The sequence below is a fragment of the Struthio camelus genome, chromosome 21, assembly GCF_040807025.1.
Source record: "Struthio camelus isolate bStrCam1 chromosome 21, bStrCam1.hap1, whole genome shotgun sequence".
Taxonomy (NCBI): domain Eukaryota; kingdom Metazoa; phylum Chordata; class Aves; order Struthioniformes; family Struthionidae; genus Struthio; species Struthio camelus.
The window spans coordinates 12,272,998-12,416,178 of NC_090962.1; the positions used below are offsets into that span (position 1 = coordinate 12,272,998).

The following is a 143,181-nucleotide window of genomic DNA, read 5'->3' on the forward strand; positions in this document are numbered from 1 at the left end:
TCGGCTGCACCAGTGCTTGGCATCCCCACGTGACACTGAGCTGCTCCAGGGACACAGCTCATCCCCAAGGCTTGTGACTACCTGATGGGAAACCCCAGGCAGTTGCTTGTAGGAAAGCCCTTGCCAGGCTCGGGCTTCTGGGGGGGGCCACACATAGCTGACAGGAGTCCAAGTAGGCCTGAAATCCCACTGCTTCTCCAGCTCTGGGACTCCCGTGGGTAAGATCCTCAAAGAGGCCAGGGAACAAAGGAGTAGGAAGATCTCATGTTACTGCCAGAGGTCCCACTGGAGTAAAAGGATCAAGGGCCTGATGTAGAGTTAACAGATCCGGCAGTATCTGTGTGCTCAAATAATCACTCATGAAGCTGAGATGAGCTAGGGAAGGCAGCCAAGTGGCTAGCCCATCCCAGAAGAGGCAGTGGTTTGTTCAAAAGCAGAAGCACATTGAAGCCTTTTTTGTTGTCTGCTGACAGAGAAGAGGCCCTACAGAGGTGCTACTGCCAGGCCAGACCCTAACACAGCCTGCAAAGGGATAAGATGCAGAGCTCATGTTGCTGCGGCTGGCAGGAAGATCACGGCAAGGCTCAAAGATGCGGAGCATTGGGCCACTGAGCACTGCCAGAGTCGTGACAGTGCGGGGAGCATGCAGGCCTGATGTGCTCGCTGGTGCAGAGCTCTGAGGGTAAACGCAATGGCAAGTGAAAGCTTGTTCTGTGATGTGAGAGATGGGGACTAGAAGATTTAGAGGTCAAAGCAAAGCAATGGGACCAGCCCTTGGAAATAATCACAGATGCTAAATGTTAACACACATCTCTCACTTCAAGCCAAATCTCAAACCAGCACCAACTTGCAACAGAAAATACACTCCTGTCTTATTCACCTTTTTGGTACCTTCGGGCAGAGAGCAGCAGTATTAGCATGAGACAGGTGCCCAGAGTAGGCTCCATCTAGTGAACAGTCCTCAAACTGATAAAAGACCACAAGTAACTCCTGAGGCTGTTACTGATGACAACATGGTCATTTTTTTGCAAAGAACCCCTATCTGGGAACAAAGCAGCTTTTCCAAGTGCCACAGGATGGCACGGGACACTCCGGTGATCATTTAAAGGGCCTGTTGTTGCAGACCGGCTTCACTGGAGAATGCTTAAGTGAAAACAGTTAATGGAGGAGCTAAAATACATCTACATGGAAAAGTCTGAAATAGGCTCCCCTGATATCCTCAAGCAGTTGAAAGGGAGCTATATTGATTTTGATGAAATGTGGAAAGCAGTCTAAATGCAACAGGGGTCCTTTGCATAACCTGAACCAGGAGAGACCATCCTGGACACCGGGTTTTCAGGCCACCTTCTGCTAGAGAAATGCTCAGGCATCGTCCAGATCTAGAACAGCCCTCAGCTTTAGGGAAAGAGCCCTGGATGTTTACACGGCTGACGCTGGTCAAAGGTTGGGCTTTCTGCAAGAGCAGGAAACAAGGAGAGCAATGTAATCCTCCCAGGGTGTAACAAGTATATTAGTCTTGTGCTAGAGTAGAAAGGGCAAAATCACTGGAGCACTGGTCATTCTGCTACATCTGGAGCAGGGATCCTGCCCTGGGCAAGACAGACCTGGCTACCAGGCATCAGGTATCTTTTGACCCTTACCAGCTGGGTACCATGTCTCCCCACTCCATCTTTTCAGCGAGACAAAGAGAGGAGACTCTTTCTTCCTCCTGCAAGATAAATGCCTCCAGATTGTAGCCTCTCGACAGGTCCACTGAAATTCATCAGTTCTGACTTGAAATGAAAGCTGTAATAAATCTCCCTGTTGAATAGAAGATCAAAGGCAGATCATTAGAGCTCTTGGATTACCCTGTGAGATTGCACTTCCATCAGCTGCCTTGCTGCTGGTTCCCCAGTGTCCAGAATGACACGGTGGAGCTCTGACTCTAAAGCTCAGTGGTGGAGCTTTGACTCTAAAGAAAAGGACAATTTCCCTCTGAAGAGGTCTGGGCTCTGCCCCTCTCCTCTGCCCAGCTCTACCCACCAGGAAGCCTCCAGGCTCGCTCTGCACAGCTCACGTCCTTGTCCTGCCCAAGTCTGCTGCTGCAGCACTAATAAAAGATGCCACACAACACAGAGGCGGACACTGCTCCATCACAGAAGTGAGGACAGAAGAGCTCACCACCTGCCTAGCCCTGAGGGGAAGATCTTCTCCACATTGCAAAACTCTTGCATCTTCTTCATAGGGAAGGAAATTCTTCCCTCAACTCCAAGGCTAATCACTGCTCCCAACTCAATTGCCCTCCTATAATTACAGACAGACCTCATGCTGCAAGGTGTACAGCCCTGCTGCACTTCAGTGGAACCAAGGAAAAAAGGTCTCTATTATTACTGTTTTTAAGGATGTTAAGGCTGATTTTCCACTTCTCCCTGTGGCTAGTCTCAGTGAAGAGTTTGCTGACCTGTAGGGATCAGGAGCAATCCCTATCTCATCCCTCTCCAAATGTATTTGCTGGTAGCAGTCTATGATATGGCCATGGTCTCCATGGCCAGGGAAGGGAAAGTTGTCTCTCTTTTCTAAATCTGTGTGGGCTAACATCTTTTCTCTGTTTGGACCGCAAGATCCCAAACTCAGTCAATCCCTTAGGCTTCCTCCTTCCCTCATTTCAGTTTCAGTAGCTGCCTTCTAGGTGTTACGTCCCAGTCAGAAGGGTGCAGCAACCCCGCCTATTAGCATGTCGGTGCAGAGGGAGGTCGTGTGGCACCTCTTGTCCTGCTGGGCATGATCCTCTTCCAGACTGAGCTGCACCTTAAAACAGGTATCCTGGGACTTTCCTTGGAAAGGGGTTGTTGGAAAAGTATCTCCACAGATGGCTGGAGTCTATCTACCAGGCCCATTTGAGGAACGTCTCAGTGATGGCTTGCTAGGAAAGGAAAAAAATTATAGCCTGGCCAGTTGCACGAGGGGATCATAATCTCCATGGAGCCTCCAGTAAGTCCTACTGTGATGCTCAGATTTGAGGAGATCCAGGCTCTGGGAGCAGAGACTGCCTCAGAGCCATCCTGGAGGAGATGTGCCATGACGCCAAGCTGGGTTACATCGGGCTGACCTCACCTCTGCAGTCAATGCATAGAGGCTTCCCAGACATGAGGCTGTGTGTTACCTGCCTTCTGCTTTGGCATTGGTGAGCAGTAGGAGCCAACCCTTGAACTGAGAGGGGCATCTGAGGGACAAACTCACTAGGAGCAATAGCTGTTTGCTGCCCCAAGCAGAGACTCACCCTACTACATCTGCAACACTTCCACAGGGTGTCAGGCCCTGGGAGAAAAGAAATGGGAGAGGAATTAGTAAATAGTGCACAGAGAGAGAGGACTGTGCAGAGAACAGTCTGTGCACACATGGATTTCTGTGCAACACTGACCACTCGTGTGTAAAAAGTCTACCTGTATGCATACAAGTCTGTGCACACATGTGCTCCTGTGTGTATAAACATGCAATACAAAGGTGATGCAAACAATTTCCAGAGTTGCAGCTCAACAGCTGGAGTTGCAGTTCGAACTGCAGTCCTAAATGGTTTTATTTCTTTGTCAATGTAAAGAGAATTGATCCTTCCTGATGCCCAGGCCTTTGCATTGATGGATTTTTACTGTTATTCTGTAACCGAGACAGGGCTGGGCTCATCTGCTACCTGCCCAGTAGTGCCCAGAGAGACATTCAGCCAAGGAGAGCAATTCCTCAGGCATCCTCATGTGGAGGTAAGAGAAGTAAGGTTTATCTCCATGCAAAATGCATCGCGCTCAACAGAGTGAATTTCATTCCTGGAGAGAGATTTTTCCACTGCAAGGGGAACTGAGATTGGGTTTGCTGAGCTTAGCTCTGAAATGAGGGACTATAATAAGTCCATTAGCTTCAGAGGAGTTATCCTGAGCACACAGTTCGACCCGTGATCCCTAATTTTACAAAGGGCTAAATGCAGAGACGATGTAGCAGTGGAAGTAAGCGAGAGAACCTCTGCCGCCGTTGCACACAAGAGGATCTGGTTGTGATGTGAAAATAAGTACAAGAGGGTGGCAACAGGGTTATGTAGGACTTGCTTCACCATCTGGAATGCATGGTTCTGCCAACCACTCTTCTCACTATAAAGCTGCCCTTCTGCCCTGCAATATGGTGCATCCTGCAGTATGGGGTGTCTTGCAATAAAGGATGTCCTGAGATACAGGGTTCATGTGACAGGGGATGTCACATGCGATGGGGAGTGCTGCAGTTTGGGTGCTCGGTGATACAGGATGCCCTGAGGTCCGCAAGAGCCATGACACAAGGTGTCCTCAGATATAGGGTACCCTGCAACATGGGATGTCCTGCAATATTGGGGTCCTGAGACACAGGATATCCAACTCCCTGAAAAGTGGCACTTTGGCTTGCATTTTAGTAAGCACCAGCCTGGGTGGCTGCAGAGTAAAGTCTGCAGCTGGGATGTTTGGAGGGGACAGGATAAAAAGCAACAACAATTGTCAAAGTGTTGGGGGTGTGATAATGAAGAAACAAGGTTGTAATTTGTAGCTGATCTCACAATTTTGGAGGCTTTTGAAGTGCAAAGTTACTCAGGCAGCGGCATGACACATCCCCACAGCTCGCTGGACAGAAAAGCACATATGCCTTGTGTCACCCCAGCTTCAGCCCTGACAGTTTCCTGCATCTTTAACCAAAACTCCTTGCCTGATGCTCAGCAGCCTAAATTGCTGAGTAAGATCAAATCAAGCTCCTCTCTGCCATCCCCAGCTGCCTGGATAATCCTCCCTCGTGAAAAGGACTCTGAATCCTCAGCGGTTTTGTGCAACAGGAAACAGAGCTGATCCCATGAACCCTCTTTTACGCTGCATATCCCTGCTCCAGCCTGCGTCCTGCCTGCACTGAAGATGAGCTCCGGAGCTAACACTGCTCATCAGAGTTTCCACCCAGCATAAACCAAACTTTTTGTTTAAGGTAGTGGTTTAAAAAAGCGGGGGAGAAAAAGTATATGTCTTTGATCTTGAATAAAGCTTTTATCATAGAGCCTTCAGTCTCAGCGAGCAAAGGGGATTATCTTTCTCTCGCACAAAAGTTCACCTCTCGGCGCAGGTCACAGGAGGAAGATTTCACTGGAGTGGGAGTCATTTTCTCTGGGGCCTTCACCCCAAGCCCGTCAGGCAGACGATCCCAGGGAAAGCCTTTTGTGAGCTAACCTACTGCCTCAAATCCTCTGGGCTGTTTCCTTTCAGATGCAAAGGGAAATAAAAAACAACAACCTCTGAAAGATGGAAACCCATGCAAACGGCCTCACCATTTAAGAGGAGAGGGAGCTCTGCCTGCTTTCCCACCCAGAAATTGAACCGAGCTGGGGCTCAGAGGAGTCACCTGTGTTTTGATCCCGGCCCTGCTACTTGCAAACAGTCAGAGCAGAGGCCGTGTTAAGTCTTGCAGGGATATGACCTGGATCCAGCCGGTGGCTCTCCCTGGGATGCAGTTCGGCTGCTCTCCATCCAGGTCAGGCTGAAGCCGTGAAGATATCTCTTTCCCCATCAACAAGTTAATGCAGGAGGTGTTCAATGCCCGCAGCATGGGTAATTGCTCGTGTTACTGAGGCACTGGGTATCATCTCGGCCATCACCTCTCCTGCTCCTTGTGTCAGAAAGGAAGGCAATGCCGTGTAAAGGGATTTATCATAGTACCTGGAAGCTGCTACCTGCTCCCAGGGCCAGGTGGAGGGAGGGGGAAGGAGGAAGCGTTGCCAGCACATTGCAGCCTGCTCCTGCTGTCTGCCAATATGTCTTGTCCTCAGAAAGGTCCCAGTGGCAACCAAGCCCCGTCCCTAAACCCCACATTTCCCATGAGGAACGGTCTGGTTTGTACGTATTTCTGGGGCTAGTCCAAAGATAGACCGTTATTATGCCTGCCTGAGTGTTCAGGTCCTCCACCACCTCTCCCCAAAGAGACAAGACGCTGCCAGGTGTCTCCTGGGATTGAGAGCACATGGAAAGACCCAAGACAGTGCCAGTAAAGGGCTTCGCGTGTGCCAAGAGCCATCTGTGGCTTTCAGAGGGACGTGGGCTTCCCACTGGTGCATCTCCCACAACCTCCCAGTTGCTCATTCCTCCCGCACTGCGGCTCAAACAGCCCAGAGAAGCCTCCGCTCATTATCCCAGTGCTTCAAGAGGGAAAACGCACTTAGCAGAGCTAAGTCGTGGGGCTCAGCACTTTCCTGTGCTCTCCCGCAATATGCAGCAGCCGTGGGAAGCAGAACCAATCCCTGCCCTGGCACCTGGGGCTGGAGGCAGGCAGGAAGGGTGTGGGGAGAGCGCAAGTTCCCCGCTCCCAGGACGTTAATCGAAGTGACAAATATGCCTTGACATCAATTATGTTGCTTTCTTGTTCAGCCAAGAAGTAATTAACTTAAGTGAAGCAATTAGGGAAACTTATCAAGTGAGGTTTGCAGTACGTTAAGCAAACAGCTAATTGGGCTGTGGAGGGAGCGGAGCGGGGAGGCACTGGAAGTGGAGTGGGGATAAGTCGGATGGGGGTAATAGTGTTCGACAGGGGTCCGGGCACCTCCGAGGAATGAAGGGCTGAGATTGCCGTAACTGTCAGCTCAAGGGCAGATCCTGTGACAGGCATAGGCAGCACTGGAATGAAACTTCCCTCCTTCGTACCTCTTAAAAACCCTGCGTAGGACACATCAAGAGCAGATTGCACTCTCCCCCTTCGCTGTCCTTTCCACTTTTCTCAAGACACAGGCAAGAGTAAAAGACACAGCCTCAGGGGTCTCCTAAGAGCAGAGGTAAAAAAGAAAGCAATCGATGGGGAACCCCACTGTGTGCAAGAGATTCACACAAACAGGCCTCAAAGTGTTTGCTGATAATAGCAGGTGAGGCAAAGGATGGAGACGGCCGCTCGATGCCGCTGAATTACCTGCAGCGACAGCAAAGCCTCCCAGCAAACGAGAACTGACTTGCTCAGCTAGCAAAAGCTGCCCAGCCTGTCTTGTTTTCTCCTTCTTACAATAGAGGAGCAAGAGGAAGGTTTAGGACGTGTTGCTGGGGGTGTGCTGGCCACGAGGGAGCTGGCATGTCCCACAGAAGGGGTGGGACAGGGAAGGGGTGGGACGTGTTGGGTTAGGAGCCCCACGGCACAGGAGTGCTCCTATAACTTAAGGAGCCCTCAGCTGTGAGCAAGGATAAAGGCCCCATCACATTACAAGAGATTTAAGACTGCAAAAGCTGCCTCGAGAGTAATGACAGAGGGTCAGAGCAGACAAGCCAAGCTCCAGCCTCCTGTCATGTTTGGAGACAGATACCATCCCCTCCAAACCCCAGCCCTGCCTCCTAGGGCAGCAAGTGTATTCGTGTGCCAGTCTGGCTTACAATCACTTTTAAAAGACTTCAAGCATTTTTCTATGGTGAATCCAGCCCATTTTCCATTTTCAAGTCAATGAACTACTCATTTTTGTGTCTTAATTTCTGCAAAATCTATAGCACAAGCTGCTTTGAAAGTTTGCTAAGGTGTTGAATCAAAACGTAATATTATAAATCATTAATGCACTCCCGTGTCGCAATAAAGCTGGAATATTTTAATCACTGAATAATGAAGTCAATACTCACAAATCTCAGCTGTCATTAAAGTATCTGCATGCCTCTGTGCCTCTGGCTGGAAAGGAAATCCTGCAAATGGAGTGGATTTGCTCACCAACGCAGGAGGCACAGTGGTAGTGGGACGTGAGGGGCTGTTGTTTTTTGCAGCCCCTTTTTGTGATGGGCAATGAACTAGCTTCCTTTGTGATTTCTTTTCTTTAAGCACTGTGATTGCTAAAGGAAATACAGTCAAGCTGACTCCCTGCATGGCTTCCAGGTGTATTTCTGGGGAAGAAATAATGGTGGGGTGACCCGAACGCATTACAGTTCGGACCAGCAAGGGATTTTCAAAGTGAAAATCAGTGTTTCCAGGCTGCTTGCCTTGGTACCAAGAAGAGAACAGAAGAGTTTTCCCCATCCTCACTGACAACAGGCTGGAGCTAACCCGGAGCAGGAGCGGTCTGTGTACAACGAGGCCAGATACCATATTGGAGTTGGAGAGGCCCTGGAGACAACGGCAAGGAGCAAATCTGAAAGGGCAGATCTGGAAGATGGTGAACAGAAGGCAGAAGGGCAAAGTTAAAACAACTTTGCAGACGCTGGGATGCGCCTGCAGGCAGCAAGAGACGCCATGTCCCCGGCACAGATGGAGCATGTGGCTTGGAGCTGCACAACAACGTGGAGGGGAGGAGGGTCAGCCCTGCCAGGGGGCAGGGGAACAGACAGCAAGCATTACACAATAAAAACAACTTCCTCGAGGAAAGGAAACCCCCGGAAGGACAGGATCAGGCCAGCAAACACAGCCACAGCCAGCATGGAGAACAGACGCAAAGAAAGAGGTACCGATATGTATGCTGCAGACCCCCTCCAGTTAGGCCAGTCACCAGTGGCATACCGCTCAGGTACACGGCCCCAGTGCTTGCAGGAGCTACCTTGTGGTGCCTCGCACCACGGCAGTAAGCCCAACACCCCAAAACCGCAATACTGGCAGGACAGCCAGATGTCCAGGTATTCATAGGAACTGCAAAATCAGAAATCAGCATCATCGAGACAAGAGAGCAATGTGGTCCAGGACAGAGGGAGCAGTCATTTTGGTACCTCCAGAGCTGGGTGTGAATCACATCTACACTAAGATTTAGGTGGTGGGACCTGTGTGACATAGAAGAGGTCCCTTCAGAAGAGCCTTCATTTTGCCACAAAGGTAGGAGCACTGCTGCCCCAGGGCTATTGCGGTGGGCACAGAGCTGCCAAATGCACACCTGAACCACAGGAAACTTCCCAGGCTCTGGAAAGAGCAAGTGAAAATGCTACACATCAGTCTTTCTGGATCCCCTGGTAAATCCGGGAGCCAGATATTCTTCCTCTAGGAGTCAGGTGAGACAAGTTTTCCATCCCTGAGTTGCTCTGCTCCATCCTATCATGGCATTAGGATCACACTAAGCCCACACTGAAGGTCTCCTGGGTTTGGTCCACTTTCTCTCCAAGCACAGTGCAGTGCAGTGCTTTTAGTTGGAGGTTTACTTGACACAGCTCTATGCTGCAGCAAGGAAGTCCTGTCAACACCAGACACGCCAAATTTGGGGGGAAAATTAGAGCGATCTGCAATGAATTGCAATCACAGAATCACAGAATAGCTGAGGTTAGAAGGGACCTCTGGAGATGATCTCGTCTAACCCTCCAGCTCAAATCCTTGCCTATTTTCTCCCAACTTCATAAGGCACTTGGAAAAGCCACTCTAGCATTTCAAGCTGTGGGGTTTGACGGCATACAGACGCATGGCAGGACATTCAACAAACATCCCTTTATAAGTGAACATCAGTAATGCCCATAAGATATGACTCCTACTTAGAAGCCTGCTTCATGCTGTGTTTCAGGCTATGACTTCCCAGGTGGAGCATCCCATGGAATATATGTCCCGGAGCTGGTCCCCTGGTCTTCCCTGTACGTGAGGGGTCAGGCTGTGAGGTTGTAGCTCCATGTTTCCAGGAGTCAGCTCACATGAAGTCTATGCAATCAAGTTGGGCTGTTTGTGCCCATCCCATCTCATTTTCTTACAATTGCTGCTCAGTAGCTCAGGTTTAACTGATCATTGGGCAGGGCTGGAGGACTATGTCAGCTCCCTGTGTGGCCCCTGAGGATGGACAGCTCTTTGCATTGATGGGGCCTGCCCTCAACACAGGGCAACCTTGCAGTCTGTTAGGACCTCAGACGAACCAGAAGTGGTTCTGTCAACCAGAAGCTAAATTCATTTCAACTTGGAAAACATTCATAGGATTTGCAGCAGTGTAACAGGGTCAGGCTTTGGCCCTCCAACGGGGATAACCAAAGCATTTAATTAAAAGTGGAAGGACCTGCAGTGCCCAGGAGGGATTTTTTTTCCCACTTGGGCTACTGCAGAAGTGTTTGCGTAGGTGGCAGAGGATATTCACCTTTGGAGCACAAGACTTCAGTCACTGCAGAAGAGAGAACCCTGAGCGAACTGGACCAGTGGTTTGATCTGGCGTAGCAAATCCTGTTTCTTCATTGATTTTCTCAAAGGGATGCTCTGGATGAAGCTCACTGTATGTATTCATGTGAGCAAGGGATATTAGAGACTCGTGCAGTGAGATTATAACCGACATCGGAGGTCATTCTCTCCTAAACTCCTCTTTTCAGGTGTTAACAACTTAAAAAAAAAAAAAAAAAGAACTCTTTGAAAGAACTCTTTGTGCTGCAGCTGTCTCTCAGGCTTCATCACAGACCAAAGGTTTTGGGGGGAAAATTGAGACAAAATCTCCGCAGATGTGTTCTCCATTATCTGAGCTTTAAAGGAGGGGAAAAAAAAAAAAAAGCAAGCAGAAAGCACTCCCTGGCAATTGTTTGTCGTAATCCTCTTCTCCCATCATCCTGCCCAGCAACAGCCACTCCACACTGCTACTGCTCCGCCTGCAAGACCAGGGAGGCCAGGAGCCGAAGGCAGCCTTGTGTGAGCACCACTGTGCCCTCTCCCTTCCCGCTCGTGCCATCCGAAGAGCACCAGATGGCTGGGTCAAGGCACCCATACGTGCCTATGAGATGCCCTTCCAGACCATTCCCCAAGCAGGCATGTGGCAGACCCTGCTTTTCCCCACACCTTGCTTTCCAGCCTCCCCATAGGCTCCAGGGAAGAGTGTCCAGGCTGCCTCCTGTGTGTGCTCAGCACCACCAGGGCCAACTGGCAATGCCAGGCCAAGGCAAGAGGCTTCTGGTCTCAGAAATGGGTGCTTTCTTTGTTGGAGACTAGAGGCTGCCATGGCTCATCCTAATCAGGGCCTGTCCCTCAGCTGAAGCGAGATGGTCATCCACCCTGCAAGTCATGGAGAGGTGAGATGGGTTGCATACCCCAATACCATCTTTAAAGGGCTGCAGGCACCTCAATCCCAGCAGCAGAAAGGGAACAGCAGAAAAACGATGACCGAGGGTGAGATCCAAACAAATTAAGATGTTTGGACACAGAAGGAGACAGCATCCCTTGGAGAACCTCCCAAGGCACAAAGGGCTCTTCCTCTCTTGGCACCCACAAGCCTCCACAAACACTGCCGGGATGGCTGCGCTTGCTGAATACAAGCAGTCGCACCTGCCCAGGGTGGTAAGGCAAACCCGGGCCAGGTTTACACAGGCCATCAAGTCATGCAGCCATGGGTATAGAGTATAGAGGTAGACCCACAACGAGAGCTCACTCATGGCAGGAAGAGACACAGCAGGCCAGACCAAAAGAAAGTGGAACAACACACTAATGAGTAGAGACCTGCCCCAAACAAATGAGACCAGAGCATCAGAAGGGCTACCTGCAGCACCTGTCTCCAGCACAGGGAGGGAAACCCAATGAGCCATGAGCATGGTGTTCCCAAGCAAAACAGCTTCTCTGGGTTAAGCTGCTGGGCTCCAGCCCCCAAAAAGGCTTTTGTGAGGTCATCAGAGCACCGGTAGTGTGGTTTTTCCTGAGACCCCCGGGCTGTTGTAAAGAAAACTCATGCTCAGCAAGTGCCAAGGGCCAGGTCAACAGACGGGCTCTGGATGAAGCATGGGGGCTCCCGGAAATTGGAGTGTGCTGGAGAGGCTGATGTCCAAGCCCTAAGGGCCCAGGCAGATCCCTGCTGAAGCCCATCACCAAATAGGCTGGGAGGGGGCGAGGGGCTGCATTCATCCCCATGACCAGCAGCCTTTGCTCCCTGCTGCTTTCAGATTCTTTCTGCTTCCCGTTGAGGCAAGAGCTAGGCTGCTTTTGCATCTAAACCGATGCCGATTAGCCCTTCTGAATTACAGGTCTGAGCAATCCCCCTCCGCCTCGGGGAAGTGATTGTTCCCTGGTACTAGATTGACCTGATAGGTCTAATCAGGCTCTACCAGCCCCTACCTGCAAGCACCTGGTGTGAACAGACCCACAGGAACAGGCTCGTTACAGAGAAAAGGAAATTGCATTCGATCGCTTTGGCAAGGGGAGCTCCCAGCTCCCCAGAGGTGAAAGGGGAGGCTCTCATCTCTGCTTGGAGTGGCTAAGCCTCTCACGCTCACCGCAGAGCGGTGGCCGGGGGAAAAAAGCCAAACAGGCTGCAAATGCAGAAAAGCAGCATTCGGCCGTGTGGTGGGGAGCTGAGCTGTCCCAGGGCCACATCCCGGCATCCACCCGGGCATGCAGCTGCTTGGGGACGTAACCAACGCATGCAGGAGCACAGGGACCCCGATCACCCTGTTCTTTCCCAGTACAGCTCCAAGAAGCTCAAAATAACCTCTCAGGCGTTTGCATTTCTCTGCCAAGTGCTGAATCATCCTTCTGCAATGTTTGCATTAGGCATGCAGGAGCGGTGGAGCGTTTTGCAGCAAGAAAGAGGCAGCAGGGGGATGGGGGGACAGGTACAGGCACACAAGAAACGAGAAATACTAGCAGCAGGGCTCTCGCAGTGCTGTCTGCACTGCTGTTCCTCCTAAGATACAGCCCGTAAGCCAGGGGGGAATGAAATCTGTGCACCCATTCAGGTCAGATTCCACTTGGGACCCCTCCTCGCAAGTCATCTTGGCTCTTAGGGCTGGACAACACACTCCGCAGCCTAACGTGTCCCCTTCTCCTCCCCTGCAGCACCCGCTGCTCTGACCACTGATCCTCAGCACCTTTGCACAATGAGTAACCAGCTGAAAGCAACAGTCACACCGGATCTGAACACCAGCCTGGCAGTCAGCAAAAAGGGAGTTTCGCCATTTTGGTAGGTCTCTAAGGAGGCAGCACTTAGGTGATGCCATAGAGAGAGGAAGAGAAGCCTTGAAGGCCATCTTCCCAAGGGTTGTGCGCTCAGAGAAGGCACCTTGCTATCAGTAGGAGGCAGAAACACGAGCCCTGTTATCCTCCATATCCTGCGTCTGCCTGCATTTTCAGCTACCACATTCCTCTCCCTTTCCTTCCGAGGCTGCTGGGCTTGGTGGAGGCAAGCAATCACTCGTGTATCCCGAGGGACTATAGAGATAGAGGAGTTTGAACACATGGGAGGGCAGAGGATTTGGTTTCTTCAGCGTGAAAGGGAAGTCACTGCAAATACACCAAGCAAATCCTACCTTTCCTCACCCTCTTCTAGAGCTGAAGCCAACTCAACCCCAATCCCACAAAGCTCTTAGCATCCTGGATCCCATCACCTCCCTGAGGGTCCCATCAGCTCCTGGCCAGCTATATCTAGTATTCATCAGCCCTACCAGGCAACAGCCAGGCATCTTTTCTTCCATGTCAGCTGGCTGATACAATAATCCAAACTAGCATATCACAAGAACAGCACTGCCTCACTTCTAAAAAAAAAAAAAAAAAAAAAAAAAAAAAAAAAAAAGGCCTCTCCTACAAGTGAGAATCGGATGAGTAAAACTGCTTTATTTCATTTATTTGGACTTTCAAGAAGTCTTTGACAGTGTCTTGCAGTGGAGGGATTTAAGAAAAGCTTGCAGCCTACCCTGGTTATGAGCAAGCACACCAGAACTTGTGTATGTTTAATAGATCTACTAATATGTGGCCGATTATCTGGGTTAGTCGAAGAGAGAGGCTGGGAGGAGTCGCAGAGGGATTTCACTGCTAACACAGAGACCAGTGTCGCTGCAAGGGAAACACAGTGTTGATAAATGCAAGTTCATGCACACCATAGGGATCATTTGACCTACTCCTGCATATTGCCAAATAGTCACTGTGATCTGTAACCAAGCCAGAAACAGTCCTGTGTGTCACTGTGGACAGCTCAATAACAACAGCTAGTAAATGCCCGGAAACAATCAGCGCAAGGAAATAGCATTAGTTTTGCTGTGCAGTAGGCTAAACAAATGTAATATTATTACAGTACTAAGCAGCAACTGATGCTGCATCCGTGCTCTAAATACTGTCTTGAGTGTGGCCATTGGGCTAGAAAAAGAGAAAACAACATGAGTTGGATGCATGGAAGTCCCAAAAGATTTGTAACTGCCAATGGGTTGTTCCACCTGTCCTGTCCCGACTATCACTCAGCATAGACCAGAGCTTTCCCCACGACTCCTGCAGAAGGCCAGAATGGAAGTTATCTATCAGCTACCGGAGATCTTCCAGATGAGATGCACCATCTCTGAAAGATGATCTTTCCAAAGTTCACCTTCAAGTGACAACAGCGGCTCAAGTGAAAGTGGGTGGAGGGTTGGAGTGAACCTGTCGGGAGACTCTGTCCAGAGAAAACACAAGAGCAGAGCAGAGGAGCGAGGATGGCTGGCTGGAAGGGTCTGGAGCTCAACCCTCCCCTACCAAAACGCTGGCCAAGGCCAACACCATGGAATAGCTGGCAAACAGCCTTTGCCTCTTTGGACAGAGAAAGCCAGGTTCATATGTCATGGAAAGCCATCATCAGACCCACTGGCAAGTTCAACACTGCTGGAGAGGACATGGATTGATCCCATAGACAGTTTGGAAACTGAGACAGGGCTCTGCTCACCTTATGACAGCCAAGAGGAGGACATCCAGCTTCACCTGTGGCAGCAAGCCTCCAGTGGCTGCAAAACCTGTGGGCTGAGAGGGATTTTTGACCAGCACCAAGCCCAATCTAATCTATTTGGACATGTCAATCTGTTGGCAGCTACTTTGTGCTCTGAGTGAGGATGTGTCCAACAGACACATCCTAGGCAGCCCTCCCCATCTGCAAGAGGGACTGGGATCAGTGGGAGAGCAGGGAAGTAAAGAGGAGAAAGCAAAGAGGAGAACGAGATCAGCAGACAGCCTGCCCAGATGGTGAGCAGCCACGTCTGGCCACGTGTTGCAGGGCTCTACGTATCCTTGATTCAAGGCACGAAGAAAACCTAAGCCAGTAAACTTGACCACAGCCGCCCAAAAACAAGACAGGGGCCAACCGTTGGCATTAGAAATGAAAAGGTCTGCCCTTAATCCTTATCTGGACTGCCCTTAATGCTGGGCATCTCAAGGATGTCCAAGAGAAGAAGGAAAGTTATACATATCCAGGCACTTGTGCTTTGAACAGATGGATCCTCACTACTGCTGGTGCCCTTCAGAGCTTTTGCTTCCACTAGGTTACAGTGACATTTCCCCCAGTGTAACGAGGTGAAGGCTGCTACCGTGTTACCCCTTAGCCAGACTGAGCAATTAGAGCTCCTTCGGGCAGCAAGACAGACTTTCCAGACCTTGATTTGTGCTGATCGTTATTATCTGCATTGTCTCCAGTTTGTCATTTACTTGTCATATGTTGCAGTGGCTGAGCAGCTGGATTTAGGAACGACATCTAGTTGCAGCCATGATCAGAGCAGGGGGCAGTAGCAAAAACCTCCCCATTTCTGCCAAAAGCAGCTGCTAAATCCCTAAGTGTGTCACAGCTCCAGTCCTCCAGTTACTACTACAGTCCTCAGGACACTTTCAGCCATCGCTTTCCTGACTGCAATCTCCTGACATCTCCGCACGGCCAGCATCTTCTCTTCCAAGATGCACAGCCTGACATTTAGCTATGTTAAGACACACATAGTTCGACTGTGCCTGCATGCTAAGCAATTTGGATCCCCACTGCTTTTTAGTGCTCATCCAACCTCTGTGTCATCTGTGCACTTTTTCAGCAAGGACCTTATATTTTCTTGCAGGTCACAGACAGAAACGTGTGCTAAGATCTGACTCATGGGTGTTTCCCAGCTCCACTCCCATTCACAGATGGGAGAGATATATATAGCAACCTAGAGCAGGCACTATAGAACATCTACGCAGCTCATACTAAAGGGATTAAGAGCTAGCTCACTTTTAATCAGGTTTGTTTAAATACAATTAGAAAGCTGGACAGACTTCCTGCTTTGTGTAATCATAAATGGTGTAGAGAAGGCAAAGTGAATGCTTTTATTTGCACTTCCTTGCCAATGTTAAAGATTGGCTATGAGAACTGATAAAAGGAATTACTGTTTTAACATAGGAAATTAGCAATCGCTATAACTTACTGCAAGGCGGCACCATGCAGCTTGACTGCGTTGGGGATTAGAGGCATTAACTGGATGCTGGAGACATCCGTGCTGATGAGAGAGGCAGCAGAGCCCTCTGTATTAGCCAGTCTAACCCCTTCCATTATAAAAGGTTACTGAACCCATCTCCTGGGGAAGCTCTTCAGCCCTTATTGTTTGCAGCCAACCGCTGATATTCGGGAGAGGGAATTCCCTCTGGCTATCAAAGCGTCTTGTCTTTGCCCTGTGAAATGCTGCTCAGCATTTGCTGAGCTGGAAGCCGTTAAAAATGTTGTTTCCCTTTTCAGATCTGAATTCGTTGGGGATGTGCTGGCGGCCTGCCAGACCGATAATGAAATCTGCCAAAACATCAGCAGCAGCTGCTGCGCAGGGGCTACCAGAGCCTGCCAGCCAAGCGGGGTCAGCCACAAGAGAGGCAAGTCGCAGCGAGATTCTTCAAAACTCTGGTGCCCGTTTCCTTTTCCTCTCCCCCAGGGACAGCACCTGGGGTTGGAGACGTGGCAGCAATGTCAGAGCAGGCTCCCTGCAAGCACAGGACCTGCGTTGCAGTCCAGCCACCTCCATCCCGCACTCCCAAGCGGGGCAGTGGTATCTTTGCACTTAATCACAGATGGGTTGGATTTACAAAAAATAAATTTCAGAAGACACAATTTGCATATACAGTATTAAAACAACACTCTAGGGCTGCAAAATTGACCTTTACATTGGGAAATTCCAGGAGAGGTTTGCTCACACAGGGGCACACTGTATTTTCCAGAGGATCCTTCAGTGAACAGGACAGGCCCCAGGTGAGAATGGAAATTGTACAGATAACAGACATTTCCTAGCGGTCACACGCTTAACACTGCGCCCTAAATGGCACCAATTAATGCATGAAAGTCTATAAACCCGCCTGTTTTAAGCATACACCAATCATTAACTGATCAAGTTCAAGAGCAAGCTTCCTCTATGGGCAAGTTACCCTGCAGGTTTCTGTTACAGACATTTTGTCCTTTTTTTCAAAAGCATCTGGCACCTGCAACAGGAAGACACAGCAAAGGGCAAGATGTTCTCATGCTCCAGTCTGACCTGGAAAAAGCTTCTCCCTTTACTTACAGGGAATGCCACCATGGGCAAGATGCACTGGACCCCAGAGTCCATAAGCCGGTAAGTCACCCAAAACCTACAGAAAGACCTTCAAAAAAAAAAAAAATCACATTTTCAGAAATATAGATTTTCCTTTCAGTCAGCTGCTTCACATGGCACTGTGTAGCAACATCTCCCATTCTCCATGTTTTATTTTAGAGAAAAAAAAATATATGCATATAATAAGAAATTGGTAGTAATCAGTATCTCCCATGTTGTGCACACCACACTAGGATGTGCCCTGGAAAACATGTCTTCCTTCTGGGTAAGACATAGGTGCTGTTAATGCTGCAGTTTGCTCTGACATGCATATTTCATCATTCAAAAAGGAACTTGAACGGGGATTTGAGTTATTATCTCCTCATAATGGTACAGGAGATGCTTGATGATCTCTACTGTTGCAGATCACTCACTCAGCATGCACAGCTGGTACGACTCTGCTGAGGATACATCCAACCTGGCTCTTGCAGGGAGATACACACACATTATGCCAGTGTTCAGAGATAACATGAAACCCTGTGGGTGCATCAGAGCTGCGCTGCACCTCAGCTTGTGTTTGTATTTAACACCAGGTCATCTGCAGGTACCTGGTTCCCAGGGATCAGGTCACAGAAGTCCTCAAGCCTGGGGCATAAGGCAGGAGAGACAGCCATAAATGGGAGATATGAGGCCTGAACTGTGCCTTATGCATGATTTACGCTGTCCTATTTCACTGTGACAATGCTTGGTCAACAGGGACCAAACAGACCAAAACCAAAATGCAGCACTCAGGTGTTCTTCCCAAGCAAAGCTCCTTCTGCTTTACAAGAGGGCTATAAATAAGGTAACTCTTCTTACCAAACCCTGTTAAACCTTTACTCTTCCTGCAGAGCTTTTCAGCCACAAAGGGAGATCAGCTTCCCCTAATGCTCCATAAAAATGTTGGCTCCCAAACGATGGCCAGGACATCTACAAAGCTTATACCCTCCAGCAGCACCAGGGACAGGTTTTCACCCATGAGGCTTTTCCAGCATCTGGGAAGGAATGAAGTACATTACAGTTCTGGGGATTCAGCATCAAAATTGCCACACCAAAAATTTGCTGAGCATGAGCAAAGCCTCAAGGGAAAGCAGGGCACTGCAGTGAGCAGGACAGCACAGAGAGCAAACATTAAAATGCAAGGGATCTCTGCTCGATGGGGTGGCCTGGCAAGAGACCCTCAGCTGTATGAGAAGAGCCCAGGAAAAGGGAGGCAGATGAGGAAAGCATGAAGGACTGGACACTGGAGCTCAGTGCCGTAAGGTATAGCCGGGAGAATTCATCCCCTGCCCCACAAAGCCTTTATGGGATTTCTGCATCCATGGAAGCTAGGAGTTGCTGTAAAAAAGGAGTAGCCTTCAACCTCTCCCAGTCCGTACCACGGCATGAGTTCCAAGGCTTACCTCCCAACACACCTACACCTTAAGACCATTAAAACTTGTTCATTTGTTCAGGCAATATCCCTACATTCAATCTGAGCACTGTGCACAGTTTTTCCCAATTCCCTGCATCCGGGAAGGCATAATACATTGTCTCCAGCATTTCCCTCTCTGCTCCTCTCCTGTCTGAGGAGGGTCCTAGGCTTTTGCACTGCTTCACAACAGTAACAGCTGTATTTTAAACTCTCCAGAGGTAGGCATGGCCCAGTTTCAGGCTCTTCTTTAAGCAGCTGTGTCCAAGGCTTGGATTTCTCTTTCAGCTTTGCAACAGCTGAAGAGTTTTCCACACCTGCCAGCCCAAGAGCTGGGAAGAACGCTAAGAGCTTCAGCAAAGTTGCAGAAGCACCTGGCCATTAACACTAATCCTCAAGACCTTGAGCACCATCTCCTGGTCATTCCTAGATTCAGTGGCAATTTAACCTCAGACTTCCTCCATTTCACTGGGGCCATAAAGCCTTGGGGACAAACTGTGAGTACAACTGAAGGAGAGAAAGGTGGGTGCACTCGGCTACACGTGCAACACCTCGATAGCGCCATACGCTCATCACCACCCAAAAATTCATACCATGCAGAACATTAACTCCACCAAGCCTCTGTCCCCACTGCAGAGCACTCTCGGCTGTTCATTTCTATTCTGCAAGTTGTAATAGGAGTGACAAACTATCTCATCGGCACAAAAACCTTAGCCCATTTATACGCAACCATCTCTGTCTCGTGGCTGTGAGCAGTCAGCAGAAGATGCTGCTGCAAAACTACAATCTGTTCATCTTCTGCACTCCTGTGGCTCTAGGCAGCATGATAAAACAGGCACCGCTCACCGCAGGGTCTCGGTCTGCGAGATACAGCAAGGATCACTGCTCAGTATGTAAATATTGCAGTGGCAGAGTTCAACCTTTTGGCATGAGGGAAAGGAAGATAAATGCTACCAGTCCCCTCTGAGCCACAGGAACCCTGCATCTACCTAATTGCACTTCATAATGGATTCAGCAAACCATTAATTATCAGATTATATTTTAGGAAACTGCAGATAAAAATGCTTTATGAAATTTAGTCTTAAAGGGCCATTGTGCTGCAATGAAGCTGTTGCATTGTGCTGGTGCTGGGGAAGTGAGCTTTACACTAGGTATCTGAATGCGCTTTACAAAGCAGCGTATTGTTTGCCACAGGGAATGGCTACGTGCAATCATGGCAGTCATTATGTGCTCAGACAGAAATACCTTCATTAGTGGCAATCCATCGATAACAGTATTAAACACACAAGCAACGAGGGACCCTGGCATGCAGAAATAGCTGTTTCTCTCTCCTCAGGTGCAGGAGCTTCAGCATTTAGGTGAATCAGATGAAGGCCAGGAGGTCTCAGGGCTGTTGTCTGCTCACAGAGAGGGCATGGTTGTCCAGCCTTGGCTCTGACCCTTCTTCTCAATGGACAGTCACAGCACAAACGTGGATGATATTAAACCTGCACTACACAGTGTATTGCCAGGCTTCCCTGGAGGCAGGTAACAGAGACAGCCGTGCATACAAGGGGCTGGTCGACACTGGCAACTTGATTTAACTCCCAATCAGTGATCTGGGTACAGCACAGATGGGAGGCAAAAGAGACTAAAGTGGAGCCTGTATTAACCCTGACAGAAGGATGGCATAGCAGGCATTTTCCTGAACACCCAAGACAGCCAGCACACATCTGCCAAAAGAGATGACTCAATATCCTGTCACCACGAACAACGACTGGTTCTACCTGACTGGTTTATAGATGCCAGCATCCCACCACCTCGTTTCCATGCCTCTCCTAAACCTCCTTTCCTTTGGTCAGGCTGGCAGAACCATTTAACACTGTTCCCAAGAAGTCTCTGCTGGAGTAGAGGTCCAAATGATGGCTCTGCTCAGGGAGACTTTTCCAGTTGGATCAACAAGTAACACTACAGTACAAGGGAGAGCGACAGGAGAAACAAAGCAGTCCAGCTGCAGAGTAGCAGATATTTGTGAGAACATCACTGATACAGCCATAAGAATCTCCACCTCTCCCTCATCCACTCCAAACTCTCAGGGCATCTTTCTCTTTGGTTTCACAGGTTATTTTGTCTGCCCACCCCATATCACCCAAACTTTACCCCAGGTTGCATTAGAGTCCTCCCCTGCCACTCTGCTCATGGTAGTGCAGGGCCACAACACCACACTCAATCTTCCATCTTTCCTCCTGCTTTTTTTATTTTTCTTGAGCTGGTAGGGCTGAGTGGCCCAGCTGACCAGAGCCAGCAGTTGCTGACTGCAGGGGAAGGAAGATTTTCCAGGCCCATGTGAACGCTTACAAATCTCTCCTATCCTTGGCCATCCTGTTTGCTGCATGTCATTTCTTTTGCCTTTGTCGCACATCTGGGACTGCTTTTCCCAGAAAACCCTGACTCTCGCTGCCGAAGCAGCATGGCCAGGTAGGGATCCTGTACCAGTCCAGTGGATTCCCGAATGCCACGCATGGGCACACACTCCTCACTCATTTGGTTTCTTCACAAATCAGAGTGACTTTGTCATCAAACAAGTCTTCCATAGTCACTGCCACCAGCTCCGAGCTAGCTTGGCTCACTTGTGAATCAGGCAACGTCACAAAGACTTGGGAGCCAGCAAGTTGGGCCTCGTCGAAGGAGATGATATGCTCTGCTGCTCCTTGCTCTGACGTCTGGATCACCTGCGTGGAAGACAACCTGAGAATCAAGCAGAGGTTTACAGCATTGCTTTCCCTGCAACCGCTTTGCTATCCACATCCTTCCTTGCTCAAGCTCCAGTAACATTTAACTTCACACTAGAAGCCTGCAATTACAATAGGTGTGAGCCTAATAGGAAACTCCAAGCTACACACACACCGATGATGCCAAAAAAAAAAAAACAAAAAAAAAACAAAAAAAGACAGGAGAGCAATTTAAATATTTCTCTCCACAGAACTGCTATTATTTAACTCCATAAGCAGTCGCAGGCAATAAAGACTCTATGATTACACACTAGTAGAATGCCAGCCCAGGGAGTCTTGGCTCATCCAAAGAGCTATTCTCCACTGATGGCTGAGAAATTAAAGAGAAATTCTGAGGCTTCAGGCCTAGCTTTTGGCCTCTGACAAAATAGTTATCGTCTTGTGGGGGGTGTCACTGGGCTTTTAATAGCTTCGGAATAACCAGGCACCTCTGCACACTGTCTGTCCCTCTCCCTCAACTTCTGACAACCAGTTTGTGAACGGGAACCACTCTCTGTGAAGAAGAACGTACAGAGGTAAAGGAAGGGCTGGTAGTGACAGACGCAGTTGGGTTGCAGTCTCTGCCTTACCCCACTCAGACCTGGAGCGCTACAGCATTTGCATCAAGCTGCTTCCCCTCCTGCAAGCCAATCTCACACTAGCACAGAGAGCACACAAATCCCAGAGCACTCCAGGTTCAGGGGGCCAAAAGAGGAAACGTCAGGGAGCAGAAGTGGTAGTAGGAGCCACAGAGTGCATTTGGGAAAGTAAAAAAAGGTTGGAAGGGGAATATCCAAATCCTGGGGCCCTCCTCTAGCAGCCCAGGGGCTGCAGCCCAGCTTTGTGAGCAGTGCCAGCTGGAGCAGTCTTTACCTGCACAATCTGGGCTGTGGTGGCTTGGGCTTCTGTGAAAACCACCTTGGGATGCTCAGCGCTGTAGTGACCCTCCAGCTCGCCCTGAGAGGTGAAGAGCTCTCCGCACAGCCCACAGGTGAAGGTGCTCTCTGTCTGCTTGAAGTGCTCCGTAGTGACGTGTTGTTGCAGGGCCCCTGGGAAGCGGAAGGAGGCTGAGCAGTACAAGCAGCGAAATGGCTGGGAGCCTGGAGGAGACAGCGCTGCTCTGAGCCTGGGGCACAACTGGCCAGGGCTGGGAAAGAGCCAGAGCAGCCCAAGAGCAACCCAAGAAGGCTGAGAGCGCATAAGGAAGGACAAAGAGGTGAAAATGGCCAGGATGTGCAGTTTGTGCAGGGCTGAAGCCTGACAAGGACTCAGTGCATGGTGTGCGATGACCTCCCTTCTCCCTGCTACACCAATCTCTGTCAGTTTGTGGTTGTTCAGACCCATTTCAGCTCTAGGCCCTTCCAGCCGAGGTGATCAGAGACCAAGTTTGTGTACCTGACCTTAGCTAAAGCTGATCCTTCTTGCAGAGATTTTTTTCCCCTGTTCCCTCACACCCTCTATCACCACTCCCTGCTGGTCTGGCTTGTGCCACTCCCGTTTCAGACATCGCCAACTCGTTACCCATCCCCGCGACTCTATCCTCCAAGACAGAGCTGTGTCTATGTCTTCTCCCTCCTCACTCTCCAGGCTGCTGCTGGCTGCCCTCTCTCATCTTCCCTGATCCATCTTCTCACCCATTCTCTCCCCACTCTTATCACTTTCCCACGCACAGCCCTGGGACCCAGCTTGCATGGTACTCCAGCCTGCCTGTTCACCCTCCCTCTTCCTCAAACATGCAGCCCTGGTTCAGCTCTCCCACTTGCCCAAAGGGCCCTTGATGTGGTCTGCTCAAGCCCAAGTCCTCTGATCTTTCTGGTGCTGAACTCCCTTTTCTTTCAGTCTCCCTCCATCCTCCATAAATCCCAATGCCCAGGGTTCAGTTCCTAGTTCCTCTGTGCTGATGTCTCCTCCTTGCTGCGTCCATCTTCGTTCTACTGCTTAGATGCCAGCTCACTGATAGGAGCAATCTTTGCTCCTGTACGGTGCAGAGCACAGCTGGGTACTCCTGGGCGATGGGGCAAAGTGAGTAACAGCAAATTAAACGGACCTGAGTGCCTGCACTTCACATGGACCTGCAGGAGAGCCAGCGTGGGGAAGAGCTCCTTGCACGTCTCACACTCGTGGAACTTCACATCTGCAAACAAGACCACAGAGAGGGAGGTGTGCACCCAAGGCCCTCCACAAGAGACAGCACTTCTGGATCAGCTCTGTCAGTAACTCAGCAACACCACATCTGCCTACAGACACCAGGAGCACCTTTGGAGGTGAGGCAGCAAGAGGAGAGGCCACTAATGTGTCAGCTGCAAGGCACAGAAAAGACTTGCCAAAAGAGACTGTGTGATGGGATACAAGGAATTTACTCTGCTCACAAGTAAATAGGACGCACAGCCTAGTCCTGTCAGTCTCATTACTACATTTCTCCCAGCACTCGCCACGTTTTCATCGGTTAATGAATGCACTGTTACCTCTGTGCTCTTCCTTGACGTGCTTTCGGTGCGCAGTAGTGCTAGAGAAGGTTTTGTCACAGGAGCTGCATTGCAGGGAGGAGAACTTGGAGGAGCGGTGATTTTGAGCTGCAAAGACATCAGGATGGTGGGTCCGGTTGTGATACCATAACCCTGACAGCTGCTGCAATGACAAGGATCAAATCACGGTTACAGTCCAAAGCTGTTCCAAGGGCATTATGACAGCAAAAAGCTGTGCACGGAAAGCAACTGGAACAGTGGGGCTGCGCTCAGGAGGTATGAGGCACCAGCCAACCCCAGCCAGACTGGCTCATCCTCCCACAGGACAACAGCCAGCACCTCACTTATGTTTCTATAATTCATTTACACCAGAAACCCAGCACTTTAGATGAGGTCTGCAGAGATGCAAATAAATTTTATTCTGTCATCTCTAAAGAGTTCAACACTGCTACGTCCCTCATCCTCATCTCACTCACCACTGGTCCCCTTTAGGACTTAATTGCTGTTCCCTTGGGTGAATTTCTTCCCAAACACACTCCAACTGAGGAGTGCCATTTGCAATGTGAATATTTTTGTTTCTATAGTTCTTGGCAGCTAGGAATTTGTGAAAGAGACCCCTGGGGGGTCCAGAACAAGAGTTATGTGACCCTAAGCAATCAGGGTCCATTTCTCTCAGCGGGCCTGCCTTTTCCTTAAGGGTCCCAGAACTCTGCCTCCTCCGTGCAATTCTTCCCTCTGCCGATCACAAACGACCGTGCTGCTGCGCTCAGTGAGCGCAGCCAGGAGTGGATGTCCTGACATAACAACAGGTAACAGCAATCTCTGGCACATGGGAGTGATTGCTTGCTGTACCCACTCACCTGGTAAGCTTTGTCACAGATCTCACAGCTGAAGGGCTTTCCTCCAACATGGGTCACCATGTGACGCTCCAGGAGAGATGGGGCGCTGAAGACTTTAGCGCAGGTTGGGCAGGGGTGGTACTCCCGGGAATGGGCTTCGTGGACGTGCTTGCGGTGCTCCTGCAGGGTGGCAAAGCTCATCCGACACTTCTTGCAGTCATAGGGATCTTCGATATCTGACCCCCACAGACATAATAAAAACAAGAGACAAAGAAATCAAGAAGGAAAAAGAGAATTGAGAGGAGACTTCACAGAGGGAGGAAATAAAGGGGGAAAGACGTGTTCCTTTTCAGGCAAAAACTAGCACTTAAGTTTCAGCTTTGCATACAGCTGTTGCTGCTCCTGCCTGCCTATAGCTTCTAGTGGTGGATTCCCAGCAGCCCACGTTCTCTGGAAGCAGCTCTGGCTGTTTCTTTAGGATAATCCCACCCACAAGACCAACCCATGAAACAGTCTCATTTTTAGGGGGAGGGAAAAAAATTCCACCATGAAACAGCCAGCCAGTCTATGTGCACCAGCGACGCCTGCGCAGATCCCCTCCGGCATAGGCAGGGCCGTCATGACCCGGCAGAAGCCGTGGTTCATGGGCTGGGCTGTCAGAGCTGGGGTAGGTGGCGGGTCACACTCACTATGAAAGGTTCGGAGGTGGATGGAGAGCCCGTTGGCCTGGCGAAAACCTTTTCCACACTCCCTGCAGACATACGGCTTGTCCCCTGTGTGAGTCCGGACGTGGCGTGACAGCTCGATGGACTGGGCAAACACCGCATCGCAGTACTGACAGGCGTACATCTTCCCTGCAGCGACACCCAAGGTGAGAGCCTGCACCAAACACAGGGGATAGGAGCTCTGGCTGGACTAAGCCTAGTTTTGGGGAGGGAGGGTAGAGACCGCAAACTGCACAGGCTTTCCTGGGGTAGCTAAATCATGTCAACACAGAGTCAAAAAGGTCTTAAAGGTGATGGAGAAAACCTTGCCATGACAGGGACTATACAACAGAGCTCAAACATATGGAGGTACTACAATGCTGGTATCTCTTATGATCAGAATGAATTTTCCTACTGCATGACACCTGTGCAATGCCGTAATGCCTGAGCGTATTTATTACAAACATAGTGACACATCCTCTGCTCCCATGAGCCAGAAGAAACATTCCTAAGCCCTGGCTGCAGACAAAGTGGACTGCAAAGACATGAAAAGAAGCACTGACACGAAAAGCTACACGCAATTCAGATGCCCTTAAGTGGATCGATCACATATTCCACATTTTGCAAAACACACTGAATTCTGACAACCAGTTTCAAATGAAAGAAAAAGGCAGAAAAAAAATTTGCTTCGTTGTTCCCAACATTTAAATCAAGACTCATTTCAGCAGGTTAAGGGAGAATAAGCATCAGATGGGCAAGGATCGTTCCAGGTATGAAAGGCAGCACATTTGAAGGGACAGGGCTGACGGCAGAGAAGAGGCAACGCAGAGATGGGGATGGGCAGAGAGCAAGAGGGGAAACGCAGGGACAGGCTGCAGAGCGCTGCCACACAGACTAGCGCTTGGCATTTCTCCTAAGGGAGCAGGAGGCAGGCTCTCCAATGCACTGGAGCAGGGGAGTAGCAGGCTGCTGTGAAAACTGCTTAGCAGCACTGAGGTAGGGCAAGCAGGAGAAGTCGCGCAGCCAGATGAAACCATGGCAAAGGACCGGTCAGGCAGGGAGAAGAGTTTCAACAAGAGGGAGTGACCAGAGAAAGCAGACTGACCAGAGAGAGGAGCAGCAATTTGGCCACAGAGTTGGAGCTCGGAGGTGAGGGGACAGGGTGGAGCTAGTCAGGAGGCAAGCAAGGACAGCAGAGAAAGGGGCCGATCCACTTAAATGAGAGCAAACACTAACCAGGTGGCTAATAGGAGAACTTAGAGATGTAGGATGGGGGAGAGGCGGGGTGGGGGAGAGGCAGAGCGGGGAACGAGCTGGGGCAGCAGCCGAAAACACACGGGTTAAGACAATCTGCGAGCAGACTGCTGCCAGGCGCTCCCACACAGGATGCGGAGAGGCTGACAAAGCAGTCAGCTGTCAAGCAGGCAGATGAAAAAGCAGGGTAGAAAGGGGTGGATGGAGCAAGCCTTGCCCTGTAATCTAGCAACAGCATCAGGCTCCTCTGGCCCCCAGGGAAGGCTCACCCTCAGAGTGCTTCTTCTTGGTGTGGTAGGCGAGGGCCGAGGCTTGCATGAAGGTCATGAGACAGTGCTTGCACATGAAGGGACGGTCCCCAGTGTGGAGCCGCAGGTGGTTCTTCAGTGTGGAGTTGGCTGCAAACTTGGCCCCGCACTCTTCGCAGGAGAAGGGCTTCTCATCAAAGTGCTCCGTCAGCTTGTGGTACTGCATTCCTGGAGGACGAGCAGGCAAGACACCAATGAGGCATTAATGCCCTGCACGGGGACACAGGCCCAGCCCTGCCTGACCCTGCTAGAGAAGCACCTCCTGTTGAGAGGGGACAGATTCACCCAGCAGGGAAAGCCCCCAGCCCCCTCGGGCAGCGCTGAGCTATGGCACTGCAAGCCAGCCATAGGGTGGGCGAGAGGCCTGGACTCTTGTTACTGGTACTGCTAAATCAGCCAAAGAACCGGAACAGCATGACTATTTCTGGAGGTTTTTAAATTTGCCAGTAGCCCCATTTTTCCTTGATGAGCCATGTGGAAAACCAATTATGGAAGAACTAATCAGAAAGCGGTTGTGCTCAGTGGGGCAGGAGAAATGAGCTGAGCTGCATTTCTCCCACACACGGTGCTCACAGAGCTGCAGGAAGGAGGAGGGGGACAAGATTTCAGACTCATGTTAGTAAACTGTCCAGGCTGCTCCCCTACAAGTCCATAGGGTCCTAGAGAAAACGCTCCCACTCCCAGCCTGTTATCACTAACCTTACCTGAGGCATGAGCAAACTCTCGGCCACAGATGTCACACGTCACAGGGAGCCGCTTCTTCTTCTTTTTGGCTGTCCCCACCGCTCCATGGACCTCCAGCTGATGCTTCTCCAGCTCCTTCTTTGTTGTTTTGACCTCATTGCACTCCTTACACTGGATTTGCTTTCCTCTGGCCACCCGACAACGTTTCATGTGCACCTTCAGGCGGCAGTAGAAGTGGAAGCTCTTATCGCAGGCTTTGCAGACAAAACTCTTCTTGGAAGAAGCTTTCTCTTGGGGTTCCTTTGCTTCCTTGGCCCCAGCAGCTCCCGCTTTGTCCTCCTCTTTGTCCAGAGCTTCCACCTGGGATTCGCTGTTCACCTTCCACTTCCTTATCCCAGTTTTCTCCCCAGTTCCCTCAGTCAGGAGCCCTGTGTAAAAAGGACCTCCGTTTTCAGTGCTGATCAGGAACAGCAGGCACCAGCCTCCCTGGTCGCCTACCTTCTGACTGCTCCTACACCGGCAACCCTCCCCTTGCACTACCAGCACCGCGAGGATGGACACACACGGGGCACGCCGTCCCATCAGAATGGCAGCACGCTGCTCTCACTGCGCAGAAGTGGCCACAGCCACACATGGTACAAGGCGTGGAAAAGTGAGCCTTGAATTTTTCACCTGCACGCATCAGGGGCTGGATTACGAGACAAGAGCCAGGGCCAGATTTTCCGAAGAACTCACGTAGGCAATGAGAACTCACTCCTCACCTAGGCAATGAAAGGAACAACTGTTGCCTTCAAGTGTCTGCCTCCTGCTCAGACACACAAAGTTATGGCGGTGCTTACACGTTTGAAGATCTGGGCCTCGGGTACGATAGTCTCACTAAGTCTGCCACTGAGAGTGGATATCCATCCATTAATTACAAGGAATCTCAGGAACACTTTTCAAACGTAAACTCTTTCAAAGAGAACGCACAATCTTGTTATGACCCTTTTGAATCTTCTGGTTAGGGCCCTGAGGTATTTTAAAACGCTCATTACATTCACTTCTTACAAAGTCTAATGCTTTTCTGAGTCCCTGTAACACCATCATCTCAAAACGCACAAGCTGAAAAATTCACCTAGGAGCTCAGTCTACAGAAGAGACCCACAGGGAATGCACGTACGAAAGAAATCAAAACACAAACAGATATATTTGGCTTCTTTGCTGTAACGAGAACCATGCGATTGTGTGGCCATGGAAACCAGTGCAGGCTTCTCATTTTGCCAAGGCACAGGAAATTCAGCCTCTGCTTGCAAAACTTCATTTCTCCCTTCTTAGCTCCGGGAAGAACTCAGCAAAGCGCCCTCCCTCCTGCAGAGTGATATTGCCCTGAACTTCCAAACAACTAGAAACTAGGTGACATATTTTAACAGACTGCTGACTCTGAAACCTTATGATATCAAGTGGTGGCACAGCAACCACAGAACATGTCAAGGGATAAAAACAGACAGTAACAAAGACTAGTTTCCTGTTTATCCTCGTCAATATAGCAATTCACATCTTTCACCTCCACATCTCTATAACCAACACTGCAAGTTTTTTCTGATCTGAACAAAGGCCTCCTAGAAACACTGAACTTTGAAAAGACTCATCTTGCTTGGCAGGATGAACGCGGATGAAGATATGAACACCAAGGAAATTGGGAAAGGAAATGCTCAGAAGAACTGCCATGGCAACGTGGCTGGAATCCGAGTCACACTGAAGTGAAAAGGAGTTTTGCCACGGACTCCAACGGGCCAAGAGTTCGCACACAGTCCTCATGCTCTTACACTTGTCATAACGCTATTCAGGAACACAAGCGACGTACAGCTGGGTAAAGCTGTTTAAAGCACCACAATAAAAGTGACTTTAGAGTCAAACGAATCTTCAAGATATCCTCTATCTTCCATCTTTGACGGATGTGTGCCCAGAACAGTCACGTGGGAATGCTTTTGCAATGCTATTTGTCAGGGGCCAGGATACATAGGTCCCAAGTGTGCATGTGCATCCAAGACATGGCTTAAAGGAATAGGAGCCATAGCACCCAGAGTCTCTTTCCCAGTCCAGAAAGCCCAGCTCCTGAGAAAGAAAATCTCAGTGTTGAAAAGGCCACAACCTCCTCTCAATTACCATCTGTTTAAGCACGCTGTAAACGCATCAAGAGTGCTTTAAGAATTAATGGGGCTACAGCTTTGTTGGAATATATGGCTCTGGGAAAAGTACAGAGAGGCATCGGGCAAAGCAACAGCACAAGACTGTGATGTTATCAAGGTAGGGAGAGCTCCCAAGTTCAGCTTACCTTCATGGGAAACTGTACAAAAGGGCCCTAGCAAAAGTTCTCCACATCTTCGGAGGATGCTACTACTCCCAGAGAAAAATTCTGAAAGAAAACTGAGGCAGATCATATGAAATGAACAGCTAAATAAGTGCACCCTCTACTCCTGTGCCAGTGCAATATATGCTTCTTGGGTGGAAGAAGAAGTTTCCATGATGGTGGGGTACATCCTCAAAAACCTGTTTTAAATCTTGCTGCCATGAGATAGGAGAATAGGAGACACACTGAGCTGTGTGGCAGAAAGCTCCTGTGACAGTAAGGTCAGCTTGCAGGAGGGACAGCTGGCACTGCTATGCCGGAGCAGCAATTCCTTTCCGCTTGGCAGCCAGGACGTCTCCCAGAATCCCTCCTATGGGGGAAGACAATATTCCCTACCTCGTTAGAGCAGCACCTAGCAGTAGACCTCATCCAGTCAGCTCCTGCACTGGAAATGCAGGAAGCTCGGAGGTGGATCCAAGTGCTCACATGAGAAATAATTCCTGATTGAAGAAGTGATTGCATATGAAGTTTGAGACAAGAGCTTAGCCAGACAGAAACAGAACTGCCTTGGCTGTGCCCCGGCTGAGCCTCCTGAGAGCACGTGGAGCCCGAGGGTAAACATACACCAGAAAGGCATCAGACAGGAATTCCCGATTACGGGATCCTCTGACACTTTGGCATTTTGTTTCACTGTCTGTGCTATCTAGTGGCAAAGACATCTAGGGCTGGGAAAAAAAATCTGCTGTTAGTTATGGGGCACATTACTGAGTTGTTTTTCTTCTCTGTCCGCTGAGTCTGTAATCCTGGTGGCTGCCCTACTCTCACTGCAAAGCATGGTAGATACTAGACTCCATCAGCATAAAATCTCCTGAGGTACAGCCATCCTGTCTCCCACTTTTTCAGCTTCTAAGCTGGAAGAAAATCCCAGCTACCCCTTTGCGTCTACCCCGTGTTCAAGGTCATTCGAATGGTTGCCAACCTGCATGGAGGCATCTGTGACTAAACTCCTTTACAGGGAAGGACGGCATTCTGCTTACAGACCTTTCAATTTAACAATTTCAGGGACTTATGAAACTAACTAGCTATGACATGCGTGCTTAGACCTTACACAGACTTTCAAAGCAGCTGGTTAGCGAGGAGGCTGTGGAAATCACCAAACCTCATCATTGCACACGCTTGCTGCCAGCAACGAAAGCACTCCAACTACAGGAGGGACATGAGGAAGAGCCAATCAACTTGGTTTTGTACCCTCCGACAAAGAAACCAACCCATCACCTTGATGGTGCTGACCACAGATGGGGGTAGATGCAGATAGTTTTCTCCATGAAGAGTTCTGGTGCTTTCTGAGTGGTTCAGGTCACCTACATTAGGTATTGGAGAATTTCTCCTTTTTTTTTCTTTTTTTTTTTTTTTTTTTGCTGTTGTAGAGATGCAAAACACTGGAAATGCAAACTGTTTGGATCTCCGTGTTACATATATGTCCTTCAGAAATACAAGGGCTCAACTGTTTAAAGAGGAACGTCACATTCCTCAAACGAAAAACCCTCAGTTATCATTCATATCTTACGCCAAGAGCCACACAACTGTTGATCCGTAAAGCAACCGGCAACGTGCAAGGCTAGGAAGCAGTGATTTCAGAGCTGACGCTAGCCTAGAAATTAAGATATGGAAGCTCAATTTAAAGATCCGTAGGATGCCAAAAAAGGGCTGGTCACTGGCAAACCTCCCCTGGACAGCTCATACAAAATAAATGTTTTGGCCAGGCAAATACAGTTTTCTAGGGCTCTTGGTTTTGATGTTGTTTCTTGCTTGATTTTGTCTCAACACCTCTTTGGCTTAAAGCCCTGCAAAGACACTTCGTAACAGCAGTCTGCTCTCTTTGATCTCGGTGCCAGAGAAGCAGGCATCTGCCAGAGCAATTGAGCTGACTCCCCAAGTCCCTCACTGGTGAACCCTGCGTGGTGTCCAGGAACTAAGGTGTGCAACACATTCATAAGCACGTACAATTTTTGTTGCCTTACTTCCACCGGAGTCCCCAGGGCATCAGCCATTCTGTGTTACAAGCTCTGGCACATCTCACGGTCAGACAGGGTCAAGGGAAGAGACGTAGGTAACTGCAGCTTCATCAGAGGACAGAGAAGAAACGGCACAAAGGAAGAAATCACCTTTTGTCTGAATACTCTCATTAGAGCCATGGCCAGCCCAAAGCGCCATATGGATGGGTGGCACCTCTTCTCGGGTTGGAAGAGGGGATCTAGATCTGAACTGGGTGCAAATACTGGCTCTACAGCATAGTAGATCTCTCAGGGAGACTATTAAGGCCATATAATACGTATAAGGAAGTCAAGGGAAGGTGAGCAGAGTATGTGTTGTTCCCTCAAAGCTCTACAGCTAGAATAACAAGCCCGACCCGCAGTTTCTTCTGTACACGTACTGTTCTGAGTAACCTGATCCCTTTTACCATCCTAACAAAGTTTCCCAGTTGCTCAAGGACAAAGGCAAACTAATGAATGGCAATTTCTCTCTCTGCTCCTTCCCAGGACACAGGGAGTACTTCCTTAGCCTGTTAATTGAAGGACGTGAAATGACAACAAGTTTCGAAGCCAGAAGGCTTGTGTTCATTCATGAAAGCTGATCGTGGTCCAGGCTCAAATTTTCTGACAAAACACGTAAACTTCCTACCCTCTCAAAAAAAGACATGAATAACAAGCTACTTACTCGAGCTACCTATAAAATCTGCTAGTATTTCCATATTCTGTCATGAGCTAAGCAGCTCTGGCACCATGAGTAAATAGGGATGGATTGAGCTGAACCAGCACCAGGTCTTTGATTAAAAAAAAAAAAAAAAAATACAAGACCACAGACATCCCAGTGGACTCTGCGGTCCAAAGAATCTGTACCTGGATGCACTGGGAAACGGGATGCCATGAAAATGTATGTGGGAGAATAAGGAAGTTGCATTTGCATCCTTTTCAAAAGGATTTTGCATCCTTTTCAAAAGGATGCCAAGCCTCTGTTAGTTTCCTGGCTCTCTGTTATCTTTTTCATTAAAGTACCAAATTCCATTCAGCATCCTTCCTTCAAATGACGGATGCAGAGCTACAATTTAGCTCAGCTGGAAAGCATCCCACAGCTCAGGGCAGTGTCTCGCACATGGTTATTGCTATGCATTTGTTTCTAGAGTTCACCAAATTGCTATCTGCATATGTTTCACTCATACCTTTGCCAAACTGGTACAGTTTGTGACATTCCCCCACAGCTGTGGGGCTCTCCCAGGGTACCATTTGCCCTGCAAAGTGTATATATAGCAAGGCCAAATTAAGGCACAGTGAGAAAACTAATTCAGAAAATAGCCTGCAACTTCAAACAGCACTGTCACTGTGCTACAGGACTGTCATCTTTCCACAAGAGAAGCGTACTCAGATCTAAGCTTTCTAAGTATCCCCGCACACACAGATATGGTCAGCAGATTATAATACGCGTACAAATTGATGCAGATCCAATAGTATGCAAACAGGAGGAGACAAAAGAACCCTACATGTTAAGGATCTAAATTCTGAAAAAATAAGGCAACATACATACAAATTATGTGACTAAGCTGTTTAAACATCTCCAGAGCAAAGTCTGGGCTGGAGAATCATGAAAACAGTTAAAGAACATCAGAACGTGGCCATTTTTAGTCTCCATGACCCTTGTAACAAACTACAGTCTTTTATCTGGTGCATTGTAGCAGGAAAAAAAAAAAAAAAAAAAGAAAAAAAGCATCCAACGCTTGGACCCAGAGATCACCCTTGTGAATCCTCTTGTAAGTACAACCCAGACACTTGGCCAGGGAGCAGTTCTATGCGATTATCTCAGACCTCCAGGACACTGAGTTCCTCTGCAACTCTAATTGCCAAAGACCTCCATAAATGACTTTAAAAGCTTATGCAAGGATCAAAGCCTGTGCGTTTCTTACCCACATGCCCTAGCTCCTGCATCACTGGCTGTAGGTCTGGGAAAGACTCATGAACACTGCACAGCAGCTGACAGATCTTGATGGCTGGGACAGATTTCTCTTGCGCTGTACTCAGAGCTGCTTTCAAGGAGGCCTCTGAGCTTTCTTTTTGAGCAGAAATACGCAGCAGCTAGAGAGTAAAAAGAAGAAAGTGTCACACGACAGAGAACTTGGGCTCTGAAGGGTAGGAAGGTCTGGGGGTGAGGGTGTTTCTTCTTCTTCTGTTTCATCTCTACTGCAGGGAACCTGCTTTGAGAAACCCAAGAAGAAATCCCGTTCCATACAGGTCCATGCCCTCCCGTTCACATATGTGGTAGTTTATAACTGCATCAACTGAGACTATTTCAGTTACAACAAATGAAGTTCTTGGACTTTCTGTACTGGTATTGACTCACCTACAGCAACCCCTCCATGGAAAGAGGGTTTTCTCAACGCCTTACAGCAAAGGTCTTCTAGCTAACTTGTAAAGCCGTTTCATATGAAACTCCCTTTGGGCTCTTCTCTCCCTTCCAAATCCAACCCTCCCTGAGCTAGGCACTGCAAGGAAATCCAGGGTGAGAATCTGTGCATGCTCATCTACAACCGCAGCTAACCAGAGCAGGAATGAGCAACTGCCTGGTGGAAGAGGCTCACCAAATAGTTATTAGTCAATATGGCCCATTGTCAAAGGGCAAATACTACTGCAGACTCCAACATCACAGGACAAGCTCTCACAGTGGTGGCATCCCACTGCATTTTCCAGGAATGCTTCATTCCTTTATCAGACAGAGTCCTAAGGCAACTGACTCCAAGGAAAAATCCACTCCCTGAAAAGATTCCAGTGCCCCTGCAGGGCCAAACGGAATTTTCTACATCAGAAAACCCTTCTTTTTTTTCCTTTTTTTTTTTTTTTTCTTTCTTCAAATCAACAGAGAGTCTCACTCGCAACTTCTTACACTTAACAACTCCTGCACAGTTTATATGAAACACCTGATATGCTCTCACTTCACTAAAGGGGCACCTCCAACCTCGGATGCATTCCCTGGCCTACGTAACGTTACCTAATTTCAGGCAGAGCACTTTATGCTAGGTCTGTCTGCAAGCTAAGCCACACCAGACCCGAGGGAAGCTGAGGATATGCACTGTGTCATCCCCTCATACCTCTTTCACTGCTTCTGTGAGTCCCGCTTCCCCCGGAGCCAAGCCTTCCAGGTCTGCTCGCTGCCTGATGGCCTCCGAGATCAGCTTGCTGTGACGCAGTATGATCTCAATGGCTGTGCTTTCACTGGTGGCCACTAAAAAGGGGGGAAAAGAGAAGGCACTCAAAAACACCAAACCCAAGGAAAGCCTCAAGCCCTTAGTTTTGTTAAGCTCTGCCTATCCACTCCTGTTCACGTTCAGGAGAAGTGCCTTCTTTGGGGAGCAGGAAAGGGTGGACAAGCAAGGGCAAGTTTTGGTTATACTAATTGAAGCACTGACATCATCCAGCATAAAATCAAGTAAAAATCTAGCAGACCTCTTTGCAATATTTGTCCAGCTTTGGGCGGGAAGATCAGGTTTGCCAGAGGACGTTACTGAAACGGACACTAACAACTTCAGAAAGCAGGCATGATTCTCCCAGGACGCATCCCACTCCTCTGAGGCAGGATTTCTTCTCTCCCCTATCTTCAGACATCCCATTTTGACTTAGACATGTGCAGAGAAACAGGCATTTCTAGGCACAATTCGCCTTATCCTACAACAGCCACGTAAAAAAAACATCAGTCAAGTGAACTGTGCGCCGAAAGTGCTGATCTCCCTGCATTGACCAGAGAGGGGCTGGAGAAGAAGTCAGATGTGCGTCCTAGCACACAGCAAAGACAGCAGGGTTAGCACACGTACAACAGGATTCTGCACAGTCTCCCTTCCCTTTTACCGCAGAGTCCATCAATGCAAGCGTTCCTCTTGCTCATGCAAGATTTCTACAACTATGGGAGGGAAAAGCACAGTTCAGGTTTTAAAATAGGAAAACGCGATTACAGATTCTCAAAGCTGGCAGGAAAACTCGCAGCCACAGGTCAAGGCCCTGAGGAGGACAGGGTAAAAGCTGCACACACAGACCTCCCATTTAAGTCAGGTTTTCAGTCTAACAGGCCGTCAGCCTCAAGAACTCTCTCAAGCTGGTTTTTAGTCCAGGAAAACCAGGATGGCAGCTAAAGAGAAAAAAGTTCATGAGCAGCCAGGTGTCCTCCCAGCTCTCAAAAGATTTGCTCATTATAAAACCTTAAGGATCCCTGTAACACACAGAGCCCCAAGAAAAGCTCTCAAGAAAAGCAGTCACGTTTGTGGATGAAGATGCTTAATCCAGTGTCTGATCAACTGTTCATTTCACAGGGGATAGCAGTTTTGAGATACACTGGAAAAAAAAAGAGGCATGAAACCAGAGTGCCAGGTGGGGTCTGTGGGAAAGTATTTCCAGCAGCCAAAGAAGAGAGTGTGAAAGCATCTGTGGGATCTATAGCTGGGGAAAGGAAGAGATATGAGAGAGCACCCTTCTGACAGCAGCGGGAGACGGGAGATGGCTCAGGAAGGGGGATCGCCAAGGACAGACATAGTCTGGCCCAGAGGCCGAGATCATTACCTGCTTGGAAGAAAAAGTCCGCGCCCGGTTCTTTCTGGATCTCCTCCATGAGCACGTTCAGTGGAAATTCGGCCTCTCGCACAGCCAAGAGCAGCTGCCAAACGGCAGACACTGACAGAGACTGTTCGTCAAGCGCTGCAGACACTAGCGAGACGAAACCACCTGAGCCAGTCTCGCGCTTCACAATCTGTTCCATTACCTTCAAAAGACCAGCAGCAAGGCACTAATGAGGGACCTCCGTCCATCTGCCCAGCCACACACTAGCCAAGACCCCTTGGCTCGCCTCAGACCCAACCTCTCCTTTCTCCCAGCCCTGCGGAAGGCCTGGCTCATGATATGACTCAAGCGATGACCACTTTAAAGCCTAGCCCTTCAAAGAGATCCACTGGCCACCTCCTTGGCTCACTCCAGAACGTGAAGATCTCTCCCTGCTTGACATTCTGACTTGCTGATTTTCAGCTTCATGCACATTGTTTTATTTTGCTTTGCTCCTGCTGCAGCATGCTAAGGAATCAGTAACCAGAGCCCTGCAGGAGAACTGCCCCAAAACCTTGCCATGACAGCTAGTAAATCAAGTCCCTAGGACACTGTGCTCACAGATCAGGGATAAAAGTTCAGTATCTATTTGCACGCACACATACACACAGAGAAAACGGCTTACCTCTCTCTCGCCAGGAGCTAGGTTCTGTGCAGCAGAGATCCCTTGCAGCAGCGTCTGGGTATCTGTGAGAAGCTCTGCAAAGTTTTCTTGATATCGTCTCAACAGTTTAGCCCCATAATCCTCTGGGCTCCATTTGGCTTAATGTAAGCAAATGAAAATAAGAACAACTCAACATGCAGTATCTTCCCAAAAGGCTCCTGCTGCTCAGAGCTAAGGGGGAACTGAAAACGCCACGACAGCTAGTTCTCACGGGGTCACTACAACAGCCTTACACTCAGGACACCTAGTTTCACATTCAAGCACAGGATAAGCACAACAAATACTTTCCAGTTCTTGTCAGCACTGGTCTGCCTCATTAAACTACTGCAGACTGAGGCAAACAAGAGACTCCTCAGAGGAAGAGGATGCAAGAAGGCTGCAGGCCAAGTCTGAGACGACCACACTAACGTCATGTTGGGAACGGGGAGTCGGGCAAAGCATTTTGCTGGCAGAGGAACACTGGGTATTGCACTGGGTCAGCTGGGCAACAACGTCAGAACAGTGCCACAGGCACTCCAGACTCCTTGAGCCAAAGGCTATCACTCATTCAAGACTTATTCTGATCAAAGACAATACAGAATATCCTCTGTGTCCATGTGTCTACCAAAAGACATCTCTTGCTTCCTTCAAAGAATCCAAATATCTTCAAAGTCTCAGTCCTAGTCTGAGCCCAGAAGGAGAAAGGCTTAGGTTTTAGCCAAGGACAGCAGGCAAACGCATGGTCTTGTTTGTGAAGACACCTTGAAGACACCTTGACTATGAACTGTAGTTTCAGCGAAAGAGACTATAGTCTGTAAGACAGAGTCCTTGATATACTTTCGTTATGAAGGAGCTCTACAACATGCTCTTCCACAGCAGTGTACAATTATCAAATGCACTAACATTTTACAAACGCCCACATGGGCCAAGCTAATCAAGAATTGAGGGCGTCAAGCTGCCTTTGGTGAAAACGTTAAGGGAACACAAACTAGAGTTTTGATTGCCAAGTGGCACTAACAACTTCTTCTTTCCCTCACAGCAAAAAAAACTCAACTTTAACCTCATTCCTTCCTCCCAAATTTAATTCTAAGCTGGGTTTGCGGAGGTTTCCCCTAATGGAACAAAAAAAGAATGAATCCAAGCAACGCCACAATCCTTTTTAGACACCATAGTATCAGAACACAATGAAAAGTGTGACCAATTCAAGAAGGAGCAATAGTGTTACTCAGGGTGCTGAAGAGACTTGGGAAAATACACCGTCTAGCATAAATATACATGATTTCATTTATCCCCAAATTAGTCAATAAATACAACTGGAAATAGTCAAACAGATGAATCCGAAAATGATTTTTTTTCCCAGGGTTGAACTTACAAAATTGGAAGACAAGATGTGAGGTTATACTTTTTGCTTTTGTAGAAGAAATCAAAATACAAAACTGTGTTCGTCTAAGACATCTGTGTGTATTTTTTTTGTCTGTGTGCTTAGGTCTTTGAATCATTTTGGTTCAGTACCAAACAGAAAGATCAATTATTCGCACAGCACTACTTAGGAGGAAAACAGCTAAATACACAGCTTGGTTAAAGGAAAATAAAGCCTCTGGGACCTGGAATACATACAATGCCATATAAGAAGAAAAAGCTCTCCGAGGTGGTGAAGGAAGTAATGGCAGTCCATGAAATAATCAAAGGACAATTTCGAGCAAATATGAAAGAAACTCCCCGGACAAAGACTTCTTGGGGACACATGCGTCTAGTCCCCAGGAGAAGCTAAGGGATCCCCATTAACAAGTTTAGCTCGGTAGGGTTTAGGCTATGACTTGGATGTGCTCCACACCGATCAGGGGGACAGTTTACAAATTAATATATTTTTTCCCCTTTTCCCATTTGAACATTTCTGATTTCATTACGCAAATTTCAGTTGTTACGAATGCACTCTTATTCTTGGCTGTCCTACCAAAGTGAGCTCAACAACCCCAGCATAGCCCTCCACCATTGCACAAGATCCATTCCTCTCTATTAGCACTATGGCACAGACAGAGCCCTTCAGCCAACGCAGGCTGCTGTCAGGGGCTCAAATCTTACCCTCCCTCTTCATTTCCACGATAAGATATATTTGTGCTTCTGTTTATTCAAGTTTCAATTCAAGGAGATTCAATTCTATGCAATTAAGGAATGCTCCTCCTTGGAACGGGTATTACCACTAGATAATTAACCATGTTGGGAGCCTGGTGATTCAAGAAAGCAATCGTGCTTAACAAATGACAAAGCAAACTGCCTGTCGGGAATGTTTGCTACAGAGAAAATTATCAGCATTATGAGCACAGTTTTGCTTTCTATTAAACACTCATTTACATTTCACTGCATGTTAATCCAGTTTTTAATTTGTAAGTGACTCCAGAGCCAGTGAAAGTTGCCCCTCTATCTGAATTGCTCAGAGGTGCGCCTGAACCCACCCAAACTTGCAATGGGTGTCCCATAATTGAGAGATGGGGTGACTCAGCACTGGAACAGGTTGTCCAGAGAGGCTGTGGAGTCACCTTCCTTGGAGATGAAATTCAAAAGCCATCTGGACACGATCCTGAGCAACGCGCTCCAGGTGACCCTGCTCAAGCAGGGAGGTTGGACTATGTGATCTCCAGAGGTCCCTTTCAACCTCAGCCATTTTGTGACTCTGTGAGATGGGGACTCATAGCAGTAAAACCCCACCAGAAATAAGATGGAAACTACCTGTGCAAGATTAGGATGTCTAAAGGGGTCACTAAGAGCACGCTCTGGTCCACAAGCGAGACCAAGAGTTTCAACAGATCACGATGCAGAGAAATGCTGCCTGGATCCAGGAGAGGAGCACAACCCAAACAACATCTCCTTGGTACTGAAAAGATTAAAGCCACAGAGCCACCTGAGCAACATCCCATCGCTGTCAACATTAACGGAAACTACACGGCAAGGGGCTAACAGAACAAAAGCAGTTCCTCACCTCTCTATAATTCCCAGAGGAGGCCAAAATGGTGACAAAGTGCTCTCAGAAATCACCTTCATAAGATATAGCTAAGCTCTGGAGAGACTCCACCATCTGTGACTCCTTTAGTCAAAAAACGGAACTCTCAAGGACCGCAGCAAGGCACGGCATTGCCTATATTCAATGTCAAGACATTTGGGAATTCGGGGAAGTTTCAGGTATTTGTTTTCTAAGCCAGGATAACGCATCTCTACCGTGCGTTAATGTCACCAATGCATCAAATAAGCTGGGAAAAATGCTTTCCACTGTAGAGTTTATTACGCAAAACCTGTTCTAGTCAAACACAGCCGTAAGTGCCTCTGTAAGGGACTCAAAACTAAACAGCTACTTACAATTTGACATGGGAGGGAACAGTTTTCCCGCCTTCCACGTGACATCCTAATTTCTGTACTATCAGTTTCACCTCAATTAAGGAGTCCAGCAGGCTTCTACCCAATGCCACACGTTGCACTGCAAAGCAGGGACTTTCTTGCTGGCATATCCCCTTAACCCATTGCTCCCATATCATTTCTGTTTGCATAAAATGGCTGTCCCGTTACCCCATATGAAAGCAAGATTGCAAGAGCACACTGAAACCCAGACAAGCATCCAAACTTCCTGTCAGTTCTCTGAGCTGAGTCCTTATGTCCTCCAAAGTTTAGCGTACCAATACCTTTGCCATCAGAGATACTTGCTGTTGCCATCAAGTTGTCCAGCAGAAGGTGGAGACCAGGGAATGACCCTTTCACAGCCCCAAGGAGTTTGATCAGACTTTCAGCTTTCAGGGTTTTCTCTTCATCCACCTTCTTGAGCAGATTCTCCACGGCTTCCCTGTGAGAGCTGCCTTCACAGCAATCCAAAACTACCTACAACACAGAGAAACAGCCAAGAAACCGTCTGTGAGAGCTTCCTACGAACTCCTAGACCCGAGTAACCCCAGAGAAACAGGAACAGTATCATATTGCACAATACCACAGTAAACCCATATCCACAGCTTCCATTCATTTAACTGGGAGGTGTTATGGGGTGCTAGTTACTGGAACATCTGAGCAGGTACCAGATACGTCTGACATCTGTCACCCTGAAAACTACCCTGGCAAGTTCTTCCTCCAAGTCAAGCTCTTAGCTGACAAACAGAAAACATTTTTTTTTTCAAAGGGAGGAAAAAAAAAGACTTAAAGACAAGGTTCAAAACAATTTTTCATTTAATACTTTTAGTAAATTTTTTTCAATTGGCAGTCGTTTTTCCCTTTCTCTCCCCCATTTTTCTGCTTGCCGTTGAAAGAGAGGAATGGAAAGAAAAATAAAAATCTTGCCATTTAAACAAGCACCCTATTAAGAGAGTGATTATTTCTATGGCTTGGTCATATGAGACATTTCATACATGAGATGTCATCTCTGTAGGTTGGAAAAGCTCTACTATGCCAGTATAAAACCTCCCCTGCACAGTCAATAAAGAGATCCAGCCTTCAGGGGGACTAAAGAGGGTGGGGGGTATCACAGAAGTAGACGCTGAAGTGTGTTTTTGAAAAAAAAAAAAAAACCTACATAAATAGAGGGCTCCTGCAAGGGAAAAAAAGGTTCAAATAAGGGTTGACCTGCTCTCTGCAAAAACTGCGCTCCCAAGCATTTAAAATGTAGAACTGGCAGAAAACCTGTAGGTCGCTGGTGCGGTTCCCTGCTGTCATAAGCACTACGCTATACAATCCCATTAATAAAATTATTAAGATCTGTCCTAAAACTAGTTACATTTTTGCTCCCTTTCCTCTGATTGGCAAGCTCTTCCACAGTCTCGTTCCCCTGATGATTCTTCTAATTTCCAGTTTAAATTTATTCATGGCCAGCGAATACCCATTTGTTCTTATGCCAACTTTATCTTTCAGCTTAAAAAGCTCTTCTAAACTCTCCGAGGTGTTTATCTCACCCTTCCTCTCCAATTTCTTTGTAAGAGAGTGATCATATTCCCTCTCAGTCTTCATTCGATTTGTCTAAATAAGGCAGCTTCTCTTGTAAAATAGCTTCTCCATTCCCCTGATCTTACTATCGCAAATCTGTCTCTACCTCAATATGAATTTGTCTTTTTTGAACAAGGCTAGAACTGCACACAGTATTCCAGATGAGGTCTTATTCTTAGTTCCTGACACTATATCTAAACGCATGCCCTTCACTTTATACCATCGTATCATTCAGGTCTCACTACTTCAGCTGTCCAGTTATATAATTCTTCTCCCATTAGCAGATCCTCCTCCACGCTGACAAAAGCTCCCGGTTTTGCTCCTCAGCAAATTTGGCTAGTATGTTTTGAGATCTCTGTGCCAATAACGTTAATGACAGTATTAAACAAGTGCAAGGAACGGTGAATCCCCCTAGCAACCTTGCTCCAACTTGATAGTCCTGCCTTCAACACAACCTGTCATTATCTCCCCATTAGCTACATCCTTTTTTTAATCCTACCACTTCCTCTACTTTAACAATTTCCCCACATGAAATTCAAATGCTTCGCTCAAGTCTAGATGGAGGCAGTAAATCCCATTTTTATCTCATCAAATAGAGATACCAGGTCAGGCAGAAACAATTTACTTGAACATCCTTGTTACAGTTCATCCTGTTTCTTGCTTACATGCAGTGCTTCAATTATACGCACCTTCCACCTTGTTCCAGTGCATATTCTAGTGCACCCATATCCCTAGCTGCCTGGATCACTGCTTCCCTTTCCTGTATGTGTGTCTTGCTCACCAACTGCAGGGGCCACCCCCAATTTGAAAAAACCACAGTAATAAACCTTGCTGTTTTTCTCATAAATACACGTGTCAGCTCTTCCAGTTTGCTGGGTGGAGATTAGGCAGTGCCTCCTTTGCACTTTGGAGTTGTGCTTTCACTTCAACTGCAGCAAATCTCCATTTCCTTATCTCACCGCCAGAGCTCTCCTGGATTTGTCCCTGGGCTCTGTACAATCGCTCTTCTCAGAAGGCCCTGGTTGAGTTTGAGAGTCCTCCTCTTTCATTACCCTTTTTCTTTACCTGATCAAACAAGCGTTTGTTATGTGACTTAATACATTGTGTGTTGCCTAACAGCTTGACCTGCGGCAAGTCTCACTTCATGCCTACGTTCTGAACCTCTGAAATATGTTTCTTTGTCCATCAGCTGCTTCATCCTTTCCTTGCAGGTTCTCTGATAGGTTCCTAATACTCCTTTTTGAGCTATTTATTCACTCCGGTCAGTAACCCTTTCCTACAAACTCTCCCCTCTTGTTGAGGATGCAAACTTCAGATAGTTCTCCTACCTTTTACATAAAAGAGAAAAATCCAACAGCTCCTCCTGAACTCTTCAGAGCAGCTGATCTCATTAATTAGTTTCTCTCGTTTCTAAAACTCTGTCCTTTTATAGGCAAAACTGTGTTAGTGAACTTGTTTGCATACCCTTCCATTTAATTCACACTGAACTGACTCGTGATCACTCCATCTGAAGTCACCTTTCAAGATAACACAAAAGGGCAACAAGAACTGCATCCTCTTGGAGAATTCATAGTATAACCTCTCAATGTTCCCAGGCAAGCTTCTGCACTGCCCTTTGAGAAGCACAGAAATTATAGCCCTGGCAGGGAGGCAGTGGGGGAACACAGCACTGCCGTTTTGAGACTCATTTTGACCACATCCAGGAGAGACGATCAGGAAAAATCTCCCCCTTCTGCATGCAGCAGGACTTCTCCATCCCCCCCAGCACGTACGGGTCAAGCTCCTCCCGCAACCAACGGCAGATAGCCTTGCTCATGCCGTCATTAACCCGTTTCCTGCCTCTGAGGCAGTTTGATGTGAGCATCAAATCACACAGGCACTGCAGCCAAAACATGGGGAGGGCAGCCCAGGAAAAGGAGACAGGGGAACAAAGGTGAAGAAGTAAAGATAACAGGAGCTGGGGCATGGCAGTTGCACAGGAGCATGGAGATGGAGGGACCAGCTCGAGAGGGAAGCGGGAGCTGCTCTTGCAAACTAGGAATAGAAAGGTGGGGTGAGACGGGCTGCAGTCATTTAAGAGCGCTGCCTGACTTCAAACAGCAATGAACGCAGAGTCCCAATGCTCTAAAGCCCTGAGGTGTCAGGATATAGCTCAGCTAGCCACTGGTCAGGCAAAAAGCCCCCTCTGGAAGAAGGTCTGGGCAGAAGAAAAGGTCGGCTGTTGTTATCAGCTACTCCGTCAGCTCTGGGTCTAGGGATGTACTGCAGATTGGCAGCTCCAGACTCTGCCAGCGAGCTAAGCCACGAGTCACCATGCCCGAGGGGTTACCTGCTCTTCTAGTTTATGCAAGACTGGGTTTTTTCCCTTAAGTCAGAACTTGCATCCAAGCCATCCCCCAAATTCTCCACCCTATCTCCCTACGTTACAAAAACACTAGCAAAGCCTCAAAGTCAAGCACTCAAAATGCAGGGATTCCAGGTGTCAGAGAACCCCACAAAGCCACGGATTTACAAAGGGGCTTCGCAACACATCACATTGTCTTTCACCCACAGAAAAACAGATTTGCTCTGTGCAGAGCTTGGGCCAGGCACAGGAAGGAACCTAGTTGCCTAGAAAAGAGGCTCTTACATGCAAGACTCATTTCTCTTGCTGAATAAATGTGTAGCTAACGCAGCTGTGAATACGAAAAGAAAAAGGAATTTGTGAAACCTTGGAGAACTAGATCCTATCTTCGCCGGCCCAGCATTCTTGTGCGATGCTGGATGAATGAGGTAAGATGAAACCTTCAGAGGTGGCTGCTCATTCCATGTACTTTTTTCCTGGCACTCCACCCGAGACACCGGAGATTTCAACTGCACGTATGCCACAGGCCCACTGTTTCAATTAACTTAACTCCTTTGAAAGAATTAAGCAGTTTTCCATTTATCTTTGCAGGGGGAAAGAAGCCAAACCTTTAAAATATACATACATACATATACATATATATGTATATGTATGCATACACATAAACACACACACACATATCTCTCTCTCTCTCAAGGTCAATCTATTCTCGGCAATTTCAGCCTTACTTTCCTGTGTCTCATCTCCACGTGCACAGCAGGGGAAGAGCTATGCATCCAGCCTCATCCCAGTGCTCCCAAGATACCTTCATTCATTTGTTCGGTACCTGTGTGCTAAGACAAGAGCACGAAGGGAATCCATAGAGAGCAGAAGGATTTTGTATTCAGAGCAGGGTTCGGAGGCTCTGCAGCGAACGCAGTTTGGGAGCATACGCTGACTGACGAGGATAAAAAGAAATACTGAATAACTACCCCTTTACCAAACAAGGCAGGAGTTCCATGAACACAGTAGTGTATGATCACATAATTAAAGGCTGGATCCTATGCCCAAGAGGCAGAATTAGGATGGCAGAAGGGTTTTGTTTGTTTTTTTTTTTCCCCCCCCGTTTTCAAAAGAAAGGGAGATAGAAAAGGCCTGGATTTTAAATATCTAATTTAATGAAGACAAAAAAGACAGTTCAGGGAAAATGTTCAGCTTTTGAAAGCAAAGGCCATACGGTGACATGAACAGGCATATACGAAAAATTTTAATCTTTCCACTGCTGATGCAATTTTCATGGCTAGGAGCTCGGCTCCAGGCACCCCCACTAATGGATCTCTGCTGACAGCCACAATATCCCCAGTAGATGCTGAATCCTTTGCTGCATTCACACTTCTCTTTCCTCTCACACTCCCGTTCCAGGCTCAGCCATTCTTCTTTCAGAGGGGAAAAATTCATCAAACACTAGTCACACCTTCAGCCCACAAGGACAAGGTGGATTCTTCTGCTGGTGACACCTTCTCTGGTCCTCCTACAACGAGCTGCGCTCAGACTCAGAGCTGCTCCACGCTGGAAACTTTGTCGTTGCAGGAGGGCCATATAAGAAGGGCAGAGGTTTTCAGCCCTCCTGTTGTGGCCTCCGGTCAGACTCACTCAGACAAAAAGCAGACATCACTCGTGCCACTGAGCGCAACAGCACTTTCCCCTCGCTACAATCTTGTGCCAAGGGGAAAAAAAAAAAAAAAAGTGATGTGACAAACTAGCACAGAAGGTCTGCAAGCTGTGTACTGAAAGCAGCATGCCAGGGCACCTTGCAAATATCAGCAGCATAGGCAGCCCCCCCAAAACACAAAAGAAAGCAGTTGATGCACAACGTTTTGTCCTCTATGGCTTCCGCAAATCAGCATACATAATACAATTGCTTATAGGAAAGCATTACTTCCCCCCACCTCCAAGTCCTGCATTCAACACATCAAAAAAAACAGTCAGTGGATGTGGTACGCTTACAGGCGAGCGTGTGCCCAGAGTTAAAGAAAAGAAATCCAGGGAGAGTTAGCTGAAAGGTAGGACAACGACCGAGCACGTACTATCTAAGCGGCAGGCAGGTAGTACAGAGATTTTGATGGTACTGTGGAAACCAAGCTCCACTACAGAGCACAATGCCTTCTCCACGCTCACAAAAATACCACTTTCAGATCCTACAAGGAACGTTAGGTGCCTCTTCTGCCCCAGGCTCAGCTAACAGGGGCATTTGGCACAACGCTAGGCAGTGCTCACCCTGATCTCGATGTTACCTTTGCAGTTTGGCTTTCAACATTCCCACAGTCCAACAGAGAAAGATCTGAGACAACTAACATGTCCAGTCTGGGCTGGGCAAAGGGTAGAAGGCAATCGCCAGGTGAGGCTAACACATCACTTGGCATACTACGTGGTGAGAAGGTGCCTTGCAGACTCACACACCCCTCACACACACACACAGCGCTTTCCTTATTTCCGATTCGTTACCCGCTTCTCCGAGGCAGTTAGGAATCCCTCTTCTGCCGTTTCCAGGAACTCCGCGATGGGGCTCAGCTGCGTTATGCTCTGGATCAGCTCTTCCCTGCAATCCAGCAGAAGAGCGGTCAGGGTCTTTCCCTCTTCTGTGCTCTCTAGGGGAAAAAAGATTCAGAAACACAAGAAGAAACAAGTCAGTTTGAAGGAACTGACAGGCTCCTGAAGTGAGTGAGACTTTGTGAAAGATCTAAGTGAATAGCAAAGCCCATTCTAAGCACAAGCAGCAGAGGAAAACCACTTTACTATTCTCTTTAAACTCTATGAAAGGAAAACATCTCATTTATCTAACAGAGCACAAAGCCATAAAGCAAGCTGGAGGTTAACACCAGGTTTGCAAGGCCACTGCTTTGTGTTAGACTCGAGCAAGAAAGGAGCTTTCAATCCTGAGGCAGAGCTGTACTATGACCCACGCCGGCTGCGCAGCCATCGATCCGGTAGCGATGGGCAGAGAACGCTCCTGGGAGCCCTGCACTTCCCACAACCCCATTGCTGCAGGATGGAAATGCTCCAGGATCTTGGCAAGCACGCAATAAACCTACTGCGTATCACCAGGATACAGGGCCTGAACAAAACGCTAAAGCACTGCAGCTTGCCTAGGGGACAAGAATAGGTTTCGGAAGATCTGCTTTGCCCACGCACTTACACAGCCACTTTGCCAGAGGCTGTATCCACTTCTCTACCTGTTTGCTGCAGGGCTTGTCCACTGTCCAGTTCCCTCTCCAGGAGGGCTGCTTTCAGCCTGGGATTTGTGTCTTGGAACAGCTTCAGTAAAGACACAAGGGTTCGAGCATCCAGGATCTGCTCGTCCTTCACTTTGCCCAGCAGCTTCTTGAACACCGACTCTTCTTCCATCTCTTCCAAACAAGCCACCAGTGCCTACAGGAGAACAGGGAAAAGCAGGGAAGGTTTAATAACAAAAATCAACTGTACAAATTTACACAAAAAGCAGAATCTCGGGCTTTTCGTTCGGGGGCAATGGGTGTGGAAACTGAGCTCGCTGGCAGACAAGGCACCTTGCACTGAACTCAGCCACAGGAAATGCTCCAGTTTGCGGCTATCCGCCCGAGGAAAGAGGGTAGCAAGTCCTGTCTGCCAGCTTTTATCTTTACAGTGAGTCGGAGAAATCGCAGCTGGTGAATGGCCCTATTCCAGCACCAAACAGATCTCTTCAGACAGGGCCTCCTCTAAGAGCCAAATGCCAATAATTCTAAGGGATCTAAGAAAACATGTTTAAAACATTGCTATTTTGGAAGTCCAAGGCTAGGGCAGGGAATATTAGATTTTACTGCCCAAAAAAAAAAAAAAAGGAGATCACTTGCATAAGAAGTGGAGCGTTTTAAGTAGGTGCCATCTAGGAAACTCTGTCCTCCAGTCGCGACAGAGTCACAACTCCCAGCGAAAGCTTTCGGCTCAAGCTTGGGAGATGACGTACACGAATGCTGGGCGTCGTGCACTCTCAGCCCGCCTGGCAATCAAGCCCAGAGCTCCAAAATCCACTCCTGTGACCCAAAATGGCAACCAGAGGCAAACATGTCTGCACGGTTCGGGAAATGAAAAGAAATAAGCTGAAACTCTTACTCCCATTTCCCTGGAGCCCTTTAACGCTGTAAATATTGCCCCTTAAGGCACACGCTCCCTAGCTCTCAAGGAGAGAAGCCAGTCTTTCAAAGCAGGCGTCCTTTATTAGAGACTCCAGGGATGCTATAAAAGTACCTTTGAAGCAGAGAGCTTCGGCCGGCTCCAGAGAGAACGGCCATTTTCTGCTGTCATTGTCATTTTTATTTCTATGATAAAAAGACTGAATGTAACTGCTTGAGGCCGCACCAGGGGGACGGTGGACTTGCTTCTCCTAGCTGGTGTAAACGCTCATATATTAGGGCTGTGTGACAGTGCAATGACCTATTGCAAAGAGTATCCACTGAGGGAGAGCTGCAGGAGTCCCAGCTTTTACCTGCTAACGGCACTTTTCCTGCCGAACAGAGAGACATGGACATGAAGGGCTCTGTTATAAAGGACTAAAAGAGACGTGCCAAAGAACTAAATTTAACTTTTTTTCTTTTTTAATGCAAACATCAGTTTATAATGAGACTTGATAACCAGACCACGTTTGTTCTCAAGGTTTGCATGCCTGGCCCCTTCCAGATGGGACTGATCCTATAAAATGCTTTGACTCTCACGTTCCCAAAGGTATTCAGCACCTTGCCAAATACAGGGTTTTTTTTTTTTTTCCCCCTCCATATGGATGAAACATACCTTGCACTTTTTCCTTTAAATTAAAAGCAGCACAGCACCGCTACCCAGAACTCCAGATAACAGCCCTTCCTCACTGTATGCTTTTGGTTAATGGAAATGAGCTTTCAGAAACTGAAAGGCTCCACTATTTATAGTCTCTTTCTGGAAGACCTTTCCTCAGACACATCGCTCAGTGGGAACGACAGCCTTTTAGCATTGTTTTGAAAGAGTGCATAGTGCATTTTTAGAGTTGCTTCGAAGCACGGACAGTTCCCCGAGATCCTGGAAGAACGAGACAAAAGACCAGCATTAGCTGGAATCCCAGCTTCCTTTTAGCTGGAATTAAGGTTGGGAATCCTTCTCAACGCAAAAGGCTTGAAGAGCTAAAACCCACAGCACCCAAGCATTACAGCCTAATCCATCAGGCTTTCGCTAGCTGGGACACTTGTGAAACCCTTTATGGACAAATCCTCCCGTTGTCTCTGTTCACACCATCACATCAGCCAGCAATCCCAATCAAGCCTAGAGTTTGCCCATTCTGCCTACCCATCGGCACGCATTTGCCTTCCAGACTGGGGCAAGCGACGGGCTTTTTGGGCACAGAAATGAAGGCCCTGAGAGCTGGATTACACTTGAGCTGTGTTCAATGCCCATTGGGAAATCTGGTCCTGGCTGAGGGTGTCAATTCTGGTGTCCACGATGCTCCTCACAGCTCACAAACGCGCTCAGTATCCCAACCATCACACCCCACAAGAAAGCCCTCTCTACACCAGTTCATCTCAAACTTCCCTATTTCCACTGTAGCCCCGAGGCAAGCTCCCAACAGGAATTTCTGCAAGAAACACCGCAGAGTTTGTAAAAACTCTCCTGAAAGCACTACCAGAACAGTACGTATCATTGTTAATGCAGTTCTTTAAATTTAGACCAAGTCCTGTGATCAAACATCACATGCATTTTTCATGAAAGGTCAACCTGCAACCACAGTACGATCCTGCAACTTGCGCTCTTCAAAGATGACTTGCATTATCCCACCGCGTTGCGCTGAGCCACCAAATTCCCACGGATCTGAACCTCACATTTATCTACAAGCTTCTCCAGGGATGAGGGGAGAGAGGGGAGGGCAGCAGCTGGGGCTGTGTGGTGGCTAGCCCAAAGGGCCATTGCCTCTTCCCTGTACGTGGATGAGCGCAGAGCTATCCCGAGGCTTTCCAGGTCTCGCAGATAAACCTGCTCCCACTGTGAGAGCACATCTCAAGTCTGAGAGCTGCTGGCTCAGCAGCAGACCTGAGCAAAAAGCCACTTTTATAACTATTATTGAGTGATCGCCCTTAAACAGCCGCTTTAGAGCTAATGCAAACACCTAAAGGATGGTGGGCGAGATCTTCAAAGTACAGGCTGTAAAGCCACGAGATTCAGGGTCAAAGCAGAAGCTAGTTTCCCCTCAAGCCCTTCCTTCACTCTCACAAGCCAAGGCACATTTGGTTAATGAAAAAAAAAACACCACTGAACAAGGTAAATTCTGTTTCAATGGTTCAACCCTATTTACATGCTTTCAGAGGAAAGCTGCACATGCCATTGTGCAAGCGGCAGCCTCCTATCACATGAGGCCTGCGGTTTGTAAAGGGGAGGACTCCATCGGGAAAATTTCAGAGACGTAACGATGAGGTCCCTATGAATGGAAGTTCTGGGTTTTGGTTTCCCCCCCCTCCCCGCCACCTTGAGTAACTTTTGAAGGGCACAAGATGAAGCAAATGTAGAAGAGCCATCACAGCCTCGCATCCCAGCACAGGCAGAGCCATTATCTCCACGGCACAGACAGCACAGGATGTGTGCTTCAACACATCTGGACCACCGAAACATTGCTAGGCTATAACCAAACCATGCAGCTAATCAAGCAGCACTGTGCATACAGTAATCGCAGAGAAAAAACTATGAGCCAGAAACGGGAGCAGACACCTGAAGCCCTTTTGCTTTTTCAAATCTGCATTTGTACGTGACTGATAAGAGCCTCCAGTAGCCGGAAGGCACCGTGGCGAACACCTGACAATCAGTTTGCTCAGCACAGCAAGAACAAAAACTCAGCCAAAACTTCCACATAAGTATACTAGAACAGACGGGGGGGGGGGAAATCTCAAGCTTTGCCACGACGAAAAAGAGCAAGCTCGCAAACTATCACTCCTAATCAGGATGCAGGAGATACAGGAGGCTCATTTCTTAACGCTGCATCCCGAAATTCCTGCAGCTGCAAACAAAGGATGACAATAATTGGACAGGCCTGTATACAATGGAAATGATCCACAAGCACAGTGACATCTATTTTACAGGGGAGAATCAACACTCCTCCACTTCATCTGCACCCAGTAGCAGAGGGAACAAATGAGCTGTGCAATAATTTGAATTGAGCTTCTCTAAGAGAGCACAGGAAGATAAGACTTGACACCGGCAAAGCTCTTCTATGCTTCCCCAAATTACTGCAATTTCAGGCTCGTTCTCATTTCCAAGCAGGTTTCATCCAGGCCAGAACCAAATTAGATAGGAATAGTTTGTGAGATACACAGAAAGAGTCTAAACGAAAAACATCCCCCCTCCAAAAAAAAAATAAAAATAAATTTAAAAAAAAAAGTCACATCTCCCTAAACAGAAAACCAACTCATCAAGGGTATGTCTGCATTTTCCAGCCCAGGAAACAGAAAGTAGAGAAAAGTAAGGCTTCTCAGAAAAGCAAGCCCTGCACCGTAAACTTCCTCAGGGGAAAAAACCTGCGACCTAACAAAACTCAGCAGGACGGACCAGGGAATAAGGAAGCGCTGCCCACGGGGAGAAAACAGGAGCGCAGCACAACCCCTTCCTCGGCAGGGCCGCGGTGCCCGCAGGAAGGAACAAGGCGCCCATTCACGGACGAGAAAAAGTCACAACAAGCTAAGGAGCAAAGGAACAGGAATACAGGAGGGTTACGTCCAAGGCAAACTCCCCGCTGAAATCCAAGAGGGCTAAAAGCCAGAACAGCCTCTGCTGTAACAGGCAGCCTTGCAAAACCCCCACAAGCCGCGGTCCTGTGCCTGCCCAGGCTCTGCTGTCCGAAATACAATACCTCTTGCCTGTCGAGGAAAAAAAAAAAAAAAGAAATGACCCACAAAAGACTCGCGAGGAGGAGGTGAGCGAGGATGGGAACTCTCCTCGGGCCGCAAGGCAGGAGCTACCAGCCAAACTACTTACCCCGATACGAAGGCAGCTCCGCTCATCGCGTGGTTTCGTTACGGCCACCTCACCGGCTTCAAAACTGACTTTTACTTGCCCCGAGGCAGCCGAGAGACTTCAAGCAAACGGCAAAATTTGGACTGGTAAAATAATACAATAGGACGAAAAAGGCGGAGGAAGGGAAGGGAGGAAATTCATTGACTCCTTCCACTGGCACAATTTCAGCTTTAATTACAGACCTCGAGCTGGGGTCTTTTGAACTGAACTTGCACTTTAAGCGCGACTTTAAAACGCGCCACTGTTGGGAAAAAGCTACTCCCTCTGCCGGGAACAGAGCCTGGATTTGGTGTTGGTGCCTACAGATCCTGCTTATCCCAGCGGGGAGCTCGAAAAGTGATAGATCTGGCCGAGCTGAGAGTTTCCATCTAAGCGCTTACTTACACTAGGCTGCCGTCCCCCCTCCTCTCCCCATTACCTTGGGGGCTGACACTTTTCACGCTCGTCGCAGCCGAGAAGTGATTTTTCTGGAAAGCTTAAAGAAAATCCATTTCTCATTTATTCAGCATTTATTTATAGCTACAGAAAAACTGTCCAGGTGCTGTTTTGCGGTCAGATATCCAAACCGTCTTTGAGCTCTAAAACTTCCCGTTTGGATCCTGTCGCCGCAACTCGTTTGGGAGCGGGAAGGGCAAGGCACGGCCCACGGACCTCACCTGCAGGACCAGGGCTTTGGTGGCGTTGAAGAAACGTAACTGTTACGGCAAAATTAAAGAAAACGGAGCTATCGAGCCACAGCAGAAGGAAGCTAGCGTATCTCCCTGGTACATAGGGCCTGACGTCTTGCACGTGTCGTTCTGTCCTGCAACGGTGGGAAGCAACACAAGCAAGCGAGGAGAGCATGCCCACACGGGCTATGTAGACAGCACGGCGTGGTAGAGCTGCCAGATCTCTCCTGGCACAGCGTCCATACGCATCACACAAACACAACACCCTCCGTCAGGCTCGCTTCCAGTCACAGGACCAATTGCCAAGGTGCAGAATAGGTAAAACCGTAAAATCGACTTACGTTTTTTAATTAGAGAGATGACAGCGCAAATGAAAACATAATCCAACAAAATAACACAAAACCAAAATAACCCAGCCAGGCTTGGGCTTTCTACTGCAAACACGAATTAGGACCTACTTCTCCCTCCTAGAGCCCCAGGGGTTTAAGCACCATCAAACAAGTCTTGCGAAGGCCGCAACGGTTAAGGGAGCAAGGACTTCTCTCGCACAAACATTCAAAGGTTCATCGGAAAAGAAATCTGCATTTCCCGACTTAAGGGAATTCTCCTCCCTGCTGTCACTCTAATATATTTTTTTCTAATAACAAAGTTGGCCTGGGTTTTCAAAAGCAGAAAGCTGTCATGACCAACACATCTCATGCTGCACAGTCAAATTGGTACTGTTAGTAGTGCCCAGTCGACAAATCTACATGGCTTTCCATCCAAAGAGCTTTTGAGATACAGAGATCATTTCAGCCCAGCATCCCAAGAAACAGGATTTCTAGGGTTTGAAAGGCTGGCTAACCATGGAGCCACTGAAGGGTTAGTAACAAAACAGTCACACTTTTTTTTTTTTTGTACATACAGAAAAGGCAAATGGGGCAATTCGCGCAGCCAGCAGCCTGGCCTAAGAGCAGCTCCATCAAAAACAAAGCTTGGGCGAGTTTTATACATATGTAAAAAGGCTGCTGGCTGCACAAATTGCCCCTATATGTGTATATATACATACACACATACATATAAATATGCTCTTATATGTATACTTATGTATATCATGGTACCATATTCACTCACATAATGGCCACAGGTCTTTCCCCAGATACTGTGTTCAAGAAGCAGAGGGTAGCCGGTGTGAGTGTCTGCTTGCAAACTGCTGTAATTATTTCCAGGCTCCTTGTCCCACTGCATAGTCATTATGCAAACCCACTTCCACATCAGCCCTACTGTCATTAGTAACTCACTGTTTCTTTGGTGGCTTTGAGCCGGCACAACGGCTGGCATCCGGCTACCGTCGTTCAAAGCCCAGAATATCCTGCAGTCATAACCAAGCGCCAGTCCCGAATATCCTTCAACATTAACTTGAGCAGCGTTCATCAGCGACGACTGCTTTTTAAATGGCACATCGCCACGAGAAGCGCCATGGGATGACAGGCCAGCACGCCGCGCATCTGTAAACCCTTCCAAGGCTCCTTAGGAGAGGCCTGCGATATGCAGAACAGAGCAGATGCGCCACGGCAAGCCTTCGCTGAGGGCTCAGGAAGCCTATTTTGGGATCTCGTGTGTCAGTCATTTATAAATCGATACAGTTCCTGAAGCGTTTGCCATAAACAGGAGGAGAGAAAGCAATGTCGGAGCTCCCCTAGAATGCAATGAAAATGTCTTCAGGGCAGTGCATGCGCATGTATTTCTTTACCTACACGCACAAGTGGCTTGCTCTTACAGATGTTTCTCTCGGGGTGTTGTTCAGGGGAGCACACGCTGCCCTTCAAACAACACGGCACCAGAGCCAGTTTTCCCTGAAAAGTTTTTCTAAACAGGGACCAGACTATTCTAGCCCTCAGCAGGGTGGTCCAAAAATAAAATAAAAGAAACGTGTATCATTTATCCTGTAAACACACCTACCTCCCTTTGAGGGGCATCAATTTCTCTGCACTCTTCTAGCCTTTTCAGCACAGCCTGGACATCAGAAAGGACCTCAGAGAAAACACTTTCGTACTGAAGAAAGAAATCCAGTTTACAGCTTTTGCTCTCTGCTGCTGCGTGAGAGAAACAAGGTGAGTTATTTGCTAACTGAAGGGACTTGCAGAAAGCATCATGTGATTGAAAGGCATCAGTTTGTAACCGGCATATTGGCTATAATAGGGAAACTGTGACTCATAAATCCCTTCTAAAGATATCAGGCAGCCTGGAGGGAAAACCAACAGCTTATTTAACACTAGTTATATATGGAGCATTTATTTTAAACCCAGTACAGCCTCTGTTTTCCTCCCATGCCGAACAGGAGTTTAAAGGATAAGGTAGCATCAGTAGGTATCTTTGTTCATTTATTGTTATGCAGATAGCCTTATGCGGCTCGTGTTCCGCGCTGAACGCAGACTCCACGGTATGTCAGATGCAAACACATCCACGGGTGAGAAAAGTATGGTACAATGGTATGAGTGAAACGACCACAAAGGCCAAAGGAGGATTTTGCACAATACCAAGGGAAGGAAGCCCTTACAGAAAAGGAGTATATTTCAGGGCTGCTCACAAGCCAGGACAACCTAAAAAGACAAAACATGCATAAAAAGATCCCCAGATCCCAGCTGCAAATTGCTATGAGGCGATGCCGGGTCCAGACCTGTAACTCCTCACCTAAATCACCAATTCTTCCTTTCTTCTCCAGAGGCTCAGCAACCTCCTCTTCCACACAGCCATCCCGCTCTGCATGCGAATGGTGATCTGAATGAGAGCTTGAACCTTCCCTGAAGGATTTGGAGTCACTTGGCATTATGTCCTGATGAACCAAGGTGTGATTCAGGTTAAGTTCCTGGCCAGAAACATCTGCCTCCATTTCTACTTCTGCAGGGCCAGGAGAAGAGGAAACTTTCTGAGGGAGTACGATATCTGTTTTTTCTTCAGCAGGAGGTTTCTCAGATTGGGGTAGATTATTAGCTTCAACATCGTTTGCAGATGAGTCTACTGCCCGGCTGGAGACATCTCTCACTACCTGGTTGTGAGCTGAACAGCTGATGAGGTCTCTGAGAAGGTTTTTGCAACTAACAGCCACATCAAACATCTGCAGGCTATCTGCCACAGAGATGACTTTGGTGAAGTTGTGTTTCCCCAATGGGAGTTTACCAGTATACATCATCTCCAGCAAGAGTGCAAACTCCTCTGGGGTCACCACAGAAGCATCTATGGAGATGGTGTCTGTGCTATCCAATAAGGATTTAAAAAGAAGACTGGCAGCAGCCAGAACAACCTTATGTGCTCTAAAATGCACGGTCCCAATGAAGATGGTGCAATCACAAAACTGCTGCTCTTTGCAGAGAGCATACAGCTGCTGCAGCAACTGCTTGCTGTAACTCGGAAGCTCCATGGCTCCTACGGTCTGCTGGCCTCGTCTTGCTCTGGTGTCCACACAAGAACCAGCTAGAGAAAAAACCAAGGATGTCGTTAGCACTTTGCTCAGTGAGTAGCAAGACAGAAATAACCAGTAAGCTAACATTACTTTCCAGTTTACACCTCCCACTAATTTACTATGCTACAATTAAGTGGTTACAGCAAGAACGAGCCCCACTCTGAAGTCACGCTCTCAAAATTCAGCAACTTACCCCACTGGAGCTGAAGAGTCTAGATATCGTTCAAACACAAATACTTGAGAAAGAGCTTGGGAAAGAATACTAAGTCCCAGGAACTGTGAAAAGGAAAGAAGAGGCTCCCTGACATGACTCCTAACACTGGGCTCAAAGAGGTGCACATACTCTTCAGATCAGGTCCCGTAACACCAGGGTTTCATTTATATCCAGAAAGCGGAGCTAATGTTGAATTCAGCAGCTAAGTTTCTAAAAGGGCAGATGGAGTGCCAGTGCAGGAGGATCTGTTCAGACACCAACGTCTGAGGTGTTGGTTTTAACCTATAAAGCACTAAGTGCTTTGGGACCAGTTAAGTTTCTCCCCACATCATCGTTAAGATCAGCGGGGACACCACAGCTGTGAAAGACAGAGGACTGCTTGCAGTGCAGGGCCTTCAGCACTTCCTCTCTTAGCACCCCACAACCCTAATTCATCGACTTACAAGGAACATGGTAAGATCCACGTATTTTCCCCAAGATGCAAGTTACAGGAGGACCAGCAGGCAGGGAAGACTGTAACAACAGATATCCAACCTCAGCTGCTGCATGATGATTAATTATTGGACAGAGACAGCACTGGCTGAGTCACCCAGAAGACACATTTTCGACGCACCCACAATAGATGTTATCCTCATCATCCTTGCTGTTCCCTGTAAGGACCCCAATTCATCCTGGGAGCAACTCCCCAGCCAGCTGAGCTCTCATGGGGCGCAAGCTGCTACTCTCTGTTGCAACTGCTACAATGAGCGAGCGCTATATCAGTTTGCAAGCTCTGTCCTTCCTTAAGGACCTTTAGGCCTTATTTTAGAGCAGTCGGGGAACAAGGGAGAGCAGACAACATACCAGAGCAAGAGGCAGAAGTCCAGAATCCTAATCCCATCTCTTAGATCCTCTCTAGCTTTTTTCTTCCTGTTGCAGGAGGGAGAACACTAATAGGGCATCTGCCAACAGAATTTTTATCAGCAGGATATCTAGACTTTTTATCTAAGCTAGACAAGATAAAGATGTTACTGCCTTGTCTACACACTAGGACTCCTAACACTGGTGCTGGCAGTGGTGCTGCAACAAATCAGCGCGAGCGCTAAAGAGCTGCAGGATGGACATGACGTACATGACCTTCAACTGCTTATAATCTCTGCACCTAGCTTCCTCCTCCCCCATAGGAAACAGCAGTAATATTGCATATCATAAGGGCATGAGGTTCAATGAGCTCATACAACACTTCAAAGTCCTGCTTTGCAGACAGGCAGGATTATAACAAGGAGCAAATCCTGACTCGCAGCAGATTCCTGCAGGCAGGGAAGCAGAGAGCGGACACAGGGCAAGCTGGCACTTTGCTCCCACAAGACACTGGCCCCTGTAGAGTTCAGGCCTCGCAAGAGGCAGGACCTCTTGGCCTTTGGACAAGCAGGAATCCAGCTGCCCTTCGGCACGGCAGCAGCTACTGCATCTGCAGGAAGGCAGGAGCCAGGAGCCGTCGTTTAATACCAAAGCTGCAGACAGCTGAAAAACTGGTCGGTGGGTTATCACGCACCTTGGTTTTCAATTGTCAGGAAACCAGAATAAAGTCATTAGCAGTCTTTATGCCACCTCAAAGCAGAGGTGGTCATGCTCTCCATCTGAAAACCTCTGAAGAAGAGCACAGGGCTGGAGGGTCCTTTTCCTGAACGCAGGGAAACCTAAGCAATTACTGATACCTCATCCTCCTGTTTCCCAGGAGCCAGAGCACACTCCCTTTCTCCAGGCGCATCGGTAAGGTAAAGGGGTTGGTTGTGGCTCACCTCTGCTGCTTTCCAAGTATGAGGTCCACCTCCTCTCACCCTGCTCAAGGCCAGCCACCTGTGCTTCAAGCCTGTTAAACACATCCACTCTCCACTATCCTCCCACGCTATTGTAAATCAGGAATAATTAAGCTGACATCAGCAGAATTGGCTGCCGCACGTGGGAGAAGAAAGAGACCCATTTCTTTCGTCAGGCTTAATGTAATAGCAGCGTTAGTCCACCCACTTGTTCCCTGGAGCTGGAATGAAACTGGGTCTGTTGGTTAAGTAATAATAGCTGTGGCTCTTCCTATGAAAGGACAAGCAGGAAACATCTACGCCCGGGAAGAGGCAATGTCTGCTCACTTCGCCATGGATCGCCTTATCCAAAAAACCAGGCTTTACCACAGTTGCAGGCAGAAAGCAGCAGTGCCTTCTGCTCACTCTATTCCTGGCAAGAGCACAGAAGATATATTTGCCCATCACCGCCCCGAGCAGTCAAGCTCTAAGCAGCCTTGCAGTGCCTCTCTTTCTTTATTATACCAATTCAGAGCGCTGGCATATGTGTTCTGAGCAATTAGACCAGATATATCTGTGGAAATACATTTCATTTCTTTAATTACAGGGTCTCAAACATCCAGGGCTGCCAAAGAGAATAGACATTTTTAACTCTGCACCCTCTTTGGAGCCAGGCTCAAGGATGGGACTACTGGTTTTTTGTTTGTTCAACAATTTCAAACTTGGGGTAAAATATGGTTTAGGTGGGCTGTTTCTGGGGCTTCTGACACCTGGTCCTGCCAGCTTCCTGGCTTAGAGGGGAAAATACCTGTGTGGCTTAGGAGTTTAGGTTCCACCAACTTTCAGTTGGTGACCACAAAGTCGATCAATTTGAGCCAACTTTTCCAAAACATCTAAAAGGTTCCACTGAATCATAAATTGATAAGCGTCCTCCTGTCGTCCTAAAGCAGCAGCTACCGTCTGGGCCTGCCCTGAGGACTCCCACACAGGCAAAGATAAACCCAAGTACTGGAGGACCAGGACAGGCCTGCAGCAAACATCACCCTCCGTAGTCCAATTCCAGTTCGTTCTTCCTTCTCCTAGACGCTTCCATCCTCATATATCTCCATCGCTTGAGGAATCACTTCCCTCCCCCCCTTTCCTTTTCTTTAAAGTGGATTAGAGAAGGAAAAGAACAAGCTTGGGGAAAAACACTTCTTCCCACAGAAAAGAAGAAATAGGAACTCCCCAATACTACCTACATAACTGAAAAGGAGTTTCCAAATTAAATTATTTCTATTCATTATTCATATAATTACTTCGATCCACATTCAACAAATTCAGAGCCTTCCACGTCATTAGGTTCATCAAAAGATAATTGAAATTTAGGACTGAGCACTTTAGCAATTAGCTACTGCAGAGATAGGTGCTCCAAAGATGCAGCAGATTAGACCATCCCTCCCTTGCAGTTATGAGGTTGCCATAGTACTCTCATGCCATTAGAAAGCTGTTATCATCAAGCACAGGAAGAATGTTAATGCCACTACAGCATTAGCAAAAGGATCTCAGGTGCCATTCACAGCCATAATTAAGGGCTATTACAAGGTGCTGACCAACACACCTGCTGACATTAATAAAATAATCCCCAGACCTACTTTCTGCATTGATTAGTAGGATCCTAGTGAACAACTTGGAAGTGCATTGCATGCCAGAAATTCTTCCTGAGCATGTACAGGGAGCAGGCTTTTCTTAGCTTTCCAAAAGAAGGGGGAGAAAAAAAATTATTGCTGCATTGCCAAGAAATTAAGCAAAACCATAACACGGCTTTTTAAGCACCCAAGCCTACAGTCTTGTGCTCCCTCTGCTGACAGCACCTTGCTACCAAACACAGCTCCCAGCGTGGCGCAGCACCAGCGATAAATGCAATGCACAGACAGATATTAAAGCCTACTAAGAGCAATCTACGGCTCCCAGTGCAAAAGCGCGAGGAGAAACCACTGTATGCAAGCTCTAAAAAGCTAAATCAAAGCAGGCGGCAAAACTAGAGTGAACAGAAAGAGATAAGCCAAGAGGAAGAATCCAACTCCTCTGCCCTAAGTAAATCTTATTTTTGTCATAGCTGATTGGGAGGGTCTCATGGGGGCACTCACATCAAGCCTCTTGTTCTCTGCACTCCCTTTTTTGCCTTCTGCTCAAGGCAACTAAGGGCTGAACTAGTCGTTGGAACAAGCTCAGGCCTCGGCCTGGGAAAACGTCCCGCGGCCGCGAGACAAGCTCACCCCATCGCTGCCCGTTTTGCATTTACTCAAAGGCTCTTCTCAAAAGGCTCTCATCTAAATCAATAAATACAGAGGAGCAGCAAGCACAGATTCATTCTCTTGCCTTTCTTGGCCCTGGAGTCCCTTGGGTATTACAGCAATCTCCAAGCAATGGGCGACCTTCCGTTTTTAGCTCTGAGCCAACGTGGGAGTTAAGGACAGCGACAGCCTTAACTCAGAATCTAAATACTTTTTGCAGGCGTTTACCAGTTTCCTGTTTTCTCGTTACTGAGATGATGACCTTACAGAGCGGGTTATTGGAAAGCCAGAAAATTATGTACTGCAATTCAATTTTCTTTCTTCTCCCACCAAAAGTAATTCAGTCTTTGAAGAGTTGAAAGAGGTTGAGGGGTCATTACCTTTCTCCAGGGTGCTCCAAAGGGCCAGAGCAGGCAACACTCCCATGGAATAACGTAAAATTCAGTATGAGGAGCCAGGGCACACCAATTTGTTTTTCAATCTATTTTATTTCACTTCAAAGCATCAGTGCAGATAGATAACAGAGGAAAACAAGCAACACTTTGACTATATTCAGTGTTCCTCAGTCTTTAAAGGCAGCAGAATATACCTCAGAGAAAACAAGCAACCCTTTGGCTATCAGTCTGCCCTGATGCTCTGAAAGGAAATATAATAGATTGAAAAAGGAATTGGTAGGCTCCGATTCTTAACAGCAAGTTTTCCATTACCATTCAAAACAAGGATTGTTGCCTACCCCTCTTGGAACAGGGCAGTCCCGATCAGAGAACGAAATGACACACTGGAAGAGCAGCACAAACCCAAAGTTTGCTCCACTCTCTGTTCGTCCATGCCTCCCGGTGCCCAAGAACAATGAAAGTGCCAACTATGTTTTGCAGGTTTCCGTAAAATACTCAAGAAAAATACTCAAGAATTAAGAGTCGGACCTTTGAACTCCTGCTTTTCAAGGAGGTTTACATCAAACAAGATTCCACACTGTAATTTATTAGTGGCTATTTAAAAAAAAAAAAAAAAACACAACAACAACACAACCCACCACCAACACCACTGCTTTGATGAGCTTCCGTGATGCAGTTTGCAGTCAGTAGAGTGCAGGAACCAAGAGCAGGCAAGGCATGATGCACACGTAAAAAGCCCCGATCTTCGCATCAAAAGGTTTCTTGAACGTCAAAAGGAAAAGCTTTAAAATGACACTGCTCAAGCACAGTCAGCCCAAAAGAGAGACCTATTCCCTGAGATTTGTTAGTAAGGTTCATACAATTAAACTCTTCCAAAACAAATCCCTCTCCGCCGATCTACCAAAATGAGGCTGGCTATCCCGCTCTCACAAACCGCTTGCACAGCAAAAGAAGGGACAGTGGGAAGAACAGGAGTAAGGGAGTTTCAAACTCTGAACCAAAAGAAGCATCTCTCGGCCCTACTGGAGAGGCAGCATTAAAAAGCTGGCTTCCTCCTAAGGACTGGCCGTGGAGGCATGCCGAACTGACGGAGAAACCAAACCAAACAGGGCAGGAACATGAAGAGAGAGAGTAGTCAGAAGGACCAACCCTCAGAAACGTTTGGAACAGCCGATAAGAAACTGGGAAGGAAACTATTCCAGAAATTGAAGCATCTCAGTCCTTCATTCTGTCTAGACCTAACTGAATTTTGTTCTCAGCCAGGCACGTGACAAAGTTAAGTGCAGGGGCTCGCTAGGCAGCATTTAGAAGGATTTAATCTTTGAGCTGAATCTATCCAGAGAGCATGCCAGGAGGCATCTGAAATTCCACCCTTTCCACCTCCTGTTTCAAGGCTTCAGGCAGCTGTCTCCATAACCCTGAATCCTTCAGGGTAAAAGGATCTACAACTACTCTTTAAAAGAAGGGAACGCAGCTGCTCTGCTACATCCTCCTCTGGCTACGTTTTAATGTAAAAGCCTAACAACATTTACCCAGGAAGCAAACTCACTTCCTGCGGCTCCTGGAATATGTTATAACCGCGAAGTTATGATCTAGGCTAAAACAGATGCATTTTCTACCCCTCGTTTAAGCAGTGTGTGTTGGCAGTTAACTCAAAATACACTGAAAAGAAAGATGAAACAAGAGGGAATGAGCAGAGCACAGAGGCTAAAGGAGTCAGTCACCTGGGAACAGACCTGGTCGATATTCCAAAGGCTGTTTCTGCAGCATCCTTAGATTGGGTTTGAAACTCAAATTCCTCCTCAAACACAAGATACTTGGCGCATCTTAAGCAAACGGCTGCAGAATCATGCTGCGTTATACCATCTATGGTCCAGTAAATTAGGCCTGGCAGCCTTCCTTTCCACTGGAGGAAAAGAAATCACCCCTGAGACTTACCTGCAGCCTGGCTCAGGTACTTTCAGAATGGATTTGATTGCCCAGGACTCACCACAGCACGTTTTCCCAATATAGCTACCCTGATGTGGGAATAGGTTGCTACTGAAAGGGGCAGCCCTGCTGCTCCCGTCTTCCCCCCAGTCTCCACACCCATGCTCACTCCTTTGCAGCACCTCTGACAAACTGGTGATCACACAAGGAACTGGATCAGATTGCTGATTCATTGGCACAACGGAAAAACTTATTTTTATCTTCTGACGGGTTAGTCTTCCATTAGATCATTTCAATGAATAGGCTTAAGCAGTGGCCACATAGCTCCAACACAAAGGAGAAGAAATCTCAGTGGCAAAAGGTTTAGACAAGCAACACAACTCCTTCTCATCTCTACCCTTAAGAACTATTCTGGGAGCTCCACAGCTTCTGCTCAAGAAGGTAATACCGTGCTCAGGCAGGTCTAAGAGCCACTACAAGCATATAATGAGAAATAGCTCCCGAGAAGTCAGTGATATCCAGTTGGCAGTTTTAGGTCCACATGTGGGGCTGAAATTCTGGTGGAACCATCCTTGCTTTTTACTGTATGTTTCGAAACAAACACCCTGCCCATACTTATCGCAGTAGCCATGTAGCCAGCCTGCTCCCTTCCACAGGAAGGGCACATGTAATGGTTCAAATGAGGGGGAAGGAGGTTCTCCAGGTTTCTGGTGACCCACGAAAGACCGAGCAAACAGCTTGACTTAACAACCAAGCACCGAGCTTGATTCAACACCGCGTTCCTGCGCGGGATCCACCTCCCGGTCTGGAGGACCGCAGCGCTGCAAGAAAGGGCGGCCCGCAGGCTCCCTTGGGTCTCCTGGCGCTGCCTGCCGAGACTTCACAGGCTTCGGAGCGAGCCGGTCCCGTTCTCTGCGGGCCAGGGCAGACCTTGCCATCCGCCTGCCGCTCAGGCCTCCTCCGCAGCCTGGCAGGGAGGGCAGGAGGCAAAGATGGGCCTGCAAGCGGGCCAAAAGCGAGGCCCAGACGCGGCTGGGGGTGAAGGGTATGGGGTGGGACACGCTAGCGGGACAACCGGACCCGGGGAGGGGGGAGGCCTCCGGGAAAACGGGGAAGGGAGCTCGGGGCAACCATGGTGCCGGCGGTGGCTCCCAGGCCCCCCCCCGAGTGAGGCAGTGCCCGGGACCCCCCGCCTCGCCGCGGCAGAGCCGAGTGAGGCCGGTAGCCCCCTTTTTGGCCGCCGCTGCCTGACACGGCCCGGCCCTCTCCCCGCCACGACCCCCCCCCAAGCCGGGCCCAGCGCCGAGAAGCGGCCTCGGCGGCACCGGGCCGCCAAGGCCCCGCGGAGCCCCGTTGGGGGGGGGGGGGGAGCGGGCGGCGCCGTTGCCATGGTTACCTTTATTGGGCGCGGCGCGGCGGACACGGCGCGGGGCGGCAGCGGGAACAATAAAGCTTCAACAACAGCCACCCCCCTGGCGGCGCTGGGCCTCGCTCCGCGCGCCGCCATCTTGAAGCAGCAGCGGGTCCCCGGTCCCGCGGCACGTGACGGAGGGGAAGTGGCGGAAGGTGGGGGAGGGGGAACTGCGGTGGCTGCGGCGGCTGGGCATGCGCAGTTCGGCGCCTCCTTCCCGCCATTCAGGCACACGTGACCCGCGCGCGGGCCTGCCCTCTCTCTTCACCGGGGGCGCCTGAGGGGTGCCGTCCGCCATGTTGCTTCCCCCGGCCACGGCGGCGGCGCCATTGCCGAGGGGGGTGCAGCGGCCACCACCGCTTCTCTTGCTGCACCTTGTCACTACCAGACTTACCTCGGTGCTGGCGTCCCTGTCCCTCACTTCCTGTCAGGCCTTCCTCAGGCCTCTCCACACCCTTCCCCATCTCCCAGCCATTGGCTGCCTCTGTGCCAGACTCCCTCGGAGCTCCCTCATGCTGGACTGCCCGGGCAGGGCCTGCGGTGTCCTGGCTCTCCTGCTCTCACGAAATAAAACATTTCCCCCCTGGTTCAGGGAGCTGTGTTTCTTGGTGAGGCTCACAGGCTGTGGTTTCCCCCCAGCCAGGCCATTCCACCTGAACGGGTGGGCAGCCAGGTGGTGGGCATGGTGGGCCTGCCAGCCTGAGGGGGCCCCCAAAACTGCCCTTGTGGCTTAGCAAACAGTAAATTTGTTGGGCTTTCACCTTTTAGGAAAGAAAAGTGCTGCCTTGCCGCAAAGGTTGCACCACCGGGTCAGATCTGGCTCCTCCGAAGCAGCTCCCAGGACATGGTCATCTGAGGGGTGGTAGCAAAGTCGCCTTGTGGGTCACCCAAATTTGAGCTGAGAAGGCTTGGACCGTGCTGGGCAACCCATAAGCAATGTTATGGGCACGCTCTGGAGAACGGCCCGTGCAAGGGGAACGGGACAGAGGGATGCAGTCCTGGCCATGGGTCCAGATCCTCATTCTGCTAGGCATGAATTTGGGGAGGGCGACTGCCTGCTCCCTCCCGGTGGCCGTCCCACCATTGCTGTGCTCCTCTATGCCTCAGCTAGCCCCTTGGAGGGCGACCTCGCAAGTCAGCCCGCAGCCAAGCTTGTGAAGTGCACGTATCCACAGGACTGGGGAACCCATCCGAGTGATCAGGCCCACAGAAGATGTGCGCAAGGGGGTCACAAGACAACATCAGCCGTGATGCCAAGGGTGCCTGGCTGGCCTCAGGAAGCGTGAGGGGCAAAGGAGCTGCATGGGAAGGCCTGGCAGGGGGCCTCCTGATACCCAAGGCCACAGTGCTCCTTGGAGTCATGCATAGCAGTCTACAGAGGGTGGGATGTGGGGTGCCTGTGCTTTCACAAGCTGTGGGAACAGATTGTCCTTACTGGAGCCCTTGGGCTCGCAACCTGCTCTCTGGGCAGAGGGGACGAGACCCCAGTTTTATTTCTACATTGGCATACCCGGGGCACTCTGTTTCTCTTCAAGAGCCAGGCTAGAACGTGGTGTGTGTTTATGTTCCCTGTCTTTCTGTCAGTAATCTGACCCGGTGTGTAGCCCGAAGAGGGCCTCTGGGTACATTTAGTTTCAACGGGCTCTGAGAGTTTCCAGATGGCCTTGGTAAACGGGAAGGGAAAGGGGAGGGCTGGGTTACCTGTCAGCATTGTGCTGTGGGGTGGGCCATTACTGAGCAGCCACTAAGTGAGGGAGCGAAGCTGGCTAGCATTCAAATATGCAGTTGCTGAGCTTGCAGACTGGCATGACGCGCTGGGAGGCAGGTGTCTGCTGTCCTCAGAGTGCCTCTCAGTGGGACAGGCAGTCTCGATGCTGTAAAACGGGAGCTACTTTTGTGCGGCAACTGCTCGCCAAAGCTTCTCCGTGTGAGGGCAATACTGTTCGCTTACCCTTGAGCCCCTGACAACCACAGCAAAGTTTTTCTATATGTCTCTTATGCGTGCCCTCTGCCATTAAGTAGCTAGTGTCCGTACACTTGGAGAGAATAGTTTGATGGAGACAGCAGCAAAGGTCAGGATAACCGAGGTATCAGGGTGAGGCGGAAGTCCCAGCCTGGAGACTGAGCACACAGAGCCTTCTAGACTTGCAAGCCAGAAGTGAAGGCTGCAGTACTTCAGTTCACCTGCTCTGGGACTGCGCTGAAGTAATTTTCACTTGAATTAGAACAAATCCTTCAGGAAAGAATTGGGAACCCACCAAAGCCCTGGGTAAGCAGTGCCCTCAGATCTCTTTGTCAACAAGAAAGGGAGCAATGAGTTATATTAAACAGTGAAAGACCAGAGCGTGACCCTCCTGGCCTCACTAAATTGCAGCCATTCACTGATCATACCCCATTTGCATAGTCAGCAAAGAAGTGATCCATTTCCCATGCACTATGTTGGGTGGGAAATTTCTGCTTTCTTAATCAAATTATCTCATCATGCCAACCTGCAGACCTAAACAGTACTGATTTTATCCACGTATGAGGAAGAATTCCCCTGCACACAGCTCTGACAATGCTCTGGGAAAGTTTTGTCTGATCTGTCATTGTGGAAGCAGAATGATTTTTTGCCATGTTTCCTATGACAAAAACAACCCCCCCCCACACACACACACACATCTTGATGAAAGTATGGAAGTGCTGGTCTGTATAACTTGGCCAAACCAGCATAGAGATGGAGCAAAAATCTACGAGAGGGTGTAAAGCAGGAGAGCAAAGGACCAGCCTGCAGTCGTGGCAGACAGGTGGCTTATACTAGAACTGAACTAAGTAACATGGAAGAGCTTGTGGAGGGATCCTTGCCTGCGCCCAAGGTCAGGATACTGAGATACCACTTGCTGGAGGCTTGCAAATCTCCAGACAGTGCAGGGAGCAGCAGGTTGAGGCGTTGCCACTTGTATTTCCAGGGCTATTTGCTGCCATCTATTGATGAATTTAGGAGGAGCCTTAATGAGCCAACTCATTTGTATCAGTAAGCGCTAATTTCTGGTTAAATGGCTATAGGAGTACAGGGTGGCAGGATAATGTCTTCAGCTATGTAACTTTGAGGCCAAGCTGTGTGCAACCTTGTAAAGAGCAGCGCAAGGCTGGCATGGCCTGGGATTGTGGGTCCTGTCTGCTATCAAACCATCCCTGCAGGGATGCAGATGAAATTCTGGAGCTGGCATGTGTTTGGACAGATCAGCTTGCAAACAAATGGGTATTAATTAGACATCCGCAATGTCGTGATCATACCTGCTCTGCTGTGGGACTACTGCGCTCTGCAAGGGCACTGCTCTTGGCCAGGATCCTCATCTGCTAGTGGCAGAGCCAGCTATTTTGGCCATTATAATACAAATGGCATCGCAGCAGCAGGTTTCAAGGTCAGTTTTAGTACATACAAGAAAGGCAGGCTTGGCCAGTTTCTTGTGGAAGTGTGGAGAGATTCCTGAGGGAACTGCTCAGACTTTATATGTGTTTACCTAGTCCTTTGCCAGCCTCTCGTGCAACAAGTTGTCTTTGTTACAGCTGTCAATTCCAGCTCCACAAGTTTGCTCACAACAGCTCCTATTTATGTACTGTGAACATACCGCTGGGCCTAAATCTCGTTATTTTTATCCACAGACCAGCGTTGATCAAAGAGGGTTAGTGCTGAGGCTCTGAAAAGTCACTGGTAGCTTTTGCTCTGTGGCTGCTGGCAGCAGCTGACCTAAAGGTGATGAGAAGGCTGTGTCAGATGAAAAGCCTGCTGTCTATCTGCTACTGTGAAAGGCTGGCACTTTCCAAGGATCATCAGTGAGACAAAGGGCAGCAATTTTTGCCCAGGACACTAGAATGACCATCCTCATCACTGCCAGACCCATGCAGGCTGGTAGGGTAATCTCATACTGTTCGAGGTAGCGATGACCTAGAGCAGAGTAGATGTGCATTGTGGTACATGCATTTTCTGGAGCAGCAAAACCTTTCCTGAAAAGGCTATGGCTCCACAGAAGGCCCCTGATATCTTTAATACCTTGAGATTGGTTCTTGGGGAAGGAACTTGCGGCACTGGCACGGAAAGGGTCCAGTGAGGCATGAATTTTTGGCTTCATGTTTGTGAGCCTGTCTGTATAGTGTCCAGTTTGGTTTTGTGTTACAGTAATTCCGGAGAACATCTGGAGCAGGCAGCGAGTGGCAGTAACAGAGGTGTGGTATGATGGCAGCTTTTCACCAAGATTACAGAGAGAAGAAAGCTGAATGCCCATCATTGCCCAGATCAAGGCGGTGCAGCCAAAGATGTCAAAGTCGTAGTTCTCTGCTGAAACCAGCTCTGGAGTCCTTGGAGATGAAACCACTTGTTTGCCTGGTAGTATCTATGATTCAAAGTAGACTGAGAGGATGATGGCAGCCTTCTTAGAGATGGAGCAGCTGTGGTCTCCTGCCTTGGAGGTGATGGATCGTGGTGGATGAAGATGACATAGAAGTAGCATGATGAGAAGTGACAGGAGAGAACAATGAATACCCCTTCAGAGAAGCCAGACAGGTTTTCCTCCAAGGGCTGAAGGTGAGATTGTTTGAGCGGACAGTCCCATGATACTCCAGCTACAGGGACAAAAACAAGTAAGTTCCCTTCCCAGTCTGCCTGCTTCTATCCGCTTTGTTACTTAACCCAGTTGGTTTTGAGGCCACACACTGTCATTAAACCAGTGATGTGATCCAGGCTGAGAATAACCCCTCCATGTATACAAAAGGGTGAGGAAAAGGAGGACAAGAACCATGGCCCAATATACCTTTGCAGTGAGGGGTGACATTCACATATTGTTGATTCCCTCAGAGTGACACTCCAGTGTCTCTTGGAAGCATCTTAATTTTTGTCAAGGAAGTACTAATGAGTAGGGATGTACTTTGTGTGTGTATTTTCTTTCCCCAAAATGCAGGACCGTAGCATAAAGCTCCACCAGCTGCCCTGCCAAAGGATCCACAAGGGAAGACCTGAGCAGGATGAGCTGTTTTCAGGTTCCCCTTCCTGCCCACAGGCTGCCTGCTGGGGATCACTCACCTGTTACACAGACAAGTCCAGATGGGCATGGGCAGTAACTCCAGCTCAGACTGTTTCACTGGCAGCAGGCCGAGGTCCCACAGGTCAGAGCAGGCCTTATCTCTTATTCCTTGAAAGAACCCTGCTTTTCCATACCCGTTCCTGCTAGTTCTTGCAGGCTGACAGTTAACCTCACCGTTGAGAGGTCTTCCCTTAAACCACTCAGATCTTGAAGCTGCATGGCTTTATGGAAATAGTGGTTTTCATTAAAACACAAAATCCCTTTCCCTAGAAGTTGCTTAAAAGGAATTGGAAACTTTTCTTTCAGAATCCACTGCCAAAAGGCAAAGAAGCCCCACTTTCTGTACTGTCAATATGCATACTGGTACTATCACAAATGCATACTGCATTTGTGAGCCTGTGCAATGTTTTCTGCAGAGCTGGGTCCAGGGTCTCCAGCTGGCTATGGTTACTCCATCAGTCACATCCAAACCATGCTGTTTTCATGCCCCTTGACATGTGCATCTGCTTTGGCCTCTGTCAGGTCTGTTGGAGCATCTCTTGGTGACAGCTGGGCTGTTAACACATGGCGCAGATAGGGTATCCGCCCACACAGGAGAACGAAAGTATGACACAGCCATTTTGGCTTAGTACAGTGAGGGACAGCACTGAGAACATAAACTTTTGTGCCGACGGATGATGTGAGTGCAAGCTCAAGTCCGTGCAACTACGTCTTTCCCCTGTTAGTTATTTAACCTTTGCATAAACTCCCCTCCTCTGCTGCACAACCTGGATGGCAGCATGCTCCATCTCTGACTTGTGGCTTCTCCTTTTGAGCACTTGAGGGCAGTGTTGCAGCTTGGAAAGAGGCACATCACTGGGGTGAAAGGTTTGTTTCATGTCATACCATGCAGAGGCACATCATCTTGCAAGGACTCTGGCTTCCACTAGAAACCTCACTGTTCACAGGGACTTAAAACTTTGACATGAACGCTCAATCTCGTGCAAAACTCCTCACAGAAAATGTTAACTGATTGACATCTCTTCCATCTTCCTTTTGCTGTAAACATTTCTCCCTTCCATCTTTTTAGCCCCAAAACTCATCTCTTGAGGGTCTGATTTCAAGGAAGGGGTGGAATGCACAGTCAGTTCTCCAGAGGGAGCAGACCTTGAAAGACATTAAGTTTGATCACATGGAAGTATGCTTCTCCTGGACACATAATACTATAAGTTTCCTAAATGTTATTCATGCAAGGACTTGCAGCCTGTCCATGTGAAAACACAAATCTCGTCAGTCCTGCTATCAGCCTCCAAGGGAGCCAGCAGAGCAGTCTGTGCTCTGGGGTCAATGCTACAACAGCTCAGTAGGAGTGCACACAGCACTCTGCTGGGAAGCCGTGCCAGAATAATTATTTACATGTGCTGGCATAAAGTAATTACTAATGGAGCAGAACACCATGCACAACCCCTCCAAGCTATCCCAGAGGAGGCACTGGGAGTTACCAAGCAAAGTGCACTCTCCTTGTACCAAAATCCAGATTTCCTCCCACCCCTGTCCTACCCCCTCCTCCCAGGGGAGCAGTTGTTTCATGGCAGAGGAGCCTGTCACCCCTCTTTCCCCTGTCGTCTTGCCTTTGCCAGCATACTCCGAGGTTGTACTCAGAGGCTATAATTTGCCCTGTTATTCCGGCTAAATCACAAACTGAACTGAGTGTGATGATGTCTTTGGGGGAAGTGGACATTCATACTTAGGAGCTGGGACTGTAAATGCTTTGGATTATTTCACTGCTGCGTTTCTACAGCCAAACTGACTTTTCATTTAAGAAGTGGGCAGCTGGCACAGCTATGTGCGCCCACATTGACTTCCTACTATCCTCTTGTAGTTTCTGGTTCACCAGCCTCTTGGGCTTTTGGCTTCATTGCTATTTATTGCAATGATTTCTAAAGGGACCGTCTCTTTGGCGTTTGCCGTTACTGCTCCCTTCTTTGTGGCACGTGGGGAAAGATGTCTTATATCCATGTTCCCAAAGGATGCTCAACTGCTTCCACTGTGTTTCTGAGTGTGCTGGCTAAGCAGAACATGTCAGGAACATCATCAGATTTTCCAAAGTGCACCTTCAGCTTCTCCTTCAGGAAGAGTCTCTGCTGATCCATCCCATGCGAGGTATGTCCAGCTCAACATACTTGCCAAAAGCATTGACATGCCTGAGCAACTCTCCTCTCCTCTCACAGAGCTGGTCACCAAAGCCACTCAGTAGGGACTTCTTCACGATGACCTGGCATCACTCTGTGTATGCATTGCAGTGAGCTGGTGGGTTCGCTGCCATCCAGAGGGCACAGCCGGCAGCTCCTTCCCTATGCCATGGGATGCTGGCTTGGCAGGATCCCTGCTCCTAGATCTGCAAGCCACACTGCCGAAGGGCACAAGGCCGCAGACTGTGCTGGGCAGCGAGTACAACAGAGTTCCTCCCACTGGCTTTGCTGCCCAGAGGCCACACATTTTTGTATCTACTCTTTTCCTTCTGTCCACTGTACAACACTCTCAGCCAGCCTGTCTTGGATGCCAGCAGCTACCACTCTTTATCAATTGTAACTGTTAATCTACCTTTTGTAGTGCCTTGTGACACTTCCTTTGGGTAAGGTCTGCTTCTCTCAGCATCTCCCCAACAAGTTCCACAAAATCTGCTGTCTCTCTTTACTACCTCTCCAGGTCCATGCTGATGCAGAGTTCTCCGCTCCAGAATCAAGTGTCTATTTCTTCTCCTGTGTCTTGGATTTAGGTAAAAAACAGTATCTCTATCCTCTCATTTTTCTGGTGACAGTATCCATCAACACCTCTCTCAGCTCTTCTGGTGCTTCAGATACCATTCCTGGGCTGCAGAGTCTGTTCTTCCACAAATTGTATCCCCATTCAGATAATAAAAGTATTTTCTTTCATTTTCCTGTCTTTACTCCTGGTGGCCAGCTCTGCACATAGCCTGCTTTTCCTTCCATGCCTGTGCAAAGGTTTTGTCTGCAATCCAGCATCCTCGGTGGTCTGGGTCCCTCCGTGTTGTCCGTTTGTTCTGTTTCTAGGTGCTGATTGTTTTCCTATTAATCTCACTCCCTTCCTTGCAGCAAAGTCTCCCTAGACTGACCGCTGCCAACATGTTTCATGTATCACATGCTACGTAATAACACAAGGGAAGAGGACTCCATGCTTGTAACCCAGTTCTTTATAAGAGCTATTTCCAGAGGTGGCAGGTGCTGGCAGGGCTCCAGCCATGCGCTCGCAATGCTGACTTAGCTGCACTCCCTCCAAACTGCCCTCTGCGACACATGTCTCTCTGCACGTCCCATCCCAGTTGCTACATGGACCATGTTCCTTCTGGGGTAGAGACTTCCGCCGGTCCCCTTGTCAGCCCTCAGCGCACACGGACTGCTGTGTGCTAGTGCCTGGCGCTAGGCTGGGAGCAGAAAGCATACTCAGAGGCGGTATCCCAGACTGGCCAGCAGGCCAGTTGACCATTTCCCTGGCTTATGTTTGTCATTCACACCGTCTCTTTGTATTTTTACCAGTTCCCCTGAGTTTCAGCCCAATTGGTGACTTGAGCTTTTTTGCCTTTGTCTTTCAGCCTTCAGGTCAGAGCACATGTGGCCTGGGCAGCTAACCTGGGTCAACATTTGCTCCCACTGGGTCCCATTCCCAGCTCTGGCCTGCTTGCTCTCCTGGTCTCTGCACCAGACAGGGGTTGTTTCACAGAAGTTACCAAGGCATTGGCAGGAATACCTCTCCCCATGCATTCCTGTGCCCACGAGCATGTTTCACTTTCTGTACTGGAGGAGCAGAGGCTGTAGAGTCCTGCAGTCCTCTGGCGGTGCCAAGTGCAGAGAGTGCCAAAGTTTGGCTCATAAACTCCTTTCCAGCCAGCAGGGTTGAGCTGCAAAAAGGAGAGGGCCTTGATGTTCTCCATCACTCAGTCATGCAGTTGATTCTGTGCCCCACACACCTGCCTGGGAAGAATCCTACTTCCAGACCTCCGTCACAGAGGAGGATTTCTTCTGTAGTGTCCCAAACACTCCAAAGAGGTCCTTCCTCATGGGCTGGGACCTGTCCTCTGGGCTAAATGAAGGCCTGATAGGAGAGGTCCTGATGGCTGGCATCTAGCAAGTTGGAGCCTATCCTTAGCGAATGCAGGCAGAGCAACCAGCAGCCCGTATACCATCCCTTGGGTGTACCAGCCCAAATGACAGACAGGACATTTTGGAAAATTTTGTTACAGAGTGGGCTTCCTTAGGGAGGCAAATAAGTTTAGGAAGTTGGTGATAATCATCTTCCCATCATCAAGCCACAGCTTGTTGTCCCTGCCATGGTGCTGACACAGTTTTTCGTGGATCTGTGCTAAAAATTCAGCTATGGAGATGACGTGGGGGGAAAAATATAACCCTGACCATTTCCCCCATCTGCTTTCCATCTGCAGACAGCTGGATGGGTGCAGTGGAGGGGATGGCACGATATGAGTAGAAGGGGAGGAACTATTGAAATCATCTTTGTCACCCAAGAAAACATGCTGTGTCACTGTCGCTGTGGTGAGAGGAGACAGGGGATTGCCATTCTGGCTAGCAGGAAATCACAGCTGCCCTGATCAGGGCTGGGCAAATAATGCATTTGCTGGTTGATTGGTGGCCAGAAAAATTGCAACCCAGAAAATGTAGTTCATGTTGACCCAGAATGGTTATTTCTCTTCAGTTTTCTTTATTGGCTCAAACTTCTATCTTTTCCATGAGAGCTGGAACTCCGAACTCAAAACTCTTCTCTGATCTGAAGCCTTCTGAGCACAGGAGGATGGAGGACAGCTTTGCCCTGTCCTCCACTGGGGTGCACCACTCGCTGTGTCTGCTGTGGAAGAGGCATCACAGAGGAACCCCCAAGCCCTGGATGATGTGGGGAATGAGCCTCCCAGTTTACCACCAATCGAATTTATTTGGCAACTGCAACCAGAATGGGTTGACACCAACGCTGAATTTTCTCAAAAGTTTGTTACATTTTTATGTGGGAGGAAAACTCAGCCCCCATATGGGCTGTGCCTGCCCACCAGCCTCCCTGCACAGCCCAGCCATCCTCCTCCAGCTGCCCCAGCCCCATCCTGCTCCCCTGGAATGCAGCTAACCTGACGGACATTATTAATACCCGGAGACCCGGATAGGGCAGCAGCAATCCTGCCTGACAGCCCAGTTCCCGTATAAATCATTGGGTCACGGAAGTCACGGCATTTATAAATATTGATACTGTCTTTGGGGAAGCTCACCATTTCGGAGAGGGAGGTTTTTTCTAAATAACATTAAATGGAGATGCTGGAGTTATTTTTGGCTCTGTCAACAGTGCTGATCTGTGTGGCTGCCCTGTGCGCAGGGCTGGGCGCAGCCGCCTAGTCTTGCTCCCTGCTACTGCTCCTCACTCCCTTCGTGTTTTAGCAGGGGCTCAGTGCCTCAAGGGTATTTATTCTGGGCAGGACAGACCTAGAAAAGGTCTGCCTGTCACAGAGCTCTTTGAAAGGGAAGTGTTTCTGCCTCGCTCTTCATTGAAACTTGCGTTTCAGCCGCCTCCCCCTAGGCTGAGGACAGATTATGCACTGCCACCCACCCATATCCTCCAGAGCTGGCCCAGGGCAGCAGTAACACTCTGCCAGCTGTCTCGGGTGCTCTATCCTGATGCGTGGTACTCAACAGCAGTCGCCCTCTGGGAAAAAAACCTCCATCTCTATCTCACACCTCCCCTGGCTGCACCTCCCAAGCGTCTGCACCATCTGGAAAATGCAGGAGAGATTAAGAAATAAGGTGGGAAAAGGTTTCCAGAGCCTTGCAAAGCTCCAGAAACTTTGTGGGTGGTTTAGGTGACTGAGATATCATTTCTAATCCAGCCTGTGAATTGCTAAGGGCTGCACTTGGAAAGTATTTTATTCTAGCTGCAAAAGATGAAGAATGCTCTATGTTCCTTTGAGCTGAAACAGTGCTCTGCATGGAGGGGACAGCCAAAGATCTTGATCTAGTCTGATCTCCTGGGCAGGAAACCTCCAGAAGGAGAAAGCAGTACAATAGTGGCAAGTGGTTTCGAATTCAACCACAAAATCCCTACTCCCCATCCCTGAAGATGAGGAGTCCCCCTTGGAGCAGGAGGAATCCTCATCTCACCGGCGTCCTGGACCCTGAGGGACATGTAAACCCTCAGGAGGTAGAACTGGACATCTTTTCCGTAGTGACCATTGCTTGAATGTTTGTGCGGACAAGACAGTCCTGGCTGGGACACAGTGCAGTTAAGACAGAGGCAACCATGATTAGCAGCCTGGGCTTGCCAAATTGGGCGAGGGGGAGGAGAGCTGTGAACCAGGAGTCTTCCTCTCCGCAGAGGTTTGGAGACCTTCCACTGTCTGCATTGACCTAGAAGCTGTGGCCATTTATTCCTGAGGCTGACCTAACCCAGGCACCATCTATCCCAGATTATAGCTACTTGGAAGTGGATAGGATTGCAGGATTTGGCTGCTGAGGGTAACATCAGGGCATCTCACTGTGATCATTTGAAACAGTGTTTCCTGCTCATCATTGCTGCCTAAGCGTTAGGGAGATTTAAGGGATGTTTTTGTCGTGATATACAAAGCACAAAGTGGCCTGGATTCTTGCTGGCTCGAGATACCTTCCCGCATGGTACTGCCGCAGGTAGCATCACAGAGCAGTCCCTGCACAGGCCTGGCATTTTGTAGTGGAGTTACCAACCGTTTCCCACAGTGCAATGCTCGACAGGCCCTCGTTAACCAGCTTCCTTCCCTCCTTCCTCTCCCTCCCTCCAGCCCCAGCAAACCATTGGAGATGGGACCATGCACAGGATCCTTGTGGCCAAGGCAGTCACCATGGCAATGGCAGGGATGGAGGTGGTGCAGAAGAATCATGAGGGGGCGACAGAGACCTTGGAGTCTCTGCCCGCCAGTCTGCTTTGAGCCAACATTGATAGATGAAGAAAAGCCACATCGCCTCTGGGTAGAAATGTTCATCCATCCCATCACACAAGTGAGCCTGGCTGTCAGCTGTCCATAGCCATATGTCATGGTGGCCCAACGTAACACCAGGGTGCAGATGAACTGGCCAAAAGGTGTGTTGTGGTGCCAAACTGGATGTCTGAACCAGGACAACAGCATCCGGGCGTCATCACGCTCCTAGTATGAGGCAGCAGAGTTTGGGAGGAACCAGCTTTAGGCTGGACCCATGGGGAAGATCAGGGCTTAGGCCAAACCCAGCTGGGGCTGTAGGAAATAGGGATGTGAGAGAGCCATAATGGGCCAGCACGCCCAATGGGAGCAGAGTTGAGTGCAGGTCCTATAGAGAAGGACAGAGCATGGGGGCAGCAGACCAGATGGACGGAGAGCATTTGACCGTCCTCCCAGGAGAGCCCCCAGCCTGGCCAGGCCCCAGAGGGATAGTGCAGAGCTCCTACAATTTTGTGGGGTCTGGTGGGGATTTTAACACAGAAACTGTACAATAAAACGTGAGCAGGCAGGCGCCAGGGCGGGTGCAGGAAGCTCTAATGAGAACAAGCTTTCCAGAGAGTCTACCATCTAATTCAAACCAGCTAGATAAGAGTCAGCCTGCCCTCCCTTCCCAATACGATGTTCTTGCTTCCAGCAGGAAGGCTGGGAAATGCTTGGCAGGGATCATCACAGCCTCCCAGGCACAGCCTCTGGGCGCAGAGCTGTGAGCAGTGCTGGGCTGGAGGACCCCTTATTCCCAAGCCCACTAGTGACCACTGAAGGGCCAGTCCTGCTCTCCCTGACCTGGGGTGAATCTCTCCTTCGACCCCAAGAGAAGAGCTGGTTCTCGCACCTTGCAGCCAGTACTGGGACCTGTCAGAGAGGCAGCTGGCCGGACGATTGTGCATCTCTCTGCAGGTGGTCCTAGTGTATCCAGCCTGGACAGGGGCTGTTGAAGAAGCATGGAGAGGCACAGGGATTGGCTTGAGATGGAGTGAGATGCACCCTGGAGCAGAGAGCACACTGGAGATCGTGAGGCAAGTTGTGCCACTCTTACCAATCAGCCAGAGCAGGCACTGGGCTGGCACACACTTGGTCCAGTCTGTCTTTTTCCACTGAGCTCTACATTTCACAGTCCTCTTTACTATACGAGCAAGGGTCTATATCCCTTCCTGAGGAGGGAGACAAATTGCTCCCTGTGTCAGTACATTCCTTGCCCAGTGCCCAAAGTTGAAAGCAGGAAGACTGGCCCTCAGCACGCTCTGCCGGGCAGCACTAGCCACACGGTTCACTGGCAATGCATGAGTCCAGCTAGTAGCAGAGGACGCAAGGGGCAGGTCCTTGGGTGGCTGGAGCGCTGGGCTGAAGTCACGTAGCTGCAGATGGGTACAGTCACACAAAGCTCTGTCCCGAGCAACATCCCTCTCTGTTTTCATAACACTGGAGGTTGTAGCTGACCTCCTGGCCTCTTCCCTGCCGCAGAGAGCAGGTAGTAAGTGCAGGTAATAGCTGTATACAAGGTCTCTGTTCTGCTCATGCTGCAGCCAAACCACAAACCCATTTGTCATTTCTCAGCTGCTTTGCTGACTCGCTAAAGCTGTTGCTCTCCTGCTGCAGCGCTGTGAGCCTCCCTGCCGCAGGGAGAGGATCCCTGTGGGGGGTGGGGGAGGGGGGATTTAAGGGTTAGCGAAGCGGAGTAATTTGGGGCAATGGAAATTTAGCCTTCAAGTGAGTCAGAAGCATGAGTCAGCAGGTCCCAAAGCACAGACCACAGCATCCAGCCTTCCTGAGCCATGTGTGTAGGGAGAGGTCAGTGACCCGCTCACATTTTACAGGATGTGCAAGAAGACAGCTAAGCTGCAGAGCCAAGGGTGCAGAGGGCTCAGAGCAGCTCTGGGCAGAAGGATATCTCCTCTACCACCTCCCTCTGTTCCCAAGGAGCTGGGGCCGTGGCAGAGGGAGGGGAGGCCTTTCTCTGTTCCTCTGCATGAATCATGGACCTGGCCAGCAAGACACCTTCCCCAGGAGGAGACAGTCCCTGTGTCCATGTTTGCCTGCAGTGGTTCACCGTGCAGGCAGAAGCTCACCTGAACTGATGAGTCCCTTCACTGAAGGCCCTGTGCCATGGTCCCTGCACTCTGAAGTGGCTCCTCTCTGCTGTTTTTTATAAAGGACAGAGCAGGTGCAAGAATGCTGGCACTGACCCTTTCTGTCCCACAGCTTCATGCACCCACAATGCTGCTTGCAATGGAAAGGAGCCTGATGCCTGGTGACTGTCCTCCTGCCACCGGGACCCTCACTGGCGAGCTGTCACTGTGGGCGCCAAGCTCCGTAGCCATGTAGTCCCTCCACCTGGTCCCTCCAAAGATGGTGGCATGCAAACATGGGGCTGGGAAGGAGCAGGTGTACATGAAGTGGGAAGATACTCAGCTTGATGTTCTGCTCAAGATGAACTTTCTCCTTCAGTTTTGCATGAGATTTATGCTCTATCAGAAGGTGAAGCAGATGAAACATGGTGGAGCGTTCATTTTTATACATTCACTCACCAGTGAGCATTTCAGGAGCAGAGCAAATTTACAAACGCATCAGCTGTGTTCACTGCCCCAAGGTCCTTCTAATGGCAGAAACATGACCTGATGTATTACTTTCGCAACCACACAAACCACATGCTGACATACTGGAGCTCTGTCCTTCAACTCGGACTCTGGAAAAACAACTTCCTTTGACATGGCTTGCCCTTTGCAGTGAGCCTTGAGAAGATACTCTTAAGCACGTCTGTGCTTCTGCACAGTGGAGATTTGGGGTCTCCAGACAGCTCTGGAAGCAGGGTGAGACAGATTGACCATTCTCCCACCAGTACGCTTGGACCACATGCTGTCCAGAGTTAAATAAATGCATGTTTATGGTAAGCCACCAGGGACATCAGCCTGTGAGATTTTTGACCTCAGTCTGAGGTTGTCTTCACAATTTTGCTGTTCCTCAGCCTGAGGTTAAAACCGCAGCAGCCTTTTCTGCAGAGCTGAGATAGTTCCTAGGATTTTCTTTATCTAAGTTACTTGTGTCTTCAACTACCAGTACAGGCTTCTGGAGTAACAGACATACCCTATAAAGAAACCTTCCTCAGCCACAATAGTTCCTGAGGAACTACAGACAACATCAGGAACAGCAGTGCATACGAAACCAGTATGGAAGAACGGGAGAATCTGGGAGGGAGTCAGTGCATTTCCTAGCAGCTGAATGCTCATTCACACAATTATAGCCCTTAGAGAAGATCTTCCAGAACCAGAGGATGAGAACAAACCTGGAAGCTTTCACCTTCTTGTAGGACTTCAGTGGGAATTCTTTCCTGCAGGAAATAAGGTTTCTTTCAAAAAACACCATTGGAAGGTTTTTCATCCTCTCTCAGTCCTGTTGTACCGTGTGTACTTCAGGTCTCCACTTCTCAGAAAGGTCACAGTGTGGTTTGAGAAGGTCCCAAGAGGGGCAATTCAAATGAGCAAGAGGCTAGAGCAGCTGCCTTGTGAAGAGGGACTAAAAGGCCCTTTGATTTGGAGAGGAGGAGGGATGTGACTGAAGTTTACAAAATCTCAAAGGCAGTGAATAAGGTGAATGGGAAACCAAATCCCAAGGACAAGAACTAGGGGGCACTCAGTGAAAGTATATCACTTCAAAAAAGAGAAAAGGAAGGACTTCTTCACACAGTGAGTAAAACATCAGGAATTTACTCCCCCAGGAGGCTTTGGAGACAGACTCAATCAGCAGGGCCAAAAAGGAATTAGATCGGTTTACGGACAGTAGGTCTATAAAGGAATGTCAGAAGGAACAGGCAGGGATGTGCCCTCTACTTTCCCTAGTCCAGTGACTGTGGATGCTAAGGTATGAGGTGTATAGATTACAGAAAGTTTCACCCTGAACAGCATCTTCTACTGTCACTGTCAGATGCAGGCTAATAAGGCATCTCTTTCATTGCTAAATCCTCTCCCATTCCCATTTTGTCCCTTAACGTTCGTCACAGTTCAGTCAGTTACTTGGGAGTCTCAGCAAAGGGGCTGGGGAATTGCACGCGCGGCCCATGAGGATAAGCTCCACTCTCCCCGAGGTGAGGGAAGGCTCTTACAGATAAGGAGAGAAGTACCTGGGGGAGCTTGAACCGTGCCCACGTCAAGGCCACGAAACCATCCACACTCAGCTACAAATGTGTAACACCGTTGGCAGCTAGATCCTCACCCACAAGACACAAGCAAGGCCCTGATATGTGTGTGGCTTGTGCTAGAGCCAGCAGTCTTGCTGTGTCTCTGTGTGTTGCACATGTATCCTGGGGATGGGCCACAGCTCCAGCTCTCAGATGGTGGAAGAGCAGAGCAGGAGCAGGCTGAAAGCTGCCATAGACAGGAGTGAGGAATGCCACCAAGTTCCTTCTGCAGACCGTTTTACCCAACTCTCCAAGCAGTTCCTCGAAAGGGAAATTCTGGGTGAGTTAGCAATGGATATAGCTGTCCTGATCTTGTGGCAAGAAAACACATCCTGTCCCAGGGGGAGTCCCAGACGGACTCAGCCGTGTTGCATAAATCCTATAAATCCCTCAGGTAAGAGTCTGAACGTGCTATGTACCATGCAGAGACCCGTGCAGGCCTCCTGCATGTGGGGAATTTCACCCTACCACAATTGTGTTGCCCTCAGGAGAAGGCAGCTGGGGGTGTGCAGAGCCAATGCATTCGTGACCTACCGTGGATGACACCTATCACCTCAGACAGCCTAGCATAGCATGTGGATGCTGTTCTTGTGGAGGCAGTGTATACCCACACTGGCAGGCTGGGGGCAGTGTTGAATGAAGGCTGTGTTCCCTTCTTTCAGCCTCCCAGACTTAAGGCCCTCATTTGATTTTAGCTCTTTCTCCCTGGGCTCTTTGTAAAGACAAATAACCCAGCTGCTTCTTCCAAGATCTTTCCTCCAAATTTTTGAGACTGCTTTACAAATGAATCCCACGTAAACAAGAGGCGTAGTGTGACGTTCAGGCATAGCCTGGGACACCATGATAATTAACCATCTTCCTCACCAGCTAATGCAGAGCTTACTGCAAGTGCCCCATTACAAGCGCCCATTAAAGATACATAGGAAGCAACTTAATCTGAGAAAACTAAAGATGGGTAAAATGGATTGAACTGGGTTAGGAAAGAAGCAAAAGGCTCTATCTCTCTGTCTCCAGCATATTCTCAGTTTTACAGAAGTCATTTAGAAGGTCTCAGTCCTTCCTAGGATCCGGAAAAGCAACACGTAAGGATGCAGCTGAATCAGAATCACACCTGTATCAGGATCCAGGAGTTCTCATGGCCGTGGTAACAAGCTTTGATAAACTCCTTTCTCACTTGTCCGTAGCAGTGAGCTGAACTACACAATTTATGCGCAGGATTTCGGAATTGGGACTAAATTGCTAAATTGTTTGACTGAAGCACTTTGGCTTCAAGCATGAGATGCATTTTGAAACGCAACTGGTAGAGGATGAATGCTGTGATTGTTCGATGAGACAAAGGAGCCGATGAATTTCACTCTCTTCCAAATCATTCCCAGGCTGATCTCAGTTCCTACCAATGACTTTCTTATTCAGGAGTCTTGGTCAAGGAACTTGGACAAATAATATTTAGCCTCAAACTATTTTTAGAGTTCTTCACTTATTTTTTGTTCGTTCGTAACGATGATGCCTGCCTGGGCTGCTCAGCCACATGCGATGGTTTCTGCTCGTGGATTGGATGGACCTGAAGCTTTATAAACAGAAGGAAAATGGATGCTGAACAGCAACCAGCAAATGGCACAGATGCGTGTTTGTGCTGTCCTCCAGTGAATGCCAGCATCCACAGTGCTATTTGCATCAGTCTTCCTGTTGGGCAGTCGACCAGAGAGGTGGCTAGCTTGGCTGCCATGTGGGGAGCCTGCGGTTTAAGTCACGTCAACGTCAAATGCAACACGCCTGCCCCAATGCTTGCTTGAACCCTTTTACAACAGAGCAAGGGAGTTTAAGATGCAAAGAGCTACAGGTACAAAGCTCCATCTGACTGACCAGAAGGCATTTTCCCCTGGTAACGCTGTGACCTTCTTGGGCTGATGAGACATGGAGGAGGGCTCCACATCCACAGGGCACAGCTGGATTACTTGTATGTCATAAGTGGCCTCTATTAATGCAGCAATGGCTCCTGCACAGGGAGCCCCTGCAGACTGTCACACAAATGATATTCTCCCTAATACAGAACCTGTATGTTTTTGTGAGCCACAGAAGGTGCCTGGAGAAGTGGCAAGTCCGTTAACTTCTCCAGTGTAAAAGCAGCCCATGAAAGACTCTTCTCCTGCTCCAGCTGCAGTCCAGCACTGTTTTCATTGTCACAGCCATCAAAACCATGATACGATATTGCTCTTTCGTAGAGGAGAGAGGGGGCAACTTCCAAAATTAGTCTCTTCATTTGCCGATCTGCTAACCCTCCAGTATAAGTGGGATGAGGGAGCTCTTAAGCAAGGTGCATTTGGGAAGCAAGGCAGATCTGAGCTGCCTGTTGCATCCAGCTGCTACGGTGCCCAACATCCCCTTTGTTGACCCTTGAGCAGACACCGCCAGAAGTTCAAGCTTGTTTTTTCCTAGTTTTATATTTTCTTCTGGCAAATCTGCTTACAATTTTGTCCTTAAGAACTTAAGGGTTTGCTTTTCTAGAATAAAATTTGTTTCTGTTGTTGTTCTCAGTCTGCCTTTTAGGCAGATTACAGAAACTTCCAAATGGGGCAATCAGAAGAGTCTGGGAGTACTGAGATCTGGGGACTGCCTCCCAGCAGTGCAAGTGGCAGTTTGAGGAAACGAGTTTTGTTCCATGCTGAGGAAAAGGGGGAGACTTTCTCCCAAGGGGAACCACCCAGGACTTCTCACCGCTGGTGGCAATTCGTAAGTTCATGAAATCCTGAATAAAATCCTGCCCTTGTCAGGCTGGGCTGAGCAGTGCTACAGTCATTTCATGAAGGAGAAGCTGTGACCTGTGCTGAATATGGGCAGGAGCAACAGGACTGCCACAAACCCAGCCACGGGCATTCCTGTTTAAGGCAGGTTTGTTGTAAGTGACTTCCCAGAAATGTTCCACTCATGAAAATGCATTTTAAAAATATTGGTCAAAGGCAGGTAGGTGGTTTGTTGTTGGGTTTTTGCTTCTTTTTTTTTAACACTTGCCAGATACAGAACAACCTCCCAGCAGCATTATGTTGGGCCAGAAGGAAACAAAGTCAGCAAGGATGAGTGTGGCAGAAAAGGGGATTCAAACAGAAGCAGTTTTGCAGTCTCACCTAGGACTTTATGCAGAGCAAGTGCTGCCTTGTGCCTGTCTGCTTTGCGACTGTCACTGAGAGCCAAGCCTGGCCTTACCACCATGCCAGCATGTGCTGAAGATGGAATCTCTCTCTTGCCACCGCTGGTCATGTCAGGCTCTCTCAGCTGAAAATTTACATTTATAACTTCTATTCCAGTCAGACGTGTCCTTTCTGAAATTAAAAGCCTTTCAGTCTCTTTGGGAAGCTCATCAAAAGAGATGGCATCAGCACGTCCTCCTCATTATGGGCAACCCAGGATTCTGCCACAGAAGCTTAGGAGATCTCCTGAAATTGCGGTGCAGGGAAGAAAATATGCCACTGGGCAAAATGTCATTTCCCTGTGTATGAGACGTGATAATCATGGCATAAAGTATGACCACAGAAATATTTTGTCCCACAGCTCCGACCAGGAAAATTAGGGCTCATGCAGTTTAGCTATTTTGATGCCTTAGACAGGTCAGAATTTGCACCTGGTGAATTTTCCACCGAGACTAATATTTTGTGTTTCAGTTCATGTATTCACAGAAGGGTGGCCAGTCTAGATTTCGAGGCTGTATGGGACAGAGAATTTACTAGGTCTCTAAGCTCATTGTTCCAATGGTCAGTCATTCCCACTGTTAAAAATAGTTACTTTATCTCTAGTCCGACAACCACTAGCTTCACTTTCCAATCCCTGGATCTTTTTCTGTCTTTGTCTGCCCTCTTAAAGAGCCCTTTGCACTCAAATTATTCCCCCACATCAGTTCTCACAGACCATGATTAAATCACCTCTTAAAAACTAGATAAACTAAACAGATCATGTTCCATTAATCTCTCACTGAGAATGATTTCTAGCCCTGGGATAATTTTCTAGTTCTTTCCTGAGTCCTTTCCAAGTTTTCAGTGTCACTCTGAAGCACAAGCACTAGACCTGGAGGTGCCATTTTGTTGATGATGTCACTAAAATCACATGTAGGAGTAATACCACCTCCTTGCTATTCCCTGCTTGTGCATATCAAGATAATATTCGGCCTTGTAGCGACATCCTTCCAGTGGGAGTTTCTGTTCTCTGGGTTTCAGCTGAGGCCCTAAACCCTTTCCGGAGTCACTGCTTTTAGTGGTCTTTCATCCTGCAAGAGACCTGAACATCTGATACTAAGAAATAACTAAATGTTGACTCGAGTGTCCCCATTCTGCTGTATTTCAGTGCCTGTGCACTCCTCATCCCTCCAGCTTGACTTCTTCCTGTGCCACCAACTGTCCAACAACTGTGTTTTTCTTCAGATAAGAGATAAGATTTTATCCCATCCCAGGCAACCACTCTGTGCTGTCATTAATCCCATAAACAAGCTTTTCCCATGAAGAAGTTCTTGTGCTTGCAACATACCAGTTGTTTCAAACTGGGAGAGAAAAGCTTTGCCATGCCTTTGCACAGCACGGAGCGGATGATCCGTACCAAAAACTCGGATCTCCCATGGGCTATGAGAAATCATGGAAGAAATACTCTTCTGAGCCCTGTCATGAACTACATTCCAGTTGATTTTTGTAGCAATAAGCCAGGTATTTCTGAAACGAGCATTTTAAAAAACATCGTCTGCAGTCCCAAGCTTGTACTGTGGTAGGGGTGTCATGGAATTGATAGAGACAATCCATCCCTCAGCAGAAGGGTGTCTGGAACGCTGGAAGGTCATGCAATTTGGAGCAATCCGTCTCTCTTCTCTAGCTGCAGAGAATCCCAGGCAGGTCCTAGACTTGACAGCAAAGTGAAGTGAAGCCGATGACAGTCAATGTCCCATTTTTGAACAATCAAAGATAGCCAATGAAATTTAGACTCTAGATTCCTTGACATTCTTGCTCAAGCATTCGTCCGTGTGTGTTTTAGCAGAACTCAGGAACCTCACCCACTTCTGGGATTTACGGGAGCCAAGCACACCACCACCCCAGTGCATACCACTCCTATGTGCTGCAAGCAGGGGTCTGGTGAGCCAGGGCTCATTCGGGTTTACTGATGCCCTTCTTTCCCCACAGCAGATGTGGGACTCACATGCTTACCTTGATATGTGTTAGCTGTACATCCAAGAGGGTACTTTTTGTCTATCCATCTGGTCTTCAAGCCCTTACTCAACAAAGTATTTAAGGGATTATGATGTTGCTTAACAAAGCACTTTGACACGTACTTAGTGTTAAGAGGTGAGTTTCAGTTTAGTAGTTTGCTCTGGGGGCAGCACAGAAAATTGGTTTAGTCATACCTGTCTGAGCCTTATCACTGAACAGCTAGTGTCAAACCTAAGACCTTTGAAATTAGGAGGTAACCCTGGAGGTTTCAGCAGGAAGAGCTGAACGGGCCCTAGAGCCGCCAAAGTGAACTCAGAGTAGTCCATTGTCTTCCTGCATGTCACTGTTGGCTCCCGCAGGGCAGGGACAGAGGTGGGCCGAAGACATACAAATCATTTTGTCCATCATCAGTGTGCTTCATTTGACCTTTGAACAACACAGAGCAGGCCATGTTCCTCTGTGGGACAGCCCTGGGCAAGCTGGGAGGGAGGATGCTGGGAGGATTTCTGAAGGATTGGTTTAAAAAGGGGACATGAAGGAGGGGAAGGGTGAAGTCAACCCAGGAGAAGGGAGTTTGCTCCCAGGCATTAAGGACTACATGGCCAGTGGGTTACCAGCACAGCCCCAACCCCTTGCATTAGTAATGCTCATGTCACAGGCCTGGAGGTCCCCACTCCAGGGTAAGCCCAGATCTTAACAGCAGGAGAGATACAAGTCCAGAGAAGGACCACTGAGCGGGACTCTCCTGGAGCAGAGCGTGATGTGCCACATGGGTATTAGCTGAGCAGTCAGCGTGCTGCACACCTCTGGGTGTCTCAGCTCACAGCAAGATGCCTGAGGAGGACAGAAAAGCCCCTGCCATCTTTTCGGAGAAACAGCCTTATTCAGAGGGTTTCGTATGGGAATGAGGTGAATCCCTGAACCTCTCCTGGTCCTGTCTCAGCAGAGCCACATCCTGCTGCAAAGACAAGCATTTCCAGAGGGACTGGGGAGTCACATGCAGTCCTTCTGTTCATTCTGCTGCACTTCTGAAGCATCCTGCATCTCAGAGGGCTAAAGCTCGTGGAGAGGCTTTTCTAGTTTTTCTGCCTGTCTCCTTTATCTGTATTTCACCTGCTCCTTCTTTGCTAGGCCCCAGTTTTTGAACCAGGACCTGGTCTTCAGGGCCCAAGGAAGACATTCTACCCTGCAGCCCCCACGCCAGCACACGCTCAGGCCCTGCAGGAGGAAGACCTGGCAGGAGAACTGGGAAATATTGTCACTTTGTCTGAGGTCACTCTGCAGCCCATCTTTTACCCAGGGACCTTAAATGAAGAAACTGGAAAATAACATTTGAGCAAGCTCACATGTTATTCTCCAGTCTGTCATTACCCTGAGTCAGACAGAGACGAGCAAAGAGCCTCTACTCGGGCTAGATTGTAATCGGAGGGATGGAAAAGACCGTTAGGTCATCTGGGCCATCTGCCCCCGCCAATACACGCCTATTCTCTGCATCATGTTATCTAGTGCTTAGCTTGGAGTGAGTCAAATGATGCAGCTTCCAGTTTCCCACGGGAGACTTTTCTGCAGCCCTAATAAAAGTAATAGCTGAAATGGAAACGTTTCCTGATATTCTGCCTAAATATGCTGTTGCTCACATACATCCCATTACTCGTGCTGATCCACCCATGGGGCACTCTGAAAGCATGTCTCTCCTTGGTGTTCATACCCATCACATTCCTGTTGACAGTTACTGTCATGTTTTCCCTCGGTTGCCATCTAGCCAAGCTGCACTTTACAGTATTGTGGTAATGACGCCAGATCCAAGGCTGCAAGTATCTTTCTTTGTCCTTGGAGTCTTTGGACTCCTCCTAACAAGTCGGGTTTCCTGGAAATTCTGCACCAGGGAATATCCTTGAAAAATCAAGCATGGGGTTTTGAGACATGAGCCCTCAAGGAAAGAGTCTGTTTCCATTCTTCCGAAGTTTCTCACAGTGATTCTTTATCTTTTGTTCTGATGTAGTTTTGCTTCTTTAAAACTTGATTTCTGATTTCTCTGGGGATCACCATCCCTTTTCCTCACTTAATTAGAGCCTGCTTGAAGATGCAGCAAGACACGTAGTGCCACTTGGGCAATGATTCAGGTGCTAGGTGACCTAAAGGTTTGCAGTTTGGAAAGATACTTCAGCTTTTACTACTGAGATGATAGACAGATGGAGAGAAAGAGAGAGAAGAGGATAGATATATAGAGTGATTTCCTTAGAGGCAATAGATGTAGCCATGACTCTGAAACTTTCTAAAGACCTTGGTAAATAAAGCCTGGCTTCTTTCCCTCTCTGTGAATAAGAGGCTTATTAATATAAATAATTTTTAGGGCTGGGCAACCCCACTGGTAGAGCAGCTCTCCAACATCAGATGCTCCAAGGGCGGGGAATCCCCTCAGTCCCCAGTGAGCTCGTTCCTGCATGTGCTGCGTGGGATGTGCTCTTCACTGAACTCTGCTTTTGCTCTGCCCTTTACCATCGAGCTGAGCCCCCGCAGCTCCTCAGGGCTCCCTCTGCAGAGCAAGGTGCTGGGCTTTTCTCCAAGAGCACGACTGCACACGGGTGCTAAGCTCACCCTTGGAGCCACGAAATGAGGGAGGGGAGCTGACAGCATCTCCGCTCTGGTGAGAAGCTGCCCTTGCATGAAGACACAACCCTGTTTGGAAGAAGAAAGCAGAACCCAGATGCCACAAGTGGCAATACTAATACCTGCCAGCCTCCGCCAAGATATGGTAGCAGTGAGGTGTTTGATGAGACTGAGTGATCTACAGAGAGGAAGAACCTGCTCCCTAAATGAATCAGGGAATATGGAGCGTGCAGGATTGCAGCCGCGATCCCACAACCAAGGTCTGGCTGAATCAAAGTGCCTCTTACTGTAGCTTTTTGGTCCCTGAGCTCTGCTCGTAAATGCCTCGCCATGCTGACTCGATACAACCAACTCCAGGGACGCTGCAGTCCCAGAGAGGGAGAGTGTCTTGCAAAGAGCAGAATGAGCTACAATCCAAGATGGAGCCTTTGTGTAGGTCAGATAAACAGAGCCGGGCCTGCAACAGGAAATTAATTTAAATTTAGAAGAAATAATTTTTTCCCTTGGTTGAATAAGATGGGAGATCCTCCTTCTGTTCTTCATTAAGCAACAAAGGGTGAAACCAACAGCAAATTGTGTGCAAACCACCCAACTGCGGCCCTGAACTCCTGAAACATCTTTATTCACTTAATCTAGGATTCAGGAAATTCTCATCCAAGCCAGTTTTATTGGGTGGTTTGAATTGAGCTCTCAGCCTCCCAATCAGTAACAGATGAACAATTTTGCATAACATTTTTCTCGTGGATTTTTGGCTCTGCTCCGTCCTTCCTAGCGGCTGAGCTGATGAAGCAGGCCTGTTGTTCACCCCTTCTGAGAAGCCAGACTTGCTCCAGTTCTGGGAATGGCCACGGGCTGCCCTGGACTGCCGCAGCTAGAAACATGGGAGGCTGGGCAAGGCCACACAGTCCCACCTTGTTCGCCTCACTCTGCGACTCTTCTCCCCATCTCCTCTCACCACCTCCCTCTTGACTCCTTCCTCCAGCTGCTTCCAGGGCTCATATCAGACACTGAGCCCATAAAAATCAATCAAAACCAGATCACAGGTGCTGAAAGGCAGACAGTAGACACTGATAAACTGCGGCGCAGGCTGACCGAGACGTGCAGATGTCTGGTGATAAAACGCAAGGGAGGGACATGTCCCAGGCTGCCCTCTCACAGGTGGGATGCAGAGAAATGCAGCAGAGAGCAGGGGCTGGAGCTGCGCTAGGAGAAAAGGGACTTTATGGGCTAGCCTTCCCTTCAGCTGTGGGCAGGAGAGCGAGGAGAGGACAGGAAGGAGAGGATCAGCCTCAGTGATTTATCAACACCGGAGCGCATCTCCAGGCAGGTGACTGCTGGGTTTAGTTTAAATGATCCTTGGTTATTTCTAAACATGGCTTTTGTAATTAGGAACAGAGAACAGATGGATTTCAGTAGCGTTGGGAAGCTGGTAACGGTGTGAATGCTGGTAGGAGGCGGAGCTAAGAGAGGTTATCATCTCCAGCATCAGCATCCGTGGTAGCCCATCACCCAGGAGAGCCCAGGAGCGCATGGATCCTCAGGGGTATAGGAGGGTATGGACATGTGTGTGTGTCTGTGTGTGTGTGTCTCCGTGTGCACTCACCCCAGGACCAGACTGGTGCCTGTCTGCAGGGCCTTCTGGGCGTGCATGGGCATCTGGCCCACTGAGGAACAATAACAGACCTTGGAAAAAAAGAAGGAGGTAAAATGGCTGAGGAAATGCCTCTCCTCTGGCAAGGGGCTGTATGCATTCGTGCACATGCCCCCATGTCCATGCACGTGTGTGTTACTTGTCAGCATCTATCTGCCTCCCCGCACTCACTCCCTTGGCTGGCCTGAGCTGCCAGGTCTCGGTTGAAGGCCAGTCAGGAAATGAAATAGGTGCTATTCAGCACTGGCGTTGCCTCACAAGGCCCTGTGAGCTGGAGGTGGTGGCTGCCACCCTGCGTGGGTGGGCTCCCCCACCTGCCCGTAGCCCAAATGTCCCCACCACCCCTTTGGCAGCAGATTTTGCCAGGTGATGTTGCCGTCTCATGTTTCAGTGTTGCCAGTTCCCAGAATAACTCAGGCTGGGGCTGGGGGAGAAACACTTGCTCTACTGAGCTGTTTGCTCAGATGCTTCAGCCCAGGCTTTTATTATTATAATGCCTCCGAGATCTGAGGCTTAGAGAGGGATTTGCTGCCATGTGCCTGACAAAGAGGAGTGACCTCAGCGACACTGGAGAGCGGAGAGTGTGTAAAAACTTTCTGGGCTCTGCGTAGGAGTGCCGTTTCCCTTCTTGGCTGCTTTAGCCTCCATCTGCTCTAACGTGCTCTATCCACACACTGTTCTGCCTGTTCTGTTCCCTGTTAGTCTCTCCAGGGTGGAGAAAAGGCCGTGCAGGAGAGAAGTGTTCACGCGAATGGACTTAACATTATTTGTTGAGGTCCCAGACCAACCCGCCCTGGATTTTAAGCATGTGAGTGATCCCCCCTTACTCCAGTGGGTCTGTGGCCTCCCCTCTACATCCTCTGGGGAACAGGGCAAAGGACAACCACCAAAGGGTCTCATCTGCAGGCATCACTTACCCGGCTCTCTTGATCTCCTGGGCTGAAGGAGCTGCACTGTTTCTCTGTCTTCCTACAGGCACTTGACCCACAGGGACTTGACCGTACTTTTCTACCTAGGTCTCCTGTGCAATTTAGTGGTCACCACAGTGTGTTGCAGAGTCGGAGCTGAGTCAAATCGCCATGTCAAAGATCATATTAGACCTTCCTTCACTCACCGTGGTGAAATGTTGGCCATCTTTCCTGCTGCATGAAGCAAAGTAAGTTGCAAACCCAATGGGAAAGACAGGAAAAACAGTCATTAATAACTGTGCTTAATTACAACCTAATTTCTTGAAAAATGTGTTTGAAGGCAGCTGGCAACAAGTTGAACTATGTGGAAAGTTTGAAGAATACCAGACCAGACATTAATTAGTCAACAGCCTCCAGAAAAGGTCAGGCTCTGGAAATATTTAAAGGTCCCATATTAAAATGATTTTCAATTCCAATGCGGAATGAAAACTTCATTGCATAGCCTCAAAAAATAGACTCCTTCCCCACAGACTACACAGGACATGTCTGAGGGAGATGTGCCCTCCACGCAGCACAAAACAAGCTCTATGTTGTTTCCCAAACTTCTTCTCCTAGTAACCTCCTTTTGATTGCAGACTCCACATATCCAACTTCACGTCCATCGAGGACAAAGTGTGGTTAGGATGAGACCTCTAATACTAACCTCTCTGTATTACTACTGTGCCTCTGTAATGCAGCATGGCCTCTCTAGAAACCTAGTGCCGCTGGTAAAATCTAATTTCAAATCTACACTTGGTAAGGCCTGCAGAAATACTGTGGCCAAGAACTATAAGATTAGGGACATTTTTTGGAAGTGACTGCACATCACTTGCTACCAGCAGACCAACAGTAGTATGGTGTTCTGTCACCTATTGGTTTAACTGAGCTCTGTCCATATGGACAATGTGGTCTATTATTTGAGCCCCAGCGTTTCTGGGAGAAGTGAGGACCTTTCCCTTTGCCATATCAGCGACTGATGTCCTGTGGGTATGAGTCATTGAGCAGACACAAAAATCTGAAATCTGTGAGTGTGCTGATAGCGGGAAGAATCTGCTACTGAAGGATTACACTCATCTAAGAGAGGTTTGATAGAAAGCCATTATCAGGAGACATTTTCACTGCTTTTGAGTTGGGAACGTTTCCTTGTGTCTTCTAGCTTGTTGCTTTTCCAACCCTGTCCTTACCCTGGGCTTCCTCAAGGTACCCCTTGGTAGGCACACTGCAGGAAAACCTGTTCAGAGGGAGGTGCATGGCTGGTGGAAATGCCATGATAATTATAGTCAGCAAGGGCACATCTGCCCATCGGTGGAAGATGTTCTTGTAGGAAGAGAACTTATACATGCCACAAACTGTCTAGTCTCGCCATCATCACAGACAGCATCACCTTTCTGTATAAAAGGTGCCACTGTTTAGATTGTGTGGCATTACTGTGAAAGCATGGATTCAGGGTCTGCGTTAGAACAGCATTCCTCATCCTACAGCATGAAAGCCGCAATCTCAGACTTTACACAGACCTCTGCCAATTGCTTACCCATGCCAGCTGTTATTCCTCTATGCTGCCATGTATTAAATGATACGTATCTCCTTTGGGAAGCGGAACTGAGGCAGGTTGGGAACTTTCTATCAGATGTTTTTTGGCAGAATGCAGCATCGCTGAACGTAAGATGTGCAAATTTTGACTGAGCGCAAGCTGGTATCTGTCTGAATTCTGCACACTTTCCTGCCAGCTCACCTGCCCACCCAGCTCTGAGGCGACCACAAGTCCCAACCCTCCCATGCTCCTCAGCCACTTTCCAGAGCAGCTGGCAGGAAACAGTGGCTTCCAGGTTTGCAGGAAGCTTGTGAATAGTTTGGTTTCAGAAATAGCAAACTGTTTAGACTGCAGGTGTTTCCAAAACAAAACATCTCGGTAGCTTTCCTCCTGTGAAAGAGTTCAAGATTTGTTTCTCAGTCCAATTCAGAACAAGGCATTTTCCTAAAATCTCAAACTGTTTTGAGAAAGAGCACTTCTGCTATATGATGGCTAAGTACTACCAAAGCGGAAAAGTTAGTGAATCTTTGGGAGGACATGTCTGACCACGAAAACATTGCTCTATTATTCATTTCCTTTCCTGGTACTTCTCCTACAATACAAATGGGAGATGGAGGCAGGTGCATCATAGGAGGTACAGTCTAGTGTGAAGCCCCCTCCCATCACTGACAAGGGGACAGGAGGTAGCAGAACAAAATTCCTATGTCTCTCCTACAAGTGGCAATTTTTTCAGTAGAAATTGTGGGTTGTTCTTGCGTAACCACAACCTTGAACTGCTCTGCTAGAACTGGGAGAAACGTTTCTCTGTTATCTCAGATTCTCCAGCTCAGTCCTAGGATCTAAGGGGTTTCAGCAAAGCAGAACATAACATAGCCCTGGGGAAGCAGGAGGGAGACCTGGCATTTCCCAGTGTTTGAAGTTGCAAGTGAAGGTGACTTAGGAGGAAACATAAAGTGCCTTGCCAGGGATTGCTCTGTGGTTGTACCCCTGGGGTCCAGGTAGGATACATACCACATGGGTCCGAAGAAGAGCTTTAGGGCTTCGTGCCATAGCTAGAGGCTACGGAGGCTTTATATATAGGTATTGTTATTTATTTATTTGTTTACTTACCTTTTATAAAGGTATTCCCCAAGCCAGAGAAGGTCCTCTCTGGCACATCCTGTCCTTCCTCCTAGCTGCTAAAGCTGGACAAAGCGGTGGTTGTTGCATTATGCACAGAAGGTCATGGCACTGGAGCTCTTTGGAGGAGAAGAGGGAGAAGATCCTCAGGGTCAGTCTCTCCTGCAGGAGGACGTGCTGTTAGCGGCAGCTTTGCAGCCCCAGCCATAATGTTGCGTGTGTGCTGTTGCATTGTGGCCGTGCCGCAGTGACTGTGTGCGGCACACCGAAAGTAGCCACAAAGGCATCCTGTAGGATGTCCAGTCCACAGGGATGTGCTGCTTTGCAGCACAGAGAGGGCACAGGGCTGAAGGGCTGGGAAGCATGGTTACTGTAACAGCCCACATGAGCAGCTCTGACAAGGAGGGCATGCGGCTGGCTTGTCCTTTAATGTCCCTTGGGGAGATGGTGGAGACCTGCAGCTGCTTTAAAATCATTTTTCTGCCTTCTCCTGACCTGACAAGGGGAAGGAAGCAGGCATAGGTGAAGCAAGCTAAGCACAGGGACCCATGGGCCCAAGGACAGCATGGCAAAGCATCCTGCCCCTGAATTACCAGCTATTCTTGTGTGGACGCAGGGGTTGAGGCCTAGTAGCCAATGTACTGCTGCCAGCTACTGAGTTTATGAATCAACAGTGGTGTATTTTATGAAGAGCCTACCTGGGGGAGTTGGGTTTGGGTGAATTATCCCCAGCAGCCAGGCTGTCTGGCTAAGTTGAGTCATCTTCCTGCCCCAGGGTCCTGCTTGCCGCAGCACAAATGACAAAGACACCCTGCTGTAGCTGCTCTAGAGGGCTTTTCTTGCTAAAGCAGTTGGCTTGAGGATTACTCCAGAGTCCAAAAATAAGAAGTGGTGGGAAATACTGCAGGCAACCAACAAAGAGCTCTGCAAGGCCCCAGCCAGACCAGTCTGCAAAAAGGCATTGCTAACCCCAGACTGTAACAAGCAGAAAACTGTCTGAGCTCCATCTTCATTAGTGGGAAGCAAATCCCGTCTCTGGGAAAGGACATAATCCCTGGGCTATGTCAAGGATCCCAGCCTTGACGTAAGCTAGGACATTCACAGCACTTCTCTGTCCAATGGGCTGCTTCCCAGAAAACTCAGTGTGCCATGTCTCCACCTCCTTTGCCCAGGAACCTATGCACAGCACCGGTGGGGTAGCCAGACATCTCGTTCGCCAAGACCCTGAAGCCCTTATTCCCACTGGGCAGTGAGTGCTATCAGAGCTGGCAGTCTAGCAGAGCTGGGTGAGGAGTAAGTCAAGAGCTTGGAAGATTTTCCTGTGCGTGGTGATTCATGGCTCGTGTTTGTCAGTAGATGGGAGTGTTTGGAGAGTTGCCAAGTGATCGTGAAAACGTTTACAAATCCCAGACGTTTTGTGGATTTCACCACAAATTATCTTCTGTCCAACACAGCCAACCCACACGTTCATCGACATTTTTGAGATGCGGTTTATTAATCCACCATTTCCAGCAGTGATGTGACGATGTTACCTTTGCAATGGCCAGCAAGAGGGGACACACCATTAGTTGTACCAGTTGGAGAGGAGAAAGGCCAGTGACTGGAAGCCAAATGATTCCCCTCTTCACCACAGCTGCATTGTCTTGCCCAGTAGTCAAAGAAATATGGATGCAACCCTGAGAGGGAAGAAAGAGGAGACTGTGCCAGCTGTTCTTGAGAAGGCAGAGGCTATAACTGAGGGCCATGCCAACTTTACATGTGCAGAATAAAGTTACTGAAACCATTCTGGTATCCACCGCTTCCTGCCTTTCGTCCTGTCAGTACTGGCTCAGAGCATGAGGAGCTTGGTTGGAAGGTAGAGATAAAACCATAATAGCCTACCTCCAACAGAAGACACCAAATTGAACAGCGTGCAAAAGGACAACTTGTATCCGCCTTGGCCAAACATGTGCCAGCCACACTCCTCACAAGACTGTTTGCCCAGCTGCAGCTTGTAGGAAAAGGAAAAAAGCTCTTGGAGGTCCTCCTTCATTGACTCAACATACCATCTTCTGTGATCAAAGCAGAGAACAGGAGCAGGCGGCTTCCTTTGAAAGACCTTGCTTTGAGCATCTGTGGAGATGTGCAATGGAAACATAAAGTCTGATGGGGATATATGGATGTCAAAGCTTCAGAAGAAATGACAAAAAGGGATAAAAGACTAGCAGGCATTGATGGCACCAAGTTCAGCACGTAATTCAGATTAAAACACATCTGTGAGTGGCTTTTCAAGACGCTCCAAATGGGAAAACAAAGAGCATCCTAAAACAAGGAACAGCATGTAACTAAGAAGAGACTATGCCCAGAAAGGGAGTCTAAAGGGACAGTGTGTGAATCAGCAGCGTTGCCTATTGACTCACAGAAGCGGAGCAGGATGATGACAAAGATCAACTCCTAAGTGTCACCAAAAGGCACACCCAAAGCCAGCACATGGTCACCAGCCTAAGAGCCCAGGAGATGTGAGGGCTTGCTAGCCGGCGTCCCTTAACCTCTGCTGTCATGGCAAGGAGTTCTGAACAGACTACCTGGATACACGTCTCGGTGCCCAAATGCTGGACACGCGTGGGCACCCATTTCTTGGTGCTTGTGAGTATGTGGATGTGAGACAGTGAGTGTGTGCAAACTGTTTTGTTTGAATTAAAATCACCTTCTCCTCCTATACCATCTCCCATGGCTTTGCACAACAATCCAGCAGAGTTTGTGTCTGTGTGTTAGGTCATATCAGCGCTATGCAATTTCTGGCCAGATTCAGAAAAATCACAGGCTTGCAAGGCCAGGTGTCTCCATCCCCAAATGTTAGGTGGAAGGTGTTAGAGTCTGGATCTGTCTGGATACATAGGGAGGTCTGCATAGGCACCCACACACCTGGGGAGTTCTGGAAAAACATTTGCATGTACAGTGGGAAATTCCCAGCTTGTTATTGCAAAAAGAGGGCAGGAACCCATCCTTTCGTACTGGCATATAGAGCTGATTCCTCAGAGAGGCTACAGACGCCAGTTAATCTAATGTTTTCGGGCCTGACTGCGAATGTGTTCTTCTCCCCATCCTTTACAAGCCTCTCAGTGCAGGCTGCCCCTCCTTCAGGGAGTGGAAAGGAAATTTGGCGTGCTGGAGGTTTCCTTCAGGGCCTCCCCATTTACAGTGACTCCCTGGGGCAGGACAGAGCTCAGTTTTCCTGCTTGGTGAGTACGGGAAACACAGATCCTCGAAGGTCATGGAAAGCTGTTTGTACTTCTCTGGTAAAGTGAGGACCCGGGGAGGCCTTTCATTATTCACCAGGCAATGAATGCAAAAAGATGGACCCCTGAGGAGCAATCGTCCTGGAAAGGTTTTCCAGGGAGGGCTGCTCCCTTTCAGACTTCAGAGGGTGCTGTGACCAGACAGCGCGGAGTAGGGCTGGAGGCTCAGCTCCAGTGTTTTGCATATTCTCATTGACCCTGGGAAAGTCCCTGAGGCAGAAATGAGGCCTCTCCCATTGCTGGATGTAGTCTCACAGCAGCAAATCCACCCTCAGCCTCCTTTCTCAGGAAAACTAGATCTGAAAGGCCTGTGTCCTGCCACGGCAAGTGCGGTAGGTATCTACCACAAATGAGCGAATGAGACTGAGGAACCTGATGTTCAGGGAACATTTGTTCCCACTTTTACCATTCGTAGATCTCTCCATTTTGTTCATTATATCTGGTTCAGATTTTCCCTCCTGTTATAGCCAATGCATAGAGCAGCAGCTATAGCTAATGTTACCTAAGAGTTTCCATTATACACCCTTGTGGAATGGCTCGTGGATGCCTCCAGCCTTCAGTTTTGGAGCTGACATTTTCTGGGTTTGGGCTAGGCCTAATAGTGAATTTTTTGGAAAGTCTGAATAGCAGCAGTTCAGCTGACTGAGATGAAGAGAATGAAAACCAAAAAAGAAATCCCATTGTTAATAAATATTTGTAATATTTTAATTTCTAACAGCTCCTATATCTCACCAGTTTAGGTAGAGGATGAAACGTGGCAGGGAGAACTGCCTCTTCCGTGAAAATCCATCATGACTAGAGAAAGTGGTCTCCTAGCTCCTGAAGCCAGATGGGGCTGCACATGGTGGCACATGCAAAGCCTGGTCCTTGCCTGGATGTGCACAGGTTGGTGTTAGCTTGCCTTGGCCTTACCTTGGCCTTGGCCTCCAGACACCCGTCCTCCGCCATCCACAGCAATGCCAAGTTTTACACATACGGAGTGGAAGTGCAGCCAGGACCCGAGGAGTCAGGATGGAGAGAGCCAGAACAATGTGACAAAAGCAAACAGCCAGCCCAAAATTGCCCAAACTAGATCATGCATCACAGAGCATGGAGAATAGCTGAGAAGGTAGCAAAACGCCCAACAATAACCTAACTCCCCCCAAAGCAGATACGGTTGCAGTCCCAGTTTGCTCCAGCAGCAGTGCCCAGAGGGAAGAAAACGTTGTGTTTCTTCACACCACGAATGAGCAGCAGGTCACGTTTCACACTATGGTGCCAGCTGGTTTGATGAACAGCCACGCAAACCAGCAGCGGAGGTGTTCACAGGTGTTAAAGGGTCATTTACTAGGACCAGCTTTCTCTTCCATTGTAAGGTCCTGTTGATTCCAGCTAATAAGGCCGTGCAAATTACTGAATTTAGAACCGAAAAAAGGAATAAATTACCTAATTCGACCTCTCATGTATCTCAGGCCTTTGATATTCACCCTGATTCTTCTATATTAGGGCTAATAATTTGGCTAAAAGCACCTCTTCCAGAAAGCAGTGTTACTTGATTCAGAAACACCACAAAGAAAGAGATATGCACCAGTGCTGCTTCATTAAAGAAAAATCTCGCCTCTCTGCTCAGTAGGGATTTTATGGAGCTGACAACAGAGCCATTAATAATGTACCAGTCTGTTGATATGTTTTTTTAATATAGAATAGTTTGCCAGGACTTTCAGGACTATCTCAAGAATTGGCCTCCCCAGAGACAGTTTGGGAAGCTGCAGGCAGAGCAAGGTGCCAAAACTGGCGGATGGAGACGGGGTGACCTTGGCGGGCCAGTCCTAGGCAGGCAACTGCCAGGTCACCAGGGACAGAGCAACGTGAAAGGCAGCCCAACACCTCAGGGAAAGGACAGCAATCCACAGGATTGTGTTTGCTTGGCACAAATCCAGGGACATCCTTGCTTGTCCAGCACAGGGAAAGCTGGAGGCAGCGTGGTGTGGAGACGGGACAGGATACAGGGGGGTGAAGGGAAAGCAGTGAGAAGCGCAAAAGAGGATGGCAGGCGTTACTGTTTATCCTTTCTTCTATTACAAAGACAACAGTGACCTCAGTGTCTCTGAAAGGCAGCAGATCCTAGCAGCGCGCAGGGAAATCATCCCCACGCCAGGCATGGCTAGCATGTGGCGCCCACTACATAAAGCCCCCTGGCTCAGAGCATGGGGGGATCAGAAAAGGAATTAAACCCTGACCCTCCTTTTGTCATGAGGGTTGTCTCTCCTGAGCAGGGGCAGGTGAAAATGCCTTCCAGCACAGGACTGATCAGCCTCGCTCCTGGCAAAGACTGGTCTCTTAAGCAGCCGGCTGGGACCAGAGATGGTCAAGCAGCATGCAGGACAGACTCTTCTCCTCAGGATCCTCTTACATCCATGTTTTTGAAGCTGAGGTCATAACAAATTTCAAAGAGAGGCTTGATGTTTCTCTGGAGAGCCGCCATACCTAGAAGAGAGTAATCATAGTAAAACTAAATAAGAAGCGTTGGCCGGGGGATGAAATCCCCTGATCCAGGCCTTAAACCGGCTCTTTGGGTTTAGCAGGAAAGCAGCTTGCTTGCACTTACGAAGGGTTTTCTTTAACTTTCCTCCTCTTACACAGCTAGTATTGGCTGCTCGCGCAGACCGTCCTGGGGGGTCCAACGCAGCATCTCTGCCTCTCACCCTCATCCCAGCACCTGGATGAGCCTCAGCCTCCACCTTCCTGGTCCCACAAATGAACTCAAAGCAACCTAAAGCTCTGATATTTCTTTTCTCCAGTTCTCAGTATCCTTTTGAATATCCCTTCCCTCTGCCCCAGCTCCACAGGCTCCAGGGATTTGGCTCTGGCAAATAAGCTCAGGCAAGCAGGAGCTGACTGTTACATGACCCTTCTTGTAATTTGCTGGAAATCTCGTCCGTAGGATAAACAGACCAATGTTAACCTTTATATAGTAAATAAAACTCCAGTGAATGTGGCCACTTAACATGTTTAAAAGCTGCATTTTTACTTCTAATATTAACACATTTTTAAGGAAATCTTTCTTTGGCAAAAGCCAAAAAAATATTTGTTTCCTGTTTCAGTAAATAGTCGGAATGGTAGAGTAGCTCCATCTGATACCGACTGCCTGCTCCATACAGCTGATCCCCCTTTATCCCTGTTTACTGCAGGGTTTCTATTAAATACCTTTGGTTGCTCCTGCTCGCTGCAGATTTCCAGAGAGCCCATATCCTGTTTATAGCATCTCTGCCCTGGCTGCCTACATGGGGGAGCTCCATGCAGGAAAGGGAGGAAGAAAAAGGGCTGAGGGAGAGATACTGAGGTGTAGAAGGAAAGGAAGGAGATGGAGATGTGTCTGCCTGCCACCTCCAAGCAGATCCCACTGAAAGCAATAGCCACAAAGGTGAAGTATCCCCCTCGATGGTCCCAACTGCATCCTCTCCCCAAGAGAGGTACGTGTGGCTTGCACAGGACTGCCCGGATCAGACCTTACAGACCCCAGAGTAACTGGGGTCTTGCTGGCGGCTGCAGTAATGATGAGGGGATGTGTCCCTATGCTGTGGGTGCTGCAGGGGTGCTTTTTTTCCTTCTGGAGCATTAGCAAGCACTGCACCCGTCCAGCAGTCTGCACGCAGCGTCTGTGTCAGAGAGAGATGTGACCACAAGACATGTGAGCTGTGCTGGGACCTGCACACAGCTGCTTGTACACACCTGTGCAAAATACACACCATTTAGGAATGGTATCCCATGATACCTGCCTAGGACTTCAGCCTTTTATGTCCTTGCAAGGCAACTTTTTGCTTCCCCTTCAAATAGCTCGGTTATCACTTTGGAAATGCAAGCAATAACCTAGAATGGATCTGGTTTCTTTAAGCCACGTGTGCTTTCTGCAAGAGAGTTCATGAGAGCAATAAAAGGCAGAATGATGATTAGGGTAGACAGGAAAGGGTTTGCACATCTTGCTGAGAGCAATCTTGGTTTTTGGTTTCTTGGCCAATCTGTCTGAACTGTGACGCTTCGCATCACATCTGACTTGCATTCGGAAGGAATGCAAAGGCTTTCAGCATCTCCCTGTTCTCTCAGTAATGGGCTGAGCCTGTCTGGGTAGCACTTGGTGCTTGTGGGACACCGGCCTTGGCAAGGATGACTTGCCTTTGCACTTCTGCAGCAGACTGACTGCACGGGCTGAAAGCCTGAAACCAAGCCAGCCGCAGCCAATGTGCACCCTAACTCTATGAGTTTCATAGAACTAGATCCAAGAAAGGGGTTAGCAGTGATGCGCTGCAACGCACGGCCTGAATTTTAGGTGTCTGGCTCAGGATGCAGATCTGAAAGACTGAATTCCCTCTGTAATGAAGAGGGAAGGCTTTGGCGGGGTGGGGGAACAGTCAGCTCTCCAACGTCCAGCACCAGGACCATCAAACCAGGAGACCATTGCTGATCCAGCGAGAGACTCACAGGCAGAGAGCAGACAGGGAAGAGCCTGGCTATAGTCTAGAGGTTTTGGCGCTCAGCTACAGCATGGGAGCCTTGAGTTCTGGTCCTTTCCTCCTGGATGGTTTATGTACATTGCATTTGACATTCCCTGGATGAAAAGCAGAAATGATGCAGGGGCTCTAAGCTGAGTAATTTATCTCCTGCGGGGTCTGTGTCACATACTGCGGCCTGCATTTAGGCACTGGCGGGTTGGGGAGCTTTTGTGGACCACTTCCAACTTTGACTCTCCTGGGGAATGGGAAGAGTAAAGAAGATAATACGAAGACTAACCGCCTTGCCGGTGCTTCCCCAGCGGATACCTCCCTAAATGAGTTACCCTTCATCCATCACAAACCCTGTTTCAGCCCTGGGATTACCAGGCAGCTCTTAGCCAAGCCTGTGTATCATCACACCCCATCTGACCCACCAGCGTGGCAGTCACAGCGTGACAGCCTGTTCTGGCTTGCTGGCCCGACTTCAACTCCATCTCAGCTCGCTGAGGAAGAGCGTGGGGCCAGGAAAGTGCTCACCACCAACCCCAGCATGGCCAGCCAGCTCAGCAGCTTGGAGACACAAGCCCAGCCACAGGCAGCGTCTTCTGGACCTGAAACCTTTGCATTTTGAGCCTCAGCATCCTGGTGACCTGAGCAAGTGTGGAAACCCAAGGAAAAAAAAAAAGCCCCTGCAGCAGCCTGCAGCCCTCAAGCCCTGAGCAGTCACCTGCCCCGCGTTATGTTCTCCGCTGCCCCCCCCCCCTCCCCCAGACAAGCAAGTTTTGTTTGGTATGTGTGCAGGATGTGGCTTTGTGACTCCTCTCGGCGAGAGGCAGCTCTCTGTGCCCAGCGCTTCCCCAGGAGCAGCCGGGGCGCGAGAGGCAACAAGCCCTCTTTGTGCTGGCGGGAAGGTGTCAGGTACTCGGCGCGCAGGCAGCTGAATCAGGGCTTTTCATCGGGGCCGAGAGACTCCCGGTTGAGGAATGCTGGCTCCCAGCTGCAGTTGGCAGGGAGCTGCACCAGCAGGGCTCGGCGGCCCCCGCGACGCAGCCCGCAGCCCGCCCTCCTCCGCCAGCAGCTATTCGGGGGCTCGAGGTGGCAGGAGCAGTGTCCCTTCCGTGGAGACAAGGGATGAAGTCGCTATTTATAAACTCAGGGGAAGGGCTGGGCGTGCAGAAAGCCCTCAAGGGGGAGAAATTGCCCTGCCGTTTTGGGAGACGGAGCCCAAATGCAAGGAGATCATCAGGAGAAACGAACCTCCCAGGTCTCTGAAAGGAGATGGACATGCCGGGCAGGATACTACGTTCAGGTCTCGTCATCCTGTGCCACGCAAGAGCTGGGAAGGTGCCAGAGATGCAAAAATGCCTGCAAACTTTCATCGCAAGCAATAGCTTAGCAGGGTGGCAGAAGGAGACGTGAGCAACCCGGTGAAGCATGCTTTAGAGAAATAGTTTCTCCCCACAACCCATGCTTGGCGTATTTTTGCAATGGATGCTTCTAAAACACACACTTGGCTCCCGGCATGCATGTAATTGCACTTTCAAGTTTAGTCTGATTTGAAGAGTTTGGGAATTTGGAGTATTTGGGGGAATATCTGCTGGTTCAAGCCTCATTTTCACGTCTTTTTTTGGCCCTATAAGTAAAGGAATCCTGGCCCACTTAACAAAACTACTTGTAATTTAGAATTAAACCACTGTGTCTCTCAAAACTAATTTTAAAAACTGATATAAAAATTGACATTTCTCTCACAAATAACTGCAACCAATATAAGAACAATCTGGGTTCCAATTCAGGCAGGGGTGACTTGTCTGAGCCAGATAGTAACACATGTAGTTATGACTACTGTGTGGGTTGGTATTTTTTTACATAGATATTGTGTCATTTCTGCCCTTACTCCAAAGTCACATGAACATTTTAGTTCAAGAAGCTGCCAGTTGTGAGCTATTAACTCCCAGTGATCACAACACAATTAGCCAGAGAGTCACTGGGGGAAGTGCTGTCTCCAAAACCCCTGGAGGCTGCTTGATGTTAGAAAGTAGGAACTTACTTTGAAAATAAATAAATAAGGAGAGTTCATTTAAAAGGCCCTAAAGGCAAATTCAGTTAAGGCCGTAGCTTTGATATGGAAGCCATCAATGAGGCTTTGAAGGCTGCGTATTCTAAAAGGAAAAGCAGAAAGGCCCATGTGGGAGAGAAAATCAACAGCATTCGATTAAATGACAAGGTTTCATCTCCTATTTGGGTTGAATAGGGTACTTTAGAAAAAGGAAATCCAGCCTTAGCAAAGGCAATAGAAGTGAGCATAAAACATGCCAGGGTTTATGTAACAAGGGAATTAGGATGGGATTTCATCAGAGCAAATAGCAAAAAAGTTATGAAATAAAAGAGATCTAAAAACAAACAATAAAAATAAAAAAGACATAAAAGATATAAAATCCAATGTTTTTGAGTAGCTGAAAGCCTGGGAGAGAAGCAGGGGGTGATGGCAAAAAGTAGCAATGGGAAGCTAAATGGTTTCTTCGCATCATTCAGGATCACCGAGGATGTTGGGGAGAAAAGCTACCCTGGATCTGCTCACTTCAGGTAATAAAAATGAGCAATGGTGGTGTCAGAAGAAGATGGTGGATAAATTGACACACTGAAAAGCAATAAGTCCCTGGGACCAGATGATGTGTCCAAGATTTGTGTAGGAACATAAGAATGAAATGACTGAGCTATTAACAAAAATATGCACATGAAGATCTCTGCTCAGCATTCGGCAACAATCAAAAAACCCAGGGAAACGATAGGACGCAGCAGGGAAGGGAACGGAGGATAATCTGGAATATATTATAAAGCCATTACACAAGCCAGCAGGGTGCCCTCATCTGGAAGAGTGCACTCCCTTGCGGTCGTTGTACCCTCGTGGGTTATGGGGGAGCAGAGAGGCTGAGAGGCCGAGGATGGCGGCAGAGGAGTCCACCGGGGAGACTGTGAGGAAGGGATCATTTCATTGTGCAAGGAGGCGAGGAGAAGGTGTTGTTATGGAGGTACCCAAACGACTTGATGAAGAAGGTGGCTAGTCCCTTTCTGTTTTTATCCAAAAATGGGAAGGCAGGGAGTGAATCACAGTGGATGAAAAGGAGACGTTTTTCTGTGGTACTCGCTGATGTGCTGCGGTGCAGCAATCTTTAGTTCAGCAGAAATCAGTACAAGATGTTCCAGCTGACAATGTCTTACGTGGACAACCAGTTTGTCCAAAGGGTTTCCAAGTGCGAGGGGAGGTTGTAAAACCTCCAGCTCTCTTGGGCTGCAGGCAGGGAGTGAAATGTCCTTCCTGCACATGCCTACTGCAAGACCCTGAAGCACATATCCAAGAGATGGCACCAAGGGCCAGGAGATGCAGGAAGAGGGGCACAATGGGGGAGAGAGCAGGGCCTGCAGGGCAGGGTGGCGTGGAAATGTTCCCCTCCCAGGAGGCAGAGATGGGTAGGGAGGCTGCCGGACAGTGGAGAGAAATTCTCCTTGGAGATGGCTTTGTTCATGAGTGCTTCCTCCTGTCCTAGCTGGCTGAAGACCTTTTACAACCTTAGCCAGGTCCTAGCAGACTTGCTTATGGGAGTTGTCCAGCATCATTGTCCATCCTCTCTTGGCCATTTTGTGCCCTCACAGAGAGCCCAGCTGCCCATCCAGAGGCGCCTTGCTCAAGAGCAAACAGGAAAGCTGCCCTGCTGATGCAGGGCTTATCCATCATTCAGACTCCTTGTGGGGAGGGAGTCCTGATCTCCAGACCTGAAGAGACATCTGGGATTGGGTCGTGGGCATGTCCCAAGACTTTTGGGAACAGGAATCCATCCTCCTGATGGCTATCAAGGACAAAAAAGGAGAGGAGCAGGGTTTCTGCCTCCCTTGCATGGCCATCTTCCTTGGCAGGGCAGGAGATGTCCCACCTCACCCTCTGCCTCGGAGGCAGTGCCTGAGCTCACAGCACAGCCAGCACAGCGTCCCTGGGAGTCAAGGCTCGGCAAAGGAGAGGGTCTCCAGGAGATGATGATTCATGGCTGATCACTTTAGCCAGAGCTGGATTGAATCAATTCCTCTCTCCTGTGGCTCTGCCAGGTCTCATGGCCCAGGGAGGGGAGGAGAGAGGAGAAATAATGAGATTTCCCATCCAGAATCGTGGGGGATTTATAGCTGTTGTGATAACCTCGGCCGTTAGTGAGGCTCGCACAAGAAACCATGCTGATTTCCAAGTTCCTGATTTACTAAACAACAAAATGAAAAGTCAGCATAAATCACCTCTGCTCACACAAGTGGCAGCTGTGGGGTCCATGGGAGCCTGCCACATGGATATACGAGGGCTGGTGCCAGGGCATCTTGACTCCAATGTCTCTTTTGAGCTTTGACCAAACACAGGCCCTGAGGGGCACTGTATGGATTTACCCCCTCCATGAGTGGTCTCTGCCTTTGATGCAGATTTTGCATTTCAGAAGATATGTGATTCACAAGGTCCTGCAGGATAGTGTGCCCCTGCTAAAGAGTGAATGAATCCCTCACCAAAAGGGATCTGTCGCAGGGAGCACAGATGAAGGCAGGGTCACACTCCCTGGACATGCCATGGATACTGTGCCAGTCAGTCTCTGAATGTGCCACCTTGCTCATTGTGAAGGCAGGCTGCAGCTATTTGGAAGGCAATTGCAAAGAGCACACAGCCAAAAGTTTCTCAGTGGTGACTTATGATATAAGGGGCAACAGTTGTACATTGTGGCTTGGGAGGTGCAGGCCTGGGACAGGTTCTGAGAGAGACGGGGGATCTTCATCCATGGGGTTTTTCAGGACTCAGGTAGACAAAGCCACAGCCACCCTGATCTAGTGTTGGAGATAGTCCTGCTGTGAGTGGGAGGCTGGACAGAAGACCCAGAGGTCTCTTCCACCAGCCCTGTTCGGATCCTGTGTTTCAAGCAGCACCTTTCCCTCAAGCATCATTGTCCCAGTCCAAGATCCCATTTCTCCTCTCTTGCACACCACCCCTTTAGACAGCTTTCAGATGCATCTTTTCCAAGAAAATAACACCCCTAAAACAGATGGAAGAGCTCATGTCCTTCAGAAATGACTGTGTTTTTAGTGCTACTACTGAGTATGAAACATGAGTTTAAAAAAAAGTTAAAAAAATGAATCGTTACGTAGCAAGAAGATATGCTGTAGAGTGTCCTGGGGCAGCAGGAGAGCTGTCACATAATGTACCAAGCTACAGAGTATCGAGCTTCAGAGAAACTCAGTGGCTGTCAGAACTGAACTGAATGAGACAAGAGCCCACTTTATATAGTTATAAATGTCTAGGATCACCTTCCAAGCAAAGCTGAGCAATGGGGCAGATCATGAAAGAGAGGCATGTAAAATGATACAGGGTAATAAAGAATTGGTGAGCACAGCTTTGTTAAAAATGGCATTTGCTAGTTCACTTGCTTTGCTGCTTGTGCCATCAAATTAGCAGATGCTGGTGGTAAAGCAGGCTAGATATCCCCAAACTTTTGCAACAGAGGCCTGGCTATATATCACTATCTTAAAAGACAACAGAAGGACCCAAATGAGCAAGAGCCCTGAAAACTATCAGTAAGATTAGGAACAAACGAAAGTGTTGAGAAGGGGAACAGGCAGCTGTTTTCACATTCATATTTGGATATATAATTTACTGTCCCAGTAAGATAAAAGTGCAGAGATCCTAACACACTGCAGGCACCAATTAGGACAGGAAAGATGCAAGGAGCTGAGCATGCTTAGAAGTATGGACAGAAAGAAACAAAATATATTCAGCCTGAAAAATACACCGCGAATCGTTATGTACAGAAATACAACCAAGTATTTGTTGGAAACAGGACCAAGTAATCTGCAGCTAAGGAATAATACAGTCTCTGAAGTTGAAGACTAAATTAAAGGTGTTTGGATGCAGTACAATCCACTGACCACTTGGAAATATACTTACATCTTCTCTACATCACCACTGCAGGCAGGTGAAAGCGGGACTGAACATGGCTTTGGGAGGATTTGGTGTCTCAGGGGTCTGTGACTCTGCAAATTTCATGTTGCCAGCACCATAACCGAAGTCCCCAGGCCAGACACCCTAACAAAGCACTTGGTCCTTCTGTTTTGTACTTGACTTGGTCCCATGAACTGTCTTCCAACTCACATAGACTTTCATAAATGCCAGCCATTGCCTTCTTAGTCACAGATTAGGCTGGAGGGTGCATTGCTCTTCGTTGAGCAAGGTAATGCACACTATCGTGACGATTGCTCTGGGACTCACATTGTCTCCCGTCTCTTGCATCTGCACCATTACGGAGGCAAAAGTCTTTGCAGTCTGGGGGCTGGTGCTTCCAAACTATGTCATGGTATTTGTGAGAGAGGAGGTTCCCTGCCAGAGCAGCTTGATTTTTTCCACTCTCTCATCTCAGAACTCAAGCAATCGCTCAAGTTAGGTCAGGGAACCTGTAAACCTGTAGGCAGTACCCAGGCCAATCTGACATCTTTCACACTCCACAACAGGAGGTGATACCATTATAGTGGGGCAATACCGCATGTTTTCCTTGCTCTGGTTCCCCAGTGAGACCACAGTTCTCTGCTTAGCCCAGCACAGTTCTCTGCACGTTGATTACAACCTCCTAACACGGGTGATCGAGGACTCGACAAGGAGAGGCACACTGCTGGACCTCATACTTACAAATAAGAATGAACTGGTCGGAGTTCTGAAAGTTGAGGGCAGCCTTGGCTGCAGAGACCATGAGATGGTGGAGCTCAGGCCTTGACTCCAGTAAAGCTTTTGACACTGTCTCCCATAACATCTTCAGAGACAAGCTGATGAATTACAGGCTAGATAAGTGGTCAGTAAGGTGGATCAAAAACTGGCTGAATGGCCAAGCTCAGAGGGTTGTGATCAGTGGCATGAAGTTGAGCTGGAGACCAGTCACTAGTGGTGTCCCCCAGGGGTGGATACTGAGGCCAATACTGTTTGGTCTCTTCATTAATGGCTTGGATGATGGGGCTTAATGCATCCATAGCAAATTCACAGACAGTACAAAACTGGGAGGAGTAACTGATCACCAGAAGGTTGCATTGCCATTCAGAGGAACCTCAACAGGCTAGAGAAATGGGCAAAGAGGAACGTGATAAAGTTTGACGGACAGAAGTACAAAGTCCTGCCCCTGAAGAGGAATGACCTCATGCACCAGTACAGGCTGAGGGCCAATCAGATGGAGAGCAGCTTTGCAGAAAAGGACCTGGGAGCCCTGGTGGACACCAAAATGCGTATGGCCAGCAACGTGCCCTCATGGCAAAGGTGGCCAATGGTGTCCCAGGCTGCGTTAGGAAGAGTGTTGCCAGCAGGTGGAGGGAGGTGATCCTTTCCTTCCACTCAGCACTGACAAGGCCACACCTGAGGCCACATGCTGTGTCCAGTTTTGGGGTCACCAGTACAAGAAAGACATGGGCCTCCTGGACTAAGTCTAGCAAAGAGCTACAAAGATGATTAGGGGACTGGAGCATCTCTCCTATGAGGACAGGCTGAGAGAGTTGGAACTGTTCAGCCTGGAGAGGAGAAGGTTCAGAGGGATATTATCAGTGTGCATAAAAATCTGATGGGAGGGTGTAAATGGGACAGGGCAAGACTGTTCTCAGTGGTGCCCAGTAACAGGACAAGAAAAAAAGGGCACAAACTGGAACACAGGAAATTCCATATGAGCATAAGAAAACACTTCTTCGCTGTGAGGGTGGTTGAACAGTGGAACAGCTCGCCTAGAGAAGATGGGGAGTCCCCATCCTTGGAGACATTCAAAACTCCACTAGTCCTGGGCAACCTGCTCTAGCTGACCCTGCTTGAGCAGGGAGTTGGACCAGATATCTCCAGAGGTCCCTTCCAATGCCAGCTATTCCATGATTCTGTGATTACCTATGGTATGAGTCACAACCTTCATCTCAGGCTGCTGATTTCATCTTAAATTTGCCAGTGAGACCCTAGATGTACCTGCAGCCTGGACAGGGAGCACAGTGGAGAATCACAGTTCCCCAGCTTTCCTTTCTCTTGCATCTCTTATAGCTCTCATCATTTTCAGACAGAGAGAAAAAAGTTGTTTTTGCATAATTAATCCCATCACGTAGCTCAGCACATCAACAGCATCCACTAGGCAGAGTCCCCAAGCAGCCTGCCCTTTTCTATTGGCTCTGGGCATGATGTGTCATCCAAATGACCCTCCTGGCCCTTGAAACTTGGGGGTCATGGCATTACAGACCCTGGGTTATTGACCTGGGTTAGTGGTGTTTAATTTCAGTGTTCACCTTGTTTCATAAAAGAATCAGAGACCCCAGCTTCCAAGCTACTGACGAACTTACCCTACCAAAATTCATGGGCCAAATCACTTGAATCAGGTGAGACAGGGCCATAGGCTGTCCTGAGGCAGAGACAATGAGCTATGGTCTACATACGATACCACCCGCATAGGGTGTCTCTTCTAGACTGCCATACTTTTCCTTTCCAGCTGGGAAGCCTCCCCTGTGTCTCTGATGGGCCCCTTGCCCCTACTTCAGTGTTCTCAGACTTCACCTCGGGGTTCCCCAGGCTGATACCAATTCAGTCTCAGAGTCCAGCCCTGCTGTTAGCACAAGAAGAAAATGTGCCACAGACAGAAAAATGAACTTTTGGCACTGAATTCTTCCCTGACTCACTGCTGCCCAGGACACAGAAACACAGGAGGTGCCACAGAGTCCACCTGGATGTTGAACTCATCCAGGGTCCTGGCTGTTCCCAGCCTGACCTGACAGGACTGGGTAGTCTGCCCGAGGACAAATCCTGCCCTCCTTCCTAATAGCTAAAGGCTGTCTAAAACAATCAAGATATTTTTGTCTCCCAGACAACGTCTGGTCCTATTTGAACCCTTCTCGGTCCATGACTCTGGTGGTTTCCTATGGTAGAAAGTTCCTCTGTCTCATCACAAGCTGGATGGAAACAGTTCCTTTGGTCAGTTTGCAGTTGCACACCCTATAATCCCAAGGCCCGGTGTGAGAGATGGAGGTAGGTATGTCTCATCCATCTTCTTCAAACAGTGTATTCATTTGTGGCCTTCTATGCTCTCATTCATCTCCTCTGGAAGAGAAAAGCCTTTCAAATCCTCCTCACAGGAGGGCTTTCCAAGCCCTCATCATTCTTGTCATTCTTTCCTGAATCCCTGCAAGTTCTGCAATAAATAGCTAAACTGTACACGGGGTTTCTGTGGGGTGGATCAGAAATACCCTCTGGTCACATACACATTGTGCTGTGAGACCAACACATTACTTTATATCAGGTGCCAGCATTTCATGTTCTTGCTCAATGCTCAATGTAAAGATTCTGACTAAAAGATTTTATCACTGCATAGGATGCCTTCTGCATGGAATGATGCTTGCGCTAACCTTACAAACTAAATGCAAATAAGAAACAAGGAGCCCAGCATTGAAAAACAGCAGATGGGATGAGGTAAGACAGGGAAGGATGGCATGGCACATCATGGCATGGCGCACCATGGCACGGCATAGCATGAAATGGTATGTCACAGGCAGGGATGGAGGGCAGAAGATGTGTCACACTAGTGATGTGACCTACTCCTCCTATCCTCATCTGTGGGACCTGAGCTTCTTCCGGTCCTGCCAAAATCAATGGGACCAAATCTGTGCTGTGCGGTTGTTCTCACCTCCTATTATGGGAAGCATGGTTTAATGGGCTTTTGCACCTCACACCCTCTTTGTTATCATTTATGCACATATATTCCTGAAATCCCCCAAGCAACTAAATATAACGCTCCTCTAGGTTTCCCCTGCGCAATACAAGGCTGCTGAGAAATCTCAGATTCTTATTAAGGCTGTCTGTTTGTAAGGGCAAAACTGGGGAAAAGAGCCACACAAAACACACAAAAGCCCTGGAGATCTATGAGGGCCCACACGGGGTCCCCAACTCCACTGAGAAGCCCTTGTTTAGTAATAAAAATATTCTAAGCCATTTAATAAAACTTGACAAATGGCATGAAAGCGTTTCACAGCTCTGGTCATTTTCCCATCTGTGACGACCCTGGAACCAAACAGAGCTGAGTTTGTAAAGGACTGTGGGGGAGCAGTGCTTATTAGATTACAAAGAACATGACTTGTTGTGAGAAAACCCAAAAAGTCATGTTTTTTGTCATGAAAGTCTAGGCTGTGACAAATGCAACGCGTTAATCATGATGGATTTTTACTGGAAATCCGTAATGCAGAGTACGGTCATTAAAGAGTTGGCCTCGTGCCCCGCTCTAACCCTCCTTCTTTGACTGTGGTTGAGTAGCTATGAAGCTACACACTGAGCTTATCCTTGCATGTACCAGAAGGCAAACTGGTGTGATCATCTCGGAAAAAGGGACCATTTCGTCTCCCAGCAGAGCCTCTCTTCCCACAACAGCCTCTCTTGTTTCACCGAGAGCTGACAGAACCTCTTCTCTTACCAAATCCACGATTCACATCTCTCCCTGCCTGACCCATCTCTTGTTCCTGCAGATAAATCACCCTCTTGTCCTCCTCGGGAAGCACGGTCTGTGATCACAAATGAGCCTTTCTCCAAAGGGCATAGTGATGCCAATTTGCAGCTTTTTTTCACTTTTCCGTTTTTTTTTTTTTTTTTTTTTACTCTTGTCCCTATGGAAAGCTCTTTTCTAACAGGTCCGTTTCCCTTTTGGCCCAGAGGTTCTTCCTCTGAACTTGCAACCCCTTCCCAACCCTCCCAGCCTGCAATATCACTTTTCTATCCGTTAACAAAGCTCTTCCATATGCGCTGAGTTGCTTTCTCATGAGATGAAATGGGAAGTTGCTCCAGGGACGGTCCTGGTTTCTGCAAGGGATGCACAATTTCAGCGGCTGGTCCCTCCGCCATTCAGTATGCCTCAGGCAATGCCCCAAGCCGCAATGCCAGCTTCAGAGCTGATGGCCCCGTGGCAGGGAGAGGCCAGATCGGCAGGCTGGTGTCATCTGTGCTGGGAGATGAAAGGGGTGCCAATGAGTGTAGTGGGAAGAGAGAGTCAGCAGGGAGAATAAAGGCCTCCAAGGACTTGGCAGAGGGATGGGCTGGTGGAAAGGAGTCTGGGCCTTGCTGGAGGAGGATGGAGGATCAAAAGGGAGGGAATCCTGAGACACTTCAGAGGAGGAGAAAGAGTTATCCAGGGGCAGGAAGGGGAGGGAAGGCAAGGAGAAAGGCAGAAATGCATGATAAAGGCTGAAGAAGGTGGCTCAGCTGAGGAAAGCCACTGCTACAGCCCTGCAGGGGAGTATGTAATGCATCTTTCCCCATTGTTTCACACTCTTTCAGTCTTTCTCTGCAACAGGCCTTGTCTTCAAGCTGCGGAGAGATTGACCTGACCACAGGGCGCTCACATCTGCCCCCATCTAGCAGAGGGCATCATGTGGGTCTGGATGTGGACCCGAGGGCTGAGCTAGACACCTGAGGAGCTGCATGCCCTCCTTCAGACACTGGTTGCCCAGTTGTCACGTGAAGTCATTGCCTGCGGGTGCTCAGAGCTTCAGGACCCTTCCCGCAGGCCCTTTCAGGATCCTACTGCCTGGCACAGAGGAGAGATCCACAGCCCCTCTCCCTGCGGGAATGTCACAGGATCCTGCTGCCCATCACGTGGAGTACCACAGGTACGCCAAAAAAAGAGAGGCGGGAGCTCTCCCTCCACCCCCCAGCTGCCTCTGCTTTCCTCTTGACCCTCCCCTGCTTGGCTTTTCTCTCCTGCTCCCTTTCACACTCGGTGCTCCCTTCCCGTTTATTAACTCTCTAACCCGCCTGAGGAAATGTGCCCCCTGCGACAGCTCTGCACAGAGAATTTATGAGCCCGGCTCTCAGGGGAAGGAGCTTGGGTATAAATCACAGAATATTTAGGAAAGTGATCTACATTTATTACACTTAATACTATATTTAACATGTCCAAGAGGACCTTATAAATCAGAGACAGTGCAGAGCTCGGTACGGGGTCCTGGGGGAACCCGTCCGCTCAGAGAACGTGTGCAAAGTCTGAAATCAGCAACAGCAAATTTATGTTTGAATTCTTTGCTAAGTTTATTCCCCTCTAATTAGGGCTGCATATCATGCTGATGGTTTCCTGAATTGGGCTGGGGATTCGGGGCCCAGGCTCACTTCCTCTCCTTGCCTGCAGCTTCTCCACTGGCAGTACACACACTGGGCACGTGTGTGCGAGCAAAACCCCTTGCTCCCCACTCTGCCCTGGCTGAGCTTCCAGGACCACGCAGGCAAAGTCTTTAAGCATCTGTCATGTTGAGGGATGACAGCATTGGACAGCCGATCGTTATTCTTCTCGTAATCCCAGGTTAATGCACCGTGCTCAAGTTTAATATCAGCCTGCTGCTACAGGCTCCTAAAAGAGACGTAACGTCCTCTTGTATTTCACAGAGAGCCCTGACTCCTGCTCAGCTGCCTTGTCTCCTCTCCTGCCCCACTAGTAGCTAATGCTCCATCATCACAGGCCAGATCTATGTCTCCCAGCCAACTGTTTTGGACCGGCAGCTCCCTTTCATCTCCTTTTGTAGTCTGAGTCATACAGCTTTCAGATAGCTCCTGCCTGTTCACTGGTGCTCAGCACCTCCACCACAGGTCTGGGCTTAGACAAGGGGAGCCTTGAGAGCATGGTGGTGGGCTCCATGGAAAAGAGGTTGTGAAATGGGGACTTTGGCCTACAAAGCCCCACCATCCTCCAACATTGGCAGCTCTGAGTTGGACAATGGCTGGCACCACAGACCTATCACGCAGTCAGTCGCTCTCCTGGGGAAGCAGGGTGTCTCCAGAGGTGCTCCAGCCCCTTTGGAGGAGAGTCAGGTATTCTCCAGACAGTGGCTGAACCAGTCACCTCCACCCATAGCAGGAAGAACACCATTTCTGTTCCTACCTGGGTGCAATTTCCCAACCAGAGGCAAATAATGGCAAATAATAGTACCCAGCTTTATTCTAGGTGAAGGAAGCCCCTGAGCAGTGAGGGCTTCAAAGGACAAAGCCATCAGGCATATCCTCCTGGTCCCATCTGGCCAGGACACGCTGGCCCAACACTGTGAGGAGAGCCCTGCATGGGTGCTCACCCATGCCCATGCAGCCCCTGGGACAGTTCTCAGAAAAGTGTCCTCAGCTGATAACAGGAACTGTGCATGGTCTGATTACTTCCCACCTACTTCTCTGCTGAGGCTGGCCTAGTACCTTCCCCCAAATAAATGAGTGCTGGCCATCCCCAGAGAGGCCCTGTCGGGCAATGAGTGACTCCTGACGTTATGGGTTGTTAATGGGAGCAGCCGGCTTGCTTCCTGACATGCTGTTTAGACCCAGGTGAATGATGAAAAGCCCCGTGTATTGTTCTTCTGGTGCTGAGAGGTTTATGCCGCGGCTCTGCTGATGACGCACTGATTGCTGGGCTCCTGGGAGCACTAGCGGGTCCCTGTCAGAGACAGCTTGCCAGGAGGCCCAGGATGGTGTACCAGCCAAGCGGTTTGCAGCTTGGGACTTGAGCAGCTGATGAGAGAACTGTACAGCACATGCCTGTAGAAGGAGGGGACAAGTGACCCTGAGAAAGCTGGTCCTTGCAGGCCAGCATTATGGGTTCCTGTCTCTAGCTGCCCATAGCATTTAACAGAGGATGCTTGTTGAGGCATCGGAGGTCTCACCTGGAGGTCCCACAAACCTGATGTGTGGTTGAACTCTACTCTGTTGTATTTTGGAGCATCTCAGGCTCAGGGTCTTCAACAGTACCCCAAGATGGTGCAGGAGCTGCCAGAGCAGGTCCAGCTGGCCAGATCAATGATCCCTTTCTTCCCCATTACTTGGTATCGGAAAAGACTTCTGTATGGGGCACTCCTGAGGAAAAGGGGTCCTCCATCTAATTGCTGACCATGGAGACCATGAAGCATCCTCAGTAACCAGCCCTACTGCCTCTGAGGACAATGCAGTATGGAATAGGTTTCAAAGAAAAAGCAGGGGTCAACCAGCCCAGCCTCCAGGCAACAAGCTCAAATGTGCACCTCCAGGCTCAGGCATGCCAAAGGTGCCACCACAGGCTCTGCTTCTTGTGGAGGTGATGTTGGCTATTTCAAAGGCTGGTGCAGAGCCAGGGTCAGCGGAAACGTTTCCTCACCTCACTGCAGCCCTCTCATCCCAGCCGAGAAGGGTTAGGTCGGCAGCCAAAGTTTCCTTGCTTCCTGGAAAGCTCTGCTGCTGGGGAGCACCTCGGTAGGCATAGGGGGCCAGCCCTGCGGCTCCTGCCCACCAGCACTGTGAGCGGCAGGACCTCCACACTCCCCACGACTCCATGGCTGGGTGTGTGCATGTCAGTCTGTCTGTCTCCTCTCGCGATTTTCCGGGAAAGCCGCTGTGATTTACGAGCCGCGGACAGTGCTAGCTGAGTGCTCAGGAGGGCTTGATTACAGTTTCCCAGAGGAAGCTGTCTGTTTGGAGATGGCAAGGTGACAGGGTTTATACAGAACAGCACAATGTGTCTAAGCAGAGCTGTCAGCCGGAGACGGATGAAGTGACGGAGAAAGCCCATTACTTCATTCACACCTCAACAGGCAAACAATAAAACACTTACACACAGCAGTGGCTTCGGGGGGGAGGGGATCCCCCCATCAGCAACGTGTCGGCCTGCAAAACTGCAGCAAGCTCTGCTGCAGGGTCATTTTCTGTTCCTCTCACCCAGCAGGATGGGGCAAAGGGAAGGACAGAAGGGACAAGCAGCGGGGAGGGAAGCTGTGTCACCTTTTGGAAATAGGCCCTGCGCCCTGGAGATACTCTTGCCCAGGAGACCTCTTTGCTGCTTTGAACGGTCACACACATTAACCTCTAATGCATGCGCCCAGTTTGACAGCAGCATCAAAAGGCTAAATCTGAACAGGGACCCCCCCCCACCCCACCCATGATCATGCACAAGGCTCTCCACCTTGCACTCAGTCAACGACCGGCTGCAGCCCTCTCCAGCACTGTATCTACCCGAGCCAAAGGGAACAACTGGGTCAGGAAAAGTCTTGCTAAAGGAGGAAGCAGGCAAAGGATGCCCAAAGTGCTGTCAGCACGCTTGCAGCCTGTTGCACAGGATGAGAGGCAAAGGGAGGATGTTCCCCTCGGCACCCTGCCCAGGATGGGATGTTTGCAAAGCAGCTGCCGCTGGTATCTCTTGGAGTCAAGAGCTGCTATTGCACTGAGACTGGACCCTTGAAAATAGTAGTGTCTAGAAGCAGTGGCCGGATTTGCACAAAGACAAGAGCTCTCCCTCTTTAGCAAGCGTGCAGAAGAGATTCACACACAGAAACCACAGACAAGCCTGGCCGTTTTCACAGGATGCACCTCTTCAGTGACCTGATCTCACCAGCCAACTTGCCTGCACAGGAGAGCTGGTTGAGGCACAGTCAGCAATCATCAGTGAAGAGCAAACAGTGCGAAAAGACTTGGAGAAGTTTATTTTTTGTTTCAACAAATCGTCTTACATAGACCAGGGGACCCACGCAGGTCACTGGTCTCCAGCATGTGGAGAAAGCTATTACCCTATTCTCGCAGGAGGGCTGGTGCAACAGAGAAAGAGGGCAGAAACACCTAGCCTCCCCTCCACACCTCAGAAAAGAACCTGGAAAAGGAATAGATGGAACCATCTCCTGCAATGTATCGTGCAGTAACACCTCTTGTTTGTAAGAGGGCTCCAAAAAGCCTCCAGACCCCTGTGTGACCAGAGCTGCCAGTGCCCAGAGGCTGTTCTGCAGGGAAACTGCGCAAGTCGCAGTGAAACCTCAACGTATTGCATGCTAAACAGAGGAATGGTGAAATGCCAGTGCTTTGGGACTCGATGACATCTCCTCATTATGTCGGTTTTCTGAGCTGTGACAAGCATGCACTGAGCCATGCTTGTTGCTGGATTGCATCTAGGTCTAATGGGAAATCAGGCAGCCCTGTGGAGCTGGACCAATTGCACAAAATCCGGGATAGGTAGCAACCCAGTATGCGGTAGAATACCAGGACGATAAAATCAACAGTGCTCACGCTGGGACATACTCATTGTATGTCCTTGGCAGACGCTCAAGTATCTGAAAATAATGACTCAGGATGTGATTCTTGTTAGGAAGCCTATTCTGTTTTCGCTAAATGCCTCTCAGCTGAACAGGTCTCTAGGATGATACATCCATCTCCCCCAAGGTTCAGCAGGAGCTGAGCTGTGCTAATGCTGCTGCCTTGAATGCCTTGCCAGATTAAGCTCTTCTCAATAGCAGAAAATTCATTACCTAGCCGGCATATGGGCTTTACACAGGAAAGAGAAACCTTTGACATTCTCACTTTCAGCAGTGTGGAAGAAAAGCATCAGCAACATGGATTATTTATTGGTTATTAAATACTGCCGATGAACTCGGAAGCTCAGGCACGAGAGCCTGAAAATACGCCGATCAGATCTGATGCCCGAGGTGGTTTCCTGTGGGTTGAACTCAGTGCTCTGTTGTTAATAGAGTAGCTAGTCACCCTGAGGTCTTGCAGTCAGCCACAAATTCCCAGACAAAGCTTTCTGGGAAACTCGGTAATAACTAGTCAAGAAGCTTTAAATTTAGGCCTGCAAACTATTGCAGTTAAAGCGTAGGCTGGCAAGTTTTAATGACGCAGTGAGCCTGGCCATTGCTTTGTGGCTACATAGCTGTGCTATACCAGTCTAACAATTCCCCTTCCTCTGTGGGAAAAACTAGCCCAGGAGAAAGAGGTTTCCTTCCTTGACTTTACTGGAACACGTTCCTCATCAGATTTCGGCACGTTAGGCCAGAGCACTGAACATGGTATGGTGGACACCAAAGATTTAACTCTGCTGGATTTTGCTTCTTCCCGGTGTTTTTCCACCTCCCTGCTATTGCATACAGGCTGTATTTTGAGCTGCCCTCCGCAGTGCAGCGCAGTCAACTTTATTGAACATGAAGCCGAGGAAAAAAATGCCACGTGCTCTCCTTTGCGGGGAGCTGAAGCTACGTGACAGGTTCTCCTGCCTCATGTCTCCGTGGCTGTGGGTGTCTTTTTCCGGGGTTTTTTTGCAGTCTGTTCTCTGCAGTCTCTTTGCCTTTCCAGGCAGCAGGGAGGAAAACTGCTCTCTGCCTTCCTGGGCTGGAGGAAGGGCAAATTGCACCTCCCTGGTAGCAGCTGATTCTGCCCAAGGGAGGGGAAGGTGGTTGCACGGCAGAGGTTGAGGCAGAGAGGAGAAAACAGCAGTTGAGGCTGTGGTTCAGCAAAAGCTGGGGAAAAACTTCTGGGAAGGGCAGGGAGCAGACACGCAGCCAGTCCTCAGAGATGCTGGAAAGAAAGACATCTCCTGGGGACCTCAGGGACAGTGCAAAAATTACTGCAGCTGCAAGCCTGAAGGAAAGGACCTACGCTGCAGGCAGGGTGAGTGCTAGAGGCTCTCAACCCACCTGACCCACACATAAGTGCAAAATGGGCTCTGGTTCCCTCACCGCCTATCTTCTAGCATGTCTTCGCCCTGCACAGCACCTTGCATAGCCTGACCTGGTCCCTTAGCACGGGCGCTCTCAGCCTTGTGGAAGAAGAGTCACCCTGAACGCTCATACGTGCTTCTGCAGTGGCTTCATGGCTACCTCTCAGGCAAAGATTTTAAGTACCAGAACAGCTATTTGGAGGTACAGCCACAGACAGACTCCCTTTCCTGATACAAGCACTGGAAGGCACATTTCTCTTGCTCAAATCTCCCAAAGCAGGGGTCACACTGTTATGCTGAAGTGCGGTTGTTTCTGTGTGAGATTTCCACATAAGACCGTGATAGAATTATCCAGTGCTTCAGCTCATTGTTTAAATTAATGCCTGGGCACAGACATTAAAGAAAAATATTGGTTACATTGCAGGTAGAAAGAGATTCTTTCCCAATTTAGCATAGAGAAGACTACAGCAAGCAGCTTGAAAGCTATGTTTTCAAAGAATTTCTCAAGGCCAGTTACTTAGCTTCTTTGTAATCAAAACAGGTTTGAATAAATTCAGATTTGAGTCTCCTGGTATTTCAGCTTGCATCAGCTTTAAAATTGCAGTCTGTAGCAAGCCATCTGTGCACAGTAATAGCAAGTGCATCATTCTGGGACTGCAAAGTATCTTTGTTTGTTAATAAACCAAGGTTACTCATCATACTGAGTCTGGGTGCAGCAGTGAGCCAACAGAAAACACATTCTCTCCACACTGTTTCCGTTCTCTCTGATGAAGTTTTTGGAAGAGTTTCAGATCCAAAAAAAAAAAAAAAAAAGAGGAGGGAGAATTTAAAAAATCGTAATTTTGGGAAAAATCCCAATCACAGCTGGCAGCAGAAAAGCAATATTCCATAAAAATGGGATATTTTGAAAGAAGTCTCTTTATTTCCAAGGAAAACAATGCTTGTTCAGAATAACTGTGTGGGATTATTGCTGACCACATCAGGAAATCAAGACGACCCTGCCTGGTTATAGGGGTCGGCACAACCAGCCCAGCACAGCGGAGGAGCAGTGCTGCTGATGCTCCCCGTTGCAGAGGGAGATCTGGGGTGATGGGTAAAGCAGCACCCGCTCTCGCGAGGACGGTGTTCAGCTCCCAGGGCTGGTTCTTAATGAAAGTAAATATACTGAAAAATGAAAAATGATCCCTTCTTACTCCCCATCCTTCCCTCTTATCTGCCAGCAGCACGCCGTGGAGACAGCACCTTGCACACAGCTTGGCGTCTACAATATTTAGGGCATTGCAGTAGCTACTGTTCTTGCCCCAGCTGGGCCCAGTTTCAATGGGAATTACAGACTTTCCTAATTCACTGCTTTTTTAAAAAAAAAAAAATCCTTCTTATCTGCATCTTTGTCTGTGCCTTTGAAAAATCTGGCGCTCCCGACACATGAAGTCAGCGACTCTTTGTTAGATGAGTTGCTGGAGTGTGACTCCTGTGGACGGCTCCGAGTTTTGTAAAGCTGCACCCCGAGCTGCCAAGCGGGATTGTGCAACCTGTGTACAAGACAGCGTCTGTCTCAAATGCGAGCAGCTTCCAAGGCCAGGAGAGCAGACAGCACGCTCTTTCTGGGCAGGCATGAATCACCCACCTTACTTTGACCAGCCAAACTTGTGATGCCTTTGCCTTACAAGGGTGCTGTGCTGGAATCCTTAAGAGTTTGGGGTCAGAGGGTGGTAAGCTTTTAACGGGCTTTCTCTAAAGCCATGTCACGTTCTTGAGGAGTGAGGTGCTACATGCAAAAACCTAGGTAGCCACATTTTGCCACCTCAGAGACCCTTTACAGAGAAACCCCCTGACTGCGGACAGAATTGGTTTGTGGATGTGCTAAAAACCCCTCCTTGGAGGGCAGATGCTACCCAGCTCATCTTTTGGCAAATGCTGCATCCATATGTGGGCTTTTCCCAGCTAGCAGGGTGATTTTTTTCCATCTGCCCGGCAGGTGTAGCCGTGCCAGCGTTGCTTTATAGAGTAGCTGAGCGCAGCCAGTGCACAGGGGTCCTTGCACTAAGTGATGCAGTAGTTTTACAGGAAAATCAGCAGTATTAGGGGAGCAGATCACATCTCTGCTTTTGGCTCACATGGTTGTGGGATCTAATCCTTTGCTGGCCACCATGACTTGATTTGCTCCAAAGTGTAATGTTTCTGGTGTCTCTCACTGCACTCATATTGCTGCATTCTTTAACTGTGAGCACAACAGGTGGCAATTTGCTTCGTTTAATAGCTTGAAGAAGGTACTGTGCGCAGAGCAGTACAGACCTGGCAAGTCCTGTGCACTCAGTGCAGGGATTGGCTGCAGGCAGGACCCATGCTGCAAGGCTGTTCTGGGTGCGATGGACCTCCAGTGGCAGTACTCGGAGAGTAAACTCTAGAAATCCTCCCAATATCTCTGTCTGAAGGGGTCTATGAGATATGGGTTCTGTACTAGGCCAGAGAGAAGTCCATTGGCTCATGGGGAGAGTGCCAACCAGGAAGCACAGCTCAGCCACGAGTGAGCAGCAGAGGAGATGTCCTCTCTGCTTTCCTGCTTTCCAGTTCCCCCAGAGCCTCCCAGATTTGGCGGGGGCTGGAGAAACTTTTCTGAAGAGGGATGAAAGAGCTTTCAGAGCTGAAGGAGAAAATCACAGCCGGGGTAAGGGCAGAGGTAGGAATCCCCCCATGCATGATCCAAGCATATCTCCTAGGAAAGAGCAATGACGGTGGGATGTATCCCCTTGCAATCTAGCCTGGCTCTCTCACCTTGTCCTCTTTCCTCTTGGGAGAGGGTTCCTAGGAGGGAGTGCTCCAGCATTTGCAAAGGGTGCTGGACACATCCTTCCTTCTCCTGTGGGAATAATGTTTTGTGACCCTTTTCCTGCAGACTCAGCCCAGGGGTAGAGCCAGCTCAGGCTCCCAGGACATGGGGAGCCCCAGAGCCTGGATCATGTAGATGCAGCTCCCAGGAGCCAGGGCTCAGACAGCCTTCCCCCGCCATATGGAGACAACAAGCCGTCACGCTTCCCCTTCACCCTGCAGGGCTCAGCTCAGCTCCTTCCCTCGCTTCCCTCAGTGTTGGGGGGGCGGGGTCCACATCCTCCTCCTCCGGGGCCGGCATCCCACTGTATCATCTCCGCTCTCACCTCTCATTGACACTGTGGGGGAGCCTTGCTTCCTCTGTTTATTTTGGATCTGAATATCCTTCCCTGACCTGTGAGCAACTGGCTGCCTGAAGCATCACTCCTTGGTAGGCTGTGCATGGAGGTGAGAGAGGGATGCAGCTGAATTCAGGGTATGTATCCAAACAGGGGCACATGGAGATGCGTCACTTTATGGCCTGGGAAGACCTGATGAGATCCAGCTGGTCTGACCTGCCCTAACACCACAGTTAGGTTTCCTGGGGAAGCTTACGAGAAAGGGAATTGCTCTCTTCTGCTCCCCAACACAGCCAATCCCAGTAACCCATGTCTGACCCAGAGCAGGGTTTGGAGGACAGAAAGCCATCCATAATGCTCCCTCTAAGTGGCGAGGAGTTAGTCACTCCCATTGGCTGTGTAGGTGTGTGTGTTATGACTACATATGCATCCTGGGATGTTCATGCCAAGTATGTGAACAGGGGGTGTTTCTATATGTCTGGAGCTCTGCAGAAGAGACAATATTCCTTCAGCCCCATCTGGTTCTTTGACTGGACCCACGGCAAGGCCAGGAGGCCCAAGGTGGGTCCGGGATGTGCGAGCCTCCGGAACTGTGCTGCAGTAGAAAATAATGTTCCAAAACTCCCGGCTCTGCATTTTGGTCCTGTTCCAGCAAGACATTCTAATAATATGAAACCGAAGAAATAAATCAGAGTCTTGGCGCTCAGCAGCCTGGGATCTGCTCAACCGAATCCAAGAGATGGGCTGGCCTTACAGCATCCACAGCCCAATGGGATTCAGAACCGGGAGTATCTGCTGCCTTTCACAACTCTATTCCACTTGCCTTCCCAAAAATAGTCTCAGATTCTCGGAAGACAAAGCCCTTCAAGTCCACTTGATCTTTTCACTTCCCCCCTGACCCAGCTTCACTGTTTTCAGTGATTCCAGGTGTTTCTTTAGCTCTGAAAGTGGAGGAAGAAAGGCAGCAAACATCAGGCAGCATTTCCAGCCACTGTCAAACTCTGAGAACACACTGTAAGCCAGCTCGCTCATACCCTACTTTTCCAGTCTGGATATATCATGCACACCACTCATCTGCATCTCCTCTGCTTTGGCTTTAGGATCTTTGTCTTTCAGGGCTAAGCTTCCCGACCACCACCATCATGGGAATGCCTGCTGGTTACTACAGCAGTTGACTGGAGCTGAGCATGGGATGAAGTTGTTCTCCTGCAGACCTTACAGCTTACTCTGATCCACTGGGTAAAAGGTGATGGTAGCTGTCAGCTCTAGGAGTGGATTCAGGCACCTGTGCATCCGGTATGTACATTGGTTCAAGTCTAGCCCCACTCTATGCTGGGACAAGCCAGCAGGAAACACCAAAGGCAGAACAGGTCTGGACCCAGCACTGGCTGGAAATCCCTGTGAAGAGAACTTGAAGTTGGAGACTCCTGCACTTGGCACATGTGCTGGAGTTTTGCCTTTAGATCAGGAAGGTCTGCCTCCTTTCAGAGCACATCTCCAGGACACAGGTCTCCACTTAAGGATCAGAAGAGTTGTGTGACCCAGTAGGCAAGGGTCTGACATCCTCATTCTTGTTCCTCTTCAACAGAGCAGGAAGAACTACTGCTCAGGGAACCATGTAAGCTCTAAGTGAGGGCCTTTCTAAGGGTTCCTTCCAGTGCCTTCCAGTTCCTTCCAGTGATAGAAAATCGATCTTTTAGTTACAGGCCAACTGCTCAGACCGGTAGACTCCTATGCACAAAGAGATTAGTGTCACCATCACTCAGGGATGGGGTAAGACAGGGTTCCTGTGGCCTGTGCCAAGCCGTCCTCAGCTGAGACACAGTCTCAGCATCAGTCACACACACTGAAGTGCCAACTATCCAAGCAGGCCAGATGGGGACACCTCAAAGGCACATCAGCCTCCTAAGCCATCTGTTGGACCCAGCCTTCATGAACACCACACTACAAAAGGTCCCAGAGGCAAAGTGCAACCAAGTGTGTTAGCAGTGCCTAGAAGAGAGTGAACTGTGAGGACTGAGCAACGAACACTTGAGCAAAGTGTCACGCCACATCTATAAGGGATATTCAGGAGGTAGCAATATTTCTGAAAACTTGATATGTTCAGTTATTTTTGGCTAACTTAGGCCAAGGAGGTCAAATGAAGCTGCAGCCCAGCAGTACAAGTGTTGTACTTCTCATAAAGACGGAAGAGCAGAGATACATGGTTTTAACCAGAAGGTACAGAGCAAAGATGTTTTATGAGTAATCTAAAGCTAAGAAGACCATCTAGCAAAGCTGGGGGATAATGCATGTGGCTGGAGTGAAAATCTCTGAGGAGGCCTTGGGGAAGATCCCCGATGAACCGTTTGCGAAGAGACAAGAGGCTGATAGGGTATTCAGATTGGACAGCAAAGGTGTCCTAGTGCTGCTGATGCTGTCAAGGTCATAGAGAAGGACCTGCAAATGGGAATAGATGCCTTCCAACAGTGACGGGAGCTGGCAAGGTCTCTCCAACTGAGCACACAGTGCAGCAAGTGCAAAAGGAATTCAGCTGAATTTTTCAGGGTGAGTTTGGCCGCCCAAAGGAATACAGTTTTAACTGGGAACAAAGTTGCATCCCAAGTCCTTGATCTGCTTGTAAGATACCCTGCTTGGAGGGTTTGGAGACCAAAGTATTTCCTGATAGGGCCTTTACTAGTCCCATCTACTCTAGAATTTCTGGTGGCTCTCTAGATTGTCTTCAAAAGGTGAGGGATAACAGAAAAGCCAAACTGCTGGAGATGATTCTCATTCACAGCTGAATTTTAGACACCTCCCGAAAGACAGAAGAAAAAAGATTTGCGGAAAGCATGGGATATTTTTCTGGACAAACAGTCCCAGAGACACCCTATCTCAATGCAGAGCAGGCCAAGAACACAGAACCATTTGAAGCGCGGTGCAAAACTCTCTCAATGTGTGCAATTAGGGGCAAGTGCAGGGCATTTCTGGGACCAGAAGGTGCAGTTTTTCAGGATACCTGTGTAGAGTGAGATATCTGGTTAGAAGCATCAATGAATACAGCCAGACAAGCCACAGATGACTGCTCCTTGCAGTGAGAGGCCAGGGACCTCCCTAAGGAGCCAGCATTCTGCCTGCAAGAATGGGATGGAGAGAGATGCAAACAAATCCCTTTTTCTCGGGCCAGGTGGTTTCCTTTTGATAAATGATGGTTGTGGGTCAGGAAGGTCTGGTTTTAACAGCCCCCCTGTGCCAGCCTCACATGCCCATAACTCTGCTCTGGCAGATTACTGAAATGATTGCTCATTCTGCAAGGAAAGCCAGAGGCTAATTACAGCGAGGCATTGTAACGTGATCCCAGTATACGGAAGTTCTCCGTGTTAGCTTTCCACGCACTGCCCAGGGGTGCGTCTCAGTGCCCTCTTTTACATGCACATGCTTCCCTTCATGCTTGTACTTTGACCACACGTCCCAAGTGGCTTTCAGCAGGAAGAGCCTTGTTGCTAACTCAGCAGCCCTTGGCCAGCCACACCTGTAATTCCCATGTGGTTCAGGACTCGCACATGTTTGGTAGTGAGACCCTGGAGGAGCTGGAAATCACTGACATCTGGCAAGGAAAAGGTGCCCAGGCTCGAACTAGTGAGGGGGGCAAAAAGGCAAACATAGAATAATACTGCCAAGGAAGAGGACTTTCACGGGAGAGCAAGCAAGCAGGAGCTGCATTGAAGGTCCCTCAGTAGTGAAGCATCTCCCAGTGGCTCCCCAGTCCTCTCTGGTGCAGCTCAAGAAGGCTGAAACAGGGCCAAAGCAGAGCTTACCCAGCGCACAGTGACCCCTGGGATCAGGCATGAGCCACCAGTAAATGATAAATAGCTGAAAAGCAACTGGGATGTTGCAGCCCCCAGCCTGCGAGATAAATGTTCAATGATACGCACGCACAGCTCTTTCAGACTATCGTAGCCATCTGCCCCCACCCAGCCAACTCCCTTTCTCTTTGCCTGCTCCAGCTCCAGCTCCTTGATGTTCCCACGGCTGCGGCTGGAGCTATTACCTGCAAGGAGCTCAGGACAGCCCAGCTGGGAGTAAAGATCTCCAATCGACAAAGATATTGAAGGTCTGAAATCTTTTCCTGCAATGCCATGGGATACCTGGGAGCCCCCATGCCAGCAAAGAGCTCTGCTGAGCACCAGGTGCAACGCTTATGCAGAAGGAGGGAGGAGAGCCCCACAAAAAGCCCCCATGCTGTGCTCCACAGCAACGCACCAGCTGAGCTGAGGCAGCAGCTCTGTGAATTGATAGCTGCCCTTGGCTGGGCTGGCAGTGGGCCCTGACAGGACATTCAGCATCTCAGGACACTTCTGGTCCCTCTGTCCAAGAAGAAGAGGTCCTCAAAGTTGGTGCTGCTTCTCCAGAGACCTGAGGCTAACATGCACTCAGTGAAGCTCTCTCACTCTGAAGCTGATTGACAGATGGAGAAATGGGGCTTTTCTGGGAGAAGACTAGCACCTCCTCGCTGCTGGATGGCCTGCTACAGAGAAGCTGGGAGAGCAGAGCCAGCTCTGAGGCCGGCAATGTCCCTGGCTCATGGAGACAGACCCGCTCTCTACTGTTCTCAGGAATGTGGCTAAAAGTGTAGCAGGTGCTGGAAGGAGGGTTACACCAGTCTAGCCCTCCAAGAAAAATATCAGCCCTGCTCACTGAGGGGAAGGAGCAGGAACAGCCTCTGCACAGTCAGATTTATGGGCCCCAGCAGGCCAGAAAAAATCCAGTGAACATTTCAGCAAATCCAGCCTCCATCAGAACTTACAGAGTGATAGGTGTAAAACTCCCCCTGCCAGACCCACAGCTGGTGCACTGGTGAAGTCACCCTCACACCTTGGGGCTGTGGGAATCGCCGGCCCAGATCAGTGCAGGTTTCAGTTCGTGCTGTCCGGCGAGGTGCATTACGGGCACGGCTTTGCACCGGGGGTGGTCGTGTTACTGGGATGGGAAAAGTGCGGGCAGCAGCCAGGGGTGTGTTAGGCATTGTAAGCATCAGGAGGTGTGAGGGGGTGGGAGCACTACAAATGAACAGATGAGACAGTTTTTAGGGGACACGTGACCTCAGCCTTGAAGTCGAAGCCGTCTCAGTGCATGGGGCTCGTCTAGAGAAAATGATGAAGGCAGGTCAGAGCGGATATCCCTCCCAAGTCCCTTTCCAGGCTTCAGCTAGACCAATCCCACGCCTGCTGGGCCACCCTCTCCAGTGGGAGATGCCACTCCCCCAGGGGTCACTGTCTGTTTGCACCCCTCTCCTGCTACCCTTCAAGGGTGCCACAAGGACCATATCCTTGGACTCCCTGGCTTGCATAGCTTGCTCGCTCGAGCAGTGGATTGCTCTCCTGAAAGGGAGGGAGGGAGCTCATGAGGGCATATGGTCACCAAGACTTGAACAGATAAGCAAGAAGAGGAAGCAAAATTAGGAGAGATTCACTTTAAAGTTGTTAACATCCCCATTTGTGTGGCCTAGTGCTAGGCCTCTGCCTCCATCACCTCACTTGTCTTCATCTGCAGGTGACAGGCCCTTTGGGACAAGGCCAGTCTCCTTGAGTTTGGAAAGCACCTGCCATGCTGCAGGCACTGAAAACCTCAGCTATTTTCCCACTCCCGCCCTGCAAGGGACCAGCGCTTCCCATCCATCCTTTCCCCAGCCCCATTCATCCTCTCCTCCCCGCCCCCGCTTGCGTCCCCAGAGCGACCCCAGCCCCCTGCCGCCTCCAGGGCTCTTTGTGGTACAAAGTCAGCCCTGATCCTAAGATAATACCTCTGTCCTAGCATCTGATTGGGAAGCAATAGAGAGGAGGAGACAAGCCTCTACTCTTCCGCAGACCCAAAACTGGCTTCTATTGTGTGCTCTTCCCACCCACCCTGCTGCAGAAGAGGTGCCTGAAACCCCCCAAAACCTCAGCTGTAAAGATGAGAGAATGAGAGAGGAGCCTCCTGCCAGATCTTCGCTGTCTGAGACAGATAACGGTCCAGCATCCTCCCCCGTCTCCACAGAAACCCGAGCGTCTGTCTGGAGATATGGCTCGGTGGAGAGCAGCTCTCAGAGCACAAAGCATGGGGACAATAAATCAGCAACCTATGTGCCCATGCCTGCCTCACAGACAATTTATGGGCCTGGTGAGGAGTCCCACTCATTTGGTGGGTGGTCGTCTGTCATGGCAGGGCTCTCCAGGAGAGGGGCCAAAGAGTGAAGGAGAGCGGCACAGGGCAGCTGGCATGGGATTTATGCAGAAGGTCTCAAACATGAGGCGGTGGGGACAACCTGACCCCACATCCTGCACCTTGGGCAATGCAGCACCAAGGGCAAGGGCAGCCCATGGGTGACTCCACTCATTGAAATGCCCTGCTGTCTAAGGCAGCAGAAGAGGGAGCAGGTCTAGCAGGTGGAGCAGCCTCTTTGCTCAATGCCCTGGAAGGACCTGCTTTCTCTTGCTCATCATCTCAAGACTTCCATGATTTTGCCTGTTGTTCCCACAGCCCGTTGTTCCCTCCCAAAAGATGCAGTTCAGGGGTCAGTGATGGTGCTTTGGCTCCCTAGAGGAGCTAAAGTCTCCCTGCAGCTCCCCAGAGGTCAGGCAAGCCAAGATGCTGAAGCAGTGCCAGGACATCTGGGATCGCTGGCAAATGCAGAAACACATAGGCATTACTGTAGGATCAAGCCTTACATGCTGAGCTCTGCTATGAATGCGTGAAGAAGAGGGAGGGCTGGATGCCAGCTTCTCGGCATCGCTGTCCCTCTTATTCGGTGACAAACTCACCATGCAATGCCCCAGGCCGGTACCCAGTCCCAGAGCCCTGCTAGAGCCAGTGCCTGCTCCTATTACACCACCTCCATCCACCCTCATACGTGGAATCATGTGGGTCCCGGTGTTCATCTAGTGTCACCCCTGGGCCCAGAGGGAGCCGTGCAGGACCCAGGAGGGATCCATGGAGAGGTGGCTGAGCCTGAAGGCGTCACATCCATCAGAGTCAGGCTGAGCCATTACAAGGCTGAGGAGTCTTTTAATTCCCCATGCTGTGGCTATCAAAAGCCACAGTTTTATTGTCCCACTGGAGCTGTAGCAGCTCACTGACCTGGCTGAGACTCAGCACGCTGGTTTAGGTGCTTTCTCAGGTTTTATAGTGCCCTTTATCTTAGCTCCGAAGCAGACTACACTCAGCCAAGCCAGCTCCTTTGGAAAGGGCTTTCGCTTCAGTTTCCAAGTGCATCTGTCCCTTTTAGCCAAGTTTCCTAATGAAACAGAGATCATGGGATAGCATTCTGCGTGTGTATGTCTCCCAGCCCTGTGAAAACTTCCCCACCTTAAACTCCAAGTGACAAAATGGTGCAGTTCTCAGCAATAAGATGTGCCTGTGAAGTTTTTGGAAGGAGACTTGAGGGGGTAAGACTTTACAAATGCCTGTAGGCTGCATGTGCAGGTTCAGGCCTTATCAATCTCCAAGGAGGCTGTTCCTCCAGATACAAATAGCCAGGAAACCTGTCTTCAGTATTTCTGCTGTTCCCAAATGGCTTGTTTTTCACACAGGTTCCTCAAACCATCCCTGCAGATACCCTTTTGGAGCTTCATGCCATGGGACTGGGGAAGAGTTGAGAGCCACGAGGGACGGAGATGCTTGTGGAGAACAGCTTCTGAGAACTAAAGCATGGCAAAGAAGCCTCCTTCCCTCAGTGTGAGACTTGCTCCTGAGCTTTATCAAACCAGGGACACAGCCCCAGCCACACCTTTGGAGACCCTCCCTTCTTGATTGTTTACCATGGGCCTCTCCTTCCATCCCTCCACAGCACCCGTCATCAGGCTCCACCACCATCTGTCCCTCCAACCTCTCGTGCCATCCTGGAAAGTGGCACTGGATCTGGAGGTCGGAACACTGTTGTTTGCCCCACAATCTGAAATTCGTCCTCTGCCCTGAATCTCTTGGATGCAACTACCTCCAAGGAAGGAGGATAATTTCTGGGTTAGGAATTGCGGAGAAGATTAATCTTGCCTAGGAGGGAAGAGTGCAGTCTGGAGGCATGTGCGCAGTATGCACATGGGCTTGGTGTTGAGTGCTGAGCAAGGATGGGCAGGATGTTTGGGAGCTGCGGTGTCTTCAGAGCCTCCCTGCCAACAGGCTGTGCTCCACACAGTTTTGGTGGCATGGGGGCATGCCTTCACAAGCTGCACACAAACACCCACACTTTATATGCAATCTCTATGTGTGCCTACAAGCTATGTATAGGTTTATGTATGTGTATATACTCCTGCATGTGCAACACATCATAATCCACATATTGCCTTGAGCATTATTATTTTTTCTGTTGAATACTACAATTGTCCGAAAAAACTAGTTTCATATATTCCGAAATTCTTCACAAATCCAAGTTAAACGCTAAAAAATTTTCTCCAGGAAAAACATTTTGGAGCAATTGAACAAGAGGGGAGATTCATAAAACTAAGGGGAGACTGGACCTGTCGCAATGTCTCCCTGCAGCCAGGCAGGCCTGGGGCTGCAGGATCCGTCCTGTCCCCTTGAAATCAGGAACCGTGGGGCCAGGTATCACTCTGGGGCTGGGCAGGTAGTCCCCTGGCAGGCTGCTCTGACTCATTGCCTTCGCACTAAGGAGAACACGGGTGCCCTAATTTTGTCCCTGCCTGAGAAGGCCAAAGGTTGGCATTTAATGGACCACTGAGGCAAAGCAATGACAGGAGCAGCATGGGGACTTGCACATGCTGGGAGATAGTCAGACTGAGGTTGTACATTTCAAATTCTGAGCATCGTTTAAATGAGTGAGGAAGCCAGAAAAAACAGCAAAACCTTGTTCATTTTTTTAAAAAGTCTCATTTAAAACCTGTTACCTTGTGTAAAAAAAGGGATTTTTTGAAGTCTTTGAATTCTCCCCCTGGGCAATCTGTAATCCCTCAACCAAGTCCTGAGCACTTTAATTAAGACGTCAGTCACTTAAATTGTTAATGAAGATCCATTTGGGAACTATCATTCTCATTCCTGATTTCATCTCATGCTCGTTAGAGGCTCCTGATTAAAATTCATCAACTCAGAAGATATTTATAACTCTTTAACTATTCCTGGATCTTGTTAATTCATAGCCACCTGCTTGGAAGGAGATGGGGGAACCTAAAGGGCACCAGGCTGGTTCATGAGCTGGGTAACTCCTTGTTGACTAATACAGGACAATGGTGGCCTCAGTGAAAAGAGCAGCTGTGTACAGCAAGTGAAGGAACGTGAGGCTACAAGGGATGCCATGCAGGTAGGAGATGAGAGCAGACTGTTTCACAGAATCACAGAATAGCTGGTGTTGGAAGAGACCTCTGGAGATATCTGGTCCAACTCTCTGCTCAAGCGGGGTCAGCTAGAGCAGGTTGCCCAGGACCACATCCAGATGGGTTTTGAATGTCTCCAAGGATGGAGACTCCACAGCCTCTCTGGGCAAACTGTTCCAGTGCTTAGCCACCCTTACAGTGAATAAGTGTTTTCTGATGTTCAAACAGAGTTTTGTGTGTTTCAGTTTGTGTAGGACTAGGGTCTGTCTAGTCCTAGTGGGGTGAGAAGAAATATGGTCAAGCAACCATAAGTGAGATGTGCCAAAGAGGAGAGGGACCCAGTCCCACATTAGCATCCTGGATAAGGATATGAGGCCATGGAGATGTCAAGCCATGGGAAGAAACCACCCCAGAACTCCCTCTGTCATCCTAGAACATATTGGCCCACCTGACTTGACAGCCCCCAGGAACATGGACACCCCGCTCCCCAGCATCCCAGCCCTGCTACCCTACATGCACCACTGGGCCATGCAGCCTGGCTGCTCAGTTCCCCCACAGCCTGCCCAGGGCTGAGCTCCTCTCCTGAACCTCGGTAATCCTCCACCCACCTCATGGACCTGACCCCCGGGTGAGACAGAGTCCTTCTCCAAGCAAAAACCCCAGGCTAAGAGAGAGGGAAGCCCACGGCTTCCAGCCCTCTTTCTTCCAGTCCTTGCCTCACTTTGCCCTGCTCTGGGCTTTGCCTCCTCCTCTTCCACTATGTCCTCCTTTGCATCTCTCAGACCTCCCAAAGCTAAGCAAACAGATCTGCCTCCCCTCCTTCTCTCACCTCTTTTACCATCACTGCCTACATGTCGCCCTTATTTTTACCTCTCCCTCAACCATGACACTTCTCACAATTCCCTCATTGCCTATTCCTCGCTGTCCCTCCAGGCCTGACCGTTCCCATCTATGTGTGGAGCTTTGGGGCATCTGCAGTGACTCTGCTTATCTGCCAAGCCAGTGGCTTCTTCCCTGCAGTCAGCCTACAGCTGGGTGAGTAACAGGTCCCTGGGGACAGGGGACAAGCACAGGGATCAGAAACATCAGAAGAGGTTTTTCTGGAGCCCTTTTTCCACTTGACCCCAAAAGAAATCTTTCCTCCAGGATACTCAGCATTTTTGCTTAGCCTCATATTCTTCTGCTTTGGGTTAGTGTTTAAATAAACATGTCCTATGAAAATAGGAAAAGAGTTTTGTTTCAAGGCTGTCTAATGAAATATCCCAGCACTTCTGAAATGAGACATTTTACCTTGGAAATGTCTTGCAGGACTACGCTGACACTTTCATACACACCTAAATGACTGAAACTTGAACTCACAGCTCCTTTTGGTCCTGCTGAAACCCCATTTTTGGTGAATTACTGGGTGTAAAAGGTTCCAGCTGGCTTCTCCCCCTACAGCCCAGGTTTTGCTGCCCTGTGGCTCAGCTGAGGCCTGGGACAAGCCATCCTGGGCTCCTTCCACCTTGCCTGTCACCACTGACACCAATTGCGATAGCAATATGCAGCTAACAGCCGTGTTGATGATATGTGAGGCAGAGGAGATCCCTGCTTCCTCGTGTGGAGCTGGGGATGCAAGGGGGTGGTAGCCGAGCCAAGACAGCTTTGTAGCAGTCACAGCATGAAGAAACAGGGAAAAGTCTCTGTGTTGCTGAGGACAACGGGAAAGGGTGAATAAGAAGGATGATAAATGCACTTTCAATCTCTTTGCTTCTAGACAGACACATTTAAAAGTGACCTGCAAGGGACCTTCCCTTTTCTGTCCTGAATAATAGAAGCTCTGAATAGGCTTGACACTGGGTTTATTACCCCTCTGCTGTTCTGTTCCTATTAGAAATTCAGGTCCCTGTGCAGGCTTCTGAATGAGTGAGTAAACTGAGGATATAACAGGAGGGAAGAGTGGACACAAGGGGATGAAAAATGATTTTTAAACATTTTCCAAAGTGCCCAGCTTTTATCCAGTTAGAGTGGGAGAAGACGCTCTTTAACATGCTTTGCTTTGTGCATGACAGATTTATTTAACTCCAACAATTGTGTCACAGTGTGCAGAAAGGAAGTCTTTGTTAAAGTTAGGGCTGTCCATGGCGAGCAAGCTCCGTGCCCTTGCTGGAGTGAGGCCATACTGCATGGAAGAATGGACTGTTTATTCAGGGAGAGGTGACTCCCAAGCTCACTATCTACTGGGAGGCGTGACCTGAATAGCCCTTCTAATGGCAGCTTCCCACCTCAACTCTGTCCCTGGTAGCCTGGAGGGCATCAAACCTGCACCGCGCCAGCCCGAGGAGCGAGGGGTCTCCTGGGCAATGGAAAGACCTAGGAGTAGGACCAGAAATTCACAGTTGTAATCAACTGTTTCACTTCACCTGAGACAACTACCCTTGAGCTTCCCAAAGGGACATGCTTATGTTTGAAGTTGCCCAGGTAGCGTTTAATAACACCAAGAGTGATGAAGCTGTTACTGTGATATCAGAATAAAGGGTGGCCTCCCATCTACCCGGGTTGGCCAGAATTAGCCACACTACCTGAACAGGTCCCCAGCATGGGAAAGGCTTTGGCAAGCTTCACAGAGGCAAAGCTATCACTAGAGCCCTCTCTGGAGCCTGGCTGTCTGGATCTGACTCCCAGGAGTATTTCTAAAGCAGGTGCTGTGCTAAGAGGGCTGTTTTAGAAACAGGGCTGTTGCTTTGGATGCAGGACTGCTGAACAAAGTTGCGTGTCTGTGCATCTGCAGGGTTTTTCTGCCTTCCTCAAGTGCATGGGGAGGCCCCTACTTCCTAGGATCAGCCTGGTTTTAGACCAAAGAATCCCTCAACCTCTTCCCAGGACCACCTTGGGCTTGTTTGCTCAGCAATAAAGGTTGATGGTATGGGAAGATATGGGAAGGAAGAGATAGAAGAGATGTTCAGAGGATATTTTTTGACCATCACCAATGGGATGGCTATAGTGGCCATGGGGTTGCTGTCCAGGTCAACAGCCTACAGCTACTGTCTTCTGCTAGCCAAAGGACCACCTGTGTCACAGGGAAAGGAGCAGTCGTCTTCTAACAGGGACAACACTAGGACAGGTCTCACCCAGTACTGGCAGAAGACTCAGGTCAAAAACTGAACACCAACAAGATCTTTCCACTTTTCATCACAAAGAACGACAAGGAGGCAAGCCAATTCACACTGCTGGAGAGAATGTGACACAGCCAGGCTCTGCATGGGGAGTCACTCCCCCTGGTTTCCTCTCTGGTGGCATATTTGCTAGTCTGGGTGATCTCTCCCTCTTTCTTCTTGGCAAATTCCCATCGAGCTGTGCAGACAGGAGCTAGGGGAAGGGCAGATTGGCAATCACACTGGCTTAGCCAGGCAGACTTGCTGGTCTGCTGCAGAGCATCACATTGCAGATCTGTCCTCACAAACACCCTGAGCTGGGACGTGACCCAGCCATGTCCAGTGCTGATGATCTCCCTTAGCTCTCCCCGCACAGTTAGATGCGCCGTGGACAAGCCCCAGACGCTGACAGTTGGCTTTCCCATTGAAGTGCCCGCCTTGACCCTGCCACCTGGGCTTCTGCAGCACATGCGTGCAATGCAGTGCAGTGTGCGGCTCCAGTGCAGCCCGGACTGCACGGCTGGGACCCTGCAACACCCATGCAGCATGGGAGCGGACACCGCGAGGCGCTGCCTCCCTCTTGTGGGCAAATCTGGGGAAGGACAGGAAGCACCCAGGGAGCCCTGGCAAAGTGGGCACCCACAAGAACACCCCAGGTGCCCGGCCACACCAAACGGTCAGTCCCTACGAGGTGTGCCGGGCTCTCTGGCATCTAGGAAAACACCTATGCACAGCCCTTGAAGGGCTCATGCAACCACACAGCAGCTCTTGGTGGGCTCTTATAACCAAATACTGCCCCCTCAATGGGTCCATATAGTCAGATGATGTTCTCTGCAGGTGCAGACTGAGCTGCATGAAGGGAGCAAAGGACTTGCCACAGTGCAGGGATTGCACTAGGCCATCTATGTCGGGCTGCACAGCACTTGGGCTGGAAAAGCCTGGACTCTGCCACAGGCAGAGCAAGATGGCTAAGGTTAGGGGTGGGGGCAGAAGAAGAAACCAGTCTGCTGGCTACAGAAACTGGCCAAAGTGCACTTGGGAGCAGACAACCGTGAAGAGTGGAGCAGCAGTTCCACAAGACCTGCTGGCTACTGGGGTCTGAGGTTGCCTGACTGGAAACCCATATTGCTCCAGCCCCAGGGAGAGTTGGAGCTTCAAAGGCCGTGAGAGGCCATCTTGGTCCCCACTAAAGACAGGAACATGGGGCTAGAAGTAAAATGATACATTCCATGGAACAGAGCGGCAGTGGACCTACTAAAATACCCTCCTTCAGCAGAGTGGGTGACAGGACATCCTCAGATGCTCCCAGACAGACTGAGGCGGTCTTGAGGGGATGCCTCAGGATGCCTGAAGATGAAAAGGAAAAGACTGAATAGAAATAGCCAGGGAAACTGAGCAAGAATATGCAAGCTCAGCTAAGACCTGCAAGGAAACGATAAAGGCCAGGGAAAATCAGAGTGAAATAACACTGCCAAGAGGGCTATTGGGAATAAGAAGGAATTTTGCAAATTGCAGCAAAGGGAAAGCAAATGCAGTGTGAGTCAGCCCATTAATAAATGAGAGGGGAACGCAAATTAATGAGAATTCAGAAGCAGCAGAGGTACTGACCTGCTTTCAGATTTTTCTATTGCATTCCCAATACAACAGGGTTTTTGGTGGTATTAACCCTTTCCTCGGTACCCTGCAGGACCAGGCATGGCATAGATCACTTGAGTAAGGCTGGGGCTTCCAAAGGGGCCTGTGGGACCACCGTGGCCTCATGCAAACTCCATTGGGCACTCGTGCAAAGCTTCATTGCAGCTGAATCACCATTGTCTGTGACCATCTAGTTCAGCTGCAATGTGTTGCTCCCCATGGGGCACTCTTTCCTTGCCTGCAAGCCCTCATGCACATGCACATTTGCTTGTAGTAGAGCTTGGGGAAGATCTGCTGTCCCACATGTCCCACGCTTCCCAGGCCTTACTCTTCACTCTCCCCCTCTGGCTATTTTGTGGTGTAAAAAGTTCCTGTCATTCAAGGAGGAAGCCTGATCAACCCCGCATGGCCCCAGTGACCACTTGTGCCTCACTGAGGTTTGGGCTGCACTCAAGTTTGCACATGCCCCTGGCCCAGGTGAGGTTTGTCCAACATTGCAGAAAAACTGCTGGCCTTAAAAGCATATGTCCCCAGAAGGCAGAAAGGATTGGGAGAGAGCAGGGCTCAGGCTGGGGCGAATACTATTTGCTCTGGAAAAGTTTTCAGAAACCGCTAAGAGCCCAGGGATCACAGCCTACTAGACTCAGGAGTTTACATGGGGTATTAGCTCTCCTTCCCACTCTATATATTATCCGTCTGAGAAGTGTGGGTCTTAACCAGTGTAAGCCCATACAGCTCCATTATGGTCCTAAGAGGGTCTCCAGTTACACCAGCACCCTTTGGCCAAAAGCAGAGAGAGTCAAAGCATTTGCTGTTGACAACACAGACCAGTGGGAGGTTTGCTGCATTTGTCATCATCTCTTTGGGAGGCCCCAGCACAGCCTCTCTCCTGGCTGGCAGCAACTCCCTGGTGCATCCATTTGTGTTACGGATCAGCTCCTTTTAGAAGGTGTGTTCACTGATCTTTGCCGCAATCTACCTGTGAATTCCCTATTCCCAAACAAATTTGCATTATTTCCCCAGCATCTGCCTTAGCCTGAACCTTCCCTTTCTATTTTCAGTGGTATTTTCAGGGCAAGGTCCTACTCTACCAAAGCAGCCTCTGGTGACATAGTTTTTGTCCTTCATTTCATAGCAGCCTGAAGACCCTTCATAGCAATCCAGGACGTACTTATGCCTTTCACATCCTGATTTTGCAAGGAGAAACTCATTGCCAGACCCTCCCTCTTCAAAGGGTCCTAATCCTCTAAGAACAGCAGGGCACAAGGGGACAGCAGGCCCCAGGATGGCAGGGAGCTGGATGTGCTTAGTAGAGGCAGGAGAATTAGGGAAGCCTATAGTTAAAGTTGTTCTGGCCTTCCCACGATAAGGCCCCAATTTCAGCTGCTGACAACTCTGCCAAACTTTCACTGTCCTGGCTGCAGTTTCCCAGGCAGGATGCCTGCTTACGCTGAGTAGCTGAGAGCATTTCAGTTATACCAGAGCTGCTGTCAGTCAAAGGGAGTGAAAATCTGGCTTTGACAACCATTCCAGGGCGCTATAAGTGATGCAAGAATCACAGCAAGGCGGAGAGACTGCCCAAGGAGCAACACCTGCACCTCCATGGGTTTTTTTCTCTCTTCCTTGACTGAGCCCTTAAGTAATGGTCATTCATCTCCCAAAGTACCTGGAACCTGCACTTTCAAATGGGTCTTTATAGCTCCCTCTCTGATCCTCTCAAAACTGGAATATGGCTAGGCAGATGATCACACAAGGAGTCCCATCTTCTTTGAGGATACCTCTGGTTAGGTCGTTCTCCGCAAGCTCTTGACCTGCTGTTGGGAGCTGCCACTGTCTGGATGCCTGGAGCCCTGCTTCAGAGGCTGAGCTCCCAGAGATAACCGAACGTGAAAGAACATGATCCAGGCCCAGAGTGAAAGGGGAAGAGTGGCATGGGATGAGACACCAGACCCACTGCTCACACACTCCTCCTCAGCTCACTCTGGGTGCAGCCCTTCCAGTCCGGAGTGCTCAGAGGGATCTAATACATACTTCTCCCTGAGGTCAGGCTATCCTGGATGTCCTGTCTCTCCGTCAGCTGAGAATGGCAGATCCTCTTCTGCTATGGGCACAACAGCTGCCTGTATACCGCTGTTCTCCCTGCAGAGCCCTTCACATCCTCTTCTTCCTTACTGAGTTTCCACCAAGGTCACATGCAAAATGTGTCTATATTGATGCTGACAGGGCGATGGATACAAATGCGTGATCTGGAGGTGCTAAATGGTCTCCTCAGGAGCAGAATTCCTGAACTGGAAGGTCTTACTTTAGAGCCTGGCTCTTTAGCTCAAGTAACTCAAGTATTTAGCTCAGAGGGGCCCTGTGAATGTGAGCATCTGCCTACCTCTGTGTGTGTGTGTGTGTGTGTGTGTGCGTGTGTGCGTGCGTGTGTGTGTGTGTGCATAATTGCACGTGTGCACTTCTTAAGAGAGGTTTTGACCTCTCTTATCTCTAAGTATAAACTTTTTCAGTCCAGCATTGGAGCTGGTTGTCTAGAGAGGTTGTGCAGTCTCCATCCTTGGAGGTTTTCAAGACCAGACTGGATAAAGCCCTGAGAAGTCTGATCTGATCTTACAGAGGACCCTGCAGAACATTGGACTAGAGACCTGCTCAGGTCCCAATCTGAACTATGATCCTATGCCTATGATTCTATGTGCTTGCATCTCGATAGCAATTAGCCTAACAAACGAGATGATAGTTCCTTTCTGCAAACCTTGCCTTGCTTTTACCCTTAGATCACAACAACTGCAGCAATGATTGCATGCTAGTGTACTCACTGTGTATTTGTTCAAGGCCAAAGATTTGTGTGCAGCCATGCAGCCAAGTTGCCATGAGTGTCAGATTGTGCTTGTCTGGGCCATGTGCTTGTATCCTGTATTTTTAACCTGACCTCCTCTTGACCTTGATGTCTGTGGGCTTGGCTAGCTACAGCTGGCGTCTCAGAGCCAAAGCCTCCCAGAAGCAGCGGTGGGGATCTAGTAAGTCACTCCTGATTGTTTCCAAACAGCTATCGTAAAGTGCACTGTCAGTACAGAGCCAGTAAACGTCCCTGTCCCAGTGTCAGACCAAGATGCAGTGCATGAGATGCAGGCAGTGAATGCAGAGCCTCGGAGAAGCCAGGGCACCTGCTGGGTCCTGTTTGGTTCCTCTGGGTTTTGTACAGCACAAGAGAAACTGTTCATCCAGCCCTTTCCCCTGTGCATTTCACAATTTACCCAAATACAAGTTTTCCTGCACTCTCCAAGAACACACTTGGCCCTCACTCCTGTAGAGCCCTTCAGAAAGATGCCCCAGAGATGACTTTTTAAAGAATACGGATTCAGAAATAGAGTTAAGCTACAGAACAGATGACAGTTTTCCCTTCCCTCACATCACCTCCCATCCAAACCATGGCCAAGCTGTGCACACAGCACAGTTAGACTTCAAAATAGCATGAAATTGGCTTAAGCCATGTGCAATCTTGTTTAAATATTACATTTGTTAATTTGGTTTATAGGCCTTCTGTTTTTGGAGTGTTTAAGCTGCTTTCAAAACAGTCTGTCAACTTTTTTCCTCTGCAACTGGGAGGATTAGAAATGAAGTTTTATTTGAAATGAAAGCCGAGAGTCATAGCTATTCACAAGACTCCAGCATCTCAGGTTATTAAGGAAATGACTGGTTGAAATCATGTGTATTGGCAGTACTTCAGCACACACCAACACCTATGTGTGCTCATTCCAAGGGGTTCGTATTATGGCACCTACAGGATTGCCAGTCACAGATGTGAAACAATTCAACTGTCTTTAAAACACGAAGCTCTAGAAATCATGAGACTGGCTTAAAAATCAGGATTCTTTAACAGGTTCTTTTTATTTGTCTCCAGCAGCCAGGACTTTAAGGAAAAGACTAATTATAGAGAGACTTGCAATAATATCACCCAAGTTGGCAACACTACACCTGATAGACCTAGGAGTGCAGCCACAGCTTCATTCTTGTGTTTTAACACTTTTCAGAGCTTTCAGAAAAGTTCAACTTTTGGATAGAAACTGTCCAGTTTTCTCATATTTCTAATTGCTGTTGTTGATGATTCTCCTTAATGTTATTGCAGAATTACTCTGGGCAAAATCTCTTTTCTCCCATTTCCTTTCTTGTTAAAACAGATGAACTTTACATCTGCCCATTTCAGCATGTTTAATACCACTGTGAGAGATGTGAGCCTTCATGGGCTCCAGAGGAGACATTCAAGAGCTAGCAGTTGGTTGTCCAACCCTGCTCCACACCCAGCCAGCCACCAGTGGTGGACAGGAGCCCACAGCCCAACAATGCCCCTTGGTGTGGTCAAAGAGACACTCAGCAGAGGACAAGAAGCTCCTGCTCTTCTCTAACTTCACGCCTCTGGATGGAAAAGTATGATCAGGGCAGGTGGGGAAAAGCAACATAAAACTAACTGTAGCTGAACACCAAGTCTTGCACGTAAATACTCAGGAGGCAGGACGTAACCTAGACCTGGCCCTGCCTCTTCTGTTCGTGCGCTGTCACAGGTGGGTTTCACAGCAAAGTCTGTTATGAAGGCAGCATTTCGCATTATAAAACACTGTTTTCAGTTACTTACATTTCACTAGAATTTAACTGTCGGGCTATTTTCTGTCTCAGACTGCTACAGAGACAACTGCCTTTATAGTCACTAGACAGAAACAGGGGCTTCCAGAGAGAAAAATCACATCATCCTGAGGCAAACATTACAGGTAGGACAAAGTTCCTTTACATTAACTCTAGAAGGTCCCGGTACACCTAACTTTCCCATAGGTATCAGCTGTGTCCTGATGGGTCAGCAAATCCCACCCTCCGGTTCTATTCTGGGCTGAATTTGCTGCAGGGAAAATCTCAGCCAAAAGGGTTGGGCCGGAGAGAAATACAATGTTTGGCCTTTGCTTAAAGGTTTTATCTGTGCATGTGTGCATGTGCGCCAACGCTGTTGCAAGTTTAGCCAAGTTAGGAGTGTCATGAAAATTTCGGTTCGCCCATATCCAGAACGGACAGGATTTGCAAGAACTTCAGAGAACTTCCCAAGGATCCTGCGCATTTGTGGTACAGTTTGTGGTGATGGGATCTCAACTAGTTTATAGCATCTTATAGCAGTTTCAAGCACTGGCACTACACATCCAAGGGTAATAGACACTGAAAGGAAGTAGAGCTCTTCCCAGATTTATGCAAGACACTCCACTTGCTCCATATAGTCCAGGAACAGAGCAGTAGATAGACATGGACCAGAATGAAAAAGCAGTGTTAGGTGAGATTCAAATTGTTATGGTTGACAGAACATGGTGATACGGGACTGTGCTATCAGCATCAAGGTTTGGGAAGGGCCAGAAAAGCAGGTTAAATAGGAAATAGGAGAGGATGCAGAGGCGCCACATGAGGGCAAGGTGTCCAGCACCGTGGCCAGCACATGTTCCTGACTGAGCTAGAACGAGGCTCAGCTGAAGTGATGGTTGCCAAGTGTCCAATAGGTGTAACAGGGCTTGATAGAGGACTGAAGTGCTCAGTTAGCTCAGGCCTTAAATCTCCCTCCCTGCAAGATGAGAGGGCTGGTGTGTGGCACATTCCTCCATCCATCCCATCATATGGTGAGGAGAGAAGTGATGGGAGGAAGAAAGGAGGGGAAACAGATGATGAACAGCACAGTGTGAGCCTTGTCAACTCCATCCGGAAAATTTCCAAGGGAGGGGACCTGCCCTCCCTGGACACCAAGAATCATCACTTGACTCCAGAAAGACCCACAATCTCCTTGCAGGTGAAATGCCACAACCATTAAGGGAAATCCCTGATTCAGACCAACCAGAGCACACAGGCTTATGCACCTGAAGCAGGTTTTTGTGCCCATGTCTGTACTGGGACCAAAGAGCTCAGCCAACTGCTAGACACATCCCAAAGCCATCCCATACTCTCCAGCTGTCCTCTGGTCTCTGAGCTTTCTCCAGATTTGGATACTATGGCTAGTGCACAGCAGATCTGCCAAGCGGACAACAGAGGAAATAATTGCCAGGACCAGAAGAAATGACTTGAGGCAATGTCTGACTCCACAGCTCCACTTCTTTGTGCTTCTCCCACCTGCCAGAAAAGAAAAAGGGAACAGTAATGGTGAGTAACAGGAAACCAGGCCTCCCAGAGCACTACTATTAAAAGAAAGGGAGACAACAGGAGACATAGCCACCACCGTGGAGGAGACCATGAAGGAATGGGCATGGCCATTTCAAGCCCCTGCTTTTACCAAAAACATCACACCATCAGCCAGGTTGAGTTGCTAAGGTACAAACTTCATCAACAGTTAGAAACAAATGGAAATGTCTGAAATAAGCACATCCCTCAGTAAACAGTAGCTGCAATTACTCGAGGGTTAAGTGACAGCAATGTTTATCTCTTGGTGGTCTGGATTGAAGGTTGGTCAGTGATGGAAAAGGGATGATAAGGGTATTCATGGCTGGCGTTGTGGAGGACTGGGTGTTTGGGATTAGAAAGGTACCTGTAGAGAGCTCTGTACTTCGACCCAGCACAGCTAGATGGCACTGTGTACTCTTCCAGGAAGGACACGTCCAAGCACAGCTCTCAGCACTGGTTTCCATGCCCAAAATTTTAATATCCTGAGCGTTTTCGGTCACCATCGAGCCTCTCCTCTGAGAGGCGGCTTATCTGAGGTATCGCATGGGCTGTTGGGAGTTTTGTCACGGCCAGAGCACAGACGACCTTCTTTGGGAGGAAAACCCTGGCAGTATTTTCTGTTTCAGTATGCCTCAGCAAAGGCAGATGTGCATTTGAAGCAAGAAAAAAATA

General features: G+C 49.0%; 1 protein-coding gene across 13 annotated transcripts; it reads right to left on the bottom strand.

Moving 5' to 3' along the window:
• Positions 1 to 13,441: 13,441 nt before the first annotated feature.
• ZBTB40 (zinc finger and BTB domain containing 40) lies at positions 13,442 to 64,770 on the bottom strand. Of its 13 annotated transcripts, none has more exons than XR_011135713.1 (18): positions 64,617 to 64,764; positions 55,860 to 56,639; positions 55,128 to 55,261; positions 47,712 to 47,907; positions 46,984 to 47,126; positions 40,868 to 41,066; positions 37,185 to 37,321; positions 36,524 to 36,722; positions 35,065 to 35,198; positions 33,886 to 34,054; positions 27,619 to 28,026; positions 26,876 to 27,082; positions 25,338 to 25,502; positions 24,670 to 24,884; positions 23,810 to 23,917; positions 23,392 to 23,478; positions 22,218 to 22,444; positions 13,442 to 21,305 (listed from the first exon to the last, which is right to left on the bottom strand). XR_011135713.1 is itself a non-coding variant. In XM_068915685.1 (18 exons), exons 2-18 carry the CDS (start codon positions 56,584 to 56,586, stop codon positions 21,114 to 21,116), a joined length of 3,693 nt encoding a protein of 1,230 aa, XP_068771786.1. In that variant the 5' UTR covers positions 56,587 to 56,639; positions 64,617 to 64,764; the 3' UTR covers positions 13,442 to 21,113. The 13 variants fall into 13 exon arrangements, 12 of the variants coding, with proteins under 12 accessions (XP_068771786.1, XP_068771783.1, XP_068771787.1 ...); XM_068915685.1 differs by having other exon boundaries at positions 23,810 to 23,972; positions 40,874 to 41,066; positions 55,128 to 55,258; XM_068915682.1 differs by having other exon boundaries at positions 23,810 to 23,972; positions 55,128 to 55,258.
• Between the last annotated feature and the right edge of the window lie 78,411 nt (positions 64,771 to 143,181).

What these genes read in the sequence shown, in the direction of transcription:
- ZBTB40 (XM_068915681.1), bottom strand. Translation starts at nt 56,586, where the DNA reads ATGGAGCTTCCGAGTTACAGCAAGCAGTTGCTGCAGCAGCTGTATGCT. An exon ending in TCACAGAAGCAGTGAAAGAG is followed by an intron (nt 34,055 to 35,064) that starts GTATGAGGGGAT and finishes TTTACTCTCTAG; the next exon opens with CTGCTGCGTATTTCTGCTCA. An exon ending in CAAGAAGAAGCACTCTGAGG is followed by an intron (nt 25,503 to 26,875) that starts GTGAGCCTTCCC and finishes GTGTCGCTGCAG; the next exon opens with GGAAGATGTACGCCTGTCAG.